At 44.8% G+C, this 125,785-nt stretch overlaps 2 protein-coding genes across 2 annotated transcripts; both read right to left on the bottom strand.

The window, feature by feature from the left end:
* Nucleotides 1–35,066: 35,066 nt before the first annotated feature.
* LOC115099647 (galactose-3-O-sulfotransferase 2-like) lies at nucleotides 35,067–54,338 on the bottom strand. Its single transcript, XM_029617378.1, has 4 exons — nucleotides 54,334–54,338; nucleotides 54,014–54,124; nucleotides 47,597–48,062; nucleotides 35,067–35,861 (listed from the first exon to the last, which is right to left on the bottom strand). Exons 1-4 carry the CDS (start codon nucleotides 54,336–54,338, stop codon nucleotides 35,067–35,069), a joined length of 1,377 nt encoding a protein of 458 aa, XP_029473238.1.
* A 34,960-nt stretch (nucleotides 54,339–89,298) lies between these two features.
* On the bottom strand, nucleotides 89,299–111,013 carry LOC115099155 (galactose-3-O-sulfotransferase 2-like). The gene is made up of 5 exons (XM_029616548.1): nucleotides 110,975–111,013; nucleotides 110,615–110,704; nucleotides 106,816–106,926; nucleotides 98,346–98,811; nucleotides 89,299–90,227 (listed from the first exon to the last, which is right to left on the bottom strand). Exons 2-5 carry the CDS (start codon nucleotides 110,644–110,646, stop codon nucleotides 89,433–89,435), a joined length of 1,404 nt encoding a protein of 467 aa, XP_029472408.1. The 5' UTR covers nucleotides 110,647–110,704; nucleotides 110,975–111,013; the 3' UTR covers nucleotides 89,299–89,432.
* Nucleotides 111,014–125,785: the final 14,772 nt, after the last annotated feature.

Below are 125,785 nucleotides of genomic sequence, written 5' to 3'. Positions count from 1 at the left end.
TTTGCACTGAGTGCCAAGTATCTGCCTGTTGGTGAGATATTGTATGTGTTCACCCGATGCAACGAGCTCCTCGCTCTCAGAGAACGAGTCCAATCTGTGGAGGCCAGAATGGCAGACCTGGAAGAGCTGCGGCAGACAGAGAGGAGAACTTCAGGGACATTGTAGAGGGGTCTCAAATCCAGTCAAGCAGCCCTTGAGAAGGACCAGGAGGCCATCACCTTGGTGGGGCAGGAAGTGATTCTGTAGCTAGGAGCTGCCCTCCAGGTAATGCCTTATCCTCTCACACAGAGGATGTATCTCCAGGGTCATGTGCACAGGAGGAAATGGTTAGGATAGCCATTATAGTGGGTGAATTGATCATTAGAAACGTAGATATCTGGGTGGCTGGTGGGCATGAGAATCGTTTGGTAACTTGTCTGCTTGCTGTGAAGGTAACGGACCTCACGCGCCACCTAGATAATATTTTAGAGTACTGAGGAGCAGCTGACTGTCCTGTTACATATGGCTACCAATGAGAAAGGGAGGTTCTGGGAGCTAAATTTAGGCTCTGAGACTTAGACTCCCTGCACAGTTGACAATAAACAATATATCTAGACCCCCTGCACAGTTGACAATAAACAATATATCTATCCCCATAACTCGTTATGCCATTAATCTAGGCATAATCATTAATTCAGATCTTTCCATGAAACAACAAATCTCTTCACTCACCAAAAAATCCTTTTATAAACTACGACTATTAAAACATCTTCGACCGTTACTCTTTTTCCGTGACTATAGAACCATTCTTCAATCACTAATATTTTCTGGATTAGACTATTGCAACGCACTCTACCTAGGATTACCTGATTCCTCTTTACATTCCCTTCAATTGATTCAAAATAGTGCCGCCCGAATATTAACCAGGACCCCTCTACATAGTCATATCACCCCAATCCTCCAATCGTTACATTGGCTCCCAGTAAAATTTAGGATACAATTTAAAATTATGTCTATTATACATGGTCTGATCCATAACCCAACCTCCATCTGGCTTTGCTCATCATTGCGGATCTACAAACCTACCCGTCATCTACGTTCTCTTACCCAAAATCTTCTAGATATCCCCTCTCCTAAATTAGCCAGGCTAGAAGTCACCCGAAAACGAGCCTTCTCAGTTGCGGGACCCATTTTATGGAATTCCCTTCCCAACCCTCTTCGTTCAATTTCAAATCCTTCCCATTTCAAAAAATCACTCAAAACTTATCTTTTTCAATTAGCATTTAAAACACCCACTCCAGAATAAACATAAAGTCGCATTCACCCCTTCATTTACAGTCACCATCATACTTCTCAACTCGTTTTCATTTCATTTCCCCTCCCTTCCTTTGCTTCCCAACCGTTCCCTACTTTTTGGACACACTCTGTCATTTCTCTACCCCCTTCCCTTCCCCCCCCCCCCCCTATATTATTAGAAAAGTTTCTCGGCAACAGTTTTTATATTTTTATTTATTTTATTAAACACGTGTTTATTTTTAGCCGGAATTCGTTCCAGCTATTAAGCAATTTTATGTATTTTTAATTTTATTTAATTATTACCTTTTTCTTTTTATTCTTTTATTTTATTATTTTTCTCCAATGTAAACCACTTTGACAAAATCTAATTTTATAAAGTGGTATATAAATTCCTTTAAATAAATAAAAAATAATAAAAATAAATAAAAAATAAATAGACTCATCAAATCGCTATAAATATAGCAAAAATAGTACCCGCAATAAAAAAAAAAAAAAAAAAAAAAAAAGTACATGGTTAGGCTAATTTGCAGCCTGCCACATCGCATATGTATATAATGCACACTGCGTTGTGTCATCGCACGGTGCATAGCATCACCACGTGCCACGACATTTTACATGGCTAGTATAAATTAGTGCATGGTGTGTTCTTTTTTTCAGTTTATATATCCTAGCTTCCTGCAGCTGCCTCTTTGAGGGTGTATCAGGCATGGGAGAGAGAGGAGAGTTGGTGAGTGGTTTAGTGAGAGTAAGAGCTTTTTCTGATTCAGTTACCTGAGTGCGTTGTCTAGTCTTCTGTTGCCATCTGTTTCCTTTTACCTTGGTCTTTTGTCTTTGTTGGAGTGAAAGGTTTTGTTTGTTATTCCAGTTTGTCTGTATATCTTTTGGTGTGGATGAGTGGTAATAGAGGAGTGATGAAGAGTAGGAGTAGGCCCCCAAAAGACATGCCCTCCAAAGTGGCAAGCCACGATGTGGCAAGAGGCCATAAAAGACCCAGAGATGGTGGCATTGAATGCTAAATAACAGTTGTATCAACATTCCTGGGAGTCCCCTCTACAGAGTTCCTGTGCTGGCTAGATGGAAGAAGCCTGCTGGACCCGTCCTCACTATAGAGTTCCTGTGCTGTCTAGATGGAAGAAGCCTGCTGGGCTCGTCCTCACTGCAGAGTTCATGTGCTAGCATGCAGAAGGGATGGTCTACTGTCAGCCATTGTGGTCCAGCAGCCTAACTCTAAAGCCCTCCTTCATGCTCTGCCCATATTCCATCCTTCTTGATGCGGCCTCCAGTCATGGTCCAGCTAATGCCTCTTCTCATCATATCTCATCTTCTGCTTCAGATGCTGGTGTCTCATCTCAGCTCCTGCTGCTGCTGCATTCATGCTGCTGTGTCTTTTCCTGGCCCTCCTGCCTCCATGCTGTACTATTTGGACCTAGTCCTGCTGTCTCCATGTCTGGGGCCTTTTCCTAGCCATCACATAGCAAGGCTGCTATCAGCTCCAACATTAGAGCTGTACTGTAGCTATTCTGGGTGACAATTCCGCTTTCTATGGTCTTTGTTGTAATCATGATTGTACCAAAAGGATAAGATGCAAAGCCTGTATTTGTAATGATGCCATTTCAAACAATGTATGTACAGGTCTACTCACAATGTGCTGTTCATATAATTTACAATGTGTTGTGCTATTTGCTATCTTATCTTTACAGATTGTGATTACCTAAGAGCATGACTTGAATTCTAACAGTGGACTACGTGTCTTCCCTAATAAAGTAGTCTCTGGTTTGAAAAATATACTTCCTGGTTGGCTCCTTTCATTGTGTGGTTTTTGTGTTTTCAAGGTACAAGGTTTTCCCTCTACATGACCTTGCATGCTAGAATGCCCTTGCACATTCCAAGTTGCCACTTATCTAGCAGGCAATACCATGCGCTAAGCCATATAACTGAAAGCTCAGTGTATGCTCCTAAGGAAGCAATGTGTTTGATTCCTTTCAGGAAACGTGAAACGTCTGGGTGTGTGGCAATGGTGTTGCCGTCCCTCCTGGGACCGTAGCAAGACAGCGCTGCCACCTGAACCTTGATGGAGTTGAGGGATAGACCCTTCTGAAGTCCATCTTGTAGGAAATCCAAAATGATAGGGATCTTAGCGGCATGTGGATTGGTGCTGTGAGTGTCGCACCAGGCTTCAAATACTCTCCAGATTCTTATATATGTTAGAGATGTGGAGAACTTGCGTGCTCGGAGGAGTGTATCTATTACTGGCTCAGAGTATCCTCTTTTCTTCAGTCTAGCCCTCTCAATGGCCAGACCGTAAGAGAGAATTGAGCTGGATCCTCGTGGAGGATGGGACCTTGCCACAGCAGGTCCCTGTATGGAGGCAGAGGTAGAGGATTCCCTGCCAGTAGTCTTCTCATGTCTGCGTACCAGGGCCTTCTTGGCCAGTCCGGGGCCACTAGAAGAACTAGGCCTCTGTGTCACTGAATCTTGTGTATAATGGCGCCCAGCAGGGGCCACGGAGGAAAGGCATATAGCAGGATCCCCTGAGGCCATGGCTGTACCAGGGCATCGATCCCCTGGGATAGAGGATCCCGCCTGCGGCTGAAATATCTGGGTACTTGAGCGTTGGACCTGTCTGCTAGTAGGTCCATGCCCGGCGTCCCCCACTGATCCACAATTATCTGGAAAGGTGTGGGCGACAGCTGCCACTCCCCCGGGTTTAGGCTTTCTCTGCTGAGGAAGTCTGCCGTGGTGTTGTCCTTCCCGGCGATGTGGACGACGGAGATGTCCTGGAGATTTGCTTCCGCCCAAATCATCAGGGGAGTTATTTCTAGGGACACCTGTCGGCTTCTGGTTCTGCCCTGTCGGTTGATGTATGCCACTGTGATGGCGTTGTCTGACATCACTCTGACCGCTCTGTTTCGAAGTCTGTGGGCAAATCGCAGGCATGCGAGCCTGACTGCCCTTGCTTCTAGTCGGTTGATGTTCCACCTCGACTCTTCTCTGCTCCACCGCCCTTGGGCGGTGAGTTCTTTGCAGTGTGCTCCCCATCCGTTCAGGCTGGCATCTGTAGTGAGCAGGGTCCAGGTTGGGGAGGACATTCTTGACCCCCGGCTCATGTGGCCAGGCTGCAACCACCACCGTAGCTGATTCCGCACTCTGGCTGGTAGAGGTAGGTGTACGGTGAAGTTCTGTAATCGTGGGCTCCACCGAGATAGGAGGGCGCATTGCAATTTTCCGTACGGCGCCATTTTCGTTCAGCGGCGGTCCGGAACCCCCGCTGAACGACCTCCTGCAGTCGATCTCCTGCCGGCGCCATTTTCCGTACGGAAAACGATTCGCGGCAAGAAATCGCTTCCTGAACCCCGCTGGACTCCCAGAAACTTTTGGCCAGCTTGGGGGGGCCTCCTGACCCCTAAAAGACTTGCCAAAAGTCCAGCGGGGGTCCGGAACGACCTCCTGCGTCGAATCGTTTTTGTCTATGGCCGCCGCCATTTTGCGGCGGCCATTTTGCAAAATGGCGCCGGCTGAAGACAACAGGATTCAATTGAGGGGACCGTTCCGGACCGCCGCCGTTCCGGACCACCGCTGGATCCCCAGGTAATTTAAAGCATTTGGGGGGGGGGGTTCGGGAGGGTGGGGGATTTAATTTAAAGGGTCGGGGGTGGGTTTTAGTGTGTCGGCTCACGATTTTCACGATTTTCACGATAGTTTACACACCCAAACGGCAACAATACGATTCCCTCCCCCTCCCAGCCGAAATCGATCGTTAAGACGAACGAGGACACGATTCACATCTCTACTGTTTACCCTTTTCCACTGAGAATATTGACCATTTAATCCTACTCTTTGTTTCCTGTCTTTTAACCAGTTTGTAATCCACGAAAGGACATCGCCTCCTATCCCATGACTTTTTAGTTTTCGTAGAAGCCTCATATGAGGGACTTTGTCAAACGCCTTCTGAAAATCCAAATACACTACATCTACCAGTTCACCTTCATCCACATGTTTATTAACCCCTTCAAAAAAATGAAGCAGATTTGTTAGGCAAGACTTCCCTTGGGTAAATCCATGTTGACTGTGTCCCATTAAATCATGTCTTTCTATATGCTCTACTTTGTATCCCTGTTACAGCAAAAAAGGGGAGCTAAGTTGGTAATGTGAGAGGGATGATTGTGAAGTTTACTTGATGGATCATTGTGTTGAGGAAATTGCCTTCTCCACCTACACCTGTTCTTAAATAAGGGAGAACACTGGTTATAAAAAAATGTATTGTGATTAGCTACATAACACTGGTTATAAAAAAAAATGTATTGTGATTAGCTACATTTAAGTACATGTAACATTAACTATTTTATCTATCGCCTTACCTTGAATGAATAGTGTGAGCTTGACTGTGATGTAAATGTGAAGATGGATATAGGCAATGTTGGGGACAATATTGGGTCTTAGTGGGGGAAATGTAATTGGGGGTATAAATAAATAAATAAATACCTGGGCTCAAAGAGGCTTGCATGGGAAGCCTGGTCCTGCTGCAGGGCCGCAGGGAAGTGGAGACACTCCAGTGGTCGGTGAAGGGGAGTTGAGATGACGGTTGAGTGCCATAATTTCAGTTGGATTGCCTCTAGGGACTGAGCCTGCATATGGTGCTGTAGCTGTTGAAGGAGGTCTGGGAAGCTGCCACAAAGGAAGAGAGAGAGGCAAGGAAGGAATCAGCCAGCCGGCAGTGGTGAGGTGTCAACAATTGCTGCTGCTGCCGGCAGTGTCCCCTTCTTGCACCAGGCCACATCTGTTGGAAACAGGATGCTGGGCTTGATGGACCCTTGGTCTGACCTAGCATGGCAATTTCTTATGTTCTTATGTGCAACAAGGACCACGCCGTAGCTCGGCAAATGTTGACAAGAGACAACAATTTCTCTTCCGCCCATGTCATTGCCTGAGCCCTAGTGGAATGAGCCCTAGTGGAATGACTAGGTAACAGCTTTCCAGCATTAACATATGTAGATATGACTACCTCCTTAATCCAGCAAGCTATGGTAGGCCATGAGGCCTGCTCTCCCTGCCTAGTACCACCGTGAAGGACAAACAAGTGATCCATCTTATATAAAGGCTTAGTAACCTCCAGATACCGGACAATATGTCTCTTGACTTCTAAAGGTCACAACAGATGATACTCCTCTGCTTCTCTTTTTCTGTCCAGAGATAGCAGGGAGATGGACTGATTCAAGTGAAAGTCAGTGACCACCTTCGGTAGAAAGGAAGGAACAGTATGCAGATATACCAACCCTAGAGCCACATGGAGGAATGTCTTCCAGCAAGACAAGGCCTGCAGCTGAGAAACTCTACAGGAAGAACAAATTGCCACAAGAAACACCGTTTTCAAGGTCAGTAACTGCAAGGTCAGGTTATGCATCTGTCTAAACGAAGGGCCTGCTAAGAAATCCAAAACCAAATTAAGACTCCATAAGGGCACCGGAAAGCGCAAAGGAGGACAAAGATGTTTCACTCTTTTCAGGAAATGGGCCACATCAGGATGAGCCGACAAGGATCCGTCATTCACCTGACCTGTGAAACAGGTGAAAGCTGCAACTTGTACCTTTAAGGAATTAAGTGCCAAGCCTTTATTCAAGCCATCCTGCAAAAATTCCAAAATGAGCAGGATCTTGACTGAACCTCAATCCTCACACCAGGCCTCAAACACTCACCAACCCGCACATACGCCAAGGAGGTGGAGAACTTTCTAGCTAGTAGCAAGGTGGAAATCACTGCCACAGAGTAGACATGTTTCAGCAAGCGAGCTCTTTCAAGGGCCTCACCATAAGAAAAAAATTGATTCGTATCTTTGTGAAGATTAGGACCATGCCACGAGATCCCTGTGTGCTGAAAGCTGAAGGGGCAATTCCGCCAGGAGCCACCACAGATCCTCATATCACGGTCTCCTTGATCAATCTGGAGCAACCAAGAACACCAACCATCTATAGTGCTTGGTCCTTCAGAGTAATCTGCCCAGCATGAACCATGGAGGAAAGGCATATTGTAACTTCTCTTCCGGTCACTCCTGCACCAAGGCATCGATTCCCAATGACTTCAGATCTCTCCTGTGACTGAATAATCGCAGACCTTTTGCATTGTGAGAAGTTTCCAGCAGGCTGGAAATGGGAGACCCCAGTGATCCAGAATCAGCTGAAGCCTCATTTGTTAGTTCCCATTCTCCTGGGTTCAGATTTTCCCGGCTGAGAAAGTCTGCTCTTACATTGTCTTTTCCTGCTATATGCGAGGCTGAGATCATCTGGAGATGTAGTTCTGCCCATTCTATAAGCCACAATCGTCGTGTTTTCTGACATACTCCGGACCACTCAACCCCGCAACCTGTTGCTGAATTGCAAACATGCAAGCTGGACTGCCCTGGCTTCCAAACAATTGATGTTTTCCATGCTCACGACTTCAGAACGATCATCCAAGCAATCATTTTCTCGAAACTAGATTATTGCAATTCTCTATTGCTAGGTCTTCCTTCATCCTACTCCAAACCGTTGCAGATGGTTCAAAACTCAGCAGCCAGACTACTGACAGGCACCAGGAGAAGAGATCATATATCGCCCATACTGAAAGAGCTTCACTGGCTACCCGTACACTTCCGAATCTTGTACAAAGCCATATCCATCATATACAAAACAATACATCAACTCACCACCCTTGATCTGCAAATCCCTATCCAAATTTACAACTCGTCAAGACCAACCAGAGACGCTTACAGAGGCTCACTCCTAGCACCCCCTGCGAAAACGACCAGACACGCTACCCTAAGAGATCGTGCCACTTCCACAGCTGGTCCCCTCATTTGGAACTCCATTCCTTCAGATCTCAGACAGGAGCCCTGCCTCCTAACTTTTAGAAACAAACTTAAGACTTGGCTTTTCAAGCAAGCGTTCCCGGACACAATCTAACGACCCCACTATCACCTCCACAAAACTATCAGCCTTCAACCATGCATTGTATATAGCACTTAATTTGTATATTGTTTAACCGCTACTATTCTATCCTTTCTCTTCCTCCTTCTCCCAGTTCTGCTACCCCTGTTATATGTAACTGCACCTTCTGACACACAGTTCCAGTTTGATGTATATACTGCACCCCTGTTTTATGTAAACCAGCAAGATATGTTGTCATGATTGCCGGTATATAAAAACCTTAAATAAATAAATAAAAATGTTCCAGAGAGACTCTTTTGCATCCCAGTGCCTTGCACTGTCAGATCCTGACAGTGAGCTCTACAACCAAGGAGGCTCACATCTGTCGCCAGTCCGTTGCTAGGAAAATTCCCTTCCTTATATAATCCAGCAGAAGGCACCACTGCTGTCGGGAGGAGGCCTATGTCAGCAGGTGGAGCCAAACTGAATAGTCCAGAGACTGTGGCTTCCACTGAGACAACAGGGAGCACTGAAGACGCATATGTGCTCTCGCCCATGCTACCACTTCCAGGGTTGCCGCCATTAAATCAAGTACCTGCTCATGGCCAGGTTCACCACCCAGTCGAGCTCCTGCAACAGGGAGATCACCTTGAGGGTCACCAAGCGGCTCTCTTCCAGTGACTTTTACTAGGATCCCATCCTTTTTCAATTCTTCCGCAACTACCAACATTACCTTGGAAAAGATTCTGGGAGCAGTAGCCAAACCGAAAGGCAGAGCCCGAAACTGATAATGGCGTCCCAGAACTGCGAACCGCAGAAAGTGTTGATGATGTAGTTGAATGGGAATATGAAAATATGCTTCGTATAGGTCCAAAAAGGTCAGAAATTCCCTCGACTGCATGGCCATTATCAAGGAGCACAAGGTCTCCATGAGAAAATGTCACCCGCAGATGACGGTTGACACCTTTGAGATCCAGGATGGGATTAAAGGATCCCTCTTTCTTAGGCATGACGAAATAAATTGAATATCACCCCATATTTACTTGAGACGTGGACACCAGAATCACAGCCCTCAGACTGAGGAGCCTTGCCAATGTATCCTCAACTTACCGCTTCTTCTGCGAGGAGTGGCAAGGAAATACCATGAATATGTCCCAAGGAATACTGTGAAAATCCAGCGCATATCCTTCTTGTATCACCTCCAGGACCCATTGATCCAATGTGATCTCGACCTACATCTGATAGAAGAGAGAGAGGAGCCCCCCATCTCCTGTTCCTGGGGATAAGTCGGCATTCATTGGGAGGCTCGGGAGGATCCACTTCCCAAGCCCCCACACCCCTTCTGAGCTGTCTGGGGCGAAAAGACTACCAAAAGGCCAAGTCTTCTGAAAGGTCGCTTTTCTATAAGGTTGAAAACGCTTGGATCCTCACATAGACCTCTCATGCTAAAGGAGCGTGATATCTGCTTCTTATTCTCTGGTAACTGAGGAGCTGGTGAATCACCCCATTTACTGGCCAGTTTCTCCAACTTGCTTCCAAACAAGAGCGAGCCTTTAAAGGGCAATTTCGTGAGGTTAGCCTTGGAGGTTGCATTAGCCAACCAATTTCTCAGCCATAATTGATGCCTGGCCGCTATTACTGAAGCCACCCCTCTGGCTGAGATGCGGACCAAATCACACCTTCATCTGCCAAGAAGGTGGCCGCTGGCTCCATAACTGCCCTGGAATTCACCCCATAGTCATCAACCTTTTGAGAGAGAAGTAAAGAAGAGTGAACCACCAGGGAACAAGAAGCTATTTGTAAAGTCATTACCACTGCTTTAAATGCCTGCTTAAGGATAATGTCAATCCTTTTATCGTGTATGATACCAAATATCAAAAAGCACCCAAAATTTTTTTGGGGGAATCACACTATATAATCCAATTCACATTCAAAAAACCCCCTTTTAGAATTATTTTTAATAAGATATTTGAACGTTTAATAGCTCACAATCTGTGAATCTTATCAATAAACCAACATTGTTCATGCAGGAGGTCGGCGGATCTAATGTCTGACCCAAACCAACCTCGCTGCTGAAGGCTGAAAAATTTTTTTTAAGAGACGGAGGGCATGTTTCATATATATGAGTTTAAAGCCCCAGCCAGGGTGTACTCAATTCTGTATATATAATCATAAACCAAACCACCACCGTCCAATTTTTTAGAAAACTCTGTGCAACCAATTCAAATTAAATCTTCATGTCCCGATGTGATGTTCTTATATTCTTCTTCCACTTTTTTTTGAAAAATATCAAAACACAGAAGACTTTTGATTCACCGGCTACTATGCACACAGGATAACATCCCCTGAAGAAAGGTCTGTTCGCGGACCAGAAACGTGGCTACGTCGGGCTTTCAATCATCATCAGATAAGTCGGGACTTTTTAAAAATATTTTGCCAAGTCAACTGTGTTTTGATATTTTTCAAAAAAAAGCTAAATCCACGCTAAATCCACGCTGGCTGAAAAACCAGCTACTGGACCAAGGCATTCATTTGAGGGACCATGGAAATCACCTCAGGAATTCTCAACTGGTGGAGGGACGTTTTTGTATCACCGCTGGAGAGTGGGGCAAATTTATTTTCCTTATTTCTCCTTTTTCAAATTGAAGCAATCCCCAGTAGGAAGATGCATGTCCACCATCTGCTGGAGATGGAGAATAGTGGCAGGATGATGTCACTGCAGGGGTATATATTCCCTTCTCATAGCTGATTGGTGGGAGACACTGTGATATATTAATGCATGGCAGTGTCTATGAATTGTGGCAATATTACATCAACTGTGGCAGTATACCATCTGCTATTTTATTCAACAACTTTCATTTTGCAATCTCTCTAGTACTTCCAGCCACTTCATCAGGTTCAATAAGCTGCCAAAAGTTCTCCATGTTGCAGCACAATATTAACTAAAATTCCCTGACCTCATTTTACTTTTACAGGATGCAGTGTGTTTTAGTAATCATTCATATATCTCATTCACTGTTATATCATATATGTTTTCAGTTATTTTCCTTGTTTTAAAGTATTTGGTCACTCTTAGAGGCTGTTTTTTAGCAGAGCACATCGACAGAGCTTCTGATCTCATTAAACTCAGCCTCTCGACTCCTGAAATTCTAAACTGTCTTTTCTTTTTCTTCAAATGCAAAACATTCAGGCAAAGTAGGCGCACAAGACTAGACATGCAGAGGACAATTTTTAACAATGCCCTCCCTCAATGTGGCACTGGCTAAAAGCATGTTCAGTTTTCCACAACATGCATACTTTTACCCATATTTAGAAGAAACAGCAAAAGGGCAGGTTTAGATTGAAGGAGGACAATATGTAGGGCTTCTGATCTTTTACGGCCTCGCTCGGCTCTTTCCCACAGCTCTCCAAAGATGGCGATGAATGCCTCAATGCCCACTAGCGTAAATACACACGTTTTTATTGGTATCATCGCCATCTTTGGAGAGCAGCAGGGAAGAGCCGAGTGAGGCCGTAAAAGAAAAAGGAGTAAGTTCCACTGTTTGAGCATGTATATAACAAAAAACTTTTTAAGAAGTAAGGTATAATAATGGGTATTCTTTGGTTGCAGTAAAGTGTTGAGTCCCCTGAAGCAGGCGTGGCAACACGCCAAAACATTGACAATGTTGGGCACAAAATAGTGGGAGCACTGCAGCGAATAAGATTTAAAAAGAAGAAATTGAGTCTTAAGAATAACTTGAAATGAAGAACGATTAAGATTGAGTCTTAAGACTAACTTGAAATGAAGAACGATTAAGATAAGTTCATTTCTTATTGGTGAAGTGGAGTCATAAAAGTAAAATTGGGTGTAAAACAAGTTCACATAAAAAACATTATATGGGAAATAATAAATGACGTAACATCTGAGTGCTTCTACATAATACTGGTTGAAGCCCATTGCGGGCAAGAGCCTGGAGACTGTATACTTTTTAAAAAATTCTGATACTAATTCCCAATATAAAATATAAATGGTATTGTTGTTTGAAAAAAACAAGTATTAAAAAGGGTTCCTCATGGATATGGTTTGTTGATAGTTGAAATATATGAGGATTTGGAAGCCATATTGTGATTTGAAACTTATGCTGTAACATCTTGGATAGTACTCAACATAATAAAGCTAGTGGAAAAGTAATTTATGTTAGACAGGCATAATGCTTTAATTGTTCCAATGATGCTCTTCAAAGCTGCAGCAGCAGCAGGATGTGACCCGGAGCTGACAGAAGGATAGCAGAGTTTATGGTCTCAGCATGTTTTTCTCTATTAAACAAATATCAACCATTTAGTTACGAAACAGGTATGCAAACACTTAACTTGGCTTAATTTTAGATAGGAAATTTAATTAGTAGAGGAACGTTTTAGAAAAGGAGACTTCGGTGCCAGAGCTACACACACACACACACACACATATATATATATATATATATATATATATATATAAACCAAAAAACACTCCCTGTGGAGTGGAGTAAAAGCACAGACTATCAATTTCAAATCACTTTTTCTCTTTTCTTTTTTTATTTATACAAACATGTATCAAAAAACCAATATATCCAATACATTAACCATTCATGATTTTTAAATTGTTCATTCACTGTTAATTTACTCATATCTTATATAAATCATACCCTCGCATTCTCATACGTACTCAATCACACAAATTCCATTCAAAACACAATTTCAAAATAGTGCAATCCCTCTTAATTTCTAACAAGAATCCTTTCCTTTACAGGATACAATGAATACTCAATCTTACAATGCTGAACAAGATTTTTGTCACCACAAACACCTAAATGTTTATATAAATACCTTGAAGCAAAAATCTCACAATGTGAATATCAATGGATTTTTATCAATACTTCAATCTTTGAAAATCAATCATGTAGTCATACTATTGCATACTTGATCTTCCTATTAATCCCGTAGTCATGCTGTTGAATACTTGATCTTCCTATTAATCCCAACTGGGCCCTCGTTTCACCTTACGGTTTCATCAGGGGAATTTATAATCGTTGAATTTTTAATAATCCTGTTGGAACACTATCTGTACGATATTCTGCCGATCTTATAGATGCACCACTGGTCTTCCTTTCAATTACAACTGGCTTTGATTGATGCTCAATTTATTCAGCTGTATGTATGCTTACAACCCACTGCCTTCAATCTCCTCATTGGATATCACCAAAATGTAACTTGTATCTCTTCGATACCACTCTGTGCTTCAATGCTACCTTCCATGCGATGACCGTCAAACTTCTTAATTTACTTGACCGCTGACTGCGTCCTTCATGGCTTAGAGCCGCAAAGAAAGTGGAAGGAGGTATTAAGTATACACTTTTCAAGATTCAATTTCCGTGGGCTAGTTGTAACGGAAGTATGAAGTAGTATAGTCCATGAAGGATGCAGTCAGCGGTCAAGTAAATTAAGAAGTTTGCCAATGCTGTTACCTCTTTGCGGAGTCTTAGGCTAATTACACTTTTGGTACCATTTTGCCCAGTCTAAGTACCTTGCAGTTCTTTCCCTCTTCTCATTTATTTTATTTATTTATTTATTTTTAATTTTTATATACCGAAGTTCTTGTAGGGACTACAAATCACTCCGGTTTACATAAAACAAAGAACTGCTCAACAGAGAGTGGAGCTTTACATGGAACCGTAGAACATATGGAACAGTATAAATGGATGACAATTTAACATAGTGAAAAATAAATAAAAATAATAGTTTAACTGGTAATAAATAAAGAATTATATTATTTACTATAAGCGGTATAACTGTTTAAAGTAGAAATAAATATTAACAATGCTAAATATATATATGAAATAAAGTGAATTTTTGAACTCAAAGATAGTTGTCCAGTTGCAGATTCATAAAAGTAGTACTTAGTACAGTGTCCATAATTAAAGGATACCTAGTAATTAGGAAGTCTATCCGTCTCTGTAAATTGAGCGTCTGGGAAAGCTTGTTGGAAGAGAAAAGTCTTCAGTCTTTTTTTGAATTCTTGGTGACTGGGTTCTAGTCTAAGATCTGGTGGAAGTGTGTTCCACAGGTGTGGGCCTGCTGAAGATAGCGCTCGTTTGCTCAATGATGATTTTATTTGCAGAGCATGTAGTGTTCCTCTGTATGCGCTTCTGATTGGTCTGGAAGAGGTGTGTGTTTGGAGTTGAGTGCTTAATGTGATGGGAGCTAGTTTGTTTGTCGCTTTGTGGATGATAGTGAGAACCTTATAGAGTATTCTTTGTTTAATCGGAAGCCAATGTAAGTTCCGAAGGATTGGGGTGATGTGATCTTTTTTGTTCGTGCTAGTTAGAATTCTAGCCGCTGAATTCTGAACCATCTGTAGTGGTTTGATAGTGTTGGCGGGTATACCTAGTAGCAGGGAGTTACAATAGTCGAGCTTAGAAAGAATGATAGATTGTAGTACTAGCCTGAAGTCGGAGAAGTAAAGGAGGGGTTTAAGTTTTTTGAGGACTTGCAGTTTGTAAAAGCAGTCCTTTGTGGTGGTGTTTACGAACTTTTTTAGGTTTAGATGATTATCAAGCCATGCTCCAAGGTCTCTGACGTCAGATGAGAACGTGTTGTTTGCGTTTGGTAGAGAGAGGCTGGAAGAGATTGTGAGTGGATCCTGGGAGACAATGAGCATTTCGGTTTTATTAGCATTCAATACTAAGTTGAGGCTTGAGAGTAGGTTTTTGATAGGCTGTAGGCATTCGTTCCAGTACGTGATGGTTTTTTGAAGGGATTCTGTAATCGGAAGGAGGATTTGTATGTCGTCTGCATATAGGTAATGGGTAAGCTTAAGGTTTGAGAGTAGATGGCAGAGAGGGAGGAGGTAGATATTGAAGAGGGTGGGTGAAAGTGAGGATCCTTGCGGGACTCCTTGCTCTGTAAGGATTGGATGCGATTCTTTGTTATTTATCCTTACTTTGTAGAATCTGTTGCTTAAGAAGGAATGGAACCATCTGAGGGCTGTACCTTTGATCCCTATGTTGGCTAGTTGGTCTATAAGAGTAGAGTGTTTTACTGTATCGAATGCAGCGGAAAGATCCAGAAGAATGAGCAGGTAAGATTGTTTTTTCTCCAGATTAACGAGGATTGTGTCAGTGAGAGATAGTAAGAGAGATTCGGTGTTTAGGCATTTTCGGAATCCATATTGAGCTGGGGATAGAATGTTGTGGTCTTCCAAATAATCTGACAGTTGCTTGTTGACAATTTTTTCCATCAGTTTGGCGATGAGTGGTAAGTTTGCGATAGGTCTAAAGTTAGCTGGGTCTGATGGGCATGCGTTTGGTTTCTTTAGTAATGGTTTCAATATTGCCAATTTTAACTGGTTAGGAACTAAGCCTTGAGAAAGGGATGTATTGATAATTTCTGCAATTGATTTTGAGATGGTGTTTGGTATGGCGATGAGGAGATTTGTTGGTATTGGGTCTGATGGGTGGGAGGAAGGTTTGAATTTTTTGAGTGTGTTTTCAATCTCCAATGAAGAAGTGAGCTCGAATGAATCCAGGCTTGTGTTTTGTTGCGGCAAGGGTGTGAGATGGTGTGTTAGGGTAAGGTTGTTGGATGTGATTGATTGGGTAAGGTTGGTGATTTTTGTTTTGAAGTAGTTGGCTAGTTCGTTTGCTTTGTTGAGAGCTTGGTGGTCTGGGATAGTAGGAGTAGATGGTTTGGTTAAAGAGGAGACGTAAGAAAAGAGAGCCTTTGAGTCGAATATAAAGTGGTGTATTTTTTTTCCGTAGAATTCTTTCTTTGTTCTAAGGATAGTATTCCTGTAGGTGTTGAGGAGGGATTTATAGATGGCATGTGTTGAAGTGGTTGGGTTATTTCTCCAGCTTTGTTCTTTTTTTCTAAGAGATTGTTTAAGGGATTTAAGTTCGGTAGTAAACCAAGGTTTCCTATTGTCTAATGTTGGTTGTATGGTTTTGGTTGTAGTTGGGCAGATTTGATCTGCTATTTTATTGTTAATATTGATCCAAGAGGTAGTTGCAGTTGTTGCGTCTGTGAGGTCTAGTTTCTTTAATGCTTCCGATATCTTTTCACTGAGTATGTCTGGAGAGCATGGTTTCCTGAAGTGGATGGTGGATTTGTTAGTGGTTTGAGGTGGTGGGTTGTTGATCCTGAGAGTTGTGTGGATAACTCTGTGGTCTGACCATGGAACTGGTGAGCAAGTGGGGTTGGTATGAATGTTAAAGGGTTCGTTAATAAAGATGAGGTCCAGAGTGTGGCCTGCCTTGTGGGTAGAACTGTTGATAATTTGGGTAAAGCCCAAATGGTTGAGAGAGGAAAGTACTGTTTGGCAGTTGATGGATTGTGGAGAAGCATCTACGTGTAAATTAAAGTCTCCGAGGATTATAGCAGGTTTGTCGGCGTTTATGTGTTTGGCTATAAGTTCTATCAGAAGAGAGGGATCCAATTCTAAGGTTCCTGGTGGTGCGTAGACTAAAGCTATTTGGATTTGATCAGATTTGAAGAGGGAGAATTCTAGTTTGTTGGAGGAGTTGGTAAGTTGTAAAGTAATATTAAGACCTTTTTTTGCTGCAAGAAGGAGACCTCCTCCTCTTTTTTTGGGTCTTGGGACTGAGAATAAGTTGTACGATTGTATGGGCAGTTGATTTATGAGTACAGAATCTGTGTGTTTTAGCCATGTCTCTGTAATTGCGCAGATATCTGGGTTGACTTCTATGAGGTAGTCACTGAGGATGTCCATTTTTTTGGAGAGAGACTGAGCGTTGAATAGTGTTAATGTAAATAGAGAAAGTCCTAGGAGTTGTGTTATCGGCGAGATCATTATTGGTAATAGTCTTTGTTGTCGTGCGATGTGATGAATTGCAGGTTTTGTGTGTTTTCTGATATTGTGCCAGATTATAGGTATGGTATAGAGGTGCATAATTGTGGCTCAATTGGTTGGGAACCGTGGTGTAATATTGAAAATGGTGTATTAAGTATTGGACAATCTGGATGCTTGCTGGATTGGCTGTATGACTGCTGTCAAGGCTGGATACTTGCTGGTGAGGCTGGATGCTTTCTTGCTGGTGAGGCTGGATGCTTGCTTGCTGGTGAGGCTGGATGCTTGCTGGTGAGGCTGGATGCTTGCTTGCTGGTGAGGCTGGATGCTTGCTTGCTGGTGAGGCTAAATGCTTGCTTGCTGGTGAGGCTGGATGCTTGCTTGCTGGTGAGGCTGGATGCTTGCTGTCGATGCTGGATGGGTGCTGGTGAGGCTGGATGCGTGCTGGTGAGGCTGGATGCTTGCTGGTGAGGCTGGATGCTTGCTTGCTGGTGAGGCTGGATGCTTGCTGTCGATGCTGGATGAGTGCAAGTGAGGCTGGTTGATTGCAGTTGAGGTTAATTGCATGCTGGCGAGTCTGGGTTAGTGTTTGGGAAGCAGGTATGTGTATGAGCCCTGGAGAATGGGATCGCTGGATGCATGCTTAGATGACGCTGATGTAACGTGCTTCGGTTGTAGGCCGGGGAGCGTGGCAGAATCTTTTGGTGTGTGTGGTTTCAGCTTGTACTCCGGTGCACACAAAGGGGCAGGCCCCTTTGTCGCGCTCCTTAGGCGCGCGACGCCTGGAGCGGTCTAAGCCCTTTAAAGGGCTATGGTAAGCCGGTCGTGACGTCGGGGCTTCCGGGGGAGGGCTTACCGGGCTGCGCGGTTTTTCTTTTTTTTTCTTTTTTAAAGTTGTGTCCCTCGCCTGAGGGAGTTGGTCTGGGCCGCCTCTAAGGCCTCGTGGGAGGCTAGTCTCGGGTCCACCTCCCCTGGCCCCGATGGGCCGGCGCCGATCGCGCGGGGAGGGCCGACTCGAGCCGGAGGGGCGACTTGCGGCGTGCCGGTCGGGAGGCGAGGAGCGAAGGGAGGGCGCCTGGAGCCGTCTAAGCCCTTTAAAGGGCTATGGTAAGCCGGTCGTGACGTCGGGGCTTCCGGGGGAGGGCTTACCGGGCTGCGCGGTTTTTCTTTTTTTTCTCATGATTTCTTCCCACAAGTTTCATTAGAATTGATAATAAAATCACTGTTCTGGAGCCCAGAATAGACTGCAATGCTTCCCCCATTGCTTTTAATGGCAAACAAATAAACTATTATTTTTGTTTTGTTTTGAAGCTAATGAAATTAATTTGGCTCCCAATGAAATGAATGAACTAACCTAAACAATTTTTTTTCTTCCTCACATCCCTAGAAGGTTCTCGCTATCTTTCTGTCTCTCTGGAATGGTGTCTTTGAGCATGGTCTCATCGTCTAATGTGGTCTTCTCCTGAAAATTTTTTTTAAATAAAATAATAGAATGTATCTAACTATATTGACCCGCAGTTCTTTTAAAGATGTGCTAGTGTCTTGCTCAATGTAGTCTTTGCTGGCTAATTGAACTTCCCTTATCCTTGTGGAAGAAAAACATAATTATGGTAATCCCTAGCTAGAATGACCACAGAGGGATCAGCAGAAATTGGATACGATAATCGTACAGAAAGTGCATCAGTCTCTCGTGCTTTTCATGTTCTTTCTATTGTGGGAGAAGGTATACTCGGGCCGTATTGCAAAATGGCAATACGACTCGAGTGCTGGAGGTCGCTCCCGGACCCCCGCTGGACTTTTGGCAAGTCTTGTGGGGGTCAGGAGGCCCCCCAAAGCTGGCCAAAAGTCCCTGGGGGTCCAGCGGGGGTCCGGGAGCGATCTCCTACGCTCGTGACGTCGGGGGACAGGAACCAAAATGGCGCCGGCGCTACCTTTGCCCTGTCATATGACAGAGCAAAGGTAGCGCCGGCGCCATTTCTATTAACGCAGCCATGGCCCGAGAGTGGAAGATCACACCGGGACCCCCCCACTGGACCCCAGGTAACATTTTGGGGGGGTTTGGGAGGGTGGGGGATTTATTTTAAAGGGTCGGGGTGGGTTTTAGGGTTGTTTTAGTGTGCCGGTTTTCCCGCCCTCCCCTGATTTACCGCGACGATCAGATTCCCTCCCCCCCCCCAGCCAAAATCGATCGTTAAGACGATCGATCACACGATTCACATCTCTATCAGTAACCCCTGGAACACACAGCCACGTAGGAGGCCAATAGTACTACCATCCAGCAGCCAAGGGCGGGAAGGTGGATCCACTGTCTGTACTAAAAAACATCCCATACTGGGTCAGACCAAGGGTCCATCAAGCCCAGCATCCTGTTTCCAACAGTGGCCAATCCAGGCCATAAGAACCTGGCAAGTACCCAAAAACTAAGAAAAGGAAATTATCAAGTAAGTGGTAATTTCTCCTTTCTTAGCATTCAGACAGGTGAATCCAAAATCAGTGGGTTGTACCAAAGCCACTTCCAAACAGGGTGGGAGGCTGCCCGCAGTCCAGTCAATACCGTATATGTGAAGGGCTGAAGGCTGCATCCTCCCGGGTCTGCACATCCAGGCAATAATGCCTGGAAAAGTATGTAAGGAGGACCAGGTTGTAGCTTGGCAAATGTTGATGGGAGACAACAATCTTACCTCCGCCCATGACGCTGCCTCAGCCCTAGTGGAATGAGCCCTAACCTGACTATGCAATGGCTGCTCAGCATCCACATACGCGGCTGTGACTACCTCCTTAATCCAGAGAGCTTGCGACACCGTTTCGCTCTGTTTACTTCCACCATGAAAAACAAACAGGCGATCCATCTTCCTGAGAGTATTAGAAACCTCCAAATACCTCAAGACATGCCTTTTGACATCCAAGGGCCGTAACAGGTGATATTCCTCTGTATCCCTTTCCCTGTCCAGAGATGGCAGGGGGGAAATGGACTGATTCAAGTGAAAATCAGAGACCACTTTTGGCAAAAAGGGAAGGAACCAGTCACAGCTGTATCGCCCCCAAAGTCACTCATAGAAATGGCTCCCGACAAGACAAGGCTTGTAGTTCAGATACTGTACGCGCTGAATAAATTGTCACAAGAAACACCATTTTCAAGGTCAGTAACCTCAATGAAAGGTTACACATTGATTGAAAAATAGGGCCTGCTAAAAATCTAAGACTAGATTAAGAATTCACAAGGGCACTGGTAACCCGCAAGAGAGGGCAAAGAAGCTTCACTCCTTTCAAGTAATGGGCCATATCTGGATGAACCAATAAGGTTCCACCATTCACCTGACCTCGGAAACAGGCAAGACCCACCACCTGTCCCTTTAAGGAGTTAAGGGCCAACCTTTTACACAATCCATCCTGCAAAAATTCCAAAATGAGCAGGATCTTAACCAAACAAGGAATAACCTCAATCTTCATACCAAGCCTCAAATACTCACCAAAGCTGCACATAGGCTAAGGAAGTCGAGAACCTTTTCATTTACAGCAATATAGCAGTCACCGCTGCAGAATATCCTTGCTTCAGCAACCAAGCCCTCTCAAGGACAAAATCAAGTCAGATTTTCATGAAGAAAAGGCCCCTGCCATAGCAGATCCCTCTGTGCTGGAAACAGAGGGGAGAGTCCACCAGGAGCCTTCGCAGATCTGCATACCACAGTCTCCTGGGTCATTCCAGTGCCACCAGAAGCACCATCCCCCTGTGACAGCATATTAGTGAACACAATAGTGCTTCTCTGTCATATAAATTGCTCACTTGCTTGTCTGATACATTTGTTCGGGTAACGTCTTGATTTAAATGCATCTATTAGTTACTCTAATTTTTCTTTAAAAACCTTTTTTATTAGAGCAATTACGACTGTATCTAAAAAATTGAGATACTGGCAAACTATTTTTTAAGGGTAATGGATGATCACTAGAATAGTGCAACAAAGTATTTCTGTCTGTGGCTTTCTTAAAAATACTTGTTATGATTTCTCCTGTATAGATCTTGTTGATCATTAAATCAAAAATGAAATTTCTGTAAAATTATAATTTATGGTAAATTGGATCTTATCTTCGCAAGTATTAATCCATTTCCAAAAAGATTCAAGCTCTTCTTCTGTGCCATTCCACATCATAAAAATGTCATCAATATATAACGTTAACAAAATGTGATTTTCTCTATGAATGGTGATTGATCGATCCACATTTCCTTAAACTTCATCATAAACATGTTGGCTACTGAAGGAGCCATGGTGGCCACCATTGCTGTGCCTGATATTTGATGGAAATACTCATTCTCAAAACAAAAATAATTCTTCTTCAATGCTATATTGGCCAATTGTAAAATGAAATATGTTGGTACATTATGTGGACGTTCTCTAATTTCTAAAAATTCTTCAGTTATCTCTAATGCTTTGTTTTGTGGAATTGATGTATATAAAAACTGGATATCCATGGTTATGAACCATTGATCCTTGATGTCCACTGCAATTGATTCAACATTAGTAAAGAATGTGCAGTATTTCGTATATATGTAGATCCTTTTTGTATATATTCTCTCAAAAATCATCAAATAATTAAAAACTCAAATGCTTTAAAAATATACTGTTCTGAAATTAGTTTTGGTATTTGGGAGACACATCAAATAACAACCAATAATTAAAACTAGTAAGGCTAAAAAAAAATCCCTTGCTCACCATACCTGGGAAAGGTGGATTTCCAGTCATCTTGTCATGGATTAGTAGGAGAACAAGGGGTACACAAACTTTCTCCTTCCTCCCTCTCCCTCACACATTTACATTTATTTAAATTTATAAACCGCCTAACACTGTGAGGCCTAGGTGGTGAACAAAATTACATATATAATAGAAACATAGAAATGACTGCAGAAGAAGACCAAACGGTCCATCCAGTCTGCCCAGAAGCTTTCACACTTATATTTTCATACTTATCTGTTACTCTTGTCCCTTTTAAGTAACTTTTTGGTTCTATTTCCCTTCCACCCCCGACTTCGATGTAGATAGCAGTACTGGAGCTGCATCTAAGAGAAGTATCTAGCTAATTGGTTTGGGGTAGTAACCGCCATAATAAGCAAGCTACTCCCATGCTTGTTTATCCAGCCTGTGCAATTCAGTCCTTGTTGGTTGTTTGAATATAAATCCTCTTTTCTTCATTCTCCCTGCCATTGAAGCAGTGAGCAGCGCTGGATATGCATTGAAAGTGAAGTATCAGGCATATTTAGTTTGGGGTAGTAACCACAATAACAAGCAAGCTACACCCATGCTTATTTGTTTTACCCAGACTATATAATTCAGTCCTTGCTGGTAGTTGTCTGAATATAAATCATCTTTTCTTCATTTCCCTTGCCGTTGAAGCAGAGAGCTATGCATTGAAAGTGAAATAGGCTTATTTGGTTTGGGGTAGTAACCGCCGTAACAAGCAAACTACTCCCCTGCTTTTTTGTGGATGCAAATCCTTTTTTCCACATTTCCTCTTGCCATTGAAGCATAGAGCAATGTTGGAGTCGCATTAACCGTGTGTATGTTTATTGAATAAGGACATTAACCGTGTGAATGTTTATTGAATAAGGATATTAATTTCCAGGTAGTAGCCGTCATTCCCGCAAGCCACCCCAGTGCCTCTTCTCTTCATTCACATCCTCTACACTTCATGGATCCACAGTATTTATCCCACGCCCCTTTGAAATCCTTCACAGTTTTGATCTTCACCACTTCCTCCGGAAGGGCATTCCAGGCATCCACCACCCTCTCCGTGAAGAAATACTTCCTGACATTGGTTCTGAGTCTTCCTCTCTGGAGTTTTAAATCGTGACCCCTGGTTCTGCTGATTTTTTTTCCAACGGAAAATGTTTGTCATTGTCTTTGGATCATTAAAACCTTTCAAGTATCTGAAAGTCTGTATCATATCACCTCTGCTCCTCCTTTCCTTCAGGGTATACATATTTAGATTTTTCAATCTCTCCTCATAAGTCATTTGATGAAGACCTTCCACCTTTTTGGTCGCCCTTCTCTGGACCGCCTCCATCTTGTCTCTGTCTCTTCGGAGATACGGTCTCCAGAACTGAACACAATACTCCAGGTGAAGCCTCACCAAGGAACTGTACAAGGGGATAATCACTTCCCTTTTCTTACTTGATATTCCTCTCTCTATGCAGCCCAGCATTCTTCTGGCTTTAGCTATCGCCTTGTCACATTGTTTCCCCGACTTCATATCATTAGACACTATTACCCCAAGGTCTCTCTCCTGCTTCATGCATATCAGCCCTTCTCCCCCCATTGAATACAGTTCTTTCGGATTTCCACACCCCATATGCATGACTCTGCACTTCTTGGCATTGAATCTCAGCTGCCATATCTTTGACCACTCTTCCAGTTTCCTTAAATCCCGTCTCATTTTCTCCACTCCTTCCGGCGTGTCCACTCTGTTGCAGATCTTAGTGTCATCTGCAAAAAGACAAACCTTACCTTCTATCCCCTCCGCAATGTCGCTCACGAAGATATTGAACAGGACTGGTCCCAACACCAATCCTTGTGGCACTCCACTCAACACCGCTCTCTCTTCAGAGTAAGTTCCATTTACCATCACACATTGTCTTCTGTCCATCAACCAGTTTGCAATCCAGGCCACCAACTCGGCACTCACTCCTAAGCTTCTCATTTTATTCACCAGTCTCCTGTGCGGAACCGTATCAAAAGCTTTGCTGAAGTCCAAGAAGATGACATCGAGTGCTCTTCCTTGATCCAATTCCTTGGTTACCCAGTCAAAAAAGTCAATCAGATTTGTCTGACAGGATCTTCCCCTGGTGAATCCAAGCTGCCTCTGGTCCAGCAATTCTTCCGACTGTAATAGTTCACTATTCTTTCTTTCAACAGCGACTTCATTACTTTTCCCACCACCTAGGTGAGGCTAACCGTCTGTAGTTACCAGCCTCTTCTCTGTTTCTACTCTTGTGAAGCGGGACCACCACCGCTCTTCACCACTCCCGTTTCTAGGGATCTATTGAACAGGTCACACAGCGGACCCGCCAGCACAAATGAATAAACATAAGAAAGCATAACATCAAGACAACTAAAGGACAAATAAATAAATAGTGTAAAATAATCTAAAACTAATTTGTAGAAAAATATAAATAAATATTAAAATAAATGAATGGCAAATCATGAAAAGTTTTAGGCATAAAAATAAAGTTAACCATAAGCCAAATTAAATAAAAATGTCTTGATTTGTTTTCTGAATTTGTTAAGTGAGTCACATTGTCTAACATCTCTATTGGAAAGGAGTTCCATAAAGTTGGTGCTGCAATGGAGAAAGCACACTCACGAATGTTGTGAAGCCTGGCTAGTTTGGGAGGTGGGATTTCCAATAGACCTCTCTGTGAGGAGCGTAGCAGCCTTGTAGGTCAATAGAATTTGAGAATTACATTGGCCCAGTGATAGTTTTGGTTGTTGAGAAATTTGTGTATGAGCATTCCGAGTTTATATTTGATACGCTCATTAATAGAGAACTAATGTAAATCAACTAGGATTGGTGTAATATGTTCATGTCTTCTTATGTCAGCAAGAAGCCACGCAGCTAAGTTCAACACACAGGTACCCTCAGATATACACACACCCGCATACATATACAAGCAGGCATTCTTTCCCACACACGTATAGGCGCAGGCATTCTCTCTCTCACACACATATATACAGAAGCAGGCACTTTTTTCTCACACACATGCATACATACAGAGACAGGCACCCTTTCACACACAAATACACACATACATATACAGAGGTAGGCACACTTTCAAACAAATACATACACAGATACAGAGAAGGCACCCTTTCATACAAATACATACACATATACAGAGAAGGCACCCTTTCTCACACACACACACACACACACACACACACATGATAATTGGAAAATTGCCAAAATCTGCTTTCCAGTAGTGTAACCGTCTCTTTTTAGTCAGTAAGGAGGCCCAGACAACTGATCCGTAAAGATAGACTTTTATTGCCAGCAAGATGCAGCTAAGACAAAGGCTCAGTACAACTGCATGCCACGCCCCCTTAGGAGCAAACTTTTATGCACTTTACAACTCTTATCTTTCACACATGCGTTCTGGTTTTTGCTGAACAAACAATTCACAAACTGCTGAACAAGCATTTGCTAGTGTGGTCCTCTAGGAGGTGTAGCTTATGATCATATTATTGTTTCGTCATTTAATTGACGTGTTAGACATTTTACAGCGGCATTCGTATTAATACAATACAAATTAGTATTCCAAAATGGAGTTACGTTACGTGTTAGTGCGCAACTGCGTCACTACGCATTACGTGTCATTTGCGTTGCAAACATTAGTACGTTCAAAATGGCTGTGCGTTTCACTGCTGGCATGATTAGTCGGAAGACTTTCAGTTGTTTCATTCTTCGGGGGGGCCACGAAATTGAACCCCTTCAGTAGCAGGAGAAATCAAAACCCAATGGCCCCAGCCTATCTTCCTTTTTGGCCCTGCAGGCCTGGCTTCTGGCGGCAGCTGCAGACTCTCCAATTCTTTTTTTTCAGCCCTGCTGGCCTGGTCTCCAGCAGTGGCTGCAGTCTTTCCTTTTTTTTCTTCAGTCTGCACTCTGGCCCCAGCCCACATCTTTTCCTACTTCTTCAGTCACTTTCTTTTTTTGATCCTGACTTCGGCGGTGACCCGGCGGCCATAGTCTTTCTTTTGTGTTTTTCGGCCTGGGCTCCAACCCTGGCCCACAGCCTTTCTTTTCCTTCTTCATCCCTACTGGCCTGGCCTCCAGCAGTGGGGTCCTCTGCCACCTTTCATCGTATGACCAATTCAACCAGGGAATGTCCGAAGCCCCAGTAGGCCCATCCACCCCTGGCACATCTCAGCAGTTTCTGTACTGTTAACTGCCACTATCTTTGGCTCACTCTTAGAAGATCAAAATTTACAATTTAACACCTGATAACTCTTCACTCACACAATCTTGATTCACACAAATGTCCTAAAATTGACCCCTTTATGTTTTAAAATTAAAAGTGGTACTAGTAGTCTCTATGAAGAGAGAACCTGCCAAACTGATCTGCTGCCATGCAGTGCTTATGTGTGTGTCTCAAACATCCTCTCAGAACTGTTTTCTGCCAAAAAGTTACCCTTATTCCCCCTCTGGCAGCACTAAGAAAATAGCCCCAGGGATGCTTCAAGCTGGTACTGGGGACAAATAAAACCATTCAAAGCCTTTCTGTTTTGGATGACCATAAAGATGAGGACTTTTGATGTGTTTTAGGGTTGTGATTTTGGTCCTAAACAACATGACAAATCACGGCCTGACTTGAAGTGTTCCTCCACCAAACTCTTCCCATTGTTTCTTCCCTCAGCTCCAGCACCAGGATAACTGGAAAGTTGCCAAACCCTGCTTTCCAGTAGCAGGAGAAATCAAAACTTAGACTAGATTACCAAACATTTCCAGAGCAGAGTCAAAGTTTAAAATATATTTTAACTTTGACAGTATTTTTTCTCCAAACTCTGTAGAGCCATTTTTTTAAACTTTAGATTTATTGGTATTTTCAAATAGAGCAGAAGCTTCACTTGTACAGAAAAAAACGTGAGAATTGGCTGAAAATATTTACAGAATGATTATATTATCCAAACTGAAATATATATCTTAGCCAAAAGCTCAATTATTTAAAGGAAGGGGGGAGATACAAGATTGTATAGAGCGATACAATTTGAGGAAAACCAAGAAAAAAAGAGTCAGTATTCTCAGTAACATTAATGCTGATACAAATTATGGGGAAGTCAAACAGAATTAGCATGGTTTATTTGGTTTTCTATATTGTCAAATCAGTCGGGACCTTCATAACGGTTTCCAAACAATTAATAAGTACTGTACAGTGATGATAAAGTAGGTTAGTATTGAGTATCGCTTGAATACAGTTTACAAACAATTAATAGGTAAAGTACACTGATGATAAAGTAGAAGTTGGATATGTAAATTAATAGTAGTTACAAAGTGTTAAATAACGCTTGAATAGTATATACATAGTTGTTAAACAGCAGTTGACGACACACACATATACAAGCAGGCACTCTTTCCCATGAGCATAAAGATAAGATTTCACGTGCAAAGGATCAAAATACACAAATTTAGAACCTAAAAAGTAAATTTTAAAAGGTGTGCGCCTGCTCCCATATACGCACATATCGGGCATGCAGGCAAAAATATGCTTGATTTTATATTGTACGTACAATTACTTGTGTGCTATTTTAAAATATCCCTACCATGTGTACTGAGAACCTCTTTTAAAGAGCCAGTCTTCTAAAGATCCCACTGTAAGAGGGACACTTTCAAAGGGTGAGTTTTGGGGGAGCAGACGGTGTTACATTGGTCTGCCTAGGAAGCAAGGGTCTGTACATCCTTGCTTCCCATTGCAAGAAGGACAGTTTCAACCCAGGGTGGTTTTTTGGGGGGGAGGGCAGTGTTACAAGGATGTACAGACCCTTGCTTCCTAGGCAAACCAATGTAACACCGTCTGCTCCCCCAAAACTCACCCTTTGAAAGTGTCCCTCTTACAGTGGGATCTTTAGAAGAGTGTCAGACTGGCCCTTTAAAAGAGTCTCTTTCTCTCTCTCTCCCTGGCCCAGACTTGCACCTCATCAGGACCAGCAGCAAAGTTACCAAAATTCAGAGGTTATGCACACATGTCTTGGCCCCACCCTGGAACGCCCATTCCCCTTTTCTGCCTCCTTATTCTTGAAGCACGCACAGGTGTGTACGCGCATACTTTGTGGCTTCTTAACATTTGCGTTGCTCATGCGTGGCCCACATACATGTGTATGGGTCCATTTTATGTGCGAGCAACGCTTTGAAAATCTACCTGTGAGTAATGAAGAGTAAAGAGTGCACCTAGGGCAATTGCCTCTTGGCACTTTCTAAGAAATGTTTTCCGTTGTTCCTGTTTCATTCTGGTGATATCCAGATAAGTCTTGATTTGCTGACCATAGACCAAAGTTGTTCTATGGCAGAAAAACATTCTCAATATGAAATCACGAATCTGGGAAAAAACCAAAGGAAACCAATAGTGTCCATGTTTATATATTGAGGTATCTTCTGTGGTTTCCAAAAACTCTGACAAATTTATATTTGGTTCCTGACCCTGAGCATTAGAATTTGGGCTTGATTGAGTCCTTAAATAATAAACTTTAGCAATAGAACCACTATTTTTAAGGGGTTGACAAAGTTCTGGTGTTTTTTAACCCTTTTATTGCCCAGATATATGCCATTCTTCCCAAAGTTAAAACGTCTTTTCTCATGAGACTTTCCCAAAAAAAGGTTTACTATAGAGGTTTTCAATACTCTCTCAGATATACCCTAAAGGCCTGAATTTCAAAAGCATTTACATGCTTACAACTGTGTTTTACATGTGTAAAACCCAGTTTACCTAAGTAGGTTTTTGAAAATTGCTATAACTTATGCCATTAAATTGCCCATAAAATTTACCCACATAATTGAATTTTACATGAGCAAATAGCTTTAGAAAATTGTTACAACAGTAGTAGATTTAAAGGGACCTGATCCCTTTAACTACACTCACCTGTTTCCTATGAGCCAGAGCAGAGGAAGTATAAAAGAAGACTTCCTCTACTCATTCCTTGACTTGGCAACTTTTGGGTTAGTCAGGTCTGCTTGCTTCGGTGAGTCTTCTAGTGTCTTGAATCCTTGTTCTTGTCTCGTCTTGGTGTTCCTGGTTCCTGACTTTGGATCGGCTAGCGGTGATTCCTGGTGTTTGACTTCGGATTGGCAAGCGGTGATTCTCTGGTGTGTGACTTCGGACTGGCAAGTGGTGATCCCTCGGTGTGTGACCTCGGACTGGTAAGAGACGACCCTCTGGCACTTGACCTTGGACTTCTTCTTGACCATCGTCTCCAAGGGCCCACCTAAGTCCCAGCAGCCCGGGTCCCTATGGGCTCCTCCTGGGGGGACCACGGACTTCCAGTGGCGAAGACACACTTCCTTTCCTCGACGTCACTCTGTCATGGCCTTCGTTTCCGCAGGCGAGAGGGCATAGGTGCGTCCTCGAAGAGGCTCAGTGCCAGGGAGGAGGTTGATGGCGCAATCGAAGGATCGATGAGGTGGAAGTATCTTGGCCTTTTGCTTTGAGAAAACGTCCGCGTATGAAGCATAGGGGGCCAGCAGGCCCTGAAGGCTGGTGGATGCAATGGAACAGGAAACTGGAGTCACTGATTGGAGGCAATTGCCGTGGCAATTCGGCCACCAGCGACATAGCTGCAAGGTCTTCCAGTTGAACTGAGGCTCGTGTTCCTGGAGCCAGAGAAGGCCTAGGACGACCGGATGGATGGAATACTCCAAAACGTAGAACAGCCAACATCTTAGACCGGGGCTTGCTTGAGCAATTCCACAGGGACCACCCGTCTAAGCCCAGGCCTCCGGGAAGGCGCCCTAAAGAGGGGGGTACTGTTGTGTTCCACGCCTGTGGACGGCCACGGGCGCAGCCCCCTACCATGCCCGCGACGGCGACCCGCCGCTGGAGCTCCGGGAGAAGCCCCGGATCCAATGTCCTTCACTCCGGCATGGACCCCAGTGCTGGTCGACGGGTGGGGAGCCGTCCCTGCTCCTGCCTTGCGGTGTCCAGCAGCGTTTCCTCCTCCGAGGAAATCCAAGATGGTCGCCGCCATCCTTAGGCATGAGGCTGCTTCTCCTTCTCAGATTTAAAGGGACCTGATCCCTTTAACTACACTCACCTGTTTCCTATGAGCCAGAGCAGAGGAAGTTTAAAAGGAGACTTCCTCTGCTCATTCCTTGACTTGGCAACTTTTGGGTTAGTCAAGTCTGCTTGCTTCGGTGAGTCTTCTAGTCTCTTGAATCCTTGTTCCTGCCTCGTCTTGGTGTTCCTGGTTCCTGACTTCGGATCGGCTAGCGGTGATTCCTGGTGTTTGACTTCGGATTGGCAAGCGATGATTCTCTGGTGTGTGACTTCTAATTGGCAAGTGGTGATCCCTCGGTTTGTGACCTCGGACTGGTAAGCGACGACACTCTGGCACTTGACGTTGGACTTCTTGACCATCGTCTCCAAGGGCCCACCTAAGTCCCAGCGGCCCGGGTCCCTACCGGCTCCTCCCGGGGGGACTGCAGGCTTCCAGGGGTGAAGCTCCAGTCAGCCCTTGCACCGAACGCTCTACTTCTTGACCTCTCAAAGGTCCACCTAAGTCCCAGCGGTCTGGGTCCCTACAGGCTCCTCCTGGGGGAATCGCGGACTTCCAGTGGCGAAGACACACCTCCGTTCCTCGATGTCACAACTCGTCTGTCTCCACAGTCGCCTCTGTCTCCAGTGCCGAGGGTCAGCTGGTCACGTCTTCTGTTCCTGCCTCGCCACCTGATGGGAGAACCTATGGATCTTCCTCCTAAGGTATACCATCCTCCCATCGGCCCAAGGGTTCACAAACCTGAGCATAACAAATACAGTAGCCCTAATGTCATAGTGGGTTTTTTTTTGTAGGATTTTCTGGTTGACACCAAAGAAGTGCATGCAGCTACTTATGATATTTTTTTTTACCTCAGAAGACTGTCCTTTGAATATTCTTTTTCATGCAAAATCTATTATAAATGCGTAATTTTTAACCGTGTACGTGGAGAGAGCAGAAGGCGGGGGTGCAAGGGATTAAGATTTGCTTAGGGCACCTAATACTCTTGCACCAGCCCTGGGTTCTGGGGGAGGGGATGAAGAGAGGAAAGCGGATGACAGTTTTTAAAGTTTAGGTTGCTGGAAGGAGCTGGGCTTTTTTTTTTGGCAGGCCCAAGACAGAGAATGAATGAAGTGTGGTGGTGGTAATTGGGGGCAGCACAATAATTGTTTGCACCGGCCCTGCTCTTTCCCGCTCTCTACCAGTTACAGCCATCACATTCACAGACAGTTTCAACTGCTGCCTCAGCAGCAGAGTGAGATCATCAACTTCCCTGCCTCTGGGATTAGCCCCATCAGCCCCAGCTGCTGGTGCCTATGGAATTCTGCCACCTGTCAGATGGTGCCCGGTGGTGGAGAAAGGATAAGGCAACACCATCTCACTCTCCCACATAGGGGAGTAAAATCCAACCTACTGTGTTTAGTAAATCTCTCTGAACCTCCCCAGCTAGAAAGTACATTGCTTCTCAGTGTAATCTGTGAATGCCAAAGACTGTGATTATTATCAATGCTGCTTACAGAGAAGGAAAAATAACTTGTACTGGGTTAAATGCAAAAGGGTCTTGAAGCTACCTTTCTCCTCTCAAGGAGCCCTGGAACTCAGACGTGTAGTGATGTCCATGGAGAAACAAAGCAGATAGGGTCCATCTTTCTTTCAAAGTACCCCTGGGTTCAGTCTATGGGAACCATCCCGCCCAGGGTTACATGGGTATTTCCTGCTATTTTCCTGGCAGTATAGCGTCATATCCTTTGAAAAGGTCAACCACTCCCTTTTATACCAGCGCTTCTACCCTGTCATTGGCTAGGAATCGCTCTAGTCACTTGCACACACCTTCTAGGGCTACTTATTGCACCCCTCTCTGGAATTTAACTTAACAAAAAAACCGCGCCGACAACGGGAGCCCCGCCCCCGATCCAGCTCCACCAATAGGAGCCAGCCCTGAGGGGCTTTAAATCAGGATTCGGCCCGGCGCCGCGCGCCGAGCGTCGCGCGCCAAAGGGGCGAAACAGCCCCTTTGTTTTGCCCCTTCGTACAGCCCCGAGGAAGCCCCGAGCCATACCCGCGGAATGATTTACTGTTATATATACCATTTCGGCGGCCTTCTTCCTGGCACTCACCCGCACCTAACCACCTCTTCCTCCTTTCTGCCGAGGCGTGCGTGATCAGCGCGGCCCATCTGGGGCATAAGCCTACTTAATAGACACTCCAGGAGAGACGGAAGGCAAAAGACAAAAATATCCAAAACGAAACTAATACTTATTAACCACTCCAGAACTGAGAACCAGGCCCGCAGGACACAATGTGGTGAGTGAGCCGCGCCCCTAAGCAGGCCTCAGGCTTATCAGAGGACGGCCAGATCAGACTCATCCAGCACTCATCCAGTCTCCAGCAGCACTCATCCAGTCTCCAGCAGCACCCATTCAGTCTCCAGCAGCACTCATCCAGTCTCCTGCAGCACACACTCAGACTCCAGCAGCTCATCTAACAGCACATCCAGCGTCTAACAACACTCTTCCAGCACAGATCCAACCTTATCCAATTATGCATTACCGCCCACGCACCTACAAATCACTCATCCCAATCATGATCTCCCCCACTACACAGTTCTTCTGCCGTCATTTCTATGTTCCTATGTAATCCATGGTTGGTTACCAGAGAATCAAGCCAGAGACAAATTACAAGGAGGACTAACAGAGGAAGCACAAACAAGACTAGGGCATACAGGGAGCACAAGGCAGGAGGCAAGGACAGGAAGAGAAGATGAGGGAGGAGGATCAGTCATGGCAGGAACTAGGGAACCACAGCGAAACAACACACTCTGTAGGAAGCAATGGGCGGAGCGTCCATAAAAGTTCTGTAGGTAGGGACGTCATCTTAGGACACCTTTCTATTCCTGGCTGGGTACATATATAGTGCGCATATGGGTGCCGTCCCGCACCTATGGCACAGGTCACTGAGACACTGACAAGGCGGGTGTGGCGATGTCTTCGCATGGAAACAGAATGTTGGGGCTATCTGGAGCCCATTTTTGGCGTGAGTAGGGGCCAACACTATTATTTTAACACCCAGACCTGGTTCGGTCTGAATCATTTTAGCCTCTCGCCCCATGAGAAGCACCTACAGTACAGCACACACATTGGAAAATTAAATACTATTACATCATCTGGGCCATAAGCGAGAGCTTCCCCATCCTCAGGGTAAAGAGTCAGCGTGGGATGGAATGCTTAGCCGGAGCAGCCCCTGAAGAAAAAAGTTAGTTGTGTGCCCTAAGGAGCAACTGCCTCCAAAAAGGGGTTACAGAGAGAAGAGTATCTCCAATCCATCTGATATCATGAGGAGAAAGGGTTAGGCATAAGAAAGCTACTGGAGAGGTATGAACTTTGAGTTTTATGTGAACACGTTAAAGTGGACTATAAAATTCTATTTATCATCTATATGGGAGGGACGTTTACCACTGACCCTAATTCATGAGGATTTATTAATTTGACATTAATTTCACATTTAGTGATAAATTAAAGAGGTGACACTTTTTTTTTTTTTTTTTTTTTTTTTTACAAATTCCTTGATTGTAACATCTGTGGAAGAGGATAGAGCTGTATAGATCATTTCATCATTACATCTAAGTAAAAGTAATGTTGAAAACCAACTCAGCTTCTAGTATGCTGCTTACTGTTTAGTGACAGCACTCGTCAGTGCTGTTATCACTGCTGTGTACAATAACTTGAAAGGGCCTTGAACATTCTCTTGCCCTCCCACCCATTCAGGGAACCCTGGATCTTATTGAGATAAAACCCACAAGGCAAAATGTACCATCTAAAACTGTGATTTGAAAGATGGCCTCTGGACTCACTGTATGGGAATAACTAGCCCAGGAGCTACAGGGACAAAACTGCATGCCACATGGTATACACACACGCTATTCCTTTCCCAACATAAACACGCTCCAGGTCTGCCTCTTTTAAGCCGTGTGGTATGAAAACTTGTGCAAAATGTTAGCTGGATGATAATTTTTAGCCAGGCCAATTCACAAAGGTAAATCGCTGTTTTCTCAGGTGAATAGCTTTGAACATTTCCCTGTAAAGGTGAGCATACATAAGGCTGTTCATGTCTAGACTGCACCTGGATTAACAGACTATGCACAGGGGGTTGATTTTCAAAAGTCTGCGTGGGCATCCATGTGCACGCAGTTCCCGCACATCGGCACACGCATAAAATACGATTCCCATGCGCACATGTGCGCCGGATTTTAATGTCTGTGCGCATATGAGGGTGGGTGGCCTCTCCTGTGCGCAACGGGGGGGGGGGGGGGGTTTACAAAACAATGCACGATGACGCGGGTAGGGTTTTCCCAGTACCCTCCCAGTCTGCTCCAATTAAGGAGCGGACTGGAGGGAACCTCCCTATCACCCTTCCTACCTTTTCCCTTCTCCACCCTGAACTTAACCCCTACCTAGCTAGTTTAAATTGTTTTGATTTATTACTTACTGCTCCTTCTGAGCAGAAGTATCTTCGGCACACGCTTCCCTGGAGCAGAGCCACATGGCTGTTATTCTGGCCGGCCACCTCCCCGCCCCTTCCCTTCCCACCCCACCCAGACCCGACCCCCGGCCCGCCCTTTGTCTATGGCCGGGCACTTCTGCGCCTACTGGGGGTTATGTGCGTGGCTGGGCTGTTTCTAAAATGCAGTTAGCAAGTGCACGGCCCAGCCACGTGCTTAACCCCTGGATTTTACACGCACCAGGCTTTGAAAATTTGGCTGTAAGGCCCTAGAGTGCAGACTAAACTGGGGTCAGAAGATGTGAAAGGGCCAGTTAGCACAGGTGACTTCGAGGTCCTCTCCATCTCAAAATAAGGCACCCCACACTCATCACAGAGCCCTCCCATCAAAGGTTGGACCCCACCATCAAGACTGGAACTGCTTCTGGCTCGACCTTTGCAATGATTCTGTACCAGTCCAGATGAGAGTCGTCCTGCCAGCACTGCTACACTATGATGAATGAGACTGTCCAGCAGCCCTTTGTTGCTAAATGACATTACTCATCAGAGTGCAGGGAGCTTTAACATTCCTCCTGCTGGTGAGATCCAGACTCTTCAAAATGGTAAAGAATCATTCTGGAGAGATAGGAATGGGGGTTATAGGGCCGGCCTTATCTTTACTGGGGCGGGGTCCGCCCTTTACTGCAGATAATTTGAATTGGATTCTCTCCTGGATGGGGGATGTCCAGCTTTTGATGGCGGTTGCTTTGACAGGGAGCAGATACCTTAGTGTGGCTGATTTAGCCTCCTAAATTCCAAACTAAGGGTGCTAGATCATTTGGAAATTGAACTCTTAGCAATTAGGCATCTCTAAATTTTCTTTACCTTTATGAGGAACTGCTTTTTGTACAGTGAGTGACCGTACTGGACTTCTGGGATGATTAATCTTATACACTGTTGTCTTGTTACTTTATCTAGCTCTGGCTTGAGGTTATAGCCAAGGATCCTGGCTCTTCCATGCTGATATGGTGCCAGTAACAAATCTTTGATTTGCTGTGAATCAATCATGCCCTCTCCTTGGAGACATGTTCTAGCCAGCTCCTCCCGCCTCTTATGCAGTTTCTTCACTTCTTGCTGCATTCTTTCTCTTCCAATAGTTTGATCAATCCTTGCCCAGAAAGTCCTGTTGAAGTGAATATAGAGCTCCCAGTCCAGTTTGTTCCAGCTCTTGATCTTTTCTATGGTGTTGTTTGAAAGGGGAGTCCTCCTCTGCTTACTTCTGCTATTGAGGGGGAAATATACCACATCATCCAAGTTCCAGCACAGAGCCTCCTTCAGCAGAACCATGGACTCATCAAAGTACTCTGCAATCAGTATCAGGTCAAACATATTCTCGATTGCTTCAATGTTTAGTTGAGCATCTTTGGCTGAAGAATTGCCATTGTTGTTGAAACCAAAGTCAAAAGTCATGAGATTCTTAACAATACCACTCTGTCTGTCTGAGGCATTATAAAATTGTAAAGGTTGGTCCAAAAACTTATCCAGGGTCTCGGCCTTTTGGAAGGCTTGAGCTTCATTGAAGTAGGCAAATGAGGATTCCATGAGGTGAACTGGATTGCGTAGGATGGAGAAATAAAACGAGTCATTGGGCATAACCTTCTCGATCTGTGAAAAGGGAATAATACATTGCTGTCAAATTTCTCTCTGCATTGCAACAAAACTTCCTGAAATACAAGAATGATACTTATTCTTTCACTATATTCTTTATAACACCTCTGATGGCAAGGAGTGCCAAGGTGTATATACAATACATATCAGTACTCTGCTGTTATAATGGGCATATAACATGCCTCAGTGCTTGCTGCTATAAATGACAATATAACAAATCCTGGGCCACTCATAGCCATACTTTGTTCCCTGCTCAGCCTTTGATTACGTATACTCCTCGTACACTAAATCACACTCGATTAAACCCTTGTAGTCATACTTACCTGTAAACCCTCCTATCATCCACAACATTAGTTTATTCACACACAAATCCATTCCTATTTCTACTTTGATTTATATAACTATGGCTCGGTAAATGAGTGGTCAATGCTTCTTTGAGGACTTTTATTTACAGTGCACATGAAATCACAGCATATCTGCTTACTTTCAGTGGTAATCGCATTAACAATCACCATTCATATACAGGAGTCACCTTAGGTCAGTAATGGATACAGGAGCTGCTGTCTCCTAGCGATCTGGGCCTGCTGATCCTAGCTGGGCTCTGCCTCTTAACCTCCCCAGTTGGGTTCCACCCACAGGACTCTTCCTGCCCAGCAGGGTTTCATCCACAGAGCTCTCTCCCTCTGTGGGGATTTGAGGTGGACCAGAAATCTAGCCTGGCCCACACAGGTTAAGGAGTGGTGGTATGGCTACTCCTTCACAATACCATTCTAACCATGCTTGCCAAACCATACTATCTACTTCCTTCACAAAATGTTCAAAATAGATCCTTTAGCACTAGCACAGATTTGACCCTGGCAGTGGCTGTCTCTCGCTTGCCCCCCCCCCCCCCCCCCCTATATCTTCTGTCTCTATGCTTTACACATATTCCGAACCATACTATATCAGGCACCAAACCTGGCTCCCTCTCATCCATTCATTCTCCTTGTACCCACATTGATCCATATGCATAACCGTGCATGCCCACACCAGCTCATCCACACAGTGAAAACCTCCTAAGCTGACCCTTCCCATACTATTCCCAGCTCCATGGCTTGTATCAGGTGTGCTGCAGATGTCTGTGCTATATGCAGTGCTATTTAATGTCTATCTCAGCCCACTTGGTAAGATTGTTGCCTCTTCTAGTATGCAATACAAAATGTATGCAGGTGACATATAACTACTTCTTGCTGTTGATCAGTCCCTAAAGTGACCTTGTCAAATTAGTAGATATACTGGGTGCAGTTCAAGCAAGGATGCATAAGAATATGCTCGCCCTGAAGTTGATTCAAATGGAAGTTCTGTGAGTAATCAGTGGCCCTGTACCCTGCGATTTGCATGGCTTACAGATGGGCAATCATTGTTTCCCTTTGAAGTTTAAAGTACGAAACCTTGGTCTTATTTTAGATTCTATCGTTAGTCCTCTTTTTATAGATTCTGCCTGGTTAGGCATCTTAAATATATCCTCCCTCCAGCCGATATTCAACTACTGGTTCAAGCACTTATTGTATATTGACACTGCTAATTATTATAATTCATTATATGTGAGTCTTCCAAAAAATCATTTGAAGGCACTTCAGACCATTTAAAACAGAACCACATGTTTAATCTCTGCTTGCAGTAGGTTTGACCATATCACTTCCCCAGTGGATAGGTCTACATTGGTTGCCACTTGAAATGCATATTAAGTTTAAAATATTATTGCTGTTAAGGCTTTTGTTCTTGAGAAATTCTGTTCAAGAGTATTGTATATCCTTAGATAGATTCTGCAATCAACTGAGAAACATCTGCTAGTTGTGCCCTCTTATGAAATAAGCAGGCTTTAACAGTGGCAAAGCTAAAGCGTTTGGCACCCTGGACAGATACTTCCTTTCACTCCATATATAATTTGAAAAGTTAAACACACAGAAAACTATATTATGTTTGCCAGTAGATTTTTAAATAGTACACTAAGTATAGTATTGTCATAAAAAACTGGAACTAAGAAAAATGCAGGACATTAATAATTCAGCGAACAGGTATTACTGCATTTTAGTTTATACAAGAGCCCTAGGAAATCCAGTCTGAACATTCAGTCTATTCCCAGGGCTCAAACAGTAACCACCCTACCCAGGAAAAAGCAGTACTACAAATATTACAACTGGCCCTGGAAGATCAATGCACCTTCTATTGAAAAGAGAACAAGCCAGACAACTGTAGAGCCCTACACAGAAAGGCACATCTGGCCCCCTCCACACAACACGCACAGCAGTGGCCACAGCACATTTTAATAATAAAAGCCAAAAATGTACTCTCTTTTTGAATTTATATTTATTAAGTTTGCTTAAACTGTGGCCCCTGGTTCCATTGCCCCATTCTGTTGCTCCATGGATGGAAAGTGGAAGAATTTGATGGAACGGAAGAGCAAGGAGAAGGCTATGATGGGGCAATGGAAGAGCTCTGCAGATTGGGTTTGGTGGAGGGAGGGGCAGAGAGAGAGATGGGAAGGATTTCATGCTTTACAAGTACATTGCAGAGACTTAAAACAGTTTCCTTACTTGCCCCCTTTCTGTTTAGTAGAATTCATTCACTTTTGTGAGGGTTGTGAGCTCTACTGTGTGCTGCCCTGCTCTTGGCCTCCTCCAATTGCCACCAGCAGCAGGGCCAAGCAAGGGTCTGTAGCACCCTAAGCAGACTAATGTAATTTACTACCCCCCCCCCCCAAAAAAAAATAACCCCCCACCCTGAGTTGAAAGTGCCCCTCTTACAGATGTTAAATAAATGTATAGTCATATTCTCCCTCTTATAGCGCTCTCTCTCTCACTATCTACTCTGTCTCCTTCCTGGGGGCTGTGAGCCTGATCCCTCCCTCCTGCTTGCACACTCAGTGGCTTTGAGTCTGCTTCCTGCTGTGGCAGTGCACATGCGCTCCTACATCTAGTTTTTGTGCCTCACTCCTGGCATTGATTTTTTTAAAGACAAGTTGCATTATGGGCTCTGCAGCTGCGGCACACCTGGGGCCCTACTGCAGCAGATCGGTTGGGAAACACTGACTAGCAGAATCTCTCATCTTGGTCACATATACAGAACACAGAATGACCAACAAACAAGAAAATCAAGAAAAATAAAACATCAATCGTAATAGTAAAACCATACTAATAAAAGGAATAAATATTTCAAAACAGCTGATGACTAGAACATCCTATAATTAAAACATCATTTACATTTTTATAAATTTCCCAAACCCCCAAATATAATATTTCAAAACAGCAGATTAATTCTTTAATGTAACTAATAAGGTTTAAAAAATCTCCAATTATCCATATCTTGGATTTTTTGCTTTCCAGTCATCCTGAGATTATCGTGGCTTGGGAGAAGGTGACCACACAAACATTATTTTAAAAGTGGGCATAACTAGCAGATGTTTCTCAGTTGATTGCAGAATCTATCTAAGGATATGCAATACTCTTGAACAGAATTTCTCAAGAACAATCTAATCAGAGATGGCTAGTTTAAACTCCACGTTTTAAAAAAACTTAAGCCTTTACCACATACTCAAGATTTTAGGACTGTTTTACAAGTTTTATTGTTTTATTTATTTATTTAACAGTTTTATTTACCAAAATTCTAGTAACAGAGTTACTAATCACTTCGGTTTACATTACAACAGTTTAAATGACAGTATATAGAATAATGTCTTACAATGAACAAGGTGAATTGAAACTTGGAAAAAATATAAAAATAAAATCTTACAATAAAGAAGGAGAATACAATTTAAATACAAAATCCTTTGAAGAACAGTGAGTATAATAGCTGGGACTGACTTTGCAGGGCCCATAGCCGACCATCATGATGTTCACCAGACTAGGGTAATTGGGTTAGGAAAATGCTTGGTTGAACAACCAGGTCTTAAGTCTTTTTTTTAAAGGTGGGTGGTGTTTGTTCAAGCCTGAGGTCAGGTGGGAGTGAGTTCCAAAGTTTAGGGCCAGCGGTTTTCAAAATTAGACTATTGTAATGCACTTCTTTTAGGTCTCCCAGCATCTACCACAAGGCCCCTCCAGTTGTTATAAAATTCAGCAGCTAGAATCCTCACAAACACGAAACTTTCTGAGCATATAACCCCTGTTTTAGCAAATCTACACTGGCTCCCTATAATATATCATGCCCAAAATAAAACATTAACTCTAATCCATAAAACTCAATATAACGAAAATATGGAATGGCACGCTCAGCTCTTCATTTTCATACACCTCACAGAAACATTAGATCAGCTACTAACGGTACTTTACCCATTCCCTCCCCAAAATCGGTTCACCTCAATGCTGTTAGGCAAAGAGTGCTGTCTATAGCCGGCCATAATTGTGGAATTCTATGCTGCTTGAACTCAGAACAGAACCCAACAGTAAAATATTTAAAAAAAGGTATCAAAATGTGGCTTTTTACACAAGGCTTTAATTAGTAACCCATTACTTTTACCCTTTTTAATCCTACTCATATTTTACTATTTTATGCTAGGAATTGTATGTTGTCTCTTTGCCTTCCCTGATTTTTAGATACACTCTTGAATGAGTTTTAAAGATCCTGATGACAAATGACCTCTTATATTGTCAAAGATGGTTCCTTTAGAATTTTATGATGTTTTAGAATATTTTACATTGTTTTTATATTGATGTTTTGAACATAGATCCAATGGATCTATTTAAAAGTTATTTAATTAATATATTAAAGTACTCTGAGACCACAGTACCTGCAGTCAAGGGTTCCGCATGGATCCACAGAAACTGAAAGCTATTCAAGACTGGCCTCAACCTTCCGGACTAAAACTCCTACAGCGATTTTTGGGTTTCGCTATTACCGTTCCTTCATCTCCAACTATGCCTCTATTGTGGCGCCACTGATTGCCCTGACCCTTAAAGGTGCTGACCCCAACCACTGGCTGCCTGATGCGATATCCGCCTTTCTTCTCCTCAAGGAAGCATTTCTCCTCGAGCCCTGCCTTTGTCACCCTGACCCACGATGCCCATTTATTGTTGAAGTGGATGCCTCCACCGAAGGAGTTGGAGCCATTCTCAGCCAATACTCTGCCAATCATATACTACATCCCTGCACCTTTTTCTCCTACCAATTCTCTGCAGCAGAATGTAATTATGCCATTGGCAACAAGGAGCTCCTTGCCATCAAAATCGCCTTCGAAGAATGGCGCCCTTGATTAGAGGGAGGGCAACACCAGATTATGGTCTATACTGATCATAAAAATTTAGAATATCTGCATCGGGCGCAACTTCTCAATCCATGACAGGTCTGTTGGGCCCCATTTTTTGCTAGATTCGACTTCATTTTACGATATCGTCCAGCAGTCAAGAATTTGAAAGTGGACACGCTCTCTCGAGCCTTCGACAACATGGATATGCCAGAACCTCCCAGTTTCATCATTGACCCATCCCGGGTACTGACTGCCACTACACTCGTTCCACCAGGTAAAACTTTCGTGCTGCCACGCCTCCGAAATCAGGTCTTGACCTGGGCTCATGACTCTCACAGCTCGGGACATCCTGGAAAACATCGGACTCTGGTCACCCTCCACTAGTATTACTGGTGGCCTGGGATGCCTAAGAATGCTCGATCCCACGTTGAATCTTGCTAGATGTGTGCCCGTCACAAGAATCCCCTAGGGTTGCTTTGGGGTCTGCTCCAACCTCTGCCTGTCCCCAACGAACCTGGAACACACATCTCAATGGACTTTATTGTTGATTTACACCCTTCCAAAGGCAACACCACTATCTGGGTCATTGTCGATCAGTTCTCTAAAATGGCCCATTTTGTGCCATTACCGAGGTTACCTTCTGCACCTCAGCTAGCCCAGCTATTCGTACATCATGTTTTCAGACTGCATGGTCTACCCAAAGCCATCCTATCCGACTGGGGACCCCAGTTCACCGCCAAATTTTGGAAATCACTCTGTCAAAAGTTTGACGTCACCCTGGAATACATTTCAGCATATCATCCACAAACCAATGGTCTGGTAGAGAGAACTAATCGGACCCTCAAACAATTTCTATGCACCTACATTAATAGCAAACAGGACGACTGGACAGACTTGCTCCCTTGGGCCAAATTTGCCCTCAGTTCTCATCCTTCCGCCGCTACCAGCTCTTCATCCTTCCAAGTGGTCTATGGCAAGCAACCTCTTCCACCTCTTCCACCTCTGCCAGTTCCTATGACTGTCCCTTCACCGGCAGCTCTGCTCTCTGTTGATGAATTACATCGCTTTTGGACCTTCACCCAGCAAGCTTTGCTCAAAGCTAACCAGGCAGCCAAAAAATTTTTAAACCATCATCGGAGACCAAGCCAACCTCTTCGACCTGGTCAGAAGTTATGGCTAAGTACGTGGTTTATCCGCTTGAAGCTACCATCTATGCAACTTGCTCCTCGTTTCATCGGTCAATTTCTGATACTCCGCTGTGTAGGCGCGGTAGCCTATCAACTTCAACTTCCTCCATCCCTCAATATCCACAACACCTTCCATGTGTCCCTTTTAAAACCATTGGTGTTGACATGGCCATCCAGAATGCCACCTGTACCACAGCCTCTCTCCACTGAGGGCAACTCCACCTATCAGGTCCGAGAGGTACTTGACGTCAGGAAACAAGAAAAAGTGGGAATACCTACTAGCCTGGGAAGGGTTTGGCCCTGAAGAAAATACTTGGGAGCCTCTTGCCAATATCTTGGATAGGAACCTCCACGTCCAATTCCATGTGGACCACCCTTCCAAACCCAAACCTCCAGGGAGGTGCCCTAAAAAGGGGGGTACTGAGTTCCCAGCCATGGGTGGTTGCAGCTGGCCCCTCCTACCTTCTCTCCCGGCACCGAGATTGCTCCGGCACGTCTGCGGCAGCAGGGAGATGTCCCCTATGCAGGCTCCTGGTCCCCTCCTTCCTAGCAACTTTGGCTGCTGAACACCTGCTGCGCTCCGCGGTGGGAGAGACGACACTCAGGCCACACACCAGCACTTCCTGCAGCCCACATCGGGCTGTCTCCTTCCTAGGCATGCGGCTGTGCCTCCTGCACACATTTAAAGGGCCAACATCACTTAAACTCCTTTCAGCTGCCTGGATGACGTCACGGGTCAAGGACTATTTATAGGAGCTTTCTCTTCCTATTCCTCAACTTGGCAACGAGTCTGCTTCACTTCTTGTGAGGTCTTCGGTGCTCTAGTGGTATCGAGTCCTGTTCCTGCCTTCCAAGTTCCTGTCCTGCTCCTGTTTCCATCCTCCAGCTTCTTGGTCGGATCTCCTGGCTTCTGACCTTGGATTAGCTTTTGATGACTCTTTGGCTTCCGACCTCGGACTGGTGATTGGTGATTCTCTGGCTTCTGACCTCGGACTGAATCTCGGTGATTCCTTCATCTTCTCAAGGGTCCACCTAAGTCCAGCCGGCCCCATGCACCCAAAGACTCAACCCGCGGGGAACGGGTGTTGCGTCCGTCGGTCTTTGGCTTTGCCCCGCTTGTTGCACCCCTATCTTGGCTCCTCCCGCTTACCTGGGCAAGATGGCTACCACAGCATCGTCAAGCCGACCTCTCTGGCGTCCCCGGAATGGCTGTGGTGCAGCCGAACGCCATTGCTCCTCCCAGGTACCTGCTAGGGTGCACGCGCATGAACAACCCACATCAAAGTACGCCCAGTGGCATGAACCTCAAGGGCTTTCCCTCAATCTGACGTCATGCCATCCGGGTATATCTACTTCTCAAGATTGCTAGCTCATTGAGTTGGCAAAGACTCAAACTAAGACTCGAACTAGGACTCTAACTGTTCCTGTCTGCGCTACTCCGCCGCTTCCCTGCTGCCTGCAGGAAGCTCTACCTCTGCCCTTCGGGGTTTGCTACTAACTTTGGTACCCACTAATCGGGGGCCCACTGTTCTATTTCAGGTGCCATTCAGGGAACAGGTACTCGCTCCTCGAGGGCCTGCTCTCCCTGCCTCAGTGCCTGTACCTTCTACAACTATCTGGTGGAATCGCATCCATAACAGCTAACACCGAGTGAGTACTCTAATCTCTCATCTGTCTCATTTACAGGAACTCCTCGCTGGGTAATCTGCTGCAGAACCTCCTGACGTCAGCTAGGAGAGAAGAGCTCCCTCTGCCGAGATCCCTGAGACTACAACTCACCACTGCCACTTCAAGATGTATAATAAAAGAGTTCAAATTCCGGTGTTTTGTGCATCAGAGTCTAGGCTAGTGCTGTGGCTACTCACGGGGCTCCTCCCCATCGGCGTGGTAATCTCCACAGCCCCCAAGGATCCACGAAAACACACGAAATAACAACGGGGTTGGTATTGGTGAAGTTCCAGCTGGCCCTTGCTTCAGTTCAGCCCCGCCTCCCGACGGTGGGGACCTGTTGGGGGTTCGCTCCGTCAGGTAGTGCCAACTCCCCCTCGGGCAAGGGGTCCACATTCTCCTCCTTCAACACTACAAAAATTCACCCAAGATGGTTTCCAGAATATTAGAATAGCAACATACAAAAAGAGGTCATTCATAGTTTCACAATAAAAAGTGTATAATAAAATAGCAGCAAAAATCACATTACAACTGGACAGTATAACGGTCTACCTCAAAGGCTAACTTTAAATAAATCAACAAATACCTTATAAATTCTATCAGCAACATAGCAGAATCTTAGTGACTAACTCATAATAAAAGGACCATAGTGAAACTTTAGCTCATAGCAGCATGTTTGAAGGCAATCGTGGTGATGCCAGGCAGTTTCTTATAATATCAGCATGTAAGTATTCAAAGCTTGTAGACATTTGCTGTGGAATTAAGGAAGTCTGCTTAACATAATCGGAGTCCTCCATAGACAGCAGGATGAATTAACCATGACACATGGATGACATCATCCAATGGCAACAAATGGACCTATCTCTCTTGTACTTTACTGAGCATGTACAGGAGTTCTCACAAGCGTGCTGCATTGTGAGCCTCTTAGTTGACTGAAGAGTTTAGCTTTAGCTAGGTAGTTGACTAATCAGGGAGAAGATGTCATTCACATTCCCTGTCCAGCGACTCTACCAGAGGTTTCAGTTTGTTGATACAATTGTGTAATTATTCTATCATATAGAATTGGTGGGCCATGATATGGGCATTAAGCATGGAGCTCTGAAATACTTTTTTCCCCAAACTGTCTGATAATCCAGGGTCCTTACCTAGAGAAGCTTTAGAGAAGATTGTAATCTTTTTAGCTCGTTTTAGTGCTTACTCTCCCACCACTGACTGGTGTGGTAGCTGAACTATTCCAATCCCTGGAGCCTTTTGTACTCTGCATTTCAGATCCAATTTTCTGGCTACTTGGGTACTGGAGGCCATGCTCTCCAACATTCTCATTTGTAAATTCCACAGAAATGAATGAACTGGGATTGCTGCAGGTTCAGAAGGTATTTACAGAATACAAAGTAACCCAACGATCTCAGTACGGGGATCTTTGTCCTTATGGACATTAACTCCTAACACATTGCCCAGCTTGTCAAGGAATTTGGAGTATGAGAGGTTTTCTGGTGGAGAAGAATGCTCCAGTAGATTAGGTAAGGAGTATGAGGGATTCCTTATAGACCTTTCCTCAGAATCAAAAGGTGAAGGGACATTAACCCATGACCCCAATGATGATGAAGGTAATCAGGTTAGGGTCCTCGATGGTCTCAGAATATTCTTAGGGCATGCTCTTTCCTCAGAGTGGCTAGATTTCTATGCAGAGAGGGATGGTTGGGGGCTTGCTCCCATTACCAGGACTGTGCTGGGAGCTTTTGAGGCATGGAGGCACGATGGACGACTCCTTGAGGGAACAAATCTGTCATTCTGCACAAGAAAAGTTGAAATGTGTCGTCCTTGTCACTTGCTGCCAGCCAAGCAAAGGAAGTCTTCACCAATCAGCTACCTGGTATATGGACTACTGTATCCTCTTATCCAGAGTTGGAGAAGAGATGACTTCTTCTGTTACAAGAATGGGGTCATCTTTCTGCAAAGTTGCTTGTGAACTCCAAGAAGGAGGTCCCTCCTGAGTTTGCACTGAAAGTCACATAGAAACCAGAGGTACTATGGAGCATATTGGATCTGGAATCTACAAATGCAGACAATAATCAAGGAGGTGGGATAGAGATAAGGACATCAACATGGAGAAAAATACAATGGTTCACCTTCAAGTCCCCTCAAAAAGTGTTCCAACCTGAAATGCAACAAGTGCACCAATAGGGCTGGGGACTGATGTTCTGGTTGTGCAGAGTGCAGTACACTGACAGCTCTGAAGGATAGAGAGGCAACAGTGCAAAGGCTGGATGAATCGACAAAATAGATGGCTGCTTCTGCTGAATCACCAAAGTCTATTGTATTGACAGTGCCAAGGGCCAGTGCCACAAAGGCACCAAGGTGCATAAACAGGGCTGATTCCGAGTGAAGCTTCGGAAGAGCTGACTGCATTCTTGGCTCTGATGCATATATTGAAGGGATCACAAACCTCTATTCACGACACTTTCATGTCTTGCTCAATCTCTGTACTGCGGCAGATTCAGGAACTGGTCCCATAGATGGGGAACTTTGCTCATGGGAGCTGGAGGAGGTCCCACTTTCGGCATAGAGGGAGCCTGAGCAGGTCCCATTCCCAGGGGAAGAATGTCCCTCAACTTTTCACTGAATTCTTCCATCTCCCTGGTCCTGTTCCTAAGGGAACTTTGTGACAATTACCCACAGTCATAGAAGTTAGCTGCAGGTATTTTTAACAAACATCTTACAGCCACACACAGAATCCTTGACGCCACTGGAGGTGACCTGCTTGGAGCCCAGCATCCTTTTTCATATATAATTTTGTAACACTGAGAAGTGCTGTTGAGGCAACTTGAGGCGAGTCTGAAGGTAAGAAAACCACAAAGTACCAAAAATAGATAGAAAGAGTACACATCTGTGCAGAAACAGACAAAAAAATAGACTGAGGGGCTCATAAGGCAGCAAGCGCATGGGAACTCCTGTGCATACTCAGTAGAATAAAAGCTCCATGAATGCAGAGAGATGGGTCTATTTGGGCGCCATCGGATGACATCACCCACGTGTCATGGCTACTTCAGCCCTGCTCGTTGATGGAGAAACTGATTTACAGTTTTACTGATTTACAGTTCAGATCCAGTAAATTAATAGCTTGAATACACTCATTGACATTATGGAGGTAATTTTGTAACAGCCCATATAAATTAGATAGAAAATGTTCTTAAATACATCTATACTGTAAGTTTGAAAATTATCCCAAACTTCCCATGCATCATTACACTGCTATTATGTATGCAGACATTTTTGAGAACATTTTATGTGCACACTTTTGAAAATTCAAGTAAGGGCAAACTTATGTGCACACATGGCATACACACATCACTCTACACACATATTGGGCAGGAAATTTAAGAAAAGATAATTTCTGCACTTTGACCTGTTAAAATACCTTTGAAAATTACCCTGTCTTTGTTACGTGCTTCTTTGATGTTGGGATTTACAGTATTTAACTCTTTTAGGTTAGTTGAGAATTTTTTACATTTTAACATTCAAAGACTACAAGTTTGAAAAGGTCTTTCTCTCTCTTCTTCTCTGCATTCTTTGCCTCTTACTTTCTCTCTTTCTACATCTCTCCTGTCTTTCATGTTCTCTCATCCCTTTCTCTATTTCTCCTGATGTTTTCTCACCTCTGACTGCCGGAACCTCATGTGGTGTAGCATGATGTTGAATTTATTCTTCTTATAAGGAGAGAAATCTTGTACGTATGAGGCATTGAAATAATGTGGATAATTTAAATGAGTGCCTCTGTTTTTTGGGAAAGCGAACGTCAGGTTTCGGGCCTCACCAAAGCGGAAAAGGATGTTCATGACTGTGCTGCTGGCACACTTATGCATTTTAAGGAACACAATGTGAGTTTGGAGTTTGCAGTCAGGGTGGGTGGAGGAAGTAGAGAGGAATGACTTGCTCTGAGTACCGCTGACCTCAGTTGACCTTGAATCAGTGAGTTTTTCTTGTAATGCCATTCTATACTTCTGCAGTTGTGCATTGGCAGGTTTTGAATTATCTTTGTTTGCCTTGGCTGCTCCTGTCCTGGTTAATCTTTGGATTAGGAGAGTATTAGTAATTGCATCATTCTTGGAAGAGTTGTTCATTCTGTTGAGAGAGAAGCATGGCCTCAAATTTTATATATATATATTTTTTAATTCTATGTTTCTTGAAATTTAATCATTTTACATGAAATAAAGGAAAAAGAATGAATCATAATGTGCATTCAAAAAAAGGAAAAAATAAAACAATGAAATGACATTATAATATCATAATTAACTCCTCAAACTGGGGGGTGGGCATAGTAAACAAGCTAGAAATGGCCTCTGCTATTACTGGCATGGGATCTTCTTGGTGTTTGGGTAATTGCCAGGTTCTTGTGGCCTGGTTTGGCCTCTGTTGGAAACAGGATGCAGGGCTTGATGGACCCGTGGTCTGACCCAGCATGGCATTTTCTTATGTTCTTATGTAATTATCAAAAAGAAAAAAAAAAGCTTAACAAGAAGACTTACCAGGAAATGTACTTTATTCCAAGACCCCTAAAGCATCTCAGAAATAAATTTAAGTTGTGGCAGTTTTATCTAAGAGAAATGTATCAGCTGGGTCAGTAAAGACAAATTTATTCCCTTGATAATATAAGAACATTTGCACCAGAATTTTAGGGAGAACGAAGCACCCAAGTCCAACAGACGTTGTTTATACTGCGAAAGGGTTTTCCTTGAGTTTCTCTAGCAAAACTTGGGAAGGTTTGAATTTTCTGACCACAACATTTCTCATTTCTATCCTTGAAGTATTGTTTGAGGACCACATTTTATCTGAATCTAAAGCAAAAGTAATAACAAGAGTAGAAAATCTGCACATCTGACTTCTCGGCCATATCTAAATATGAAAGGGATAGTAATTAAGGGAATAATTTCCAGACTGTCCCTTTGCGACAGAGTCTGTAGGTACATTTTACCCATGGATTTTGTACCAAGACAACGAGAGAGATTGTTCATACTTTGTAAGTTGTCATGCACTTCCATTTTATATATGTGTTATTTTCTAATCCTGCCCAAAATATGCTGCCAGCAATGCCTTTTATAAATGCGGCTACAAGTACATGTGCCGTAGAACAATATGTATACTTTTAGCTATATTGCGGGAAAGCAATTTTCAGACACCCAATGTATGCACATGTAGCCCCTGTTCCGGTGGTTGAACCTAGAAAGGAGAGGTGCATGGGGTCCAAGGGCCAACATTTTTGTTGATGTCTCTCTGTCCCACAGCCCCAGGGTGCCAGATTCTTATTGACAGTGGAAGGGGGAAGGAATACTCCTCCAACGCTCAGGCTGTGGGGGTGATGCTCAATTTTTCTTCCATGGGAAGGTCGCTCTGCACTTTCAGTGAGAGGGATGTGAGTGCCAACAAAATATTCTGGACACGCGAACTGGGTGTCCATACAAAAATCTTTACTGTCACAATTCTTCACTGGCCAAGGATAGCTCTTTACATATCGGTTCTTGGCACAAACAACTTGTTATCACAGTTCTCCAACCTTTCTTTATCTGTGCATGTGTCTCTCCATAAATGGGCAAGAGAAGGAACTCACCCTGCAAGATATGGAAGAGCAAGGCTTCTCAGGTGGACAGGGGTATCAAAAAAAACCTGACAGACTCTCAGTCTCTTGTACCTCTGCTCCCCAGGGTGAAGACACTCTGTATGGGGGCCTTCAAGTCTAATAAAAAGATCTTACTCACATCTCTTTCTCCAGGTGACACACCGGAGCTTTCAGATCAAAGGTCCAGGGAGCAGGGAACACACAACTTCAGGGCAGAAAGAGTGACAGTAAAACTTCTTCTCAAAAGAGAGAACTCTCTTGCAGTGATTCACCACTGATCAAGCCACAGTTTGAGAGATGGAAAGCAGCAGACTTTTCTCCCATTCCTGGTCTTCCCAAGAAAAAAGAACTCCCCTTTAAGTCCTCTAATCCAGGCCAAGTATCAGGGATCTCACAGAAAAACTCTCAAAACAAGTCCAGAAATCCCTTCAGCAATCCTGGGACATCCTTACTGGACAGATTGTGTACCAGCAAGGCAATTGCCCATTTTTAATCAGTGTAGGTTCAGGGCCATTAGGCCCTGGTACATCAAAATAGGAAGAAAGTCATCAGTAGAATGAGATCTACTTAGTGTTTGGGTTCTTGCCAGGTACTTGTAGCCTGGATTGGCCACTGTTGGAAACAGGATGCTGGGATTGATGGACCCTTAGTTTGACCCAGCTTGGCAATTTCTTATGTTCTTATGTTCTCTGACTGCTAACTCAAAATGCCACACCTTGCAATGATGCAAGCTGCTTTTATATCAGGGGTCCCCACATACACACAAATCGCTTTGAAAATTGTCTGCAGGCTGTATAGGAGAATAGGCAGTATTGTAGCCATTACTTACAAGTAATTGCAAGTAATAATACAAGCTACTAATGACCTGTTGATGGATTAACAGAATTCTTAGTACACCATAGAACCGATACAATGAGGAGATGGAGGTCCAAAAATTTGGACCGCATTATAAGAATCTGTATTATATCAAAAGAATAATCCGCTGCCACTTTACCAGACAAGTATGGACTTATTTGGCTAAGTGGCACTGAGTATGTATGAAATTCTAAATTGGGAGCCAACCTTTGACCGTGTTATAAGTGATTTCATGTTATATCGAACCGCATTATAACAGGTCTACAGTGTACCTAATATTGCATTCGTTTTTATGATGATTTATTGGAATAGCATTCTAATTTGTGTATACCTTTAGAAATGTTCACTCACATGAGTGAAACACTTGAATGTACAACAAAGTGGATTGCTGACCTTCTGCTTTATTTCAAAAGAACTGAAGCATTGATGGCTGGATAATAAGAGTCATTTTCAAGCCACTTGGTAAATAAGTGGAAATGTGTTTTTAGAAACCCACCCATGTGATATGTGTGTAGGGCCTGTATGCACGTACATTTACCAGCAGTCCGCAGAAGTGTTTCTAGGGGTAGGGTTGGAGAGGTGTTTGCACTTCCATGCATATGTTTGCATTTTGAAAAGTACGCATGTATTTTTCCTTGAAAAAATGGTGAGGTTGATATTTGTTCATTACATTTTTGGAGATAGCTATACATGCGTACCTTTTCCCTTAGAAAACTGGTAATAAGTTTGCGGGTACATTATTTTAAATCTGTGGGGACAGTTAACTTGAGATTGCATTGCTTTGGGTGTAGATATTGCTGCTCTCTGAGGTTATAAGCATCCCCTTCATTGAAGAGTGATAAGTTTTGTATTGATGTTATGTTTGTGAATTTGCATAACTGGGAATGCTCCAGGAATTTGCTTAAACTACCAGGACTCTGGGAAAACAGTGAAAATTTCCAGATGTCAGTGTAGGAAGGAGTGGGAAGGGAGCATTTCACCATACCTGAAAAACCTTTGATTTCCAGGCACCCTGAGATTGCTGCGGATTAACGAGGATGGGGGGAGGGGGGGGGGCACCGGTAGCAGCATGCACACAAATGTTCTCAGCTACACTTACACTAATACACTCACATGTTCACTCTCATAATCTTTCACACACACATACACACACTCACTCTCATACCTCTCATTCACACTCACTCAGTTCTCCCCCTCTTTCACACACACACGCACCTCAGGAACAGGAAACCAAACACCCTCCACTGCCAAACACTTTATGAAATAGCAAACAAACAAAAGAAAAAGATACCTATACCTTGCCATACCATACCATACCAGCACTAAATCTCAGGACTCAAACAGCAGCAAGCTTACCTATGAAATGGCAGCAAAGCAAATATTATAGCAGGCCCTAGAGCATTAAATACACCACCTATTGGGATAACAGAACAAGCCGTACTTCTACAAGTCCCTACATGCTAACAGAAATACTGCATCTCAGTCACATACGCAGAACACAGATCAATCCTTACCTAATACAGGGTAAGGGACTGCAAATTAGAAACAGAAACATGCAAACAAAACTGAAATGGAAAGCCCAAGAAACCAGACTCCGAACAGTGGAATACTGACGAGCAAGCAAAATACTAATATATATTGCACATTCTCAAAGATAACATATACCTATCACTGAAAAATCAAAATAATGTTTTTTTTAATTTAGTTGTCTGATATAATTTTTCTAATTGGTTGGTCCTGGTCTCTTTTTTTTTTATGTTCCCCTTCTCATTCTTCTCCTAATTCCTTTTTTATGGTTTCTTTGTTTTCTTTGTTTCTTCTCTCTCCTCTTGACTTCTTCCCTTCCTCTCTAAAACATACAAATAGGTTTTTTCACACGCTGTCTCTCTCTCACTCACACACACACACAGGCTCTAGCTTGCACATGCTAGCTTTCTCTCTCATATACACATACAGGCTGTTACCCTCAAATGCTCTCTGGCTCTCACACACAAGCATTCTTTCTCACACACACACAAACAGGCTCTAACTTGCACATGCTATCTTTCTCTCTCATATACACATACAGGCTGTTACCCTCAAATGCTCTCTGGCTCTCACACACAAGCATTCTCTCTCATACACACACACACAGGCTCTAACTTGCACATGCTATCTTTCTCTCTCATATACACATACAGGCTGTTACCCTCAAATGCTCTCTGGCTCTCACACACAATCATTCTCTCTCACACACACACACACACAGGCTCTAACTTGCACATGCTATCTTTCTCTCTCATATACACATACAGGCTGTTACCCTCAAATGCTCTCTGGCTCTCACACACAAGCATTCTCTCTCATACACACACACACTCAATCTGGGCCCTGACCTCCTCCTCGCCTCTAGGCCTCCTCCTTGGGTCGCTATGGGATGAGATCTACAGCGGCCCTACTGCTGAGCATCCTCTTATCAGGCTGCCACGGGATGGAGTCCGATGTCAGCCCTGATCATCTTGGGGTGCCATAGGTTAGAATCTGCGGCAGCCCTGCTACATGGTAGCTTCTCTGACCACTGCCCACCCGATGGCTACACAAACAGTTCCACCTTTTTTCAGCGCAGGGCTGACGCTCCTACTCCTTCCTGCCTGTGCGGCTCCTGCAGTCTTCTTTCAGGAAGGAGCACCCAGAGGATTTTGGATATTGGCCTGAGATCTATCAATTCCTCCAGAATTCCGGCATTTCCAGGCCAAATCCGGAGAGTTCCCAGGTATGCATGTCACCCTACGTGGATCCTGAAAGCTGTGCCATCGACACATGTAGGTCAGGAGGAGGCAGTGGTATCAGAGGAGCAGCTGAACAGATGGGAGGGTTGGGCCTCTGGAAGGAAGATGGAATGTGCTGGGGTCGGGGAAGTGTGTGAGCAGAGGCAGACTTCTGAAATAGGCAGAATAGGCTGCCCTGCCACCAGAAGTATACATCAGCAGCCATCGTTGTGTGGCTGTATCATTACACAGGGATGGCCAGCTGATGTATCATCACAAAGACCTCTCCAGGTTACAATGTCACAGGGGGGTACTTCCTGCCATCCCACTCTCTCCTGCCTGCAACATCTGAGTGGGAGAGCTGACAAATCCACCACCATACGTGAGAGACAGACTGAGAGACAATATGTGTGTGTCTATGTGCATGAGGCAGAGACAGAGTGTGTCCGGTGGTGGTTGGAGAGAAGAAAGACAATTCATGCATCAACCCCTGGCTGCTGCTAATCCCTGAAAACATGGAGCAGGTAAGAGAGAGAGAGACATTTGTGGATGCACCTCATCTTCCTCTAGTCTAGCCAAATCCAATCTGAGTTGAGAGGTGGGAAGGAGTTTGTTTGCATCCATCCCCCTCCCCTCCAGTCCTCTTGACCAAACACCACCATTCGTAGGTGCAGGAGGGAGGGCTGGAGTATGTGTGTCCTGCTAACCCTGCTCATTGATACCAACCTGAGTCTTTGGGGAAAGGGACTGAGAAATTGTGTGTGCATCCCACTCACCTCTGCTAATCCACACCAATCTTAGGGTGACCAGAATGCTTATGTTCCCAGGTATATTATTTACATTTAAACATATCCTACCCGTTTTGCTGGAGGATTCCATTGATTTGTAGCGTGTAAGTGACAATCCCGATGATAATGAGGAAACTCCAGAGATGTATCCCCTGACTATGGAGCATCTTCAACTGCTTCCTGCAGAGAAACAGAAAAGGACTTCTTGACCCTCATCCATGCCAGCATTAGGGTAAGAGGCAAGAGCTGTCAGATAGCCTGATAAGTCAGTACTTATGGCCTGTCCGGGATGCCTTCCCTCCTTCCAGAGTTAAAATATGCAATGGACCTGTGCCAAACGCACATTTTATTCTTAAACGTGCTTTTTTTCAAAACTCCCAATAGCTTACGTCATAGGGGGTTTAAAAATGTTAAAAATGTATACTAAAATCCAGCACACAGTTTCTGAAACCCTAAATTACTGCATCGGCCTGATAGTGTCTGATAGCGAAACTATCGACCAAGGTCTCCCTCCTGGTCTGTGCACATGAACTTCCACATACTGCTCGATTGTTCCCTAAGAGGATAACTTTAACACATGTGTGTTCCTATACATGTGCATATCTGGATGCGTGAAAATCTACTCCTGTATTTTGGCAACCTGTGCGGATATGATATACACAGGTTATAAAATGTGCATCAATCCACTCTGCAACACGTGCATGCATGAAAAATAATGAGCACATATATATTGCACTTATTCAGATAAATTCCAATTTATCCAGCTTAGAAGCGGCAAAATTGCTGCTTTGCCAGATAAGTCTAAAAAGTAAAAACCTCTAATTATCTGGCTAATTGGGAGATGCAAGTGCTCTAACACATGTTAATTTGCGATAGTGTGCAATATACAGCATATTTTGCATTTCCCCACCCAGGTTCCCTCCCCTATTATAATTACCTTCTTCACATGCAATTTGCATGCATGAATAATACAAATGCACACAAATAATGAAAATGCACACAAAGAAGATCATTACTATGCAATCTTATACAAATATTTGATCATGACTGCTCAAGAAGTTTGTCAGCCATAATTACAAACCTACACCACTTTGAAAAGTGATAAATGTGAGGCAGGAGGCCTGGGACCCTAACCCAGATCCCACTTCACATTTAAAGTGCCAGCCAACCCCCCAAAATACAGTGGCTTGATATTTTATTTATTTCTGTCGTTCCATGTGAGAATCTCTAGTTCCTAACAGTGCACAGGTTTAACACTCGTAAATAAACGATGGAAAACAGAGGTAGGCAGTAAACTAGGTAAACATTTAGAGACAAAGAATGAGTTTCAAGGACTGATACATTAAGGGAAGCAGAACTAGGTTGAAGGGGGCATTGTTAGGAAATCTGACTCATGGCGAACTGGAGGTTTCACTCAGACAGCAGGCATTTTTGAACAGCCAAATTTTCAACTTGCTCTTACATTTTTTAGTGTCTGTTATTGTTCGTAGGTCCTCTGGCATGACGTTCCAAAGTTTCGGGCCAGCAACTGATATCGCTCTTTCTCTTGTTTGCGTTAGATGAGAACTTATACATGTCTTTAATAAGGATTTAATAAGGGCTTTAATAAGGACTTGGCTTTTCAAGCAAGCCTTCCCCCAAACCACATAATAGTTTTTTCCACTCCCCGCCCCTTTCCATCCCTCCACGTATTTTGCTCCTGCTGAAATATTGTTCTTATTTTAAGTGCTCCCTCCAAACACTGTCCATAATTGTATTAACTTGTATATAGTTATTTTTTACAACAATCTAACATCTGCTCTTGTTGCCTGTTGCGAAGTTGCTCTCTCCTTCTTCACTTGCTTTAGTTACTTGTACCCCATCCCCCCTCCCTGTTCATTGTAATTTCCATTCTTTGAGTTCGCTGTAAACTGATATGATGTCCCCGAATATCGGTATAGAAGACTTTCTAAATAAATAAATAAAATGTCTTAATGTCGGGATTTCAGGGAGGCCCTTGTTTTGTGATCTGAGCGTTCGTAGAGGAATATGTTGTTTAAATGTTAATCCCATCAGATCATTGTTCGGATGAATATTATTGAATATTGTTGTAAGTACTTTGTAGAATATTCTTGATTGTACAGGGAGCCAATGCAGAGCAATCAGAGCTGGGGTGATATGGTTGTATTTCTTTGTTCCAAACAATAGTCTAGCTGCAGCATTTTGCAGTAGTTTTAAGTGATTAGTCAGAAATCCCAGAAGTAGAGAGTTATAGTAATCAAGGTTTGAGAATATTAGAGATTGCAGAACCGCTCTGAAATCTGCAGTGTTTAGTAGAGGTTTCAATTTGCTCAGTATTCTTAACTTGTAGAAACCAGATTTGTTCAGTTTGCTAATGTGGGCTTTCATCATTAGGTTTTCATCAATTTGAATTCCTAGATCTTTCTCTTGAGTTGCTGGAATTAACTGGCAATTTCTGAGATCTAAACCAGGTAGAATATTTTTTAGTGGGTTTCGGCTCAGCCAAATTAATTGTTTTATTGGGGTTCATTGACAGTTTCATTTGTGCAAGTTTTTCTTTTATTGTGACCATATATTCAGTGATAAGTGATGCTGTTTTTTTTCAAATTATTTTGTTAGTGGGATATAGAATTGTAGACCATCAGCATATAGAAAGAAGTTTATTTCTAGGTCTGTTAGTCGTTTGCACAAGGGCAGCATGTATTTATTTTATTTAATTCTTTTATATACCGACCTTCATGACAGGTGTCATATCAAATCGGTTTACATGTAACAAGGGGTAAACATTCTTATCAGCCATTTAACAGTAAAATAATCAGAGGAGGTAATAAAGTTACATATAACAAGGAGATCGAACTTGGGAAAAGAAGAACGAGAAGGACAGAGGGATAACCATTGTGATAAAAGGGTATCGCTAAGTAAGTTGTCCAGTAGGCTTGAGATGTGGAGTTCTGAAATTGAATAGATTAAGGGAAAGCTTGGCTGAATAGCCAGGTTTTAAGTCTTTTTCGAAATGTTTGTAGGCAGGGTTCCTGTCTGAGGTCAGGAGGTAAATTGTTCCAAATAGTGGGTCCCGCTATAGAGAATGCTCTTTCTTTGGTTGCGGTGTGGCGTGAAGTTTTGTTAGGAGGTACATGGAGAGATCCTTTATATGATTCTCTGATGGGCCTGGAGGAGGAGTGAAGTTTGAGGGGGAATTGGAGGTCCAACGGTAGTTGCTTGTGGATCGTTTTGTGGATTATGGTAAGGGATTTGTGTAAGATTCGATAATTTATTGGCAGCCAATGTAGGTTCTTTAAGATGGGGGAGATGTGATCTCTGCGGTTTGTATTGGACAAGACTCTAGCTGCTGCATTCTGGAGCATCTGTAATGGTTTTGTGGATGAAAATGGAAGCCCCAGAAGAAGAGTGTTGCAGTAGTCAATCTTGGCAAAGAGCGTGGCTTGGAGGACAGTCCTGAAGTCATGGAAAAACAGTAGGGGTTTAAGCCTTTTTAGGACTTGCAGTTTGTAGAAGCCTTCCTTTGTTGTGTTGTTAATGTGTTTCTTTAAATTTAAGCGATTGTCAAGGATTACTCCGAGGTCTCTAGCATGAGAAATTTGGGCTGTAAGAGGGGGCTGAAGCGAGGAGTCATGATGGTCGGTTGAAATAATGAGCAGTTCGGTTTTGGACGTATTTAGGACTAAATTCAAACTGTTGAGGAGTTGGTTAATGGATTGAAGGCAATTTTCCCAGTAAAGGAGGGTCTTTGATAGTGATTCTTTTATGGGGATTAAAATCTGCACATCGTCTGCATAGAGATAATGTGTTAATCTTAGGTTAGTAAGCAATTGACAGAGGGGGAGGAGGTAGATGTTAAAAAGGGTGGGGGATAAGGAGGATCCTTGAGGAACACCTACTGAAGATTTAATACTGGATGATTCTTTGTTGTTAATTTTGACTTTGTAAGTTCTGTTGCTTAGGAATGAATTAAACCAACTGTGAACTGAGCCTGAAATACCAATGTCTGAGAGACGGCTTAGCAAAGTGGAGTGATTCACCGTATCAAAAGCTGCCGAGATGTCAAGCAAAGCTAACAGAAAATCTTGACCTTTGTCAAGGCCTAAGATGATGTGATCCGTAAGGGAGAGGAGGAGGGTTTCTGTGCTGTAGGATTTGCGAAACCCGTATTGATTAGGATAGAGGATATTGTGATCGTCTAGGAAATCTGATAGTTGGGAATTGACCAATTTTTCAGTGATTTTTGCAACAAAAGGAAGGTTGGAGATTGGGCGGAAATTAGAGAGATCTTGTGTGTCTAAGTTGGGTTTCTTCAGAAGAGGTTTGAGTGATGCTGATTTTAGAGAGTCAGGATAAATTCCTTGAGATAAGGTACAGTTTATGATGTCTGCCAAGGGACTGGCTATGGTGTCAGGAATACGAAGGAGGAGTTTAGTAGGTATATTGTCTGAGGGATGGCTTGATGGTTTCAGTTTCTTTAGGAGGGATTCGATCTCCTTGGAAGAGATGGGTTCAAAGGTATCAAATTTGGCTCCGATATTGGTCTGTTTTTCAGCCGTAGACTGTAGTGTGGAGGAGTTAGGGGGGAGCCGTGCTAAGGTGTTCATTATTTTTTTTTGAAAGAAAAGAGCAAGTTCTTCTGCTTTGTTTTGTGCCTCATCCTCTGGTATAGCCGGAGCGTTGGTTTTCGTGAGTTGCGAAACGTATGTGAATAGAGCCTTTGCGTCGAATTGGAATTCATGGATTCTGCTAGCGAAGAAGATTTTTTTTGATCGTAGAATGAGGTTTCTATATCGGTGGAGCTGGTCTTTGTAGATGAATAAGGTAGTGTGGCTGGGTGCTTTGCGCCATTGGCGTTCCTTAAGTCTAAGGTCTTGTTTAGACTTTTTAAGATCTGGTGAAAACCAAGGTTGTTTAGTTTTCTGATCCGGGTTGATTGTTTTTACAACTGCTGGGCATAGTTTATTGGCTATACTCTCCGTGATGTTCTGCCAAGAGAGTATAGCTGCATTGGGGTTGGTTGTGTCCAAGTTTGAGAATTCTTTAGATAAGTGTTCAATAAGGGTGTCAGAAGGGCATGATTTCCGGAAGTGGATAGTGGAATGGGGTTGTGGTTGTTTAGAGCGTGTATTAATTGTCAGAGAGGAGGATATAAGAGCATGTAAATATTAAATAGAGATGCAGATAGTGCAGATCCTTGCAGAATGCCTGTTGAGCATTGAAATGTGTCAGATAAGTGTTTGTTGAATTTTAATTGGAAAGATCTGTTTGCAAGGAATGAGGTGAACCATTTAAGTACATTTTCTTTGAGCCCTATGTTTCTCAGCTGTCGGCAAAGTTGATTATGGTCTACAGCAGCGTTTCTCAACCGATGTGTTGCGAAACACCAGTGTGTCACCAAGCACCGGCAGGTGGGTCGCATGCTCCTGGTCTCTCCCGCTGCTCTTCCTTCCCTGCTGCCATTGCCGCCGGGCTATCAGCACGTTCAAGCCCAATGGGAATGGCAGCATTGTTAGAGGAAGCTGTGGCACCCGCGGCTGACCTTTTCTTCTTCCTGCGCCTGCCCTGGAACAGGACGGGATAGGCAGTGCAGTGCATGGGAAGGAGAAGAAGCCGTGCCACGTGGAAAAGTAGTGGCGGCAGCAGTATCGGCCTCCGAGCAGTAGTGTGGCTCGGAGCAATCAAAGCAGCCGGCAATCGGCAAAGGAGACAGCAGTATAAGCCTCCCGCAGCCGATGGGATTCTTCTTTCTTGGCCTGCAGGGGCTGGAGGAGGCTGCTGCAGCTACCATTTGTGCTGGGGAAGGGGGGTGGGGGAGGAAGTGAGTGACAGAGAGAGAGAGAGAGAGAACACAGCCAGCCTGTAAGTGAGAGAATGTGTGTGTGATTAAGAGCATGTGTGTGATTGAGAGAAACTGGTCAGAGAAGGTGATGTGTGTATATGTGAGAGACAATAAAAGTGACTGGTCAGGGAGATGAATGGAGTGTGTGTGAGAGTGAGAGATTGGTCAGGGAGGTGACTGATGTGTGTGTGTGTGTGTGTGAGAGAGAGAGAAAAAAAGCTTGGAAGTGAGAAATCTGGGTATGTGAGAAAGCATGGGAGTAAGAAGTCTGGTATTGTGGGGGTGGGTGTGAAAGAAAAAATGGGACTGAGAAGCCCTGTATATGTGAGAGAGAGCATGGGAGTGGGAAGCCTGTGTTTGTGTACATGCATGTGAGAGAGACTGGTTGGTAAGGTGACGGTGTGTGAGAGAGAGAGACTGGGGTGTGTGTATGTGAAAGTAAGTGGGAGTAAGAAATCTGGGTGTGTGGGTGTGTGTGAGAGACAGTATGGGAGTGAGAAGCCCATATATGTAAGATAGAACTCGGGAGTGGGAAGCCTGTGTGTGTGTATGGCATGAGAGAAACTGTTCAGGAAGGTGACTGGTGTGTGTGTCAAAGACTGGTTGGGAGATGATTGGTGTGTGAGAGACAGAAACTGGTCATGGGGATGTGACTGGTATGGTCTGTGTATGAGAGACAGAAAAGACTGGTCATTGGCCCTAAGGAAGAGGACCATGAGTATAGAGCTTAGCCACTACTGCTTCTGGTGTGTGCTATGACCTGCATAGAAGAGGACAGGAGTAGGAGAGCTGCTGGAGGGGGTAAGTAAAGGTGGCTTTTTAAGTTTATCTTTCTTGATTGATTGCCATTTTAATTATTTAATATTATGTGATGTCTGCTTTTTTGAAATATTTTATTGGTATCTGGAGAATTTTTAATAGTTTTTATGAGTTTTTAATTGCTGGATGTTATTCTGTTCATAGCTGTTTTGAAACATTTATTCTGCTTATTAGTATAGCTTTATTTCTGTGTGGGGATCTATAGCTGCTTGCTAGTTCTGTTTTCTTAATAGGAGGTGCATTGGTGTTTAGGGCCTGATTTAATATCTGTAGTGTTGCATTTTCATAGATAGGGTTGTTACTGGTTGAGTACATTCCATAATACAGGTGTAACTGTGTGCGGATTAGTTTATGTGCATTACTACAGATCCTGGGAGTATGTTAGGTTGGTTCTGTGTCTGTTACCGAGATGAAATATTTTACTAGCATGTAAGAGTTTTATCAGTCTTATTTGTTGTGTTTTCTCAAGAGGACATGCATTGGTGGTAAACTGCTGTCTTTTCATAAGTAGGGCTATTGAGCCTGGTAGTAGGAGTTTGAGTTGCTGTTACTGAGATGACACCAGAACCAAAATATCTTTTTTGTAGGGTGAGTTGTATGGGGAATGTCGTAATTCTGCTTTACATCCATTATTGTGGGTTGGGGGGGGGGGAGGGGGTTCCCGTGGATGCAAACTATACTTTTACATCTAGCCCCGTGACGATCATTGGTTCAGTGTGTCATGCATGTGGGAACCATCTGTCAGGTGTGTCCCGACAGAAAAAAGGTTGAGAACCACTGGTCTATATTATCGAAGGGGGCGTAACTGGGAGGAGTTTAGTTTGCCAGTCAAGTTAGCCGGCTAACTTCGATATTCAAAGTTAGCCAGCTAAGTTATAGGGAGATTTATCAAGCTGTGATAGGGCCTTTGCCCTTACCACTTGGAAAATGGCGCCACTTGGTGGGGCAAAGGCAGGTCGGTGCCATTTTGGAAAATGGTGTTGACCAGGACTGGGGCTAGAGGAGCACTGGTCCCTCCTACTGGCCACCAATTATTATTTTAAAAGTAAGGAGTGTTGGGGGGTGCAGGGTCACAGTCACTAGCCCACCAGGTAACTTTGGGGGGGCTATTGTCTTATTCTTTGTATGGAAGGGGGGGGGGAGGGGATGGGAGGCAGCTCAGGGTGGAGGGGCAACTAATGGACCCAGACATTTGCTTGATTGGGGAGGGTTTAGGTGAGGGTGGTGGTTCATTGCCGCACGGTGGATATTTTCTATTTTTACACTTTTTTTGTGGGGCTGCCTCATATGTTGACCCCAAGGTGGGCAGGGGTCGAGTTAGATTAGGGATGATATTGGGCCTCTCCTGTGATAAAATATTGTGACTTTGTGAATCTAGGCCTGAATCAGCTAAGTCTGGTAGGGCCACAGAGGTGACCTAAGGTGAGCCGAGTATCGTTAGCCAGCTGTATTAACCTTTTAGGTACCAACGTTCCACAAGTGGAACATTTTTTCATATACTTTTAATGACTTGCAAACTTTTTTATACCATATTTATACCATATTTGGGTCTAGTTAACTAAGATATGTAAAAAGGGGCATCAGGAAATAACTCCTTCAATGAGCAGGATCTAAAACGTTAATAGTAGGACTGCACTATTGAAAATACTTCCAAAGGCAGATGGGTAAGTTAATCTGGATAACTTTGCTATCTGGAAGGTGACTGAATATGAACCTCATCATTTCCCTGGCAGCAAACAAATCTACTACCCAGTAGAGGCATGGGATAACCTGCAGCGAAGCAGCAGTTATTAAATTAGCAGAATAAAAATAAATACATTAAAAAATAAACAAATAAAGCTTGCTGGGAAGACTGAATAAATCACTTGAGTCTTTTTCTGCTGCAATTTGGCATTTACTGTGTTACTATATATACTGTAAGAGACCACAAAAACGATGCACAAAAATATTTAAGAGGGATATAATTACCATGAACAAGATATCACCTCAGATGAATCATGTATTATTTTCTAAGCGTCTTCAAAATACGAGAGTATCTCTGAACAATTAATAGGTTCTAAATTAATAGGTTCAAAATCTCTCAATCTCTCTCAAGATTTAGAACCTATTAATTGTTCAGAGATACTCTCGTTTTTTGAAGATGTTTATATACTGTGGCACTTACCTGATGATTTTTAATCTCATTCTTCTACACATGTTGGGGTGCAGTGCCAGGGATACTTCTAGCCCAAGAGCAGAATCTTCTTCCAGATAGCTTAAAAGGAAAGTTCAAAAAGTTAAACCTCAGAGAGAAAATCTATTATACACTTTCTTTTTCTCTGTATCATAGTAAGCCTCCAGCGTGCCTCCAGCAATTTTGGACCAGATGCTGTGTGGAGTTTTTCACTCTATCCCTCTGACTCTGATGTCTCCATGGAAAAGAGCACAGGGAAATCATTTTCCTCCTCTGCTGTTTGTTCATTCCTGAATCTCTTGTGAGGTCTCATCTCTTCTCTCCAGTAGTTAATGCATCTGGACCCCTCACCTTGTTCCTTCTCAGGAATTCTGTCTGAGCTCTACCTGTTGCTTCTGCTCAGGCTTTTCTAGGTTGGGGAGGAATAGAATCCCAACCCCCACCTCTTCCTGAGCTCCTCCAATAGCTTCTCTTTTTTCTTTTCTGCCAGAATTTGTCACTCTCTTGTTTGTGTGACAGTTTGGAGCCTGAGAGAAAATACGCCCTTTCCTACTGGAATCTGCACAAAGTTTTATTTGTGAATAACCAGTTTATCCAGCTATACATAAAGTGCAGCCTTTGTACCTTCAGGTAATCTTTAAGGTGCTTTCTCTCTGGAGGTCTCGAAGTCCAGGTTCCTCTCCCTCTTGTTTCCCAGCCATCTGGTTGCTGAGAACTATTCCCAAATTTTCAACAACCCCTTAGTAATCCTGGGGTCAATTAATTTCCTCAGCAGCAGTGCCCTTCCTCCACCAGCCAGTTTCATAAATAGGCAATTTTAGTCTTGTCTGCTCTTCTCCACAATTTCCAGGCTCAAGGTTAAGTCACTATCCCTGCCAAGCCCCAGATCCAAGGCCCACCGCAGCCTTTTTATCCCTTACACTGTGTCTCTGAGAATATATCATCTGTTGCAGCTGCTGTTCCCTCTGGTGTCTCTAGTACATGCTGTCATACATCTCCTCCCTTTTCAAGACAATGTTTATACACTTGGCATGAGCCACCTTCCTTCCTTCCTACCCATGAAAGGAAATTTGTATTTAGATGTTTTTTCCTGGGCTTGTGGAAGATGGTGAATTGATATGGACTGGAAGACCAATTCTCACCTTATGATTCTCCCGTTCAAATATTCATCTGTTATAGCCATTTGATTGGGGCCTATTTGGTCTTTAGGATAAAGACGCTGCAGTACATATGTAAAAGTGTCCCCAAATTGTCCCATATTTTTATGCTTTAGTGTTTCCATAGATATTGCATGTAATGAGAAGGTACAGTAGGAATGGTAGAGAAGTTCTGACCCACTGCACTGTAAGGTGTCATGAGTTTAACAAAACTCCTAAGCCCTCATTGTTCATGGTTCTTCAGGATATCTCTCTGGCTAAGACTGCTGCTGGAAGCTGATTTGTCCAAAAGGAGAGGACTTCCAGTCCTGCCTCTTGTCCTTAAGAGGGTGGCTGGGGCCCAAGGTTGAGGTACCCCGGCCTCTAGGACTACAGAAGTTCTGTTGAGGGATCTGAGGAAGGATTTCCAAGTTTCCTGATGATCCATGTCAGAGGGATTTCATCAGAGGCTGAAGGAAAGAGGATTCTTGAGTATGTGCTGAGGAACCAAAGCAGAGTCCTGCAAGGGAGTTACTTTCAGATTTATTATCTGTCCAAGAGCAGATTTCTTCAATAGTGTGGAGAGGATTTACCTGGGTGAGAGTCAAAGGAAAGATTACTTTACAGGAAAAGGTCCCAAGAGTGGTTGGTTGGAAAATAGAATCAGAGACTCAATCTGGAGGGCATGCTGACTGCAGGACCTTCATCTGCTGATGGTAAGTTGGGCCTACTGGGAAAGTACGCCTACAAACTTTCAAAAAAAAATCTTAAAGGGTTAAACAATTACTGGCTGTGTTTATTGTGGGTTAGTTTTAAATGCTTGTAGGAATTGTGTGTGTTTAGAAATTGGACTTTGGGTTATTTTCTGAAGTTAGAATTTGCTTTTAAGTATTAAAATTATGAGTTTGCAAAGGTTACTTACTTGATCTGAAAAGATGAGAGCTGGTCAACTAGTCACTAGTATTAGTCTTGTTGCTGGTCTTTCACAAACTAACAAGAGTCACCTAATTAGCAATTTAAAAAACTTAGATTTTAAAAGACATCAAATAATTTAAAATTCCTTAAATTGAGAGACATACCTACTCCATAATCAGCTTTAAAACTTTAGCAACTTAATAAAATGAAGATGCAGAGAGAAGTCCAGCAACAAGTTGGGGGCAATCCAGTCTTTTGCACTGAGTGCCAAGTATCTGCCTGTTGGTGAGATATTGTATGTGTTCACCCGATGCAACGAGCTCCTCGCTCTCAGAGAACGAGTCCAATCTGTGGAGGCCAGAATGGCAGACCTGGAAGAGCTGCGGCAGACAGAGAGGAGAACTTCAGGGACATTGTAGAGGGGTCTCAAATCCAGTCAAGCAGCCCTTGAGAAGGACCAGGAGGCCATCACCTTGGTGGGGCAGGAAGTGATTCTGTAGCTAGGAGCTGCCCTCCAGGTAATGCCTTATCCTCTCACACAGAGGATGTATCTCCAGGGTCATGTGCACAGGAGGAAATGGTTAGGATAGCCATTATAGTGGGTGAATTGATCATTAGAAACGTAGATATCTGGGTGGCTGGTGGGCATGAGAATCGTTTGGTAACTTGTCTGCTTGCTGTGAAGGTAACGGACCTCACGCGCCACTTAGATAATATTTTAGAGTACTGAGGAGCAGCTGACTGTCCTGTTACATATGGCTACCAATGAGACAGGAAAGTGCAGGAGGGGAGGTTCTGGGAGCTAAATTTAGGCTCTGAGACTTACTCATCAAATCGCTATAAATATAGCAAAAATAGTACCCGCAATAAAAAAAAAAAAAAAAGAAGTACATGGTTAGGCTAATTTGCAGCCTGCCACATCGCATATGTATATAATGCAGCTGCTTTGTGTCATCGCATGGTGCATAGCATCACCACGTGCCACGACATTTTACGTGGCTAGTATAAATTAGTGCATGGTGTGTTCTTTTTTCAGTTTATATATCCTAGCTTCCTGCAGCTGCCTCTTTGAGGGTGTATCAGGCATGGGAGAGAGAGGAGAGTTGGTGAGTGGTTTAGTGAGAGTAAGAGCTTTTTCTGATTCAGTTACCTGAGTGCGTTGTCTGGTCTTCTGTTGCCATCTGTTTCCTTTTACCTTGGACTTTTGTCTTTGTTGGAGTGAAAGGTTTTGTTTGTTATTCCAGTTTGTCTGTATATCTTTTGGTGTGGATGAGTGGTAATAGAGGAGTGATGAAGAGTAGGAGTAGGCCCCCAAAAGACATGCCCTCCAAAGTGGCAAGCCACGATGTGGCAAGAGGCCATAAAAGACCCAGAGATGGTGGCATTGAATGCTAAATAACAGTTGTATCAACATTCCTGGGAGTCCCCTCTACAGAGATCCTGTGCTGGCTAGAAGCAAGAAGCCTGCTGGACCCGTCCTCACTATAGAGTTCCTGTGCTGGCTAGAAGGAAGAAGCCTGCTGGACCCTTCCTCACTATAGAGGTCCTGTGCTGGCTAGAAGCAAGAAGCCTGCTGGACCCTTCTTCACTATAGAGGTCCTGTGCTGGCTAGATGGAAGAAGCCTGCTGGGCTCGTCCTCACTATAGAGGTCCTGTGCTGGCTAGATGGAAGAAGCCTGCTGGGCTCGTCCTCACTGCAGAGTTCATGTGCTAGCATGCAGAAGGGATGGTCTACTGTCAGCCATTGTGGTCCAGCAGCCTAACTCTAAAGCCCTCCTTCATGCTCTGCCCATTTTCCATCCTTCTTGATGCGGCCTCCAGTCACAGTCCAGCTAATGCCTCTTCTCATCATATCTCATCTTCTGCTTCAGATGCTGGTGTCTCATCTCAGCTCCTGCTGCTGCTGCATTCATGCTGCTGTGTCTTTTCCTGGCCCTCCTGCCTCCATGCTGTACTCTTTGGACCTAGTCCTGCTGTCTCCATGTCTGGGGCCTTTTCCTAGCCATCACATAGCAAGGCTGCTATCAGCTCCAACATTAGAGCTGTACTGTAGCTATTCTGGGTGACAATTCCGCTTTCTATGGTCTTTGTTGTAATCATGATTGTACCAAAAGGATAAGATGCAAAGCCTGTATTTGTAATGATGCCATTTCAAACAATGTATGTACAGGTCTACTCACAATGTGCTGTTCATATAATTTACAATGTGTTGTGCTATTTGCTACCTTATCTTTACAGATTGTGATTACCTAAGAGCATGACTTGAATTCTAACAGTGGACTACGTGTCTTCCCTAATAAAGTAGTCTCTGGTTTGAAAAATATACTTCCTGGTTGGCTCCTTTCATTGTGTGGTTTTTGTGTTTTCAAGGTACAAGGTTTTCCCTCTACATGACCTTGCATGCTAGAATGCCCTTGCACATTCCAAGTTGCCACTTATCTAGCAGGCAATACCATGGGCTAAGCCATATAACTGAAAGCTCAGTGTATGCTCCTAAGGAAGCAATGTGTTTGATTCCTTTCAGGAAACGTGAAACGTCTGGGTGTGTGGCAATGGTGTTGCCGTCCCTCCTGGGACCGTAGCAAGACAGCGCTGCCACCTGAACCTTGATGGAGTTGAGGGATAGACCCTTCTGAAGTCCATCTTGTAGGAAATCCAAAATGATAGGGATCTTAGCGGCATGTGGATTGGTGCTGTGAGTGTCGCACCAGGCTTCAAATACTCTCCAGATTCTTATATATGTTAGAGATGTGGAGAACTTGCGTGCTCGGAGGAGTGTATCTATTACCGGCTCAGAGTATCCTCTTTTCTTCAGTCTAGCCCTCTCAATGGCCAGACCGTAAGAGAGAATTGAGCTGGATCCTCATGGAGGATGGGACCTTGCCACAGCAGATCCCTGTATGGAGGCAGAGGTAGAGGATTCCCTGCCAGTAGTCTTCTCATGTCTGCGTACCAGGGCCTTCTTGGCCAGTCCGGGGCCACTAGAAGAACTAGGCCTCTGTGTCGCTGAATCTTGTGTATAATGGCGCCCAGCAGGGGCCACGGAGGAAAGGCATATAGCAGGATCCCCTGAGGCCATGGCTGTACCAGGGCATCGATCCCCTGGGATAGAGGATCTCGCCTGCGGCTGAAATATCTGGGTACTTGAGCGTTGGACCTGTCTGCTAGTAGGTCCATGCCCGGCGTCCCCCACTGATCCACAATTATCTGGAAAGGTGTGGGCGACAGCTGCCACTCCCCCGGGTTTAGGCTTTCTCTGCTGAGGAAGTCTGCCGTGGTGTTGTCCTTCCCGGCGATGTGGACGACGGAGATGTCCTGGAGATTTGCTTCCGCCCAAATCATCAGGGGAGTTATTTCTAGGGACACCTGTCGGCTTCTGGTTCCGCCCTGTCGGTTGATGTATGCCAGTGTGGTGGCGTTGTCCGACATCACTCTGACCGCTCTGTTTCGAAGTCTGTGGGCAAATCGCAGGCATGCGAGCCTGACTGCCCTTGCTTCTAGTCGGTTGATGTTCCACCTCGACTCTTCTCTGCTCCACAACCCTTGGGCGGTGAGTTCTTTGCAGTGTGCTCCCCATCCGTTCAGGCTGGCATCTGTAGTGAGCAGGGTCCAGGTTGGGGAGGACATTCTTGACCCCCGGCTCATGTGGCCAGGCTGCAACCACCACCGTAGCTGATTCCGCACTCTGGCTGGTAGAGGTAGGTGTACGGTGAAGTTCTGTATTCGTGGGCTCCACCGAGATAGGAGGGCGCGTTGCAATGATCTCATATGAGCCCGTGCCCATGGTACCACCTCCAGAGTGGATGCCATGAGGCCGAGGACCTGTAAGTAAGTAATCCCGAGCTGTGGGCCGGCTGGCGCTCAGCAGGACCTGCAGATGATTCCGGAGTTTTGATTTCCTCTTGGAGGTCAGGCTGACCTTGTCTTTCTGGGTGTCGAATTGAACTCCGAAGTACTCCAGCGACTGGGACGGCGGTAGGGAACTCTTGTTTATGTTGACTACCCATCCTAGGCTTTCCAGAAGAGCTATAACTCTGTTGGTTGCCCGGTGGCTCTCCTCCGGTGACTTTGCCCTGATCAGCCAATCGTCCAGGTAGGGATGGACGAGAATTCCTTCCTTCGTGAGTGCCGCCGCCACTACTACCATGACCTTGGTAAGATCCGCGGCGCGGTGGCTAACCCGAAGGGTAAAGCTCGGAACTGGAAGTGCTGATTCAGGACCTTGAAGCGTAAATAGCGCTGGTGATCCCGATGGATTGGGATATGCAAATAGGCTTCCGACAGATCTAGGGAGGTGAGAAACTCTCCTGGCTGTACTGCATTCTTGAGAGACCGCAGAGTTTCCATGCGAAAGCTGGGGACCCGCAGGTGTCGATTGACTGACTTGAGGTCCAGGACGGGCCTGAAAGTGCCCTCCTTCTTGGGTACTATGAAATAAATGGAATAATGCCCAGAACTTATCTCCCCTGCAGGCACTGGGATTATGGCTGTTAGGGCCAGGAGCCTCTGTAAGGTAACTTCTAGTGCCGCCTTCTTGAGAGGTGAACAAGGAGATTCCACAAACTGGTCCGGTGGGAGCCGAAGAAAATCCAAGTAATACCCTTCTCGGATGATGGCGAGGACCCACTGGTCCAAGGTAATCTCGACCCACCTGCGGTAGAAGAGGGTTAGCCTGCCCCCTATGGCTGCTACCCCCGGATGGGTCGGCTGATTGTCATTGTGGGGTGTGGCCGGGACCAGAACCCGAGCCGGTTCTCCTCTTGTTGTGCTTAGCCCGAAAGGGCTGGTTCCTGGCCTGAGAACGAGGTGCTTGGTAGCGAGCCCTGTAAGGGTTGAAGCGCTGAGAGTTTCTTCCTCTGGATGGCCTAGAAAAAGAACGCTGGCTCCTACTCGACCTGTCTTCTGGTAGACGGGGTAATGGAGAGGCACCCCATCTATTAGCCAGTTTCTCGAGATCGCTGCCAAACAGTAGGGATCCCTTAAAGGGCATTCTTGTGAGGCGTGTCTTGGAGGAAGAGTCGGCCGCCCAATTACGTAGCCAAAGCTGCCTCCTGGCTGCCACTGAGGATGACACTCCTTTGGCTGCCGTACGGACTAGGTCGGAGGCTGCGTCAGTGAGGAACGAGAGCTGATTCCATGTCTTCTCCCGGGGTGTTGTTCCTAGCCTGTGATAAACAGGAACGCGTCACCATGGTGCAGCAGGTCGCAATTCGTAGGGATATGGCTGCCACCTCAAAGGCTTGTTTCAGAATGGCGTCCATGCGCCGGTCATGTGTATCCTTGAGGGCCGCTCCCCCCTCCACCGGAATGGTGGTGCGCTTCACAATTGCGCTCACTATGGCGTCTACCTTGGGGCACGCCAGCAGCTCCTTGGACGCTGGGTCCAGAGGGTACATGCTTGACAAGGCCCAACCCCCTTTGAATGAGGCCTCCGGTGCATTCCATTCCAGATCGATTAGCTGCTGTGCTGCTAGTAGGAGGGGAAAATGGTGGGCCGTTTGGCGCAGGCCCTCTAGCAGGGGTGTCCAGGCCTGGAATAGCCAGTTCCGATAGGCATTGTGAGACCAGGCCTGGAAGATCTTCTTTCTGAAAGAAGCGTCTCATGGTCCGATATGGTTCTATCTCCGAGGGAAGTTCTCCCTCCTCGGGGGGCTCCTCATCTTCCTCAGAGCAATCCGAATCCCCATAAGTGGGGCTGCCGGGTGGCGAGTGGCCATGCCTAGGTCTCGAGGGTCCAGGGGCCGGATCATCCAGAACGGAAAGACCCATTCGAGGAGCAGACTGCATCTGGACAAAGGCGTGAATCCCCTTGAATAATTCCACCCAGGAAAGCGAAGCCGGATCTGGCCTTAGGGGCACCAGGTCTCTCGGGTTCCCTGGCTGCTCACTGCGGCCTGCTAAGTCCGGAGTGTTCCCTGAGGAACCGCTGGGCTGGGACCGGTCCTGGCCTGGAACTCCGATGGCCTCCTCACATTGGGCACATAGTGAGTCTGCTTCCTCGCTCTGTGTGGCTCTGAGGTTGCATGCTGAGCAGAGGCTTAGAGCTGTTATGCCTGATTCTGGAGGTGCCGGCTCTGTGGATGCATGGGCTCTCTTATGCTCCATTTCGTCTGTTATTTCCTCCCAACCGGAGTATGCGCCTTGTACTATGTATTGCCTAATAATATGCGCTTATCAAGATGCGCTTAACAGCATGCGCCTAGAAATGGGCGTCTTATGAACGTGCGCCTATGGACCGGGCGTCTTAAAAACGTGCGCCTAGAAACGGGCGTCTTATGATCGTGCGCCTATGAATGGGCATCTTATGAACGTGCGCCTATGAATGGGCGTCTTATGAACGCGCGCCTATGAACGTGCGCCTACCAACAGGTGTCTATGAACGTGCACCTTATGAACGTGCGCCTATGGACAGGCGTCTTATGAACGTGCGCCTATGAACATGCGCCTACCAACAGGCGTCTATGAACATGCGCCTATCCTAGCAGCGTACGCTCAGCAACATGCGCCTATCCGCGTGCACTCAGCAACGTGCGCCTATCCGCGTACGCTCAGCAACGTGCACCTATCTGCATGCGCTTAGCAACGTGCGCTTATCTGTGTGCGCTTAGCAACATGCACCTAGGTGGCAAAGGCGAGTAGGCAGGCAAAATGGCAACCTCCTTGGCGGGCTGCCACGTAGGCAGGGCCCGCTAATCCTCACTTCCTCGGAGACCACAGTAAAGATGTACACCTTACCTTGTCTTCGGCGCTTCCCGGCTGCAACCTGGGCGGTCTCCGGCTGCAGGGGGAGAGTGTGAGTACCTTCACCGCCGCGCTTGAGGAAGTGCACCCGCTGCCTCTAAGCCGCGCCCGAACTCGTCTTGCTCGGGGGCCAAGTCCTCGCCGGGACCGAGGCTGCCTCTATGCCACGCCCGAGCCCTTCTCACTTGGGGGCTAGGTCCCTGCTGCGAGTCGGCCACCGGACCGAGGCTCTTACCTCCGAGGGACCACGGAAGTCAGCTCGGGAAACTCAACTGGGGGAGGGACCGATTGGTATCACCACAGGAGTGCGGGGCTCGTCTTCAGGTAGGTTTCTTCTCTTGAATTTTAGTCGTTAGAATTTTGGAAACACGCTCAGCGAGCGTGAGGTAGCTCCAAACTGCTTTGGAGACGGAAATTACTGAATTGCTGCACTTCCTGTGGGGGTATATGTACCCGTGCTGACGTCAGATCCGTCTCCAACTGCTAGCACGAGCACACTATTCCCACTTGTTTTGAGTCCATCTGCTACATGCTAGGAAATTACTGTTTACTGGATGATACTACACCATTATACTTTATTCAATACTTTGGAGTGTCTGAGCCCCTGAGGCAGCAGCTGTTATGCTGTGAAACTCGGCCTGAGTCAGGCAGTTTTTACGAATATGTCTCTGCTTCAATAAAGGTTTGAAAAAGATCAAGGCATCTATTCCTTTGTGTCCACAAGAGTTCTCGTTCTCCTATAGCATAATTCTTCTCTGGTGGGGAAAATTTCTTAGAAATAGGCACAGATAAGTAATTTCCCTGAGTTGGAAGGTTGTAAAAGAATAGCTCCAACCCCCAAAGCTGAGGCATCAACTTCCACAATAAAAGGTTTAGTTGGGTCAGGACGTTGCAGACATGGATCTCTTATAAATTCCTCCTTTAAACGTTGGAAGGCGTGGAGGGTTTCAGAAGGCCAGTTGCAAGTTGGGGCTCCCTTCTTAGTTAATGTGGTGAGAGGATCCAACAAGGTAGAGTATCTGGAAATGAATTGTCGGTAGTAGTTAGAGAACCCCAAAAATCTTTGTAAGGCCTTAAGCCCTATTGGTTGAGGCCAATCCAGAATAGCTCTGAGTTTTTCAGGATTCATACAAAATCCATCTTGAGACCCAATATATCCCAGAAAAGGTAATTCATGTTGGTGAATCAAGCATTTTTCTAATTTAGCATAAAGTCTGTTTTCTCGGAGGCATTGGAGGACTTGCTTAACATGGATCTGATGTTGCTGCTCTGTTCTGGAAAAAATTAAGATGTCATCCAGATATACAATAACGTTGGAGCACAGAAGATCTTGAAAAATGTCATTAATCATGTTTTGAAAAACTGCCGGTGCATTACACAAACCAAATGGCATTACCCGATATTCATAATGTCCATTGCGAGTGTTAAACGCGGTTTTCCACTCATCCTCTTCTTGTATCTGAATTAAATTATAAGTCCCATGGAGATGAAATCTAGTAAAGATTTGGGCTCCTCTTAAATGATCGAAAAGTTCCGAGATTAATGGAATAGGGTATCGATTCTTCTTGATGATGGCATTCAGTCCTCTGAAATCAATACATGGCCGCAATGAGCCATCCTTCTTCATGACAAAAAAAAAAATCCAGCTCCTGCAAGAGAAGAGGAAGGTTTGAAGAATTCTCTGGCCAGATTTTCTTGGATGTATTGATTCATAGCGCGGGGTACATTTGTGCACGCTACCCAGCACGCACAAATGTACACCCGATTTTATAACATGCGTGCGCTGCCGCATGCATGTTATAAAATCAGGGGTCAGCGTGAGCAAGGGGGTGTACACTAGTGCACCTTGTGCGTGCTGAGCCCTCGGGGAGACCAGCTGGCTTTCCCCATTCCCTCCCCCCCGTACCTTTGTTTTTGAAGTTATGCATGCCAAAGGCAGGCGTTACTTGTGCGCTCCGGCCGAGTACTGTGCCGGAGTCCTTGGCCACGCCTCCCAGCCCACCCAGCCACATCCCCGGATAGCCCCACCACACCCCCGGAGCATCTACCCCGCCCCCATCCTGCCCATTTAGAAAAGCCTCAGGACATATCCTCCTGAATTTACGCATGTAGGTGTTTGAAAATCTGCCCCTCTATGTGGAAGGTGTAATAAAATCCTTCTGGGTAGTTTCCAATATATTAGTGAGATCCAACTGTGATGATTCAACAGTTGTATGGTCCTGAATCCCTTTTTAAATGGAGGAATATAATACACTCTTGAAACAAGAGGCAATGCTTGCTCTGGAATTTTAAGAATCTCAGTCAAATATCTCTTCCATATATCCTTAGGAGTTGATAAAAGACCTTCAGGAAAATTTATAAAATGGAAGTTCCTCCCTTGCATGTGATTTTCCAGTTGTTCCATTCTATTAGAAATAAATTAATTTTCCTTAATCATATTTTGTTGAATATCTATAATATTATCAATATCTTTTTTTCAAAGATTCATAGGAGTTCTTATTTAAATTGACACCCTTTTCAACAAATTTCAAATGATTATCCAGATTACCCAGAGAAGTGACTTCTGGGCTCATTTGGTTGAATATATTTTCATTTAAAGTCTGTATCGCCTCCCAGATGGCATCTAAAGTAATCAAGCAGGTCTTACCAGCTCAGTCTTGTGCATAGATGGAAAATAAAAAACTTCTTCTGTTCGCTGAGAAGCAGCGTTGCAAGCAAAGTCCCCGGCTTCACCCAAGGTTACAGGGAACTCCAGGGTATTTCCCAGTGAGCTCTCCTCCTCCAACTGCGGATGGGCGTCTTCCCCCTCTTCGGACTGCACTATTCTGTGGAGCTAGTCTGACTATCTTGCTTTAGCAGGGTCAGCCGGAGCAGTCTGTTATTCCAGGGACAGAGTTGTTTGTAACTCAGGAAGGGTGTCGGGTTCTACTTCCTCCTGCACTCCCTCTAACGAGCAGACTTCCAGAATCGTAATTCTAAGCTGCACAAGGGCGTCCATCTGGCCAAATAATTGAGTCACCGAGGAAGCAGAGAATAGTAATGTGGATGGAATCCCCAATGAAATTATACAGAGACCTATTCGAATAAACAGAGGAAGTGTTAACTTCGTGGACCCTTGGACCGATCGGAACCGAAGGATGGAAGGCGACTGAGCGGTACTCAGCACTGGTGCCGATCGGAAGGCGGCAGAAGCGGACTCGAGGGTGGCTGGCGGATGGAACTGCGGAAAGCCCTATGCGACCAAGGGCTTTGGCGAGGAGAGTGGAGACGACGGAGCTGGTCCAGAGCGGGAAGGTCTTCGCCCTGGAAGCCGATCCTCCCCCGAGAGGAGCTCGTAGGAGTTCGGCCGCTGGGACTTAGGAGATTCACCCTGGAAGCCGGAGTCCCCCCAGGAGGAGCCCGTAGGAACCCGGCCGCTGGGACTTAGGAGGACCCGCGGGGGTCGAATCTGATGGAGTCCAAGGTTGAGTACCGAGGGGTTGTCGCTCGCCAGTCCAGAGTCAGGAACCAATGGATCACCGTAAGCCAGTCTGAGGTCGATAGCCGAAGAGTCAACGGAATCCGGTCCGGGGTCAGAAGCCAGAGGTTCACCGTAAGCCAGTCCGGGGTCAGAAGCAGAGGATCGTCGAAAGCCAAAGCCGAGTCAGGAACCAGGAAACGAAGAGAAGAAACAGGGAACGGAGCAACTGGGAGCAGGCAGGACCTGAGAACCTCGTTGCAAGGCAGAGAAGAGGAGCTACTGCAGGGCTTAAATAGCCCTGCAGCGTCTGACGTCATTGGAGGCCGTCCCCAGCTTCTCCCGCGTTGGCCCCTTTAAGCTACAGGAGGATTCATAACAGCTGCCTCCACTATCCAAATTAGCTGCTGCTGCACATAACCAGAAGAGGAGACAAACAGTGTGATAACCCCAAGGAGTGTTTGTGGGCATTGCTGCATGTACGCTGGTTGCCTTGCTGACTTGACACTGAGAGAGAAAAGTTGCACTATGAGTAGTATGGCCATAGGGGAAGAGGAGAAGGAGACCAGGAGGAAGGGAACATTTGGGAGCCAGCACTCAGGGGTGGGGGTGTGGGGAGGATTAAAACAAGAACGCGAAAGGGGCATGGGGAGTAGAAGGCAGGAGGGATAGATTCAGGGAGAGCATGCAAGAAGGTGTTATGGATGAGAGACACCAGGGTAGAAAAGAAGGCACTTTGGAAGGGGATATGGGAAAGACAACACACAGGAATGAGTATAGGAGGAAAAGACCATGGAAAGGGCCCATGAGGAGGAAGGAGAGCAGGAAGGAAGGCATCCAGGAAGGGGACATAGGGGGCCAAGTGTGAAAGTCCAGAGAAAAAGACACAAGAGAAGGAGAGAAGGCATTTGGAAAGGGGTCAAGGGTGGGGGGAAGCAGGGCAAGAGGGAAGGCACTCGAAAAGGGGATATGGGTAGTTGGAAGCAGAACAGGTTAGGAGAAAGAGGATCAGAGAAGGGACTTCAGGAGAAGCTGGCAAGAGGAAAGGCACTCTGGAAGGAATCGAAGGTGGGGGAAGAAGGGCAGGAGAGAAGGCTTTCAGAAAAGGGCCATAAGAGGAGAAGACCAGTGAAGAGAACCACAGGGAGAGATAGCAGGAGGGAAGGCACTAGGGATGGAGTCATGGGGGAAAGGCAGGAGGGAGAGGTGAATGCGATGGGTCATGAAGACATGGGGACAGACATCTGACATGGTCAAAGAAGGAGGTGGGAGGGATGGACCTCCATCAGTGATAGTTTTGAAATCCGTGCATATAAAGTCTGTGGTGGAATCGATGGGGAATGTCCCTTTCAAAATTCACTTGCAGGTTCATGGGTACAAAATACAATAGGTTGACTGCTGGAAAGGGAGAGAAACTAATGGAGTGTGTGAGAGACGGGTAGGTTGGCAGCTACGGGGGAAAGAGGCTAGTGAGAAGGGACTTGTAATAGTGAGAGAGATTGGTGGAAAGGGCTTGGGGAGAGACCAGTATAGGTCTGGCAGGAAGGGGAGGGAGAGTGGTGGAGAGAGAGACAGCTAAGGGAAAGTTTGTAAAAATGCAAAAATGCGTAGTTCTATTTGATGGGGTGGGCAGTTGAAATCACAAATGGGCGGAGCTAGATCTCAACTAAGGCAGCGGTTTTGTGAAGGGAGAGGGTTGAGAAATGACAAAAACAGACCTGCAAAGAACAGAAAGCGATTGGGAAAGATCTGAGGTTGAGATACTGTTGGAGTGGGCTGGGTAGAAGTGGGAAGGGAGAAAATTGTGTAGAAGAGCTGACACAGAGAGCCTGGGGGAAGACTGGTGATGAGGAGGGAATTGGGGAGAGGAATTGATGGAGGGATTGGGGGAAAGAGACTGATGCGGATTGCCTGGCAGTAGGAAACAAGACTGTTTTCTGTTCTTTGCAGGTCTGTTTTTGTCATTTCTCAACCCTCTCCCTTCACAAAACCGCTGCCTTAGTTGAGATCTAGCTTCGCCCATTTGTGATTTCAACTGCCAACCCCATCAAATAGAACTACGCCAATGCTGAAGGCACCAGGCACTGGAGAGGACTATACCTCTGTTCACACCAAATAGCACAAAAAAGGAGCATGCTCCTTTGCGCGCGCCTCCATGCAAACTTTAGGTGGACTTTATCAGTCTCTTTTCATTAACTTTCAGCTAATTCTGCAGCATCAGTCTTTTTTGTTCTTGCTTTCTCCAACCTATTAAGCCTGCCTTTTCTTTCTCTTTACGTAAATTGACCTCCTGTTACAATGCTTTTCCCTCTCAAGTTAAATGTGCATTTATTAATGCCAGCTCAGTTGTTAACAGATCTTCTTTGATATTGGACCTCTAAATCGCCCATGATTTACATCATCTCTGTATCACAGATACCTGGTTGTAACCTGGTGACAGCAAGCATGTCCATCTAACTTTTTTTTTTTGTTGCATGTGGAAAAGCCTAGGGTATTGCACTGTTCTCTCATGTGTCTCTGAACTTAAGGAGCTATCTCTGAAAATATACACAGTTAAGGAACATCAATTTCTTCAGCTACACAAGAACTCCAAATGTAATTTATTATTAATTTCCCATCCCCGTTCCAATGACCAGTCAATAAGTTTATGACTTGATACTTCTGATCAATGAAGGAGCAATGTGACACACCCATTTGCTTCTTCTGGGCAATTTCAATCTACATGAAGATGACCCAGAAAATTCTATTGTGTCTCAGTGTCTTTCATCTCTGACTCAGTGGATTAACCAAGCTACATAAGGAAGATCTCATTTTGGATCTAATTTTTTCCTCAGACAAGATTAAATTATTGACAAATACTAAAGCTTTTACTTCTAATACTTGGACCAATCATGTCACAATCATATTTTTTCTTAAAGTTTTAGCATCTCAGACCACACATGCGCTAAAAGGAAAATACCATTTAGAAGGATTCAAGATCTAAATCTTGATGAATTAGCTCCTGCTCTTGATTTTCCATCAGATTTTGCAAACCTCTCTTTGGAGGAAATGGTTTCCACTTGGAACAGTGAGCTAAATAAATCACTGGATTTACAGTAGTTACCCTGATTAAATACATAACCTGCAAGCAAGATAATGAACCCTCTTGATATTACCCAGGCTTGAAAATCCTTAAACAGCATTTTAAACATTCAGAGAGGAAGTGGCAAAGTCATGTTGCCTGAGGATGAATTTATTGTTAAGAGCAATATCAGGTAGTATCTGTTGCGATCCCTCCTGTGGCGCAGCCACAGGAGGGATCTTACCTTCTCCTCCGGAGGCCATTCCGAAGCCAGGGCCTCGCCTGCGTACTATCCAGGATTTGCTCCAGGCATGGGAGGCCTAGCTGTTCTCGAGGCTTGCCTGTGGCTTGCTTGTGTTTGCTTGGACTTCCTGGTTCCGGCCATGCCCTTCTCTCTAGGGGCCGGCCCGCGGCACTCCACTCCAGTTATAGGGCCAGCGAGGGGCGGTCCAGGTGAACTCCTCCCAGGGAGCTGCCCGCATACAGCTGTATGAAAGAACTTTCACTCCAGTTCCTGTTTGCCTTCGGATTGGGTTCCACAGTTGCCTGTGACTTCAGACCAATCCAGGTCCTCCGTGGTCTCGCTTGTCTTGACGGCTCCCTGTCCTATGTCTGCCTGTTTCCCTGATGAGCTTCCAGATGTTGCCTTGATGTTTGTACCTGATCCAGTTCCTGATCCAGTTCCTGATGTTCCTGCTTGCTTTAGGCTGCCAGGAGTGCAGTATCCTGCGTTGACTGCTAGAAGTGCAGTACCTTGCTTCTTCCCTGCGCTCTCCCATTCTCAGTGTGGTCTGCGACCAGCCTTCCTGGGCTGTGTAGGGCGCGTATGGGACAGGGTGGTCTGCGACCAGCCCATGGGGTCCGCCTGTGTCGGTGGGCTGAGTAGGGCGCCCTGAGGGACAAGTGCCCATGTCTTCCTTTCCAGCCCTCGTCTATGATGTCTCTGCACCAGCCTTCGTCAATCAACATTGCGTTGTTGGTTGCCATGGGCGTGCAGGTCCGGCTGAGGGTCAGACTCTGTTCCTTATTCCTGCTTCAGTACCTGCCTGGCTTTCCATGCTAGCATCGGCTCACCTCCCACTGTGTGGCATGGGGCTCCTCCCTCGGTCTCGCCGTGGCCCAAGGGCTCACACCACCTGCTCAGAGGCGACCGCGCTCCTCGCGCCTACAACAGAACCCGAAGGCCTCCAGACCCTCGGCCCGTCAGTGGCATGGCGGACGCGCTCGCAACACTATCTTCTTTCCATCAAGAAAGATAAAAAGACATTTTTACAAAAAAATTGTTTCCCAAATTACTATATTAAAATAGCTTGAGAGACACAAATCCAGTCAAGTACAACACACTTTTATTATAAATTCTTCAACATGAAGAAATCATTTTATTAACATAAATCAGTTTTAAAACAAATATCAATACAGTTCTGTAAAAAATACCTACAGCTTTTCTATTAGAGTTCTCTAAGTAAACACATCATAAAACCACTTCCACAGTCTTAAATGACACAACCTAAACATTCACACTACACCCATATTTAATATTACAAATACATTTGTGGTAATGATGCTATACAGTACCCCAACAGAGGCCACTGTTTTACCATTAAACAGCTACTTCAGGGGACTTTTATGAACAGGAAAATACAGTTGAACAATAATCCTAAAATACATTTGTTTTCTAGAAAAGATCTCAATGAAACATGTCAGGAACATTTATCATACTTCTTTAAGATGTTTGACAGGCATCAATTGTGCCTGCTTGCCAGAGTGAAGGACCACCTATTCTATTTTCATTGAATTTTTCTTATCCACTGTTTAAATAAATAAACATGAATCATATACCCCTAAACAGGGTATTTACATATCTGTGTCTTTTTTAATATATATTATTATTTTTAATAATATATATATATATATATATATATATATATATATTAAAAGAGGAGCTCACGTTTGTACATCAATCTATGTTCCGCAGCCACGGACGGCCACGGCCCCCTACCTGAATCCTGACGGCGGGCTGCCGCGGCAGCATCGGGGGAAGCGGCTAGAATCTTGTACCCATCGTTCCCGCGTGTCGGCGCGGTCTCCGGGGTGGCCGCGGGCTGGGAGCCGTCCCTGCTCCTCCCTTGCAGCGTTGGGCAGCCTTCCTCCGCGGCCGGGATTCCAAGATGGCTGCTGCCATATTAGGCACGAGGCCGTGCCTCCTCACAGGATTTAAGGGGACCTCATCCCTTTAAGTGCCTGAACCTGTGTCCAATGAGCCAGAGCAGAAGAAGTATATAAGGAGACATCCTCTGCTCATTCCTTGACTTGGCAACAGCATCCGTGGTTGGTCAGGTCTACTTGCTTCGGTGAGTCTTCTTGTGCTTTGGATACTTGCTTCTTGGTTCCTGTCTCGTCTCAGTGATTCCTTGGTTCCTGACTTCGGATTGGCAAGCAGTGATTCTTGGTGTGTGACTTCGGACTAGCAAGCGGCGATCCCTTGATGTGTGACCTCGGACTGGTAAGCGACGACCCTCTGGCACTTGATCTTGGACATCCTCTGGACCATCGTCTCCAAGGGGCCACCTAAGTCCCAGCAGCCTGGGTCTCTATATAGAACACCCCAATCCTCAATTATAGCACACATTGACACATTCCATCTATCTATATACAATATAACAATGAAAGTTCTTATTTACTAATATCATGAGTATTAAAGGTTTCACTTAGAGCATGCGAAGCACTTCTCTTTGTCTGTCCATTTAAACGATACTCACTCAATAAAATATCTTCAAACAATAAAGCCCATATTTGAAAACATCAGTTTGGTTTCATATTATAAACTTAAAAACACCCCATTGTATTATCCAAAGTTTACATATAGATCATCAAGAACACACTTTATAATAAAAGTATGTTAAGAACATAAGAAATTTCCATACTGGATCAGACCAAGGGTCTATCAAACCCAGCATCCTGTTTCCAACAGAGGCCAATCCAGCCTACAAGTACCTGGCAAGTACCCAAAAACTAAGTATATCCCATGCTACTGATGCTAGTAATAGCAGTGGCTATTTTCTAAGTCAGCTTGATTAATAGCAGGAAATGGACTTCTTCTCCAAGAACTTATCCAAACCTTTTTTTAAACACAGCTACACTAACTGCACTAGTCAAACCCCCTGGCAACAAATTCCAGAGTTTAATTGTTCATTGAGTGAAAAAGAATTTTCTCCGATTAGTGTTAGAACCGGGGTGTTTAGTGTGCCCTTGAGCCTCAGCCTGAACCCAGATGGATCCAGGACCGCACCGAGGGTTGACGGCATGTTCCACTATGGCAGATGGTCTTACCTTCCACCAGGCCTGCAACCTCCCAAGGCCAACAACAGATGATGTTGGAATGTGACTGGTCCTCCGACCATTCTGAGCCCTTTCGGACCTGCTGCTTGGAATGGCATGGAGCAGCAGGCCTGGCCTGAGGATGAGGGCAGACGGGCCTTGACGTGAAGACGTGACACCAAGGTGGATGCAACGGTATCTAAGATGAGGATTGTAGCAGACATGACACCAGGGCTATGAACACAAAACTACTATTGTTGACCCGCTTCCTGATTTTTTGCATTACTTATTGACGCTACTGTGAAATTGTATTATGACCATCATACTAGGCATCATTGTGTGGGTTAACAGCCATTATCACTCCACCTTATATATAATCATCGGTCAGTCCATGTGGAACATCAATTTTTTTCAAGTATTTTCTTGTGCTAATTACACCCGTGAATGAGAAATTATTCAATGGCATATATCATTATTCTTCATAGATCACCTCTGGGCAAGAATAGAGCTTGTGTGAAGTACCACAAAGCTGAGATATGCGCTGGCAGAATTTTCATGGTTGGTTTTCAGTAAGAAAACAAGCGTGTCAATATGAGATAAGTACAATGTGTAATACCAGTATAAGAATTATTATAAAACCTTAAAATCTTGGGAATTGATACAGAGGTGATTTATGAAGAATTGATACAGAGGTGATCTATGAAGAATAATGATATATGCCACTGAATAATTTCTCATTCACAGGTGTAATTTGCACAAGAAAATACTTTAAAAAAATTGATGTTCCACATGGACTGACCGATGATTATATATAAGGTGGAGTGATAATAGCTGTTAAACCACACAAGGATGCCTAGTATGATGGTCATAATACAATTTCACAGTAGCGTCAATAAGTAATGCAAAAAATCAGGAAGCGGGTCAACAATAGTAGTTTTGTGTATCGATCGTGACCTCTCCACAATTGAATCAATCTTGCTAAGCATTGTTCTTTGAGTGACCAGGGCTATGAAGACAGGGTACCAGGGCTGATGCAAAGACATCACAGGCCAAGGTCGATGCGACGGCATCCCGGACCCGGCTCGATGCGGCGGCATCAGAGACATGACGCTGAAGTGCAGACATGATGCGGAACTTGAAATCCAAACAAGACAAGAAGCTGGGTAGGAGGACATTGGCACTGTCTCTCAGGGCACCCTACTCAGCCCTCCTTCATGGGCGGACCCAATGAGCTGGTCTCGGACCACCCTGTCCCACTGCGCACCCTACACAGCCCGAGATGGCTGGTCACAGACCACGCTGAGAACTGGACAAGCGCAGGGAAGAATCCAGCCAAGTCAGAACTTTGACGACGGAGCCATAAGTCGTTCGAGGCACAACGAAGGCTGGCAGGACATGATGGCTCAGGAGCACAGGACACCAGTCCACCTGCAGACTAGTCCCCGCTCGGGAAAGACATCATCCGAGGGACTACCAGCCTGCAGGACCAGAAGGCTCAGGAGCGTTGACGTGAACACCAAGAAGGGCAGGACATCAGGAACCAGGAACAAGGAAGCAGGACGTCCAAAGATGAGACACCAGGACACCTGGATGTGGACCTCAGGCACGAAGACATGGTATGACTAGGAATAGACAAGACGAGGAACTCCATGAAAAAGATAGAAGACCTGATGGAGCTTTGGCAGGCAGGAGCCTCCAGGACTGAAGTAACTCCGATGCAAGGTGTACTGACGGAGCAGCCCTTATATAGGGTTGGAGCAGGAAGTCCATCCTTAGGTGGGGCCAGCACACTTCCTGTGTCTGGCCCTTTAAATTCTGAAGAGAGATGCACGCTGGCACCTAGGAGGAAGCACGAGCTTGTGCAGGACTGAGGACAGCGGCCTGCACCGACGTCTTCCACGCATAAGGCAGGACTGGGCCTGAAGACAGGCCCCGATAATGGCAAAGGCTCCAGCTGCTGCATGAGGCCCCGAGGGCGGCTCCAGCCGCTAATTGAGCCCGAGGCTTGCGGCCTCTGGCCGCGAAGATGTGCCGGACGGTGGCGGCGGCACTGTGCCGCATGAAGGTCAGAAATCCGCGCCTCTGGCCGCGGTTAAGAGCAGACAGAACGGGCAGCCTCCGGGCCGCAAAAGGAAACACAGACCACGGCTCCAGTCGCGAGGGGAGGCCCAAGCACAGCGGCGTTCGGCGGCGATGGGTAGTAGTAAAAGCGAGGTGAGTGGAGCAGCCTGCTCGTGGGGGAACCCGGGGGCAACAATTCATAACAGTACCCCCTCCTCAAAGACCCCCTCCTCAAAGACCCCCTCCTCAAACCTCCTGTCAACAGTCTGAGGAAAAAGGGTATCAGTCCATCCCGGATGGAGGTATTTGAGGGTCCAAAAATGGAAGCTGGTTTATCCGGGGACAGCAGGAAATAGAGCAAAACAGCAGGAACCTAGAGAAACACAAGAAGACAACAATCAGAGACCAAAGAAGACGAGACCGAGGGAACACGAGACCAAGCGAGTGGATACCGAGCGAGCGGAGACCGCGCTAACAGTGACCGCGCGACCGACAAAACAAAAAACACAAAAGAGGGAGCAAGGGAGCGGTGGGCAAGAGAGCGGAAAGGGAAAGAGCGGAAAGCGAGAGAGCGAAGAGCGAGGAAAGGGAAATGAGGGAACAAAACACGGGAACGAGGAGGACGGGAAACACAAACTGGGAAACAAAACAAACAAGGAACAAAGAGAAAACAGGACAAACGAGCAGCAAACAAGAACCCAACAAGAAGCACCAAGAAACACCAAGAAGACCTGGGGGAGGGAACCCAGGGCGGGCAAAAAAGAACCAGCAAACCAGTAGGGGTGCAGGCGCCTCCTGCAGGTCGTAAAAAGCCAAAACTGGCAACCATGACAAAAAAGTCTGGACGCAGGCGCCTCTTGCAGGTCATATTATCCAGACAGCTGGCACATCCAGCAGGTCGCAACACAGTCCTGAAAAATTTTTTTCAGTCCCATAACCAGTCCAGGAACACACAAGACTCTGAAACAAGGCGGATCCATCGGCGGAGCACCACCGTCGTGCACATGGCCTTGCATTCTGTTAGAACCAGGTTGTTTAGTGTGCCCTTGGGCCTCAGCCTGACCCCAGACAGATCCAGGACCGCACAGAGGGTTGACGGCGTGTTCCACTATGGCAGACGGTCTTACCCTCCGCCAGGCCTGCAAGCTCCCCAGGCCAACAACAAATGATGTTGGAATGTGAATGGTCCTCCAACCATTTCGAGCCCTTTCGGACCTGCCGCTTGGAACGGCATGGAGCAGCAGGCCTGGCCTGAGGATGAGGGCAGACGGGCCTTGACGTGAAGACGTGACACCAAGACGAAGGTGAAGACATGACACCAAGGTGGATGCAACGGCATCTAAGACGAGGATTGTAGCAGACATGACACCAGGGCTATGAAGACAGGACACCAGGGCTGATGCAAAGACATCACGGGCCAAGGTCGATGTGACTGCATCCCGGACCCGGGTCGATGCGGCTGCATCAGAGACATCACGCTGAAGTGCAGACATGACGTGGAACTTGAAATCCAAACAAGACAAGAATCTGGGTAGGAGGACATTGGCACTGTCTCTCAGGGCGCCCTACTCAGTCCACCTTCATGGGCAGACCCAATGAGCTTTTCGTGGACCACCCTGTCCCACTGCGTGCCCTACACAGCCCGAGAAGGCTGGTCACGGACCACGCTGAGAATGAGACAAGCGCAGGGAAGAATCCAGCTGAGGCAGAACTTCGATGGAGCCATAAGTCACCCGAGGCACACAAAGGCTGGCAGGACATGATGGCTCAGAAGCACAGGACACCAGTCCACCTGCAGGCTAGTACCCACTCTGGAAAGACATCATCCGAGGGACTACCGGCCTGCAGGACCAGAAGGCTCAGGAGCATTGACGTGAACACCAAGAAGGGCAGGATATCAGGAACAAGGAAGCAGGATGTCCAAAGATGAGACAACAGGACACCTGGACGGGGACCTCAGGCACGAAGACATGGCATGACGAGGAACAGATGAGACGAGGAACTCCATGGAGAAGATAGAAGACCTGACAGAGCTCTGGCAGGCAGGAGCCTCCAGGATTGAAGTAACTCCGATGCAAGACGTACTGACGGAGAAGCCCTTATATAGGGCTGGAGCAGGATGTCCATCCTTAGGTGGGGCCAGCACACTTCCTGTGTCTGGCCCTTTAAATTCTGAAGAGAGACACGCGCCGGCGCCTAGGAGGAAGCAGGAGCTTGTGCAGGACCGCGGACAGTGGGCTACACTGACGTCTTCCACGCAGAAAGCAGGGCTGGGCCTGAAGACAGGCCCCGATGACGACAGCGGCTCCAGCCACTGCAGGAGGACCCAGGGGCGGCTCCAGCCGCTAATTGAGCCCAGGGCTTGCGGCCTCTGGCCGCGAAGATGTGCCAGACGTCGGCGGCGGCTCCATGCCGCATGAAGGTCAGAAGTCAGCGACTCCGGCCGCAGTTAAGAGCAGACAGAACGGGAGGCCTCCGGGCCGCAAAAGGAAACACAGACCGCGGCTCCAGCCGTGAGGGGAGGCCCGAGCACAGCGGCGTTCGGCTGCGATGGGCAGTAGTAAAAGCGAGGTGAGTGGAGCAGCCTGTTCGTGGGGGAACCCGCGGGCAGCAATTCATAACAATTAGTTTTAAATGTGCTACATGCTAACTTCATGGAGTGCCCCCTAGTCCTTCTATTATCAGAAAGAGTAAATAACCGATTCACATTTCCCTGTTCTAGACCTCTCATGATTTTAAAGACCTCAAATCATATATTATGGAGCAGGAGAGAGACCTTTGGGTGATAGTGTCAAACGATCTGAAGTCGGGGAAACAATGTGTCAAGGCAATAGCTAAAGCCAGAAGAATGCTGGGCTGCATAGAGAGAGGAATATCGAGTAAAAAAAGGGAAGTGATTATCCCCTTGTACAAGGCCTTTGTGGGGCCCTCACCTGGAGTACTGTGCTCAGTTCTGGAGACTGTATCTCCGAAGGTACAGAGACAGGATGGAGGCGGTCCAGAGAAGGGCGACCAAAAAGGTGGATGGTCTTCATCGAATGACTTATGAGGAGAGATTGAAGAATCTAAATATGTACACCCTGGAGGAAAGGAGGAACAGAGGTGATATGATACAGACTTTCAGATACTTGAAAGGTTTTAATGATCCAAAGACAACGACAAACCTTTTCCGTCAGAAAAAAATCAGCAGAACCAGGGGTCACGATTTGAAGCTCCAGGGAGGAAGACTCAGAACCAATGTCAGGAAGTATTTCTTCAAGGAGAGGGTGGTGGATGCCTGGAATGCCCTTCCGGAGGAAGTGGTGAAGACCAGAACTGTGAAGGACTTCAAAGGGGGCGTGGGATAAACACTGTGGATCCATAAAATCAAGAGGCCGTCAATAAAGAGTGGGTGGCTCGCCAGAATGATGGCTACTGCCTGGAGACAATACCCTTATTCAATAAACAACACACTCTGTAGGAAGCAGTGGGCGGAGCGTCCATAAAAGTTCTGTAGGTAGGGACGTCATCTTAGGACACCTTTCTATTCCTGGCTGGGTACATATATAGTGCGCATATGGGTGCCGTCCCGCACCTATGGCACAGGTCACTGAGACACTGACTAGGCGGGTATGGCAACGTCTTCGCATGGAAACAGAATGTTGGGGCTATCTGGAGCCCATTTTTGGCGTGAGTAGGGGCCAACACTATTATTTTAACACCCAGACCTGGTTCGGTCTGAATCATTTTAGCCTCTCGCCCTATGAGAAGCACCTACAGTACAGCACACACATTGGAAAATTAAATACTATTACATCATCTGGGCCATAAGCGAGAGCTTCCCCATCCTCAGGGTAAAGAGTCAGCGTGGGATGGAATGCTTAGCCGGAGCAGCCCCTGAAGAAAAAAGTTAGTTGTGTGCCCTAAGGAGCAACTGCCTCCAAAAAGGGGTTACAGAGAGAAGAGTATCTCCAATCCATCTGATATCATGAGGAGAAAGGGTTAGGCATAAGAAAGCTACTGGAGAGTTATGAGCTTTGAGTTTTATGTGAACACGTTAAAGTGGACTATAAAATTCTATTTATCATCTATATGGGAGGGACGTTTACCACTGACCCTAATTCATGAGGATTTATTAATTTGACATTAATTTCACATTTAGTGATAAATTAAAGAGGTGACACTTTTTTTTTTTTTTTACAAATTCCTTGATTGTAACATCTGTGGAAGAGGATAGAGCTGTATAGATCATTTCATCATTACATCTAAGTAAAAGTAATGTTGAAAACCAACTCAGCTTCTAGTATGCTGCTTACTGTTTAGTGACAGCACTCGTCAGTGCTGTTATCACTGCTGTGTACAATAACTTGAAAGGGCCTTGAACATTCTCTTGCCCTCCCACCCATTCAGGGAACCCTGGATCTTATTGAGATAAAACCCACAAGGCAAAATGTACCATCTAAAACTGTGATTTGAAAGATGGCCTCTGGACTCACTGTATGGGAATAACTAGCCCAGGAGTTACAGGGACAAAACTGCATGCCACATGGTATACACACACGCTATTCCTTTCCCAACATAAACACGCTCCAGGTCTGCCTCTTTTTAAGCCGTGTGGTATGAAAACCTCTGCACACTGTTAGCTGGATGATAATTTTTAGCCAGGCCAATTCACAAAGGTAAATCGCTGTTTACTCAGGTGAATAGCTTTGAACATTTCCCTGTAAAGGTGAGCATACATAAGGCTGTTCATGTCTAGACTGCACCTGGATTAACAGACTATGCACAGGGGGTTGGTTTTCAAAAGTCTGCGTGGGCATCCATGTGCACGCAGTTCCTGCACATCGGCACACGCATAAAATACGATTCCCATGCGCACATGTGCGCCGGATTTTAATGTCTGTGCGCATATGAGGGTGGGTGGCCTCTCCTGTGCGCAACGGCGGGGATTTTACAAAACAATGCACGACGACGCGGGTAGGGTTTTCCCAGTACCCTCCCAGTCTGCTCCAATTAAGGAGCGGACTGGAGGGAACCTCCCTATCACCCTTCCTACCTTTTCCCTTCTCCACCCTGAACTTAACCCCTACCTAGCTAGTTTAAATTGTTTTGATTTATTACTTACTGCTCCTTCTGAGCAGAAGTATCTTCGGCACACGCTTCCCTGGAGCAGAGCCACATGGCTGTTATTCTGGCCGGCCACCTCCCCGCCCCTTCCCTTCCCACCCCACCCAGACCCGACCCCCGGCCCGTCCTTTGTCTATGGCCGGGCACTTCTGCGCCTACTGGGGGTTATGTGCATGGCTGGGCTGTTTCTAAAATGCAGTTAGCATGTGCACGGCCCAGCCACGTGCTTAACCCCTGGATTTTACATGCACCAGGCTTTGAAAATTTGGCTGTAAGGCCCTAGAGTGCAGACTAAACTGGGGTCAGAAGATGTGAAAGGGCCAGTTAGCACAGGTGACTTCGAGGTTCTCTCCATCTCAAAATAAGGCACCCCACACTCATCACAGAGCCCTCCCATCAAAGGTTGGACCCCACCATCAAGACTGGAACTGCTTCTGGCTCGACCTTTGCAATGATTCTGTACCAGTCCAGATGAGAGTCGTCCTGCCAGCACTGCTACACTATGATGAATGAGACTGTCCAGCAGCCCTTTGTTGCTAAATGACATTACTCATCAGAGTGCAGGGAGCTTTAACATTCCTCCTGCTGGTGAGATCCAGACTCTTCAAAATGGTAAAGAATCATTCTGGAGAGATAGGACTGGGGGTTATAGGGCCGGCCTCATCTTTACTGGGGCGGGGTCCGCCCTTTACTGCAGATAATTTGAATTGGATTCTCTCCTGGATGGGGGATGTCCAGCTTTTGATGGCGGTTGCTTTGACAGGGAGCAGATACCTTAGTGTGGCTGATTTAGCCCCCTAAATTCCAAACTAAGGGTGCTAGATCATTTGGAAATTGAACTCTTAGCAATTAGGCATCTCTAAATTTTCTTTACCTTTATGAGGAACTGCTTTTTGTACAGTGAGTGACCATACTGGACTTCTGGGATGATTAATCTTATACACTGTTGTCTTGTTACTTTATCTAGCCCTGGCTTGAGGTTATAGCCAAGGATCCTGGCTCTTCCATGCTGATATGGTGCCAGTAACAAATCTTTGATTTGCTGTGGATCAGTCATGCCCTCTCCTTGGAGACATGTTCTAGCCAGCTCCTCCCGCTTCTTATGCAGTTTCTTCACTTCTTGCTGCATTCTTTCTCTTCCAATAGTTTGATCAATCCTTGCCCAGAAAGTCCTGTTGAAGTGAATATAGAGCTCCCAGTCCAGTTTGTTCCAGCTCTTGATCTTTTCTATGGTGGTGTTTGAAAGGGGAGTCCTCCTCTGCTTACTTCTGCTATTGAGGGGGAAATATACCACATCATCCAAGTTCCAGCACAGAGCGTCCTTCAGCAGAACCATGGACTCATCAAAGTACTCTGCAATCAGTATCAGGTCAAACATATTCTCGATTGCTTCAATGTTTAGTTGAGCATCTTTGGCTGAAGAATTGCCATTGTTGTTGAAACCAAAGTCAAAAGTCATGAGATTCTTAACAAAACCACTCTGTTTGTCTGAGGCATTATAAAATTGTAAAGGTTGATCCAAAAACCTATCCAGGGTCTTGGCCTTTTGGAAGGCTTGAGCTTCAGTGAAGTAGGCAAATGAGGATTCCATGAGGTGAACTGGATTGCGTAGGATGGAGAAATAAAACGAGTCATCGGGCATAACCTTCTCGATCTGTGAAAAGGGAATAACACGTTGCTGTCAAATTTCTCTCTGCATTGCAACAAAAGTTCCTGAAATACAAGAATGCTATTTATTCTTTCACCATATACTTTATAACACCCCTCATGGCAAGAAGTGCCAAGGTGTATATACAACACATATCAGTACTCTGCTGTTATAATGGGCATATAATATGCCTCAGTGCTTCCTGCTATAAATGACAATATAACAAATCCTGGGCCACTCATAGCCATACTTTGTTCCCTGCTCAGCCTTTGATTACGTATATTCCTCGTACACTAAATCACACTCGATTAAACCCTTGTAGTCATACCTGTAAACCCTCCTATCATCCACAACATTAGTTTATTCACACACAAATCCATTCCTATTTCTACTTTGATTTATATAACTATGGCTCGGTAAATGAGTGGTCAATGCTTCTTTGAGGACTTTTATTTACAGTGCACATGAAATCACAGCATATCTGCTTACTTTCAGTGGTAATCGCATTAACAATCACCATTCATATACAGGAGTCACCTTAGGTTAGTAATGGATACAGGAGCTGCTGTCTCCTAGCGATCTGGGCCTGCTGATCCTAGCTGGGCTCTGCCTCTTAACCTCCCCAGTTGGGTTCCACCCACAGGACTCTTCCTGCCCAGCAGGGTTTCATCCACAGAGCTCTCTCCCTCTGTGGGGATTTGAGGTGGACCAGAAATCTAGCCTGGCCCACACAGGTTAAGGAGTGGTGGTATGGCTACTCCTTCACAATACCATTCTAACCATGCTTGCCAAACCATACTATCTGCTTCCTTCACAAAATGTTCAAAATAGATCTTTTAGCACTAGCACAGATTTGACCCTGGCAGTGGCTGTCTCTCGCTTGGCCCCCGCCCCCTACATCTTCTGTCTCTATGCTTTACACATATTCCGAACCATACTATATCAGGCACCAAACCTGGCTCCCTCTCATCCATTCATTCTCCTTGTACCCACATTGATCCATATGCATAACCGTGCATGCCCACACCAGCTCATCCACACAGTGAAAACCTCCTAAGCTGACCCTTCCCATACTATTCCCAGCTCCATGGCTTGTATCAGGTGTGCTGCAGAGGTCTGTGCTATATGCAGTGCTATTTAATGTCTACCTCAGCCCACTTGGTAAGATTGTTGCCTCTTCTGGTATGCAATACAAAATGTATGCAGTTGACATATAACTATTTCTTGCTGTTGATCAGTCCCTATAAGTGACCATGTCAAATTAGTAGATGTACTGGGTGCAGTTCAAGCTGGCTGGACTCCCGGGATCTTATTTCAATGATAACCAACCTGTCTCCCGCGCTCCCGTGGCTGGAAGGACTGCCCCCATTCTGACATCATCAGGCACTGCTCGCCAAAGGAGCGCGAGAAAGGGGCATGCCCATTTGTTTCACTCCTTAGTTTTGCATCCGAAAGTCTTTGTCTTTCTGAGTTTTTTTTGTTTTTTTGAATTATTCGAACTCTCATTCTTATAGTCCGCCATTATGGAGATTCCAATTGTATCTGGCAAAGGTAACTATAGCTCCATGTCTTCAGGTATAAAACAGTTTAGCACCTTTTATCCTGGTAAATCTAAAAGTTATTCTAGGCATTTTTTAGTATCTGTAATACCAACGCTGTTTACTGCATTAATGGTGTCCTTTTCATTTATTTTGTGTAATGCACAATCGGTTCGTAAGAAAATTCAGATCTTTACTGATGTGGTACTAAACCAGTGGTTCTCAACCTTTCTAATGCCGTGACCCTGAAATACAGTTCCTCATGTTGCGGTGAGCCCTCGCCCCGCGAGGGCGGGGTGAGGGTGGGGCTTTGGTCATATGGGGGCAGGGTTATGGATGGGGTTGGATTTTAGTGCATACTTATTTATTATGACATTTATAAACAGAACCACCATTCCTCATAAAACAATAAAATTAAGAAACATAAAGCATCAGTTATAATAGTAAAACCATACTAATAAAAGAATATTTTAAAATTACTGATAAATAGAATTTCTATTAATTAAAATCATATACATTTTTATAATTTCCCAAACACCAATAATATTTCAAAACAGCACATATATCAAATAACACACAATAATTAAAACTAATAAGGATTTTAAAAAGCCCCTGCTGTCCATACATGGGAGCTCTTGATTTCCAGTCACCCTGATATTGTCCAGGATTAGGAGGTTATCCTCTCTCTCTCACACATACACTCACATGTCCATTCTCTCTCACACATACACTGTCACATACTTACACATTCATGCTCTTATACCCACCATAACCTCTCACTCTCACAGACACTGATACACTCTCAGGGTGTAAGACACTCTCTCCCCCCCCCCCCCCCCCACTCACACACATACACTGTCACATACATACACATTCATGCTCTTATACCCACCATAACCTCTCGCTCTCACAGACACTGGTACACTCTCAGGGTGTAAGACACTCTCTCCCTCTCTCCTCCCCCCCCCCCACTCACACACACTCTTACTCCCCTGGATTTTCTCATACACACTCATGCTTTCACTCTTACTGGCTCCCTCACAACCTCAGAGCCTCTCAGATAAAACTCTATGCAGCAGAAATAATGCTGAATGTTGAGAATTGTGTTATGCAGACTAATCTGGAAAATGCACTAATTTCTACATGAGTCATAATGAATCAGTCCTCAGCTGCAGGCATCAATTGATTATCCTGGCTCCCTTTATGTTTGCCAAATACAGTTCATGTGTAACAGCAATCCTAATTCTCCACCAGATCAAGCTGATTTCACATCCCACTTCATACTTTGTCACCTCCAGCTGAGTCAAACAATTAATCTAATTACTGCCACTGCTGCCACGTGGCTATTGGGGAGGCGCTGATTGCTGCTATTGGCACTGAAGCCCATTCTGCTGCCTCCTCTGTGCAGGCCCCATGGGTTTCCACTTCCTCCATGCTGATCTCGTACATTGTGAGATCCGCCATAGAGAAAGTGCTACTCCTGCACATTCCCAAAGATTACATGTGCCAATCAGTAAAAAGTAATTATTTTTTTTTTTTACATCTGCTTCCCTTTCTAATTTTTTGCCATTTCCTTTTATATTGCCTTTTTTTCTATTTCTTTTCTCTCCACCTGTCTTCTTCCCTCAAACACACAGTCAGGTTCTCATTCTCACATGCATTTCTCTCTCACACACACATACACAGGCTCTCACTGGCACAGGCTGTCTGAGTCTCACACACAGGCTCTCTCACACCCCCACATGCTGCCTTGCTCAAGCACAGGCTCTCACTCTTACATGCTGTCTCTTTCACACACACAGAGGCTCTCACATGCTGTCTCTGCAAACACACACAGTCTCTCAACTCATCTCATACTCGCACACACCTCTCTCTCACCTCTGGGCCTCTTCTTTACGGGTTGCCACAGGATGGGCTCTGCAGCGGCCCTAGTCTTCCCGGCCCCGCTGCTCCTCTTCTGCACGCGGCTGAAGTGCCTCTTCTACCCTCGTGGCTGACGCGCCTCCTCCTTCCTCCCCGTGGGGCTCCGGCAACATTTGTCTTCCGGGGCAGGGCGGGCAGGAAGTAAGTAGGAGGAGCACCTGCAGTGGCTGATACACCTCCTTCCTGTCTGCGCGGCTCCAGCAACATACGTCACTGCGACGCGTTAGCTTTTTGGGCCATGTCTCTTCCCTTTTGGGGTTGGAGGAGGCAGGTCGCCAGCTTCGCCCCGCCTCCCCACAGCAGCCGCGGTGCCGCGGACCGGCAAAAAACCCCAACGGCCCCGTACTGGTCCGCGGACCGGTGGTTGGGGACCTGCTTTAGGCGACCCCTGCGTTTTGGTCGTTCGACCCCTGCTGGGGTCGCGACCCACAGGTTGAGAACCGCTGTACTAAACAATAATCCAGACTTCTTTCTACTAACTGAATCTTGGCTTACTGATATAAATATCATCACCTTAAATAGTTTATGTCCAAAAGGTTACACTGCGATTTCAGAATCTAGACCAAACCGTAGAGGAGGTGGACTGTTAGCGATTATTAAATCTTCCTTAAATCCCATAAAAAAACAGCTTGTTGTCTCTGGCTCCCATGAAATCTTACTTAAAACCACTAGGGATGTGCAGAAGGAAAACATTTGTTTCATGTCGTATTTTCATTTGTGGGGACCACAATTCATTTCATTAGTTTCATAGGGAAAAAAACAACTTGTTTATTAGTTTAATTTGTTTTTGTTTGGCATTAAAGTCAATGGGGGAAGTATTTGCAGCTTATTTTTGGCTGCAGAATTGGAGTTTTATTATCAATTCTGATGAAATTTCTGGGGAGAAATCATCAGAACAAGAAAAGAGCTCCAAGGTACTTAGACTGTGGCAAAGTGGCACCAATGTGGCATAAATAGCCTAAGGCACTGTAAAGAGGCAAAGGGGTACCAGGAATGGCAAGAGTGCTTTAACAGAGGTGCAAAGCAGCAGCGAGAGTGTCAAAAACACACCAGAGCTTCAAAAGAGAGCACCGATAACAGTTGCATGAACACTCGAAGGCAGCACGACAGGCAAAGTGGCAAGACAAGTGGCATCAACATCCGACAGCACAATGAAGGGGGAACATAGCAAGCAGGGGGGAATAGGCATGGTGGCAGCCAACAAGAACTCAAGTTGGGTCGATGATGAAGCTAGGAGGGTCCAATGTGTCCATGATGTTGAAGGCTCGAGAAAGCGCTTCCGCTTTCAATTTCTTAATGGCTGGACAATACCATAAGACGAAGTCGAATCTCGTGAAAAATAAGGCCCAATGGGCCTGCCGGGGGTTGAGGCGTTGTGCCCGATGCAGATATTCTAGATTTTTATGGTCAGTATAGACCGTAATCTGGGCCCCCTCCACCCTGGTATAAACCAGGGTGAAGGGGGCCCAGCACCCTCCACCCTGGTTGGAGGGTGCTGGGCCCCCTCCAACCAGGGACACCATTCTTCAAAGAACATAAGAACATAAGAAAATGCCATACTGGGTCAGACCAAGGGTCCATCAAGCCCAGCATCCTGTTTCCAACAGTGGCCAATCCAGGCCATAAGAACCTGGCAAGTACCCAAAAACTAAGTCTATTCCATGTAACCATTGCTAATGGCAGTGGCTATTCTCTAAGTGAACTTAATAGCAGGTAATGGACTTCTCCTCCAAGAACTTATCCAATCCTTTTTTAAACACAGCTATACTAACTGCACGAACCACATTCTCTGGCAACAAATTCCAGCGTTTAATTGTGCGTTGAGTAAAAAAGAACTTTCTCCGATTAGTTTTAAATGTGCCCCATGCTAACTTCATGGAGTGTCCCCTAGTCTTTCTACTATCTGAAAGAGTAAATAACCGATTCACATCTACCCGTTCTAGACCTCTCATGATTTTAAACACCTCTATCATATCCCCCCTCAGTTGTCTCTTCTCCAAGCTGAAAAGTCCTAACCTCTTTAGTCTTTCCTCATAGGGGAGTTGTTCCATTCCCCTTATCATTTTGGTAGCCCTTCTCTGTACCTTCTCCATCGCAATTATATCTTTTTTGAGATGCGGCGACCAGAATTGTACACAGTATTCAAGGTGCGGTCTCACCATGGAGCGATACAGAGGCATTATGACATTTTCCGTTTTATTCATCATTCCTTTTCTAATAATTCCCAACATTCTGTTTGCTTTTTTGACTGCCGCAGCACACTGAACCGACGATTTCAATGTGTTATCCACTATGACACCTAGATCTCTTTCATGGGTTGTAGCACCTAATATGGAACCCAACATCGTGTAATTATAGCATGGGTTATTTTTCCCTATATGCATCACCTTGCACTTATCCACATTAAATTTCATCTGCCATTTGGATGCCCAATTTTCCAGTCTCACAAGGTCTTCCTGCAATTTATCACAATCTGCTTGTGATTTAACTACTCTGAACAATTTTGTGTCATCTGCAAATTTGATTATCTCACTCGTCGTATTTCTTTCCAGATCATTTATAAATATATTGAACAGTAAGGGTCCCAATACAGATCCCTGAGGCACTCCACTGTCCACTCCTTTCCACTGAGAAAATTGCCCATTTAATCCTACTCTCTGTTTCCTGTCTTTTAGCCAATTTGCAATCCACGAAAGGACATCGCCACCTATCCCATGACTTTTTACTTTTCCTAGAAGCCTCTCATGAGGAACTTTGTCAAACGCCTTCTGAAAATCCAAGTATACTATATCTACCGGTTCACCTTTATCCACATGTTTATTAACTCCTTCAAAAAAGTGAAGCAGATTTGTGAGGCAAGACTTGCCCTGGGTAAAGCCATGCTGACTTTGTTCCATTAAACCATGTCTTTCTATATGTTCTGTGATTTTGATGTTTAGAACACTTTCCACTATTTTTCCTGGCACTGAAGTCAGGCTAACCGGTCTGTAGTTTCCCGGATCGCCCCTGGAGCCCTTTTTAAATATTGGGGTTACATTTGCTATCCTCCAGTCTTCAGGTACAATGGATGATTTTAATGATAAGTTACAAATTTTTACTAATAGGTCTGAAATTTCATTTTTTAGTTCCTTCAGAACTCTGGGGTGTATACCATCCGGTCCAGGTGATTTACTACTCTTCAGTTTGTCAATCAGGGCTATTTTAATGGTGAGGAGTTCTTTATCGCCAATGGCATAGTTCCGTTCTGCTGAAGAAAATTGACAGGAGAGGAAGGAACAGGGATGGAGGGTGTTATTGGCGGAGTATTGACTGAGGACCACCCTGACTCCTTCCATGGAAGCATCTACCTCGAGAATAAAAGGATGTCCGGGGTCAGGGTGATAAAGGCAGGGCTCAAAGAAGAAGGCTTCTTTTAAGCAGAGAAAGGCGGACACCACCTCGGCCGGCCAATGCTTGAAGTCGGCTCCTTTGCGGGTCAAGGCAGTCAGAGCAACCACCAAAGCTTGAAGGTCAAAGTTGAAGGTCATAGTTGAAGGTCAAAGATTGGTAGTAGTTAGCAAAGCCCAAGAATCTCTGTAGAGGTCGCAACCTGGAAGGCTGGGCCAGTCTTGGATGGCTTTGAGTTTTTCAGGATCCATGCTAAACACCTGGCTGGAAATGACCTACCCTAAAAATGGAAGGGCTTCTTGTTCGAAGATATATTTTCTGAGCTTGACAAAAAGCTGGTTCTCTTGAAGACGTTGGAGTACTTGGGAGACATCCCTGTGGTGAGCTTGCAGAGACCGAGAGAATATCAAAATGTTACCCACAGTCATAGAAGTTATCTATATTGTGATATGGCTACAGATATTTTTAACAAACATCTTTCAGTCACCACACAGAATCCTTGACGCCACTGGAGGTGACTTTCTTGGAGCCCAGCATCCTTTATCATATATAATTTTGTAGCACTGAAAGTGCTGTTGAGGCAACTGGAAGTGAGTCTGAAGGTAAGAAAACCACAAAGTACCGAAAATAGATAGAAAGAGTACACAACACATCTGTGCAGAAATTCAAACAAAAAAAGACTGAGGGGCTCATAAGGCAGCATGCGCATGGGAACTCCTGTGCATACTCAGTAGAATAAAAGCTCTATGAGTGCAGAGAGATGGGTCTATTCGGGCGCCATTTGGATGACGTCACCCACGTGTCATGGCTACTTCAGCCCTGCTCGTTGATGGAGAAACTGATTTACAGTTCAGATCCAGTAAATTAATAGCTTGAATACACTCATTGACATTATGGAGGTAATTTTGTAACAGCCCATATAAATTAGATAGCAAATGTTCTTAAATACATCTATACTGTAAGTTTGAAAATTATCCCAAACTTCCCATGCATCATTACACTGCTATTATGTATGCAGACATTTTTGAGAACATTTTATGTGCATACTTTTGAAAATTACCCTCTCTTTGTTACATGATTCTTTGATGTTGGGATTTACAGTATTTAACTCCTTTAGGATAATTGAGAATTTTTTACATTTTAATATTCAAAGACTACAAGTTTGAAAAGGTCTTTCTCTCTCTTCTCTTCACTCTTTACCACTCTCACATTCTCTCTACATCTCTCCTGTCTTTCGTGTTCTCTCATCCCTTTATTTCTCCTGATGTTTTCTCACCTCTGACCGCTGGAACCTCATGTGCTGTAGCATGATGTCGAATTTATTCTTCTTGTAAGGAGAGAAACCTTTTACGAATAGGGCATTGAAATAATGTGGATAAAACCAATGAGTATGTCTCTGTATTGGGAAGGCGAACGTCAGGTTTTGGGCCTCACCAAAGCGGAAGAGGATGTTCATGACTGTGCTGCTGGCACACTTGTGCATTTTAAGGAACACAATGTGAGTTTGGAGTTTGCAGTCAGGGTGGGTGGAGGAAGTAGAGAGGAATGACTTGCTCTGAGTACCGCTGACCTCAGCTGACCTTGCATCAGTGAGTTTTTCTTGTAATGCCATTCCATACTTCTGTAGTTGTGCATTGGCAGGTTTTGAATTATCTTTGTTTGCCTTGGCTGCTCCTGTCCTGGTTAATCTTTGGATTAGGAGAGTATTAGTAATTGCATCATTCTTGGAAGAGATGTTTATTCTGTTGAGAGAGAAGCATGGCCTCAAATTTATATATATATATATTTTTTAATTCTATGTTTCTTGAAATTTTATCATTCTACATGAAATAAGGAAAAACAATGAATCAGATGCATACAAAAAAAGGAAAAAAGAAAACAATGAAATGACATTATAATATAATTAACTCCTCAAACTAGGGGGGGGGGGGGGCATAGTAAACAAGCAAGAACATTATCAAAAAGAAAAAAAAAAAGCGTAACAAGAAGACTTACCAGGAAATGTACTTTATTCCAAGTCCCCTAAGGCATCTCAGAAATAAATTTAAGTTGTGGCAGTTTTATCTAAGATAAATGTATCAGCTAGGCCAGTAAGGACAAATTTATTCCCTTGATAATATAAGAACATAAGAAATTGCCATGCTCGGTCAGACCAAGAGTCCATCAATCATCCTGTTTCCAACATAGGCCAAACCAGGTAACAAGAACCTGGCAAGTACCCAAACACCAAGAAGATCCCATGCTACTGATGCGATTAAAAGCAGTGGCTATTCCCTAAGTCAACTTGGTTAATAGCAGTTAATGACTTCTCCTCCAAGAACTTATCCAAACCTTTTTTGAACCCAGCTACACTAAATACACTAACCACATCCTCTGGCAACAAATTCCAGAGCTTAATTGTGTGTTGAGTGAAAACGAATTTTCTCCGATTAGTCTTAAACGTGCTATTGCTAACTTTATGGAATACCCCCTAGCCCTTCTATTATCCAAAAGTGTAAATAACCAATTCACAATCTACACATTCAAGACTTCTCATGATCTTAAAAACCTCTATCATATCCCCCCTCAGCTGTCTCTTCTCCAAGCTGAACATCCCTAACCTCTTCAGCCTTTCCTCCCGTTTATCATTTTGGTTGCCCTTCTCTTTACCTTCTCCATCACAACTATATCTTTTTTGAGATGCGGAGACCAGAATTGTACACAGTATTCAAGGTGCGGTCTCACCATGGAGCGAAACAGAGGCATTATAAAATTTTCCGTTTTATTAACTTTCACTTCCTAATAATTCCTAACATTCTGTTTTCTTTTTTGAATGCTGCAGCACACTGACCCATCGATTTCAAAGTAGTATTCACTATGATGCCTAGATCTTTTTCCTGGGTGGTAGCTCCTAATATGGAATCTAACATTGTGTAACTACAGCTAGGGTTATTTTTCCCTATATGCATGCAACACCTTGCACTTGTCCACATTAAATTTCATCTGCCATTTGGATGCCCAATCTTCCAGTTTTGCAAGGTCCTCCTATAATGTATCACAATCCGCTTGTGATTTAACTCCTCTGAATAATTTTGTATCATCCGCAAATTTGATAACCTCACTTGTCACATTACTTTCCAGATCAATTATAAATATATTGAAAAGCACCTGTCCAAGTACAGATCCCTGAAGCACTCCACTGTTTATCCTTTTCCACTGAGAAAATTGACCATTTAATCCTACTCTGTTTCCTCACTTTTAACCAGTTTGCAATCCACGAAGGGACATCGCCTCCTATCCCATGACTTTTTAGTTTTCTTAGAAGCCTCTCATGAGGGACTTTGTCAAACACCTTCTGAAAATCCAACTACACTACATGTACTGGGTCACCTTTATCCACATGTTTATTAACCCCTTCAAAAAAATGAAGCAGATTTGTTAGGCAAGACTTCCCTTTGGTAAATCCATGTTCACTGTGTTCCATTAAACCATATCTTTCTATATGCTCTACGATTTTGATCTTTAGAATAGTTTCCACTATTTTTCGCGGCACTGAAGTCAGGCTCACTGGTATACAGTTTTCCGGATCGCCCCTGGAGCCCTTTTTAAATATTGGGGTTAAATTGGCCACCCTCCAGTTTTCAGGTACAATGGATGATTTTAATGATAGGTTACAAATTTTAAGTAATAGATCAGAAATTTCATTTTAAGTTCCTTAGTTACCCTAGGATGAATACCATCCGGTCCAGGTGATTTGCTATTCTTTGGTTTGTCAATCTGGCCTACTACATCTTCCAGGTTCACAGTGATTTGGGTCATTTTTTCTGACTCTTACTCTTTAAAAACATAAGAACATAAGAAAATGCCATACTGGGTCAGACCAAGGGTCCATCAAGCTAAGCATCCTGTTTCCAACAGTGGCCAATCCAGGCCATAAGAACCTGGCAAGTACCCAAAAACTAAGTCTATTCCATGTAACCATTGCTAATGGCAGTGGCTATTCTCTAAGTGAACTTAATAGCAGGTAATGGACTTCTCCTCCAAGAACTTATCCAATCCTTTTTTAAACACAGCTATACTAACTGCACTAACCATATTCTCTAGCAACAAATTCCAGAGTTTAATTGTGCGTTGAGTAAAAAAGAACTTTCTCCGATTAGTTTTAAATGTGCCCCATGCTAACTTCATGGAGTGCTCCCTAGTCTTTCTACTATCCAAAAGAGTAAATAACCGATTCACATCTACCCGTTCTAGACCTCTCATGACTTTAAACACCTCTATCATATCCCCTCTCAGTCGTCTCTTCTCCAAGCTGAAAAGTCCTAACTTCTTTAGTCTCCTCATAGGGGAGCTGTTCCATTCCCCTTATCATTTTGGTTGCCCTTCTCTATTGCAATTATATGTTTTTTGAGATGCGACGACCAGAATTGTACACAGTATTCATCGTGCGGTCTCACCATGGAGCGATACAGAGGCATTATGACATTTTCCGTTTTATTCACCATTCCCTTCCTAATTATTCCCAACATTCTGTTTGTTTTTTTGACTGCCACAGCACACTGAACCGAAGATTTCAATCTGTTATCCACTATAATGCCTAGATCTCTTTCTTGGGTGGTAGCACCTAATATGGAACCTAACTTTGTGTAACTATACCATTACCTGCTATTAATTAAGTTGACTTAGAAAATAGCTACTGGTATTACTAGCAGCGGTAACATGGAATAGACTTAGTTTTTGGGTACTTGCCAGGTTCTTATGGCCTAGATTGGCCACTGTTGGAAACAGGATGCTGGGCTTGATGGACCCTTGGCCTGACCCAGTATGGCTTGTTCTTAAATGTGCGTTGAGTGAAAATAATTTTCTATGATTAGTTTTAAATGTGCTACTTGCCAACCTCACAGAGTGCCCCCCTAGTTCTTCTACCATCTGAAAGTGTAAATAACCAATCCACATCCACCCATTCTAGACCTCTCATGACCTTAAAGACCCCCATCACATCCCCCTTCAGCCATCTCCTCTCCAAGCTGAACAGCCCCTATCTCTCCAGCCTCTCCCCACAGGGGAGCTGTTCCATCCCTTTCACCATCCCAGTTGCCCCTCTCTGTACCCTCTCCAGTGCAACCATATCCTTCCCGAGATGCAGTGAACAGAACTGTACACAGTACTCAAGGAGCGGTCTCTCCATGGATTCAGAGCCATCATGACATTCTCTGTTTCACTCACTATTTCCATGCCAGCAATTACCAACATTGTTTGCTTTTCTGACTGCTGCAGCACACTGAGCTATTTCAATGTATTATCCACTATGACGCCCAGATCTTCCTCCTGGGTGGTAGCTCCCAATATGGAATCCAACTTCGCGCAACCTCTGCATGGATTATCTTTCCCTACATGCAACATCCCGCATCTTTCCACATTAAATCTCATCAATATTGTTTGAGGGTGTAAATAACTGATTCGCATTCTATTCTACTCATGTCCTGGCCTTTTTAGCCTTTCCTCGCGGAGGAGCCGTTCCATCCCCTTCATCATTTTGGTTGCCCTTCTCTGTTACTTTTCCAGTTCAGCTATATCTTTTTTGAGATGCAAAACCAGAATTGCACACACCATGGACAGATCCAGAGTTATTGTGGCATTTTCCGTTTTATTCTTCATTTCTTTCCTAATAATTCCTACCATTCCATATCTCTTTATCATTCTCATCATGCACTGAGAATTTCACAGTATTGTCCGAAATGATGCCCACATCCATTTCCTGGGTGCTATCTCCTAGTATGGAACCTAACATTTTGTAACTACAGTATGGATTGCTTTTTCCTGTTTGCACATGTTCAATTTCATAAGCTTTCACACACACACATACACACACTCACTCTCATACCTCTTATTCACTCACACACATGCACACTCACTCAATTCTCCCCCTCTTCCACACATACTCACCTCAGCAACAGCAAACCACTGCCAAACACTTTGCGAAGTAATAAACAAACTTACCATACCATAACCAACACTAAATCTCAGGATTCAAACAGCAGCAAGCTTACCTATGAAATGGCAGCAAAGCAAATATTATAGCAGGCCCTAGAACAGGGGTCAGGAACCTTTTTGGCTGAGAGAGAGCCATAAACGCCACATATTTTAAAATGTAATTCCATGAGAGCCATAAAATATGTTTAAAACTAAATACAAGTAAATGTGTGCATTTTATGTAAGATCACACTTTTAAAGTATAATAAGTCTCTGAAAATATTACACCAGGCCTTAAGACACCAATACATCTCCTATTAGGAAAACGGACCAAGCCAGGCTGCTATAGAGTCCTACACAGAAACTACACTCCAGCAGAAAACCTCACCTGAATCACGTGCTGACCCTCACCTAACATAGAATAAAGAGACCAAAACGCATAACAAGAAGCATGCAGAAAAAACTGAATTGGAAACTGCAACAAGCCAGAGTCTCTGTATGCAGTGTAACAAAGGAAAAAAGAAACATCACCCATCCTTATAAAACAAATCAAGAAATATAAAATCATCAGCAGTAAAACTGTACTAACAAAAAGAACATATTTCGAAACAGCTGATGAGTGGAATATCCAATAATTAAAAACTCATATAAAAAATTTCCAGATACCAACAAAATATTTCAAAATAGCAGACACAAAGACCCAGTAATGAAAAATAATAAGGATACAAAAATTTTTTTGCTCTGCATACCTGGGAACGTTTGATATCCAGGTGTCCTGAGATTGTTCTGAATTAGCAGGAGGAGGGGTGGTTTGCTTGGAACTTTTCTCCTCTCTCAGTCACATACCAGCGCGCTCTCTCACACTGGCTCTCAATGACACACCTATGCACACATGCTCTCAGTACTCACATATACACATGTTTTTTCTCTCTCACTTATATAGGCTCTTAATTACACATTTACACACATGCTGTCTATCTTTTCACGCTTACACACACACACACACACACACAGGCTTTCAATCACACACATACATGCTGTCTTTTTTCTCACACACAGGCTCTCAATCACATACTCACATGCTCCCTCACCTAAATCAGCTCTCAATCACACACAGACACACATGGTCTCTCTCTCTCTCATTTAAACACAGGCTCTCAATTTATTTATTTATTTATTTATTTATTTATTTAGGATTTTTATATACTGACCTTCTCAATACAAGTATCAAATCAGGTCGGTTTCCATAGAACAAAACTGTCGCGGTTAAGGCGTTACAATAAACAGAGTTTCTGAGCATAAGAACATAAATAAATATTACATACTCACATGCTCCATCACATACTCACATGCTCCATCACCTAAACCAGCTCTCAATCACACACAGACACACATGCTCTCTCTTACTTATACACACAGGCTCTTAATCATACATACACATGATTTCTCTCACACACAAAGGATCTCAATCATACACACATACTCTTTCACACAAACAGGTTTTCAATCATAAACTTACACATACAGGTTCCCAATGGTAAACTTACATTCATGCTCTTCTCTCTCACAGGCAGGCTCTCAATCACACACATACTCTCTTTCACATATACAGGCTCTCAATCATTCACATACATGCAATCTCTCTCTCACACACACAGGATCTCAAACACACATGCTTGCTCGCTCATTCACTCTGTCTCTCCCCCACCCCGACCCCGGGAACTCGCGGCAGCAGCAGCCTCCTCCCAATGCTAACCTCCTTCATTTTCAGCCCTCGCAGAGGAGGAGTCCCATCGGCCGCGGTTGAAGCTCTTCTTTATTTTCCTCCGAGCTGCGCTGCACAGTCTTCTTTTAGTCGGACCGACGCTGACCACACTAGTATGGTCTCTTCTTCCCGCGCACGCACCCAATGCTCACCACTTCCTCTTCCGGGCCGCGGGGGGCGGGAAGAAGAGAGCATGCCGGTGCCGCTGACTCCAGCTATTCTGCCGCGTTCCGCAAAGCAGTCGAGGTCAAACACTTGTAGGGACATAAGGCCTGGATGGACAGGCACAGCAATCGAGGACAGAGGTTAATCCCATGTAGGGACATAAGGCCTAGATGGACAGGCACAGCAATCGAGGTCAAACACTTGTAGGAACATAAGGCCTGGACCTACAGGCACAGCAATTGATGTCAAACCCTTGTAGGAATATAAGGCCTGGACAGACAGGCAAAGCAATCGAGGACAGAGGTAAATCCCATGTAGGGACATAAGGCCTAGATGGACAGGCACAGCAATCGAGGTCAAACACTTGTAGGAACATAAGGCCTGGACCTACAGGCACAGCAATTGATGTCAAACCCTTGTAGGAATATAAGGCCTGGACAGACAGGCACAGCAATCGAGGACAGAGGTAAATCCCATGTAGGGATATAAGGCCTGGACGGCAGGCACAGCAATCGAGAACAGAGGAGAATCCCAGTTAGGGACATAAAGCCTGGACGGATAGACACAGCAGTCGAGGTCAGAGTCAGTCCCACGTAGGCACATAAGGTCTGGATGGACTGAATGACAGCGTGATTGGCTGCATTCACTGCATTTCACAGAATGTAAGTGCTGCATTCCAGTATCAGTGCCAACCTGTCCGACCCTTTCCTGTGAGTCACCGATGACTCACAGGAAAGGGCTGGTTTTTGGCTCTGGATACTGTGAAATGGTGTCCTTTGTGGTGGATTTTAAAAGGGTTATGCATGTAACCCTTAAACTCCCCCCCCCCCCCCCCCACGCTGAGCCTATTTTGCATACGCTCGGCAGCACGTGCAAGCCCCGGGACGCGCATATGTCCTGGGGCTTGAAAAATTTGGTTGTCCTTGGATGGGGCCGTGGTCCAGGGGTGGTAGCCCCAGGACACGCGTATGTCCCAGGGCTTGCAAAATTGGCGGTCTGGGGGCGGGGCCACGGTCCTGGGGCATGGCCAAGTGCCCCAAAACAGTGGCCTGTGTCGGAGCCTACAACAAAGGTAGGGGGGAGGGGACGATTTAGTTAGGGCTGGGGGGTGGGTTACATAGGGGAAGGGAGAGGAAGGTGGGGGGGACGGGACCAAAAAAAAAGTTCCCTCCGAGGCCGCTCTGATTTCGGAGCGGCCTCGGAGGGAACGGGGAAAGCCATCAAGGTTCCCCTCGGGCTCGTCGCGCACAACGGGGTGCACATGTGTGCACCCCCTTGCACTTACCGACCCCGTATTTTATAGGAATTAAAATTAAAATCGCCATCGCAAAATGGCGGACAACGAATGCAACGGATGATAAGTTATATTCGTGGATAGGCGTGATATGTGGATAGGAACGTATATATTGCTGATTGCCAATACGGCGAAAACGAATGCACACCCCTAGTGTGTCTGGTGGTGGTTGGAGGGAAGAAAGACAGTTCATGCATCAACCCCTGGCTGCTGCTAATCCCTGAAAACATGGATCAAGTAAGAGAGAGAGAGACATTTGTGGATGCACCTCATCTTCCTCTAGTCTAGCCAAATCCAATCTGAGTTGAGAGGTGGGAAGGAGTTTGTTTGCATCCATCCCCCTCCCCTCCAGTCCTCTTGACCAAACACCACCATTCGTAGTTGCAGGAGGGAGGGCTGGAGTATGTGTGTCCTGCTAACCCTGCTCATTGATACCAACCTGAGTCTTTGGGGAAAGGGACTGAGAAATGGTGTGTGCATCCCTCTCACCTCTGCTAATCCACACCAATCTTAGGGTGACCAGAATGCTTATGTTCCCAGGTATATTATTTACATTTAAACATGTCCTACCCGTTTTGCTGGAGGATTCCTTTGATTTGTAGCGTGTACGTGACAATGCCGATGATGATGAGGAAACTCCAGAGATGTATCCCCTGACTATGGAGCATCTTCAACTGCTTCCTGCAGAGAAACAGAAAAGGACTTCTTGACCCTCATCCATGCCAGCATTAGGGTAAGAGGCAAGAGATGCCAGATAGCCTGATAAGTCAGTACTTCTCTGGCTATCTGGCACAGTTTACCGCTACTTAGCCAGATAAATACTTATCCTGTGCTAAATAAGTATCGACTTATCCAGCTAAGTGCAGCCACTGTCATCACTTATAGCCTATCAATGATGCCTTCCTCCCTTCCCGAGTTAAAATATGCATTGGACCTGTACCAAACGCACATTTTATTCTTAAATGTGCCTTATTTTAAAACTCCCAATACATTTGCATTTCATTAGCTTACTTCATCGGGGATTTAAAAAAATGAATCTGGGTGTTAAAAAGCAATGTGTCTGAATTCCTAAATTACTGCATCGGCCTGATAGTGTCTGATAGCAAAACTATTGACTAAGGTCTCCCTCCTGGTCGGTGCACATGAACTTCAACATACTGCTCGATTGTTCCCTAAGAGGATAACTTTAAAACATGTGTGTTCCTATACATGTGCATATCTGGATACGTGAAAATCTACTCCTGTATTTTGGCAACCTGTGCGGATATGATATACACAGGTTATAAAATGTACACCAATCTACTCTGCAACATGTGCGTGCATGTAAAAATAATGAGCAAATATATATTGCACTTATTCAGATAAATTCCAATTGCTACTTAGCTGGATAAGTTTTAAAGCATCACATCCGGCTAACAAGCCGATAGAGTACAATGTGCTCCAGCGGAGCGCACTGTTAACCTGCGTTTGGAGCGCGTTTTCGACGTGCTAGCTTTACCCCTTATTCAGTAAGGGGTAATAGCGCATCGAAAATGCGCGGCCAACCCCCCCGAAACTAATAGGGCCATCAACATGCAAATGCATGTTGATGGCCCTATTAGTTATTACCAGGCGATTCAGTAAGTAAAATGTGCAGCCAAGCCAAAGGTAGGCGTTAATTTCTGCTGGCGTCGGGGAAGTGCACAGAAAAGCAGAAAAAACTTTTCTGAACAACCTCTGACTTAATATCATAGCAATATTAAGTCGGAGGCCCCAAAAGTGAAAAACAAAGTAAAAATTAAAAAACAAATTTTAAATCAGCCCGCGCCTCGTGGGTTGAAAACCGGATGCTCAATTTTGCCGGCGTCCGGTTTCTGAATCCATGGCTGTCAGCGGGTTTGAGAACCGACGCCGGCAAAATTGAGCGTCGGCTATCAAACTCGCTGACAGCCACCGCCCCTGTCAAAAAGGAGGCGCTAGGGACGCGCTAGTGTCCCTAGCGCCTCTTTTTACTGCGGGCCCTCATTTGCATGTGGGCCGATACTAAATCTCTATTTATCTGGCTAACTGAGAGATGCATCAAGCTGCGGTAGTGCTCTTTCATGCATTAAACAGCATATATTTTGTGATAGTGTGCGATATACACCATATTTTGCTTTTCCCCACCCAGGTTCCCCCCTTTTATAATTACCTTCTTTGCATGCAATTTGCATGCATGAAAAATAGAAATGCACACAAATAAGGTCATTACTAGGCAATCCTATACAAATATTTGATCATGACTGATCGAGAAGTTTGTCAGCAGTGATTACATACCTACACCTCTTTGAAAAGTGGTAACTGTGAGGTCCCAACTCACATTTATAGTGCCAGACAACCAAAAAAATAAAAGCCTTGGCTCAATAAAAAGTTGAGCCACTCTAGGTAGCCCTAATGCCCCAAAAGTGTAAAAAAAAAAAAAAAAAAAGATAAGTGTCCTCGCAGTGATTGCCCTGGCCCCCCCGTCCCTAAGGTGAAATCAAGATGCCATTGCACCCCTTCCCCCCTCTACCAAAAACGCTGTTACAAAAATCCAATGGTCCGGATCTGAGCACATTCCCACCCCAAGGCGCCCCCCACCACTCAAAGACCAACAAGATAAATTAGGCTTCTAGACCCAGGCCACCACCCCCTCCAAAAGATCAAAAACAGAGGATCCCAGGCCCCGTCCCCACCTTCCTGTACCGCCCCCCACCCCTGACCAAATTTCCACACCCCCCTGAACCTTAAAATCAAGATGCGGAGTTATGCAGCATGAACTTCTCGTTGACACAGACTGGAGTGGGGGGGGGGGAGGGGGGGAGGGTGAGTTGTTGGGTGGGTCTCACAGTGGCCTTGACAATGTTTGTCGTCTTTGTCTGGAGAGGGTTAAGTACTCCAGCTCTCCCGGACTGTTATCATTACCTGTATTATGCCCTAAAAACTTAATAAAAACGTTTAACAATAAATAGCGGGATGAAAAGACAAAAAGAAAGATCAAGATGCGGATCGTGCATCAGGGCCGGGACGCACCCTTACTCCCAGTCTGATCAGCGCCAGTTGTCAAAATGGCAACAACCTGACCTTACTTCAGTCCTGACCCCCGTTCAACCTCCCCATATGGCCACATGACTCTTTTTTTTGTCTGCTGGGTGGCTTCTTTTGCCCCATGGTGTTTGTCCGCGTTCCGCCCGGGCTGACAGCATTTTAAGCCCGGGCGGAGGAGGACCGGGGAGCAGCTGGGTCAGCGGGGGACTGGAAAGTGTGGCAACACTTGTCTGCGAGCCAGATGCAGCCCTCAAAAGAGCCATATCTGGCTCGCGAGCCATGGGCTAAAGGATGGAAATGAAGATAGAGTGGCGGTAACTATCATTGACAGAAGGCAGGGGATAACCTGCACGGAGCAGAAGTTAATACATTAGCAGAATAAAAATAAATACTAGAGATGTGTATCTTACCAGTAATCATTTCCAGTTTCGTTTTCGTAGAACTGCAGGAAATTTAGTTTCCCGCAGTTCTGACCTTTTTTTTCGGCTGTCCCGATCCGAACCCTCCCCACCCTGATCCTTCATATTTAATTATTTACAATCCTCCACCCTTTGACCCCCGATCCGAAACCCCCCACCCTGATCCTTCATATTTAATTATTTACAATCCCCCACCCTTGGACCCCCCCAAAACTTGCCTAAAGTCCCTGGTGGTCCAGGGAGGGTCCCAGGAACGATCTCCCGCTCTCAGGCCGTTGGCTGCAAGTAAACAAAATGGCGCTGTGGTCCTTTGCCCTTACCATGTGACAGGGGCTATCAGTGCCATTGGCTGGCCCCGGTCACATGGTAGGAGCAATGGACGGCCGGCACCATCTTAAAAAATGGAGCGGACCATCCATTGCTGCTACCATATGACAGGGGTTGGCCAATAGCACTGATTATAGCCCCTGTCACATGGTAAGGGCAAAGGACCATCGGCGCCATTTTGATTAGTGGCAGCCGACGGCCCGTGAGGGACACATCGCTCCCGGGACCCCCGCTCGACCACCAGGGACTTTAGGCACGTTTTGGGGGGGTCAGGAGGATGGGGGATTGTAAATAATTAGATCTGAAGGGTTGGGGTGGATTTGGGGTTTTATTTTTCTGTGCGCCCTTTCTTCCCCCCCCTAAAACAGTAAGAAAACCACATGAAATTTCGTAGGGTTTTCCTATCATTTTGGGGACCCCCGAACTGTGATGAAATAGCACAAATAGCACAAATGCCCATCCCTAATAAATACATTAAAAAATAAACAAATAAAGCTTGATGGGCAGACTGAATAAATCACTTGGGTCTTTTTCTGTCACCATTTACTGTGTTACTATATATACACTGTGGCACTTACCTGATGATTTTTAATCTCATTCTTCTACACATGTTGGGGTGCAGTGCCAGGGATACTTCTAGCCCAAGAGCAGAATCTTCTTCCAGATAGCTTAAAAGGAAAGTTCAAAAAGTTAAACCTCAGAGAGAAAATCTATTATACACTTTCTTTTTCTCTGTATCATAGTAAGCCTCCAGCGTGCCTCCAGCAATTTTGGACAAGATGCTGTGTGGAGTTTTTCACTCTATCCCTCTGACTCTGATGTCTCCATGGAAAAGAGCACAGGGAAATCATTTTCCTCCTCTGCTGTTTGTTCATTCCTGAATCTCTTGTGAGGTCTCATCTCTTCTCTCCAGTAGTTAATGCATCTGGACCCCTCACCTTGTTCCTTCTCAGGAATTCTGTCTGAGCTCTACCTGTTGCTTCTGCTCAGGCTTTTCTAGGTTGGGGAGGAATAGAATCCCAACCCCCACCTCTTCCTGAGCTCCTCCAATAGCTTCTCTTTTTTTTTTCTGCCAGAATGTATTGTCTTGTCCGTGAGTCAGGATAGAGCCTGAAGGAAAATACACCCTTTCCTACTGGAATCTGAATAATGCTTTATTTGTAAATAACCAGTTAATCCAGCTATACATTAAGTGGTTATTCACAAATAAAGCATTGCACAGATTCCATTAGGAAAGGGTGTATTTTCCTTCAGGCTCCAACCTGTCACACAGACAAGAGAGAGACAATAAATTCTGGCAGAAAAAAAAAGAGAGATGCTATAGGAGGAGCTCAGGAAGATATGGGAGTTGGGATTGTACTCCTCCCTAAAGAAAAGCCTGAGTCGAAGCAACAAATTCCCAAATTTTCAGCAACCCCTTAGTAATCCTGGGGTCAATTAATTTCCTCAGCAGCAGTGCCCTTCCTCCACCAGCCAGTTTCATAAATAGGCATTTTTAGTCTTGTTTGCTCTTCTCCACAATTTCCAGGCTCAAGGTTAAGTCACTACCCCTGCTAAGCCCCAGATCCAAGGCTCACTGCAGCCTTTTTATCCCTTACACTGTGTCTCTGAGAATATATCATCTGTTGCAGCTGCTGTTCCCTCTGATGTCTCTAGTACATCTCCTCTCTTTTTAAGTCATACATCTCCTCTCTTTTTAAGACAATGTTATACACCTGACGTGAGCCACCTTCCTACCTTCCTACCCATGAGAGGAAGTTTGTATTTAGATGTTTTTTCCTGGGCTTGCGGCAGATGGTGAATTGATATGGGCTGTAAGACCAATTCCCACCTTATGATTCTCCCGTTCAAATCTTTCATTTGTTATAGCCAATTGATTGGTCTCCAGGATAAAGAATTTCCAATGCATATGTAAAAGTGTCCCCAAATTGTCCCTTGTTATTAAGCTTCAGTGTCTCCATAGATATTGCATGTGATGTCAGCATAGAGTAGGAATGGTAGAGAAGTTCTGACACACTGCACTGTAAGTGTAACTCACTTTAGTAAAAAAGACAATGACATTGAAGAACTGCTAGTTGGGTGCTGTCTCTTTAAGGGCTGTAAACACACAGCCCAGCTGTAGTCAGTATGGGGCATGTGCAAACAGACCACTGCTTCCTAAGCAAGACAGAGGAAGTTTTCTTCTCTGCCCTGAAACTAAAGAAATTTGTCTGTTTTAATTAAGGTAAAGGAAAAAATCCATTCATATGTGCATTCATGTGAATTGTATTATAGTTAGCTATGATTATTTAGGAGCCATGTAATGGAGTTTCAATATTATTTAGCCTGTATAATGGTACAAATTTTTAGGATTTAAGCATGTGCAAACAGACCTTTGCTTCCTGAGCAAGATGGAGGAAGTTATTTTTATTTTTTTATTTTTATTTAGGCACTTTTATATACCAAACATTCGTGTTAGCTTCATGTTGGTTTACAATATAATAAAAGTAATAAATAACCCTAAAATAAACTAAAATTATAATCAAGTAAATTAATAAAATAATTATTCTAAAAAACAATAGAATAAAATAAAGCATTGCCACAGAATCAATAGTTTAAAAACCTCAAAATGAATAATAACAAAATTCCAAATTACAATATAAAACCATAAAACTAAATTAAATAAAATAGCAGATGGAAATAAAATAAACAGTGTAATGGACTAAATCCATGGCTATAATTAGCAGAAAGGAAAAGTATCTAAAACAGGGGATTAGCCTGGTTGGGTAAAAGCCTGTTCAAACAACTATGTCTTTAATATTTTTTTAAATGTGTGTATATTTGACTCGAGCAGATATCAAGAGGGAGCGAGTTTGGTCCTGCCAAAGAAAGAGCTCTTTCCCTGACTGCATTCAAATGGGCTAGTTTAGGTGATGGTATGGATAACAATGCTTTTCCTAAAGCCTTAAGTTGTGTTGCAGGGTATGGATGTGGAGAGAAGCGTTTAACCATTCTGCATTATCGCCGTAAACTGCCCTGAAAATAAAGGAATGTGTCTGTTTTAATTAAGGATCCAAGCTGTGAAGGATTAGTAATTTGAATTGCCAGAGACTGAGGGCTCCCTTTGCAATGAAGGTTCAGCTGTTAGTACCAAAAGAAGTGCTGACGTCATCTCCCGCCATTCAGCATTCAAATGGCTTCACAGTAGGACACAAGCTGGGACTTTGAAATAAATGCAAAGACTGTAAAGATTGGAGATAGCTACTGAATTGTCACCAGTTGAAATCTTTGAGCAGTATTTCATGTCTAAGCTACTACCGGTTGAATGTATTTGCAGAGTGAGCAGAATGATTAAGTCTGCTAATTATTCAGTAAAGTTTAATGCTGTTATATGCTAATGCAGTGTGCAACTTCATTATTGGTGCTGGACTATCAGTTGAACTGCAGGTCCCTACTAAAGATGAGTTTCATTTTTTCATATCGGGTTGGATTTCGGTTCGGGTACTTCATTGAAAATTTCGTTTTTCCGCAGATCATTTTTTGTCAGTACGACTTGGGAAAAACGAGCAGGGAAAACGACGAATCAGGAGAAAAAAACGAATTGGAAAAAAAAATGAATCAGGGAAAAAACCACACCAACCCTTCAATTTTACTTTCTTACAACCCCCTCACCATCCCAATCCCTCCCCAAGACTTACTAAAAGCCCTGGTGGTCCAGCGGGGTCCCAAGAGCGGTCTCCATCTCGGGCTGTCAGGCCTACCATGAATCAAAATGGCACTGGTGCCCTTTGCTCTTACGATGTCACAGGGGCTACTGGTGCGATTGGTCGGTCCCTGTCACATAGTAGGAACAATGGATGGCAGGCGCCATCTTGTGCTCCTACCATGTGACAGGGGCCGACCAATGGCACCGGTAGCCCCTGTGACATAGTAAGGGCAAAGGCTATCGGTGCCATTTTGAATACTGGCAGCCGATGGCCCGGGTGCAAGAGATAGCTCCAGGACCCCCGCTGGACCACCAGGGACTTTTGGCAAGTCTTGGGGTGGTCAGGAGTCTCTCTTCGAAATTGCCTAATTCGTGATAAACGAATGCACATCTCTAGCCTCTACAGCCTTAACCTTGTATAGTCTGGTTAACCCTGAATGAATAAACAACAAGAAAACAGTGGCATACATATATTACAAGGTTACAAATAAAATTGGTGCTTCAATGTGGGGCTGTATTTTTTTGACCGGTGATTGAGTAACTCAACATCATTAGTGAAGAGAATACAAAATTTTTTTATACAAAATAGAGTATTGTACATATTATGAATACATTCCAGATAGATCTGTCATTTTGGGTTCTGTAAGCCCTGCAATGTTTATGAAAAGTGTTCACAATGTTTTAAGCTCAGCAGGTAGAGTTACAAACTACAATGTTTAAGGACTGAGTCATCTGATCAGGTTTTGTGTGAATTTGAAGACCCTCTTTCTGTTCTCATTTTAGAAGGGTTGGTAATGGTGGGGAATTGGACAGGCAGTGGACAGTTAAACCAGTTCTGAATGAGACACTATCAGAAGAGAATACTGAGCCTAAGGACCCTAAGGCATGCACTGAATCACTAGTGAGTGACATACTCCTAGTCATAACAGATCGATTTCAAGAAGAGTTAGCTCAAATAGCTGGCAAGCATACAATTGCTATTAAAGATCTGAGAAAGAGAACATTTGCTTTTATAACTGGGGGTTTGGGATTACAAGTGGAAGGAGCAATTGATGTGACTTTTTCACCTCAGGGTGTGCTGCCGACTTCAGCTAAACGCCAGCAGGAAGTTCCCAGTTGGCAGAATACTACACTAACTCAACTTTCTGCGACAACCAGTTCTCCTCAATATTCTGCTCCATCAATCTCCATTCCTACAGATGTTTCAAAGATTATAGTGGAGCATGTGGTCAAAACTCCCAAGGAAGGGGCAGAGTTGAACCATTCTACCACAAAATTTAAGATTTCTCTGGGAATGTCTCTAAACCTAGTAATGAAGGAGGATATGAAACCTGGCGTATTCAGATTAAGTAATTATTGCAGGACCCAGACCTCACTGCAGGTGCTAAAAAAAGAAAATTATTTGAAAGTGTCCTCCCTCCAGCTTTAAATGTTGCCTCTTATATGGATAAACGTGCCACAGCAGAACAGTGCTTAGAGGAGCTGGATAAGGCATATGGCAATGTAACTAATGGGGAGGAACTGTTCTTCCAATTCATAGAAACTCACCAGAATGCCAAAGAAAAATCTTCAGAATATTTGAGGAGGCTTCAGGTTATGTTGCAGAGGGTTGTGGAGCAGGGAGTTTTCTTTGGACTTGCCCCAGACAGGCAATTGCTGCAACAGTTTGTTTGGGGATGCTGGGAAGAGACTCTGATTACCCGGTTGCATCTGAGAGACTTATTAGAGAACCAGTCTGAGAGGCTTCCGCATTACTCTGAGCTGCTATTTAAAATCAGAGCAATGGAGGAGGAGAGAAATATGAAAGAATCTAGAAGGATACGTCATTTGGGAATTACACAGATTAAACCTGCAAGCAGAACTTGCACAACAAATGACATAAGCATTGCTAAGTATGTGATACTAGAAGCAAGTGAGTTTAAAGTGGAATGTGAGTGAAGAATATTTTCAGGAGAGGAAGGTGCTACTTTGCCCATTCCATTAGTCACTCATTGTAGAACTGCCACCCTGGAAGTGGTGAATAACTCTGCTGCAAACAGCATGATGCAAGAAATCCTTTGGTAAAGACAATACCCTCAAAGAGTATCGCTATTCCAGGGTAGTGCCATTCTGTTATAACTGTGGAGAGGATGGCCACATGATGGGAGGATGCACCAAACCTGTGAATGCTGTTCTAGTTCAACAGAAACTGCGTGGGAGATTTGAAGGAAAAAAGAACATCCAGAATCAGGCAGGCCTCAAACACTCCTTTAAACTAAAAAGGTGCTTTTGTGAGGGACGGAGAAGGGCACCAGATGAAAATTCACAAGGTCCCAAAAAGGAAACACCAAATAATTATACCCTGCCAAGTCCACTGCCAGATGATGTTTTAAAACATCTTGTGGGAAACGTCTGCTCTGCGTCAGCTTATTTAGATGGTGCGCAGTGCCCTTGTTTAGTGGACACTGGCTCTCAAGTGACATGTATAGCACAAACTTTCTATGAGAAATATCTAATCAGAAGTTACAATCTCTAGAAGTCTACTTTGCGTTACAGGTGCAGGAGGCCAATCTGTCCCTTATCTGGGGTATATTGAAGTTGAAATACAGTTTCCCAAGGAGGCCTGTGGAAGTGTAAACAAATACTCTGTTTTTGCCCTGGTTTGTCCTGATCAAAAGAACAAAACTTTGCCTTTGATAGTGGGGACAAATGTTCTTAAACACCTAGTATATGACTGTGAAGAAATGGCTGTGTTGTGGGTTTGACATGGTTGTGGGCCCCTGGTTACTATATAGATGACTCCTCCCACAGGGCGAAGCCCCATGGGGAATATAGCAAAAGGCTTGCTCTACAGTAATAACCACAGAGAGGAAATATATTATGCAGCAATAGAGCAATGCCCGAGGAGCGGGCAGCTCTCTTCAGCCAATGGCATAGTCTCAGATGATGGTGTTCAGTCCAGGCACTGATGTTGTACGTGCAGATGAAGTCTCACTGAATGCTGGAGAGTGGGGGGTCTGGTAGTGGTCCGCAAAGCGGGGTAGGCAGAGAACCCAGGCACAGATGATGTGGTCCGCGGAGCAGAGTACGCCAAGAATCTATACTATGGTGAGACAAGGCAGAGAGAGAGACTGAAGAGTAGAGTACTCACTACATCTGGTAGCTGTTGAAAAGATGATCCTCGCAGCACGAAGGTAGAGATGAGGCAAGGCCTGGAGCGCTGGTGCCTAGATGTCCTTGCTAGAATAGGTCGACCCTGGAAGTAGATAGGAGCAAAGCAAGGCCCCCGAGGAGTGGGTACCTTGGGCGTCCTAATAGCAGCAGGGTAACCCAGAGCATAGACAGGAGCGAGGCAAGACCCCTGAGGAGCGGGAGCCTTGAGCATCCTTGCTGGAACAGCATAACCTCGGAGGATAGGTAGGAGCAAAGCAAGATCCCCGAGGAGTGGGTTCCTTGAGCGTCCTTGCTGGAACGGAGTAATCCCTGAGGGTAGGTAGGAGTGAGAACTCAGAGCGGAAAGTGTCTGAATGCAAGGCGAAATTAGCAGGAACGGAATCCTTGCTAACCTGTAGCTGGATTGGAAATCGGAGGCTAAGTACCCGGAGGTAGTGACATCATGAGGTGGGGACGCCCCCGAGGTTCCCACCATAACGTGTTCAAAAGGAGGGGCGACGCATGTGTCCAGGTGACCTCAGTGGAAGAATGGCGAATGCAATCGCCCATGCCAGTCCGGGGATGCTGGAGAGGTCAGCGAGGAGAGGCGGAGGCAGTCATCTTGCCCAGAGGCATGGAAAAGGAGAAAAAAAGAGGTGAGACCAAGCGGGTGCAGCTGTCTGTGACCGGGTGCAACAGGCTGGCCCAAACTACATTAAGAAGCTAGCCATGAAAAAGGATTGGGTGACTATAGTAACATGTATGTTTCTCGTCAGCGTTCCAGTCAGAAATTCATCAGGCCTGTGATGGCCAAATTGACAAGCACAAGACCAATAGTAGTTGCAAAGAATGCGGCCAAGGAAGTGGAATGCATCTTGAGGATGCCCAAACAGGTACAAAGCTTGCCAATGTTGCTTGAGGCTTTAGAAGAAAATCCCCTACCTGGAGGTTTACTGGTACAACCCCAACTTATCAGAACTGGCACTAAGTCACATGTAAAAGCCAAGGTATTATTGAAGAATGTATCGGATCGTAGTATCAGGTTGTCTCCCAGGGGGATGTTAGGTAAAGATGAATCAGTTGATCTGGTAAGGAACATGAGTGCTACAGACTTAACCCATATGGATGAAGCTACACCAGGAGCTGTTGGAGGTGGTGACATGGAGTCTAAGGAAGTGTCACTAGACTTCGGGGATTCTCCCATATCTGAAGAATTTAAACAGCATATACTAAGAAGAATTAATCAGGAGGTAAAAGGAGGCTTCTCCTGTCATGACCTTGATTTTGGCTGTATCCCAGGGATAACACATGATTACTCTCATGGATCCAACTCCATTCAAGGAGCACACACAACATGTATCTCCAGCTGATTTTGAAGATCTCAGGCAGCACCTGAAAGAATTATTAGCCATAGGAGTGACTGAAGAATCTGATAGCCCTTATGCCTCACCTGTGGTATTGGTCCGGAAGAAAAATGGCACTTTGAGGATGGTTGTTGACTATCGTAAGTTGAACAACATAACAAGAAAGGACTCCTATCCATTTCCTTGAATTGAAGAAACATCTGTTCCTCTGTCAGGCAGTAAGTGGTTTTCAGTTTTGGATCTTAAGAGCGGATATTATCAAATTGAGGTGGAAGAGGCAGACAGGCCCAAAACTGCATTCACCACATCCTTTGGAAACTGGCAATTCAAGAGAATGGCACAAGGATTAACAAATGCACCAGCAAGCTTTCAGAGGATGATAGAGAAAGTAATGGCTGACATGTTGTGGTCCCAGGTCGTGCCCCGGGACCTCCACTCACCGCTGCCCCGGCCCGGACCGTTGCCACCTCCAATAGGCCTGTACAGGCCTCAGACGCGGCGCTCCCGCATCGGAGGAGAAGCCAGCGTCTCCCCGTGGCTGGCCCCGCCCCCTAGGCGCACGCACGTGTGCTGGGACCTTGGATTTAAAGGGGCCAGTGTGGGAAAACACAAGGCTGCCCCCGGATGACGTCAGACACTGCAGGGCTATTTTAACCCTATTTGCAGCTGGAGCCTTCCCTTGCCTTTCAACAAGGTTCGCTCCTTGGAGTAGCTAGTTGTGTTCCTGCTTCCTGACGTCTGATTCTCGGCTACCGACCCTTGCTTGTCCTTCAACTCCATCTTCTGCTTCTACCTCTGGTTCCGGCATTGTCTTCTGATTCCTGGCTCTTGACCTAGCTTCGTCTCCGACTCTGATTCCTGCTTCCGTCCCGGATATTAGCATTGACATCTGACTTCTGGCTCCTGACCTTGGCTCGCCCCTGGACTCCGGCTTCATCTTCTTCCGCTGCAACAGGTATCCACTCATCTGCCACCGAGGCCTCTCCTAAGTCCCAGCGGCTCGGGTCCTCACGGGCTCCTCCCGGGGGGACCGCGGGCTTCAGAGGGTGAAGTTGCTTCGGACCTTCTATCATCCTGATACTTCTAGGAACTGCTCCTCTGACCCTTGGACGCATAGGGTCCACCTAAGTCCGAGAGGCCTGGGTTCCTACAGGCTCCTCCTGGGGGAACCGCGGGCTTCCAGCGACGAAGACATCCTCTAGCCTCTCCTCAGTGCCGCCTGCAGGCCATATCATTCCTGTGGGCATATTCAACTCTCACCCGCAGGTTTCGACCGGCTCAAGGGTCCACAACCCCAACATGACATTAATCTACATGAAGTTGTGGCCTTCCTAGATGATCTTATAATATTCTCTGACACATTGGAGCAGCATGAGGAATGGTCGATGAGGGTGTTACAATGACTTTTGAAATGTGGATTGAAGCTCTCACCACATAAATGCAAATTCTTCCAGAAGTCAGTGAATTACTTGGGTCATCATATCTCCGAGGAGGGGATATTCCCCAATGAAGAGAAAATTTCAGCCATTACCAAGTGGTCGTAACCTAAGAACGTTCGAGAGCTGTGGTCTTTCTTGAGATTTGCGGGCTATTACTGAAGATTTGTGAGTTAATACTCACGCTTGGTGAAGTCACTCAGTAACCTGCTATTAGGATTATCAAGCAGTTGAGGGGATAAGAAAGGAGCCTGGATCCAAAGTCAGCAGCCATTAGGTGCTCCATGGACCTCAGAATGTCAGATAACATTTGAAGTTATAAAGGAGAAACTCACAGTTGCTCCTGTATTGGCTTTTGCAGATTAGAAGCTACCCTATGTATTGCATACAGATACCACCACTACAGGGTTAGGAGCTGCACTTTACCAAGTTCAAGGAGGAAAGCTGCGAGTTATCTCATATGCCAGTCGTGGATCCACTAAAAGTGAACATAACTATCCCATCCACAAATTGGAGTTCTTGGCCCTTAAATAGGCAGTCTGCGAAAAGTTTCATGATTATCTATATGGGGTGTAGTTTAAAGTAGTGACATAATCCTCTGACATATATTCTGACATTCAGAAGTAAAACTATTCTTCAGAGATTGGCAAAAACTATGTCTTCAAGAGGGAGTGTTCTTCGGAAAAGTGATGAGGAATGAAGAGCCATACCAGCAACTTGTAATCCCAAAGAAATATCGTCAGAGAGCACTGGAAGGGGTACATGATGAAACTGGTCACCTGGGCTGTGAACAAACTTTGGAATTAGCATGTGCATGATTTTATTGGCTAAGTATGGCACAGGGAGTGGAGCAGTGGGTGAAAACCTGCGAAAGATGCATGTGGAGAAAGGCTAGAGCAGAAAAGGCAGCTCCCTTGGTAAACATAAAAGCTTATGCTCCCTTGGAATTAGTTTGCATTGATTTTCTCTCCCTGGAGCCCGATGACAAGGACATACGAAATATCCTAGTAGTCACAGATCATTTTACTAAGTATGCTCAAGCATATCCCACTTGACATCAAGCTGCAAGAACTGTTGCTGTTACCTTGTGGGAAAATTTCATCTGCCACGATGGATTTCCAAAACGAATCCGTAGGACCAAGGAGCCAGTTTTGAATCTGAACTCATCTCAGAGCTATGCAAAATAAGAAGCACAAAATCCAGAACCACTCCATACCACCCTCGGGAAAATCCAGTGGAACGCTTCAATAGAACCTTAATAGATATGTTGGGTACATTACAGGATAAGCATAAAGAACACTGGAGAAAATATGTTCGCCCACTGGTACACGCCTGTAATTGTACTCACAATGACAGCACTGGAACTTCTCCATTCTTTCTCATGTTTGGGAGAGAACCACGGCTTCCATTAGTCTTATGCTTTGGCATCAGTCCAGTCGGCCAAAATGCTAAGACCCAACACCAGTATGTGAAAGAATTACATCAGAGGCTAAAGTATGCCTATAAACTAGCTACTCAGGAAGCCGAGAAGCACCAATTAGCCAACAAACTCAGATAGGATGCAAAGGTGATGCCATCCTCAGTAGAAGAGGGTGATAGAGTGCTGGTTAAAAATATGAAGTTGACAGGAAAACATAAACTTGCTGATCAATGGGAACCCTCAGTGTACATTGTTGTGAAACAAATTGAAGAACTACCAGTTTATGTGGTAAGGCCAGAAACAGGGGATGGGCCAGAAAGGACATTGTATAGAGATCTACTGTGCCCCTGTGGATACATTTCTGGAAGGGAAGAGAGCAATATCATGAATGAATCATCAAGTACCAACAAGCAACTGGGGATAAGGCAGAGGGATGAAGCTGATGATAGTAAGGATGACTATATCATGGAGAGCGGAAATCCAGATCTAGTAGAAATGGAAGGGAGTACATGTACTGGTGAAACTCGGCTAAGTGGAGAACTAAATCCTAATGCAAAGGAGTTTCATCCAGAATCATGGGAAGGAGATCCTGCGGTACCTATCATACCAGCAACCCATCATAGCTCATGTGATTGGGACAGTGCAGTTGATGAGGAACAGTGTATATCCTCTTTGGAAGAGGAATAGACTTTAAAGGAATCAGTAGATAAAGTAGAGTTACCACCAAGACCCCAAAGACTGCAGAGAGCAAGAAAATTGCCTAGCTGATTTGATGGTTTTGAAGTGCAATTGCCCAAGGGGGTATATACTCACTGCATGATAAGTCAACCATACTCAGAGGACCCACTTGAAGTGTGTACAGTTATGCAACTATTAAATAATATGATGCAGGAGCAATTGAGCAAACAGAGTTAATATATAAGCTGTGGGCTTAAGTATCTGTGAGGGACGTCAGGATTTAAGGGGGGACCATGTAACCCACTTTAGTAAAAAAGACAATGACACTGAAGAACTGCCAATTGGGTGCTGTCTCTTTAAGGGCTGTAAACACACAGCCCAGCTGTAGTCAGTTTGGGGCATGTGCAAACAGACCATTGCTTCCTGAGCAAGATGGAGGAAGTTCTCTGCTCTGCCCTAAAGCTAAAGAAATTTGTCTGTTTTAATTAAGGTAAAGGAAAAAATCCATTCATATGTGCATTCATGTGAATTGTATTGTAGTTATCTATGGTTATTTAGGTGTCTTGTAATGGAGATGTGGTATTTGAGGCATTATGGACCCTTGGTCACAGTGGAGATGATTCCGCCCACAGGGAGGGGCTCCGTGGGGAACCACTGTGATTGGCAGAGCAGTTAGCAGACACAGAGTGGATAAAGTCTTTATTATACTGCGTAGAGATGGTAAAGTAGAAAGGTAATGCACTGATCCATGAGGTGCCAATACGCTCAACAGGCTCAGTAGTATAGTCTCACCCAGATGTTCATGATAGGCAGGAATCCGCAGAGCGGGTAATGCCGTGGCTGGTGGGTGGAGTTGGAGCGCCAATTCGTAGAGTACTCATGGAGAGAATGCGTCTTCCTGAATGTAGAATGGTAGGATCGAAGGTCCATGGTGCAGGATATGGCAGGAATAGGCCCTCAAGGAGCGAGTACCCAGATGTCCAATATCCTGTAAGAAAAAAGAGACTAGAGCCCCGAGGAGTGGTGGTCTAGGTAGTGAGACCCTGAATGGTAGTAGGAAGCGAGGGACCCCCGAGGATCGGGTGTCCAGTGCTTCAGTTGGAGCGAGGCCCTTAGCGAGAAGTAGCGTCTAAGCTGGCAGCTTAGAGCAGGCAGAGTAGCGAAGTGAAGACTTTGCTAACTCAGTGGTGTAGCGGAAGTGGAGGCTTGATATACACGGAGGTATTGATGTCATGCAGTGGGGCCACCCCCGAGGTTTCCACCATGACGTGTATTTGAGCGACAGAGATGTGCGCGCTCGTGCCCTAGGAAGCCACGGGAGTGAGCATGGTGGATGAGGATGCCCATGCTCGTCTGAGAATGCCGAGGCCCACGGCAGTCGGCACCGGAGACAGCCATCTTGCTCAGAGAGAGAGAAAGGGGAGAAAAAGAGGTAAGGCTGAGCGGTCGCAGCCATCTGCGACCGACGGATGCAACAGGAGTTTCATTATTATTTTGCCTGTATAATGGTACAAATTGTTATGATTTAAGCATGTGCAAACAGACCATTGCTTCCTGAGCTAGATGGAGGAAGTTCTCTGCTCTGCCCTGAAACTAAAGAAATTTGTCTGTTTTAATTAAGGATCCATGCTGTGAAGGATTAGTAATTTGAATTGCCAGAGACTGAGGGCTCCCTTTACAATGAGGGTTCAGCTGTTAGGACCAAAAGAAGCGCTGACGTCATCTCCCACCCTTCAGCATTCAAATGGCTTCACAGTAGAACACAAGCTGGGACTTTGAAATAAATGCAAAGACTGTAAAGATTGGAGAAAGCTGCTGAATTGTCACCAGTTGAAATCTTTGAGCAGTATTTCATGTCTAAGCTACTACCGGTTGCATGTGTTTGCAGAGTGAGCAGAATGATTAAGTCTGCTAATTATTCAGTAAAGTTTAATGCTGTTATATGCTAATGCATATAATTTGTTGATTGTTCTATGTAACGCTCACAGGCGAAGTTATGTTTTTATTGTAAACCGGTGTGATTTGTATTTTATACAGGAATGTCGGTATATAAAAGTGAAAAATAAATAAATAAAATAAATAAATAAAATAAATAAATAAATAATGTGGCGTGCAACTTCATTATTGGTGCTGGGCTATCAGTTGAACTGCAGTTTTCTACAACCTTAACCTTGTATAGTCTGGTTAACCCTGAATTAATAAACTACAAGAAACCAGTGGCACACATATATTACAAGGTTACATAAGGTGTCATGAGTTTAACAAAACTCCTAAGCCCTCGTTGTTCATGGTTCTTCAGGATATCTCTCTGGCTAAGACTGCTGCTGGAAGCTGATTTGTCCAAAGGGAGAGGACTTCCTGCCTCTTGTCCTTAAGAGGGTGGCTGGGGCCCAAGGTTGAGGTACCCCGGCCTCTAGGACTACAGAAGCTCTGTTGAGGGATCTGAGGAAGGATTTCCAAGTTTCCTGATGATCCATGTCAGAGGGATTTCATCAGAGGCTGAAGGAAAGAGGATTCTTGAGTATGTGCTGAGGAACCAGAGAAGAGTCCTGCAAGGGAGTTACTTTCAGATTTATTATCTGTCCAAGAGCAGATTTCTTCAATAGTGTGGAGAGGATTTACCTGGATGAGAGTCAAATGAAAGATTACTTTACAGGAAAAGATCCCAAGAGTGGCTGGTTGGAAAATAGAATCAGAGACTCAATCTGGAGGGCATGCTGACTGCAGGACCTTCATCTGCTGATGGTAAGTTGGGTCTACTGGGAAAGTACGCCTACAAACTTTCAAAAAAAAAAATAATCTTAAAGGGTTAAACTATTACTGGCTGTGTTTATTGTGGGTTGGCTTTGAAGGCTAGTAGGAATTTTGTGTGTTTAGAAATTGGACTTTGGAATATTTTCTGAAGTTAGTATTTGTTTTTAAGTATTTAAATTATCGTTTGCAAGGTCACTTAATTGATCTGAAAAGATGAGAGCTTGTCAAGTAGTCACTAGTTTTAGTCTTCTTGCTGGTCTTTCACAAACTAACAAGAGTCACTTAGTTAACAATTTAAAAAACTTAGATTTTAAAAGTCACAAAATAATTTATAGCTCCTTAAATGGAGAGACATACCTACTCTATAATCAGCTTTAAAACTTTAGCAACTTAATAAAATGAAGATGCAGACAGAAGTCCAGCAGCAAGATGGGGGCAATCCAGTCTTTTGCACTGAGTGCCACATGTATAATTACCTGTCTGTTGGTGAGATATTGTATGTGTGCACCCGATGCAAAGAGCTGCTCGCTCTCAGAGAATGAGTTCAATCTCTGGAGGCCAGAATGGCAGACCTGGAAGAGCTGAGGCAGACAGAGAGATATATAGAGGAGAACTTCAGAGACATTGTAGTCTGCTCTACATGTCTCTGAAGTCTGCTCCAGTCAAGCAGCTCTTGAGAAGGATCAGGAGACCATCACCTTGGTGTGGCAGGAAGTGATTCTGTAGCTAGGAGCTGCCTTATCCTCTCACAAAGAGAATATATCTCCGGAGTCATGTGCACAGGAGGAAATGGTTAGGATGGCTAATATAATGGGTGATTCGATTATTAGAAAAGTAGATAGCTGGGTGGCTGGTGGGCATGAGAATCATTTGGTTACTTGTCTGCTTGCTGTGAAGGTAACGGACCTCACACGCCACCTAGATAATATTTTAGAGAGTGCTGAGGAGCAGCTGACATCGTGTTATATATGGCTACCAAAGAGATAGGAAAGTGCAGGAGCAAAGTTCTCGGAGCTAAATTTAGGCTCTGAAACCTAGATTCATCAAATCGTTATAAATATAGCAAAAATAGTGCCTATGATTAAAACAAAAAGGACATGGTTAGGTATATAAAAACAATAAACTAGAACTAGAATTTTCAGCCTGTCACATCGCATAGGTAAAGAATGCATGCTGCGTTGTGTCATCGCACGGTGCATAGCATCACCATGTGCTGTGTTATTTTACATGGCTAGTGTAAATTAGTCTGTGGTGTGTTATTTTTTCAGTTTCTTTATATC

Source organism: Rhinatrema bivittatum, chromosome 9 (assembly GCF_901001135.1).
Source record: "Rhinatrema bivittatum chromosome 9, aRhiBiv1.1, whole genome shotgun sequence".
Taxonomy (NCBI): domain Eukaryota; kingdom Metazoa; phylum Chordata; class Amphibia; order Gymnophiona; family Rhinatrematidae; genus Rhinatrema; species Rhinatrema bivittatum.
The sequence above is the reverse complement of the archived record's forward strand: the minus strand, read 5'-3'. Positions and strand labels throughout refer to the sequence as shown.

Excerpts from the sequence above, each read along its gene's own strand:
- LOC115099155 (XM_029616548.1), bottom strand. The coding sequence starts at position 110,646 with ATGTGTAGAAGAATGAGATTAAAAATCATCAG. Across the intron at positions 98,812-106,815 it reads GGAATCCTCCAGCAAAACGG|AATAAACATCTCTTCCAAGA; the intron begins GTAGGACATGTT and ends CTCTCTCAACAG. Across the intron at positions 90,228-98,345 it reads TGAGGTTCCAGCGGTCAGAG|ATCGAGAAGGTTATGCCCGA; the intron begins GTGAGAAAACAT and ends CCCTTTTCACAG.
- LOC115099647 (XM_029617378.1), bottom strand. Across the intron at positions 48,063-54,013 it reads GGAATCCTCCAGCAAAACGG|AATGAACAACTCTTCCAAGA; the intron begins GTAGGATATGTT and ends CTCTCTCAACAG. Across the intron at positions 35,862-47,596 it reads TGAGGTTCCGGCAGTCAGAG|ATCGAGAAGGTTATGCCCAA; the intron begins GTGAGAAAACAT and ends CCCTTTTCACAG.